This window comes from Miscanthus floridulus, chromosome 16, assembly GCF_019320115.1.
Source record: "Miscanthus floridulus cultivar M001 chromosome 16, ASM1932011v1, whole genome shotgun sequence".
In the NCBI taxonomy this organism is placed as follows: domain Eukaryota; kingdom Viridiplantae; phylum Streptophyta; class Magnoliopsida; order Poales; family Poaceae; genus Miscanthus; species Miscanthus floridulus.
In genome coordinates, this window is record NC_089595.1 from 109,211,475 (window position 1) to 109,354,835 (window position 143,361).

The 143,361-nt window shown below is 46.5% G+C and overlaps 6 protein-coding genes, 1 long non-coding RNA gene and 4 pseudogenes across 7 annotated transcripts; 9 read left to right on the forward strand and 2 right to left on the reverse strand.

Moving 5' to 3' along the window:
- Positions 1–20: 20 nt before the first annotated feature.
- On the reverse strand, positions 21–1,719 carry LOC136509859 (uncharacterized). Its single transcript, XR_010772562.1, has 3 exons — positions 1,476–1,719; positions 464–552; positions 21–381 (listed from the first exon to the last, which is right to left on the reverse strand). It is a non-coding gene; the product is annotated as an uncharacterized lncRNA (long non-coding RNA).
- A 255-nt stretch (positions 1,720–1,974) lies between these two features.
- On the forward strand, positions 1,975–3,820 carry LOC136512390 (uncharacterized). The gene has a single exon (XM_066506355.1). It carries the CDS (start codon positions 2,017–2,019, stop codon positions 3,286–3,288), a length of 1,272 nt encoding a protein of 423 aa, XP_066362452.1. The 5' UTR covers positions 1,975–2,016; the 3' UTR covers positions 3,289–3,820.
- A 2,074-nt stretch (positions 3,821–5,894) lies between these two features.
- On the forward strand, positions 5,895–22,706 carry LOC136512350 (uncharacterized). Its single transcript, XM_066506318.1, has 15 exons — positions 5,895–6,023; positions 7,047–7,173; positions 8,987–9,195; positions 9,290–9,408; positions 9,544–9,672; positions 9,901–9,950; positions 10,042–10,139; positions 10,284–10,568; positions 10,669–16,090; positions 16,176–16,251; positions 16,489–17,727; positions 17,851–17,897; positions 18,228–18,713; positions 19,693–19,928; positions 20,005–22,706. Exons 2-9 carry the CDS (start codon positions 7,104–7,106, stop codon positions 11,173–11,175), a joined length of 1,467 nt encoding a protein of 488 aa, XP_066362415.1. The 5' UTR covers positions 5,895–6,023; positions 7,047–7,103; the 3' UTR covers positions 11,176–16,090; positions 16,176–16,251; positions 16,489–17,727; positions 17,851–17,897; positions 18,228–18,713; positions 19,693–19,928; positions 20,005–22,706.
- Positions 22,707–29,311: 6,605 nt separating this feature from the next.
- On the forward strand, positions 29,312–33,768 carry LOC136513307 (large ribosomal subunit protein bL21m-like). The gene is made up of 5 exons (XM_066507292.1): positions 29,312–29,865; positions 29,954–30,034; positions 30,716–30,817; positions 33,126–33,200; positions 33,330–33,768. The coding sequence occupies exons 1-5, from the start codon at positions 29,443–29,445 to the stop codon at positions 33,399–33,401; spliced, it is 753 nt and encodes a 250-aa protein (XP_066363389.1). The 5' UTR covers positions 29,312–29,442; the 3' UTR covers positions 33,402–33,768.
- A 15,553-nt stretch (positions 33,769–49,321) lies between these two features.
- On the forward strand, positions 49,322–57,829 carry LOC136509891 (probable ubiquitin-conjugating enzyme E2 24; annotated as a pseudogene).
- A 2,269-nt stretch (positions 57,830–60,098) lies between these two features.
- On the forward strand, positions 60,099–70,676 carry LOC136509892 (putative ubiquitin-conjugating enzyme E2 38). The gene is made up of 8 exons (XM_066504481.1): positions 60,099–60,282; positions 60,399–60,510; positions 68,228–68,359; positions 68,449–68,889; positions 68,968–69,031; positions 69,275–69,414; positions 69,515–69,826; positions 70,047–70,676. Exons 1-8 carry the CDS (start codon positions 60,263–60,265, stop codon positions 70,338–70,340), a joined length of 1,515 nt encoding a protein of 504 aa, XP_066360578.1. The 5' UTR covers positions 60,099–60,262; the 3' UTR covers positions 70,341–70,676.
- A 3,256-nt stretch (positions 70,677–73,932) lies between these two features.
- LOC136509893 (probable ubiquitin-conjugating enzyme E2 24) lies at positions 73,933–76,845 on the forward strand. The gene is made up of 7 exons (XM_066504482.1): positions 73,933–73,977; positions 74,050–74,256; positions 74,357–74,420; positions 75,383–75,522; positions 75,615–75,711; positions 75,810–75,925; positions 76,262–76,845. The coding sequence occupies exons 2-7, from the start codon at positions 74,083–74,085 to the stop codon at positions 76,652–76,654; spliced, it is 984 nt and encodes a 327-aa protein (XP_066360579.1). The 5' UTR covers positions 73,933–73,977; positions 74,050–74,082; the 3' UTR covers positions 76,655–76,845.
- Positions 76,846–79,060: 2,215 nt separating this feature from the next.
- LOC136511245 (uncharacterized) lies at positions 79,061–96,519 on the forward strand (annotated as a pseudogene).
- Positions 96,386–98,690, forward strand: LOC136513257 (MACPF domain-containing protein NSL1-like; annotated as a pseudogene).
- Positions 98,691–98,747: 57 nt separating this feature from the next.
- Positions 98,748–105,409, reverse strand: LOC136513256 (uncharacterized; annotated as a pseudogene).
- A 4,872-nt stretch (positions 105,410–110,281) lies between these two features.
- LOC136513197 (aspartic proteinase NANA, chloroplast-like) lies at positions 110,282–114,572 on the forward strand. Its single transcript, XM_066507185.1, has 2 exons — positions 110,282–111,228; positions 113,584–114,572. The coding sequence occupies exons 1-2, from the start codon at positions 110,675–110,677 to the stop codon at positions 114,455–114,457; spliced, it is 1,428 nt and encodes a 475-aa protein (XP_066363282.1). The 5' UTR covers positions 110,282–110,674; the 3' UTR covers positions 114,458–114,572.
- The last annotated feature ends 28,789 nt before the right edge of the window (positions 114,573–143,361 follow it).

Genomic DNA, 143,361 nt, shown 5'->3' on the forward strand with positions numbered 1-143,361 from the left:
AACTATCCCTATTTTTTTAGTTCCAGGGACCCCTGTCTATTTTGCGTTTCGGCCAGGACAAATTCATGTTTACAGCACTTCATCATAGCCACCCGGGCTTGCCCAAGATATTGCTTAGCAAGATACAGAGACCCCACCAAATACCATCGATACATCACATAAACATAACAGCGAAGATCACAGAAATTACCCTTAGGTTTAGACAATGATGTACCTATATCATGATAGCTTTTACAGAGATCTAAAATTAGCATATAGACAATAAGAACTAAGTATACTAACCTCTCCATCCGACATTCCAGATACTTTTTTTGAGAACAGCCGACATTTTTCATACTGGAATCCTGTAGATTTCAGGCAAGAAAGATAGTCTTTCTTCTCCTGTTTGAACAGTTACTATCACTACTCATGTAACAAGTATACAATGACAGTGGTAACTGATGAAGAAGTTATGTAGCCTTACCAAGTCACACTCATGTAAGTGATCCAATGTGCATACACCTTTTTCAGGAGGTATATGCCTCGCCCCCCTATTTCCGCCAAAAGCAGCACCTGTTAAAATTCACAAAGTTATTATCGTCAAATAAATATATAATTAAAAAAAGTAAATATACATACGAAGCGATTTTAGGAGCTTAACACATAGATCAATACACCTCATTATCGGCACTCATTTGCTAAAAAAGTTCGGGTTTCGATCAGGATTAATCAAGAGTAAAGGCCTCCAGGAATAAAGTCTGATCTCTAGCAATTGTGTGGACAATGCTCAGCATTGCAACAAAAAAAAGGCACAGGTCAGCGATGTTAGTAGCACGTCTAGCATTAACACAGTTCATTTTGTAATAAGCGCATTATAATTGGTAAGTGCAGTGTACAAAATATATCAATTGAAAGTTTGGTTTGGCATCAGTAAATACCATGTCTGCCTATTTAAAACAATTTACGGGCTGATTAGACAACCTTTTAGTGCATTACTAGAATATCAACAAGTATCACAAAGCCAAACTTTAGAATAGCCAATGCAAGTATTTTTTTACTGTTGTAGTTTGCAAGTTGCAACAACAAACGACCATCGGATGCATGAAGCTCTGAAGATGCATTTGAACAAGAGTGGCCAATGAACTGACATGCCTAGGGCGAACTGGTGAAATTGCACGCCTAGGGCCAACATTTAATCGTTTAAATCACCCACAGGTTACATACATATATAGACATCAAAAGCACTAAAAATCAAGAGGTGGGCATTGTGCAATTGAAGTTTTTAAGTAAATACGAAATCAAGAACAGGGGATTGTGTGCCTTTGGGTGCACGAGTGCAGTGGCAGAGCTGGTGAATTTCCTAGGGTCACCATTAAAAATCGTCTAAATCACCCACAGGTATACCGATCGACAACAATTGTACTAGAAATCAAGAAACTGGGGATTGTGGCATTTGTGCAACTGAAGTTTAAAAGCAAATACGAATACTCAATTACCCAGATATCAAATACCGGCCTGTCCCGCGCGCAACTGGGCAACGCGTGTCCGCCTATCCACCCGGGCAACGCCGGCCGACAAGCGGCAGCCACACGACGGTACGACTGTACGAGAACAGCGCAAGGGTTTGCCCGCGCGGCCGAACCAATTTGCCCGCCTCCTGTGCCAATTCGCCACGCCGCCCGCCTCGATTTGCTAGCTCCGACAACCACCGACACACTGCCCAGGCGAGTCCGCAACAGGAGAGAGGCGAAGGGCACGCCAGGGCCTAGGGCCGGCGGCGCTACAGCGCCTCCCTTTGCTTTTTTTTTTAGCCTCTACTCTGGGTACAGCTGTAGAATCTGTTCATGTACGAACACAATTTTGGGTGTCCTGGACCCACTTGTCATAGCGAGACATCTCGGCAAATGCGGGAACCTGGACCCACTTGCCATAGGGAGACATCCTGGCAAATGCTGTGAAGTCGTATAAAAACGCAACCTTCCCACCGCACATCAATCAAACCCTAAACCCCTCTGCTCTTCCTCTCGCGCCGCCGCCATGTCGCCGCCGCCGCAGCCGACACACACGGTGCCCCGAGAGACGGTGGCCAGCGCCGTCGCCTCCCTCACCAAGTGGATGAAGAAACGCGCCACGGAGGCGCGCCCGAACCTCCTCGCCGACGAGCGCGACGACCTTGTCGTCCTCCAGCTCTCGCTCCGCCGCGTCCCCGCCTCGCGCAGCACCAGGCCACGCCTCCTCCCGCTGCCGCATCCCGTCGTCGGGCACGACGGCGCCTCCGTCTGCGTCATCTCGGACGACCGCCCCAAGTCGCGGTCCCCTCCCTCCTCCGACCTCCTCCACGAGTCCAAGTCGCTCCACCGTCTCCCCGTCTCCGAGGTCATCCCGCTCTCCACACTCCGCACGGACTACCGACCCTACGAGTCGCGGCGCCGCCTCGCGGCCTCCCACGACCTCTTCGTCGCCGACCGCGCCATCCTCCCGCTGCTGCCGCGCGTCCTCGGCAAGGCGTTCTACTCCACCAAGAAGGCTCCGATTGGAGTCGATTTCACCCGCGTCGGATGGCCGGAGCAGGTCCGCAAGGTTCTTGGCTCTGCTTTTCTGTACCTGCGGTCGGGGACCTGCTCGGGGATCAAGGTGGGTAGGCTGGACATGGAGGAAGAGGAGATCGTGGACAATGTGATGGCCGCGGTGGAGGCGGCTGTTGAGAAGGTGCCAAAGAAGTGGGCCAACGTTAGGGCGCTGCATCTGAAGGCTGTGGATTCAGTTGCCCTACCAATTTACCAGGTTGTGCCAGAGTTGGGTATGAAAATCGAGGTTCCTGAAATTGTTGGATCTGGGGAGGTCATTGATGCTGCAGAAGCGGAGACTCACGGGAAGAAGATTGACAAGAAGAAGGCAAATGCTGGTGCCAGTGGAAGAGTGGTATTTGCCAATATTAGTGCCAAGAGGAAGAGGAATAAGAATGATCAGATTGAGGAGGATGTTGTGATGCAGGAAGAAGTCCAGGTGGAGACAGAGAAAAAGAAGAAGAGGAAGAGCACTGCGGTTTCTGCTGATGACAGCCAGAAGGTTGGCAATAAGGGTAAAGAGAAGGACAAGCGTGGTTTGGAAAATGAAAATGAGGTGAAAGAAGCTAGTTTGGACAACAAGAAGATTAAAAAGGGGAAGACTGGGGAGGGGAAGAAAAAGAAGAAGAGCATGAAGCGTGATGGTGAAGTCGGTACTGATGAAATACAGGAAGATAAGAAGATCAAGGGGGAGAAATCGGATGGCAAGACCAAGAAGTTGAGGACCAGGGTAAGAGTATAATGTTACAGTTGATATTACTGTTGGAGGTGCCTGTTCAAATAGTCGATCGACAATGTTCTTCATATTGGCTGGCTGGTTATTCAAAGCATCAATGAATTGAGTTAGTTAATTGTTATCAGCTGGAAGCATTGTCAATGTTCCATGTTGTATCGGTAGGCTTCACTTGAGAAGGCCACCTATCACTTATACCGCACAACTTGGTCCCTCAGAGATTTCTTCTGAAGTTGTTTCTTCAGGTTTTGCTAGCTTAGTAGCTCAAGCCTTTGCGTTATAGAGGTATGGCAAAACTGTTTCTTGCTAGTACTATGTACTTCGCTCGACTCGCAACAATTTTGTGTTGATTTTCTTAGAATATGCTTATGTTGTCCTGCCCTCTCTGAAGCCATCTGTCTCCTCAATAACCATGGTTCTATCTGGGATTTTAGGCTGCATTATTTGCATTATCAGACTTGTACGCATTTTCTCTCACCATGTCACTGTTGTCCAGATTTAAGCCAGTTATGTTATCCTCTATACACGTACTATGAACTGTTATGGTCTGTCATCATGATGATTGATGGTATTCTCAGTTTCCCTGGGATCACGGCAATTGTGTTACATTATAGTTTGCAGGATCTTAGAGTGAGTTCATTCATGCTGTGCATCCTTTCAAGAAAAATCTTAACATCAGCTTTTTCGTATTACCAGTCATCTACTTTGTTCGCATACTGGATGGAAAAACAGCATCTGTGTTCTGCAACTCTATTCCCTCATCACGGCCCTGTGCTTTCCTCATGCTAAATCTGATGAACCTTTTTGGTTTGAGGCTTTGAGCGTCAGTGGCATAATTGATCATAAATTTGCCATTTCATTACTTGTATGTATCGGTGATTCTGAACATCTGAAGTGAGGTGAAGTTGACGCTCCGAGATGCCTCATTCCCTCTGAATTGATCATAAATTTGCCGTTTCATTCCTTGTACTGGTGCTTCTGAACATCCTCTGTTGAGACTTGAGATGGCAGTTGCTTTAGCTTTGGGTTCCCCCCGTACCTGAATAGTAATCGGATCCACTAATCTTGCACAATGATAAAAGAACACTGTTGTCATCGTAGACTGGCTATTATGATGAGTGGTGCTGTTATTCTTTTTAGGAGTACTTATTATGTAATTATGCCAAAGAAACATGATAGCCAATAAATGGGCTGGTTCGAAATTTTGTATACTAATACATACGTACTGTACTACTGTTTGACTAGATGGCGCTAGCTAGGTCTGCCCGAGATGCGTCAGTAGCTTCAAACGTCAAGCCAACGAGTCACGATCCGATCAAATTGTTCGGCTATCAACACACCGCCGCCGGCACTCGTGTCGACTGCACCTGCCTTGCCGACGCCAGTCGCCAGATGCCAAGCCGTGAGAGCGGAGTCAACACTCCCACGACGTGCTCGCGTCGCGCCATTTCTGCCAGCCACCCAACGCCGCAGCATGGATCTCTGCTGTGCGCGCCGCAGATGTTGTCGGAGTCGGACGCGTTGCATTGATCCTGGGGAGGCGACGGTGCGAGTCAAGAGGCCAACCTCCCAGACCCAGTCCCATACGCGATCGAGATTCGAGAAGAAGCCGCTGTTGGCGGTGACGATAAGCTCAGAGCAAGGACGACTGGCGCGCAGGCCCCGCGCGTCGGGCTTGGACGCCGCCCGCGGTTGGCGGGCCTCCCTCCCGTTCCAGAAATACTGGGGGGCAGCAGCACGCGCCCCCACGCATGGCGTGCCACGGCTCACGGCCGCGCCACCCACGCGGCGCCCATGCGCACGCCCTCCCGTGTGGTCGGCCTCGGGCGCCTCGCGCGCGTCACCGGTGAGTCGGTGACCGGATAAGCCCATTCGGCCGGGCTGCAGTTTCTGTGTCTTCTCCATGTGTCTCCACACTCCAGAAACCATATGCCTCCTTTTTCTTTCCAGATAATCTCACATGGTGACTAAAAATATGCGGGATAGCCGGACGGACGTAAACCAAACAGATACTCCCTCACTACTAAAAATAAAGTCGTTTCAGACAAAGCTTAGTCAAACATTAGGAATATAAATCAGGATAACTTTTAAGTTGCTGAGTTTAAAAATGTGAAAGTCATATAAATAGATTTATCTTGAAAAATACATTCATAAAAATATACATATATCACTTTTTAATAAATATTTTTATAAAAATAAGAAGTCAAAGTAATACTTTGAAGACCATGTCATTGTCTAAAACGATTTTATTTTTGAGTATGAAGAGAGTACAGTTGACGGATAGATGACTGTGGCCCCGTTCGCGTGCCCTTAAACCCAGCTTGATCCGCTTCTTTTTTCATCCGAAATAGTATTTTTCTGTCACAGATTCCTTCAGAATTCCTCAAAACCATTCGAATTCCTCCAGAACCATACCAGGCCCAACCAGGTCCTAGAGTGTGGAGACAGATGGAGACACGTGGAGGAGACACAAAAGCTGCAGCCATTCGGTCGTCCCATCCCTCTGCTCCCTCGCTCCCGGATCGTCGCGAGCTCCTTTTGATTCGGGTCGCGTCTCCTCTCGCTTACTTTGGATAAAGCCCATTTGGAACTTGGAAGGTTGAGCCTCTGGGGCGCTCGCTCTCCTGCTTTAATTTCGCCGACCCGGGCCGCCTGGCAGATACGAGGAAACGGCGCGACGGGTTTCCTAGCAGCGTTCAGGGAGCTCCTCCTGCTGCTCTGGCCTCTGGGGCTGGGACGGAGAGGTACGTCGGCCTTGTTTCTTGTACGTACGTGCGATGTGCACATGGGGCGCAGTCTACTTACCAAATGCATCTGGCCCAAGTGTTTGTGGAAATGCCTGGGTGTGTGATTGGCGGTTTTGCTTAGGACTTTGTTTGGCTACGACTCGTCTCTAACTCAATCCACGTGTGTTCAAGTGCATTAAGTTGAAAATTAATTAATTTTTCATTTCGATTCAACTCAATACACGTGGATCGAGGTGAATGCGGTATGAATTAAAATGGATTAGGTGCAACCAAACAAGGTCTTAAGAGTTGGCTGATGCACCTTGTTTTGATTGCCTCATCACGTCACCTTGATTCCTTAGTCTCATTTGATCCGGGGATTGAAGTTAGTTACTACTTATTTGTTGGGCCCTTGCCCGCAGTAATGTATGCCTCGCCTTCATCAACTTGTTGGCCCCGTTCGCGTGCCCTTAAACCCGACTTGATCCGCTTCTTTTTTTATCCGGAATAGTATTTTCCTCTCACAAATTCCTCCAGATTTCTCCAGAATTCCTCCAAACGAACGGGACCGTTATAGCTTTTCGGTGAAACCTCCACTGTTTTTTCCTTTTTGAGGGTGTTAGATCCTGGAAGGGGTAGCTATGATGCAATTGGGCAATGGCATTATGGCAATGCTTTTCCGCTTGCAATGGGCATAATTGTTGTTAGTTTAAACACCAATTGCACAATGTTAACTTGCCTCAAAGTTTATTACAAAAAACAAAAACAAAAATCATGTATGATCGGTCGGTGGTTAACAATTGGTTGCTTGTACTAGATTTTCGTGCACAGCCATGTTGACAGTGTGGATATTATCCCCTGTCCTACCGAGATGTTGATCTTCTCTTGCGTATTTGCGTTGTATACACATAAAAGAATAATAGCATGTGGTCTACTATGCAGGTAATTTATGGAGATAGCATCTCTTATGTATGCTGTGTCCATGAGTCCGGGTGTTGATACATGCTGAGCTCTTGATGTGATTTTTTTTTCTTTTGTTAGGCCAAAAATGTACCATCACTGGTGATGTTCTCCTGTATCATCTGCTCGGGGACATAGATGGATGAATATTTTTCACGCTTCCTAAACCCTGGTTGGCAGCTAAGAGAATACTTCACAGAATTAATAGGTACCAGTGCCAACAACTTGAGCTTGTACGTCTTAGTTCACAAAACTACATGGGATTTGAGCATACTGATATTTTAGAGCACCTAGCCATTTTGTTTCTTTTTCTGATTCTGAATTACAAGTTCCTTTATATTTATATGAACAACTAGTTTGATGCTTGACTACTTTCTGTTAGATAGGATATGGTTTTCATTGACTTGGAGAAGACTTATGACAAGATACCAAGAAATGTTATGTGATGGGCTTTGGACAAACATAAAGTCCCATCAAAGTACGTGACTCTCGTCAAGGACATGTACAACAATATTGTGACTAGTGTTCGAACAAACGATGGTAACACAGATTACTTCCCTATTAAAATTGGACTTCATCAAAGGTCAGCCTTAAGCCCGTATCTCTTTGCCTTAGTAATGGATGAAGTTACCAGGAACATACTAGGGGGTATCTCTTGGTGTATGTTGTTCGCTGATGATGTAGGGTTAGTGGACGAAAGCCATACAGGAGTAAATATAAAACTAGAGTTATGGTGGCAGACCCTTGAGTCTAAATATTTTAGATTGAGCAAAACTAAAACCAAATACATGAGATACGACTTTGGCGGAGCTGCACAGGAGGAGGGAGATGTGAGTTTGGAAGGTCAAGTAATCCTTTTGGTATCTGGGATCGATGCTACAGAGGGATGGAGATATTGATGCGGACGTTAGCCATAGAATCAAAGCAAGGTGGATCAAGTGGCGATAAGCTTCTAGCATTCTCTGTGACAAGAGGGTATCACAAAAGCTAAAAGACAAGTTCTATAGAACGGCGATTAGACCGGTTATGTTGTATGGAGCAGAATGTTGGCCTACAAAGATTAGACATGTGTAACAACTGAGTGTTGCAGAAATACATATGTTGCATTGGATTTGTGGTCACACAAGAATAGACCGAATTCGAAACGATGATATACGTGATCGCCTAGGGGTAGCACCAATTGAAGAAAAACTTGTCCAACATCGGTTGAGGTGGTTTGGCCATGTCTAAAGAAGACCTCCAGAGACATCAGTACATTGTGGAGTCCTAAACCAAGCTAATAATATGAGAAGAGGTAGAGGAAGACCGAAATTGACATGGGGAGACAATAAAAAGATATTTGAAAGATTGGAATATAGCTAGAGATCTATGTTTGAAGAGGAGTGCTTGAAAAGCAGCCACTGAAGTGCCTGAACCGTGACTTGGGGCTCTTAGTGGGTTTCAACTCTAGCCTACCCCAACTTGCTTGGGACTGAAAGGCTATGTTGTTGCTGCTGCTGCTGCTTACATGATGCAATATAGCATAGATACAATTTTACAAGGCTGTCATAATTGAGGTCTTCATTACTATAGGTTGTTGTACTTAAGGTTGTAGATCTTAAGTCTCATTATTATCCTTAAAAACAAGATATGCAGACCATGTTCAGTGTTTGCAGAGCCAATGTTCTAAAATAAATTATCTATTTTATTGTCATTGTGAAAAAAAAGAGTTGTTGACCTGTCTGAATATGCCTAGAGATCTTTGTTTGGATATGAGTGCTTGGAAAGAAGTTATTGACGTCTATGAACCGTGACTAGGGCCTCATGTTGGGTTTCAACTCTAGCGACCCCAACTTGCTTTGGATTAAAAGGCTCTGTTGTTGTTGCTGTTGCTGCAGCATTGTGGTTAGAATTTCCGAGGCTTTGACTGGATAAGACGTGTTGATGAGACAAATCCTTCTCGAAAGTAGAGAAGCCTGAAATTTGATGTTTTTGTTGTGTTTTTCTTTTATTTTTTTACGTGTTTGTCTTTATCCTAGCAGAAAATTGGCTTCGGTCCGCTGATTGGATTCCTCAATGTCTTGGAGTCCAATTCTCTGCTAGCCATGTAGGATCATTGACTGGCACCACAGGATATCTTCATGAAGGGGCATTTGCATTATCTGTTAGTAATACTACTACAAAAGAACAGACTACAAAAGGAACATCTGAAGGCACAATTTTCAGAAAAGGATTTTCCAGTATTATGAAAGGTTCAGTTTTCTTATAGCTTCATCAACTAGTAAGCCGATTACATCCATTGTTGTCTTGTGTCCCACATTTACTGTGCAACTGTTTGTGTTGTTAGATCATATGTCAGGTCTTCCTATCTTTTACATGGCTTCAGGCTGGTACGAAGATTGGCATTCAGTGTGCGAGATCAGTGGATTCTGTTTTCAAATGAAGTGCATGCCAAACTAACCAGGTTAGTTAATGTCTTCTCTGTTCAGACCTCTATATTTGCTTACATGTTGCATCTTGTGGTCTGAGGACTCCGTGTAGGTTGCAGCCCAGTTTTCTTTGTTCTAATTAGTTCTAAGATGTCATTTTTTTATCACAGGATCCTACATCGTTTCTGGACAACACTACAGGGATCTTGTGAAGATATAGGATGGTTGCAAAGAACTCGGGCATCACTTTGTTCGGTTGATGGGACAGGTCGATTCAAGGAGATTTTGCATGAGATCAGGTGAATTTTTTGTGCCCAGTTTTAGTGAACTCTGACACACACAAAAAAAAAAAGAAAAACATTGCACACTACCACTTTTTTTGCAGAAAGTATTTGTAGCATGCTTCCAAATACTTTAGTGTGAAAATTTGAGCATAAACTACCAATTAAGTTAGAAATGGCATGCACTGCCTTATGTTAATCAGTTCTGAGAAGGCCGACAATACTAAAAGCTGCCTTATGTTTCAGAAATGGCATGCACTGCCTGCCTGATACACTGGTTTACTTATTTATTCCTGGTGAGATATCTTTCTCAACGTAGCTAGTTTCTGGGGATGATCCTTAAATGCCATTGCTTACAAATTATCCCGTTTGTACTCCTTTATGCAGGCCTTTTTAGCAACCACAGTCCACTTTACTTCACCAATACGAAACGGTTCTTTTCAAAAATGGGATTGGCTTGCCATATTGCGAAAATTCATAGCGAGGTAATTGAGCTGAAGGGTGGCATGCAAGAGTTTTTTTCCTAGTGCTAGGTTTCATTCTTGCTTCATATTATGTCATGAAGCAGCTGCTGCTTGTACTAGTATTTCGTACTGTTATTCCTTTCACTTACCATTTGCTTTGTCTAGGCATCAGTGGAGAATAACGCGTGGGAACTGAAACAATACATTGAGGAGCTCTACTGGGGATCTGGTAATCAGGTTCTGCTCCTTGGCCATAGCAAAGGTGGAGTTGATGCAGCTGCAGCTCTTTCCTTGTACTGGTCTGAGCTCAAGGGTAAGGTTGCTGGCCTGGCGTTGGTTCAGAGCCCATATGGTGGCACTCCAGTCGCCTCCGATATCCTTCGAGAAGGCCAGATTGCTGATAAGGAGACAAGGAGGATCATGGAGCTCATCGTATGCAAACTAATCAAGGTCCCTATCATGAACTGTTTCTCGGTCAAAACTTTTGTTCACAAAATTGTTCATTCATATCTCATCCATTTCAGTCTTCAAAACAAATGAACAATTGCAGGGTGACATCAGGGCCTTGGAGGACCTCACATATGCTAAGAGAAAGGACTTCATCTCCAAGCACAAACTCCCCATCGATGAGCTGCCGATCATCTCCTTCCACACCGGAGCCAGCACCGCGCCCACAGTGCTCGCGTCACTGACCCGTGTCGCCCAAGCCGAGCTCCTCCCATGGCTTCACCTGCCACGGTTCTTCCTATCTACATCCGACTTTGTCGAGTCAATGCTCGCCTCTCTGAAGGTCCCCGTGGTCGCGCCTGTGTCGGCAGCCATGGCGGTCACAGCCCTCCACCTGCGTCTGCGCTATGGGGAGAGGAGTGACGGGCTGGTGACACGGCGCGACGCCGAGGTACCTGGGTCAGTGGTGGTGAGGCCCGAGAGAAGGCTGGACCATGCGTGGATGGTTTACTCCACGCTGAAGATGGGCAGCGCTGAGGCCGATGCAAGTGAGATGTGCGAGGCTCTGCTGGCCATGCTCGTTGAGATTGGCAAGAAGAAATTTCGCTGAAACACTGCCTTCTCGAGAGTTCCTAGTGAACAGTAGGGAGAGGCTACTTTTCTCCTTTTTGGAGTGATTTTCTCCTTTTTCGTGTAATCTCCGATCACAAAAGGTGTCGGATCTTGTGTTCTGCTCCAATCCCAAGCTACCTGTCCGCATCTCTTGTTGCTGCGGCTGGGATTTGGGAGCTTCCAGAGTGCTTTTGGGTTTTCTCAAGAAGCTAAGCTAAAGTTCATCAGATCCGGTTCCCTTCAGCTACTCAGGTTTGTCCATCCTCTCTTTATCGCGACTCGGGATGATGAAGGGGCGAGCCTAGCCTCGCTGCCCGTCCTTGGTTTGCGATACAGGAGAGGCCAGATTAACCTGAGTCATTCTTTGCTGTGGTGAAGTGGCAAGAAGATTGGGATTGGTGTGTATTTTATCTGGATTGTCTTTCAGCTTGCATGGAGCCTGGTAAAAACAGATTTCTTTGGAAGGCACGAATCAGGGTATAGGTGAAGGATTTGAGAACAAACAAACCTGTGGAGATGGTGTGCGCTTGAAGCTTACTCCTGAAGAAAGCAAAGTGTTGACAGTGGATGATGATGTGGAGGAAGGTCTCGCGACGTCAGATTGTGCCATTGTTGGTAAGGTCTTATCCTCTAGTGTTCTCCACTTACAGACTATCATGGGGGCGCTACGTCCTGCTTGGGGAAATCCAAAAGGCCTAGTTGCCAGATCAGTGGGAGAGAACTTATTCATTACGGAATTTGGGTCTAGACAGGATTTGGAACGTGTGCTTGATGGATGACCTTGGAATGTTAGTAAGCGAGCTGTGCTTATAAAAAGATATGATCCAAATCAGAGGCCCACAGATATTGTCTTTAATCTTTTGCCGATCTGGGTGAGAATTATGAATCTCCCTTTTGGTCTTATGAATGGTAAATGGGGAGGTCAGCTAGCAGGTATGATTGGAGAGGTTGAAAAATTAAAGTTAGATGACCAAGGAAGGGCGTGGGGACCTTACCTACGAGCAAAGGTCGCAATTGATGTTTCAAAACCTCTTCGACGTTGTGTCGGAATTTTCTCAGCACAACGACAAACTAACGAATGGTATGATGTGCAGTATGAAAAGCTACCTCACTTTTGCTTTTCTTGTGGAATTATAGGGCATTCGTCTATTGAATGTCCTAGCCCAGCAGCTCGTGATAACAAAGGCTTACTGCCATATGGAGAGAATCTTCGGGTCCCTGATGACAAGAAGAAAAAGCAAACTGACGATAAACAGGGTCATGCCTCACCATCAAGTGGCCGCAATGCCAATTCGAGAAGTCGATATGATGGTACTGAAACAAATTCAGCTCAACATATTTCTGTTAGTTTGGAGAATGAAAGGGATTTAAATAATAAATCTTTGAACAAACCAAGTGAAATTGCTGGAAGGGACAACTTAATTCTTGAGAATGATCAAATGGATATACAGGGCAGGAAACGCAAACAGAATGAGACTACAGAGTATGATATTGACTCTTCCCAATTAATGCATCAAATTTCGGTGAATGATCTGGCAATTGTACCTCTTGTCCCTGGATCACAGCCCACGTTTGAAGAACCTGACACGGGTTCTGATGATCTAGAACAGAAAAAGAAGATGAAGACAGAAGAAAATTTTCCCATGGAATTATCGGCGGTGGCTGGCTTCCAGCCCCGCCGACAGCAATGATTCTCTTATGTTGGAACTGTCGAGGATTAGGCCGGGACTCGGCAGTTGGAGAGCTTCGCTGGTTGGTGAAGCAATACCGTCCCTCCCTCCTATTTCTTTCGGAAACCAAAATGAGGGATGATAGTGTGCGAAAATTTATGTGGTCGCTGGGCTTCTCAGGTTGTTTGCAGTTAACAGCGAAGGAAGAAGTGGAGGTTTGGTTTTGTTTTGGACTGATTCCAGCAAGATATCACTGAAAGGTTACTGTAAAAATTTTATTGATGTGAGCATAACACAAGAAGATGGCCTTACGTGGAGAGCTACTTTTGTATATGGTGAACCAAAATTGGAACTGGGTCATGTGTTTTGGGATCGCATTAGATTTCTTCATGCTCAATGGGAGGGTCCTTGGATTTGTGCTGGAGATTTCAATGGAGTGCTAAATGATCATGAACACAAGGGAAGATGTGACAGAAGTAGTACTCAGATGAACTTATTCCGCGAATTCTTAGAAGATTGTGAACCGATTGATCTGGGATATATTGGGCCAAAGTTTACATGGAATAATAGATAGGCAGGGATTAATAATGTAAGGGTTCGTCTGGACAGAGCAGTAGCAAATAGTCACTTTATTCAACTGTTTGATGAATACCAGGTAGAAAATGTGGTAACATCTTCCTCAGATCATTATGCAATTAAAATAGTACTTGGGGAACATGGTCAGGGATCACGGAGTATACATGCTGTTGAACAATTCAGATATGAGGATGCTTGGTCTAGAGCCCCAGATTATAAGGATGCAGTGGAACAATTCTGGAAAGAAGGATATAATGGTCCTATAAATCTTCAATCCACATGGAACAACTTGCAAAGTCTGGCTAGTTCACTGAAACAATGGAGCAGAGATTCCTTTGGGTCTGTCCGTAAGGAGATCAAGAAGCTTCAAAGTCGTTTGTCGAGGCTGTCTCTATCAAGCACCACAACAGATGTTTCACAGGAAAGAAAAAAATATCGAACAAAGGCTCTGTGAGCTGTTCGAAAGGGAGGAAATCATGGCTCGACAGCGATCAAGAGCAGACTGGCTCCGAGCGGGGGATCGGAACACAAAAATTTTTCATGCAAGAGCATCTGCCCGCAGAAGAAATAACAAAATAAGATATTTAGTACAAGAAGATGGTGCAAAATGTGAAGATCAAGAAGCTATTAAACGTATGGCTACAGATTTCTACTCAAATTTGTTCTCTTCTGAACCAAATGCTAATATTGAAGCCATCCTTGATGCAATTCCTACCAAAGTGGATCAAAATATAAATGAAGAATTATGCAAACCATATACTGATGAGGAGATCAAAAAGGCATTGTTTCAAATGGGTCCAACAAAAGCTCCAGGCCCAGATGGATTTCCAGCTCTTTTTTATCAACGACATTGGGATTTATTGCACAAAGAAATATGTCAAGCAGTAAGAAGTTTTCTATCTGAAGATGAGATTCCAGAAGGTTTATGCGACACAACTATTGTGCTCATTCCCAAAATGCCTAGACCAGAACATCTAAACAATTTCAGACCAATCAGTCTATGTAGTGTTATTTATAAAATAGCCTCAAAAGTTCTATCTAATCGTTTGAATCTTTTCCTTCCGGATATAATTTCTCAAGAGCAAAGTGCTTTTGTGCCAGGAAGGTTAATCACAGATAATGTGTTGATCGCATATGAATGCCTACACACAGTAAGGAGACAGCGATCAAAGACACCCTTCTTTGCTTTGAAAATTGATATGATGAAAGCTTATGATAGGGTGGAATGGGCTTATTTACGTGGTGTATTACAGAAGCTCGGTTTTCATGATTCATGGATATCTACAGTTATGCGGTGTGTTTCTTCGGTGCGATATGCCATAAGGATTAATGGTGAATTAACTCAAACCTTTTATCCAACAAGAGGCATTCGGCAAGGAGATCCAATCAGTCCATATCTTTTCCTCTTGTGCGCTGAAGGGTTATCATGCTTATTAAAAAAGAAAGAACAAGAAGGCTCTTTGAAAGGATTAAGGAATGGAATTTTAGGGCCATCAATATCCCATCTTTTATTCGCAGATGACAGCATCTTCTTTACAAGGGGGGATAAACGGAGTGTCTCAACACTGAAATCAGTACTCCAGATTTATAGTGAAGGGTCTGGACAGCGAGTCAATTTACAGAAGTCATCCATCTTCTTTGGGAATCGATGTCTTGATGATTTAAAAGAAAGAGTAATGAATGAGCTGAACATCTACAATGCGGCACTGCAGTCTACTTATTTAGGTATGCCGACTTGTATTAAAAGATAAAAAATCAGCACCTTTATTTTCCTGCTAGAAAGAATGTGGAAAAGAGTTTATGGATGGAGCGATAAATCGTTATCTAGAGCTGGCAAAGAAATTTTGCTGAAATCAGTTGTCCAAGCTATCCCTATATATATCATGAGTTGCTTCCAAATACCAGTTGGCATTTGTGATAAAATGAGATCAATCATCTCTAATTATTGGTGGGGCATCGAGAATGGAAACAAGAAATTGCATTGGCACTCCTGGGAATGGCTGACTGCACCAAAAGCATTGGGAGGAATGGGCTTTAGAGATATGGAATTATTTAATCAAGCACTTCTAGCAAAGCAATGTTGGCGGCTACTTACTGTACCTGATTCTTTATGTGCTAGGGTGCTTAAAAACAGATACTTTCCTAATTCCTCTTTTTGGGAGGCAAGTTGCACTCGTAATGCCTCATACACCTGGAGAAGCTTGAATTTTGGGAAGAAACTTTTGATGAATGGAATTGTATGGAGAGTTGGTAATGGAAAAACAATACCTTTATCTGGTGTTCATTGGATACCAGGAGTTTTACAACAATTTGCCCAACCAATCATACCACTACCATAAGATCTGAAGGTGGATTTTCTAATTGATGAACGACAACGACAATGGAATGAGGAGTTAGTGCAGGCATGCTACTCGGAGGATACTGCTAATGCGATACTAAAAATTCCTTAGTCATAATATGTGCGAAGACTCTGTGGCTTGGGAAAACACCACAGAAGGTATTTTTACTGTTAAATCAGCATATATGTTGATAAAATCTAAAAAAAAATCATTTGTTTTCCATCACCAATGGCAAGGGAGGAACATCCAATATTCAACAAGTCACTAGTGACTAGAAACGCATTTGGAAGATACATGCTCCTGAGAAAATGAAAATAGTCTTGTGGAGGTAGGCTCATGATTGTTTACCTACAGGACAACAACTCTTAAGCAGGCATATTTGTACCACTGATGCTTGCTACTTTTGTGGACAGGTAGAAACGGTGGCTCATGCCTTCATCAAATGTCAATATATGGCAGAAATATGGCGTGAAATGAAGAAATGGTGTGGTATAAATTGTAAACTTATGCCGTTTATTTCCCCAAAGCAGTGGTTATGGGAGTTTTTGGCTAATGTATCTGACGAAGAGGCTACTATCTTGACTTTAATTATCTGGCATATTTGGGATAATAGGAATGGTGTTAGAAATGGGGAAAATATTGTTCATCCATTTCGGATAGTTGAAAAAATAAAAGCATATATTCAAGTGGTAATGCATTGCGATGATGTTCCTGATTTTCCAACAGGTGTGGGCCTAATGCATCTACCAAACGATGAGTTCCACCGCCGGAAGATTGGGTTAAGGCAAATGTTGATGCTGCTGTTTTCAGTGAATCAGAAAGAATGGGAGCTGGATGTGTGATACGGGACCACAATGGAAATTTCTTGGCTGCAACAAACCAAGTGATTTGCAGAGTCTCTGAACCAGAAATGGCTGAAGCTTTGGCTGTCCGATGGGCTTTAAAGTTCATCTGTGATCAACACTTCAAGAAAGTGGTAATTGCTTCGGACTGCTTAAACTTGGTACGAAAGCTCATGCAAAAAAGTCTGGATATGTCTCATATAGGAGCAATCGTCCAAGACATTAAAGATATATGGCGCGCCGAATCGGCGGCCTCCCAGGGTGTCCACGTACGTTCTATTTAGCTGGTGCGTTAGATAGAAATTACACGACTCAGATGAAGCGCGTCACACTCGGCCTTCCTCCATGCATCATCTCTATAGATAAAAACAAGTCGGATAGATGAACATATTTAATGTCTCCCCTCTTTACCCACCGACCATGCTTGTACGTTCGGCACGGCTCCCATCCCGTCTCCATCTCCAGTTCTCATCCCATCCCCATCTTCATTTCTCAGTCGCACAGGCACCCGACCCCGCCGCCACCAACCCTGGCCAGACGAGCTCCACCTCGCTGCCAGCACCGGCCCCTCCCCCGCCGGCCTCCCCCTCCTCTTCTCCTCCCTCCTTCCCCCTGCAACCCTAGCCCCGACGAGCTCCACGACCCTGTCACCGCAGCAGCCGCCGGTCGTCTCTCCGGCGTCGGCGGCCACCCCTCCCCCGCCCGCCTCCCCCTCCCCTACCCCTCCATCTCCCGACGGCGCGATCACTATACCCCGCGATGGCGCGACCGTGTCCGTCTCGCTGGACCGCGCCGCGTCTTCCGTTCCTAGCGAGGGGCTCGTGGCTGGCGTGGAGGCGCTCAAGGACTCCATCCGGGGCCTCGAGGTGGGCGTGGGTCGGCCGCCCGGAACATGGCCACCTCGCTGCGCGGACGGATCGCGTCGTGTCCTCTTCCTCCCCCACGACGGCTACGGGTCCAGATGCGGCAGCTGCGCGGACCGGTGGCCCTTGCCGGCGGCAACGGCGCTTGGGTCACGACCTGCCTCTGCTGCAAGCGCTTCCCTCATCTTCATCTCTGCCCAAGCTTGGTACTCCCAAAGGTCTACCTCGCCGCTGTCTTCGAGTAGATCGACGCCGTCTAGGTTCGTGTCCCCTTCTTCTCAGTCTAGATCTGGGGTTCAATATCGATGGGGTTGTTGCAGCCTTCTCGATTTGGTTAGGTTTTGACTGACATCTCTGTGTTTGCTTTTCCTGAGGCCCTGCAGCTTGCCAGGAACGCCGCCGAGGATCCACATGGTCGTCACTGATAAAGGTCAGCACAGGTCTACCACTAATGATCCTTTGTCCTCTCACCTATTTGTTCATATTTGCAGATATAGGTTGCTCAAACCGATTACAAAAACAATCTTAGTAACTAAGTGATCTGGGAACCCACTTTTAATTTCCACAAACTTTCCTGCAGGTTCTATTTGTTTTGTTTTTTAAGCAGTACATCTACTTTATCAATTTGTGAACAAATTGAGCTCTTACATGGTTGTGATAGTTAGCTCTGAAAAAGAAGAGATGGTTCATGGATTCATTGCTTTACTGTCATGATTGTGCAGTGCATACTTCAACTTTTAACTAATGCTTCGTGTATTAGGTTTCTCGCCGGGTCCTTCTACAATTTACAGCGGCATCAAGACTTCCTCTGGTAATATGCTTACTGTTATTCTACCGCCGTTTGTATGAATATGAGCCCTGTTTTTACTTAAGCATTCACAGCGGTCTCTACGCAATGGCCTGCACCCTGCCTCAGATCTCCATAAATTGTTTGCTTTGCTTTCTTATGTCAAACCATAAAATTAGTGTTCTTTCTTTAACTGAACTAATCTTTTTTGGTAGGCACCAACTCTACCTGGTATTGCCAGTTATTTCTGTGAATGTTCTCCTTCTATGCTGAATGGCGAGCCTCAGGCTGTGAACTTACCTATAGTCTCTTCCTCTATTGGTGAATGCGGGACTAAGCTTTGCATAAATAAGTTCATATACACATTGCTCAAAAATGTATAACACATGCTAATGTGCCGTGGATGATGAAAAATTGGGCGATGCTGATGAATTTGTCAAGCTCGTCCTCACCATGGAGGTGAGAGGACTGAATTCAACCTGTATGGTTCGGGTTATTTCCCTTTTGCACTTATCATTAAAATATATAATCCGATAACTTAAACAAACCATTTTAATGTTGTGAGCACTGGACATTTTATCGTTGGGTCGACGACTGGAGCCCTTCTACATGTTGAACTCTTCATCTGAGAAGGTGCTCTGAAGATATCTATTTGAAATGGAGTGAACAATTCTGAATTGCTTCTATGGCTGCCTTTGTTCTCATTTATTAATAGAGTCAAACCTGTCGTTGCTTATTTGCTTGGATCTAGACCCTGTCTCAAGGTTAGTCTGCTTGGACCAGTTTATATGGTATATCGGCACATGTCCTTTCTGCCTTGCAGCTTACAAGGTGTTTTTGTGAGAACCGTTAGAGTTGTATAATACACTTTGTTTGTTGATATTATCAGCTAAATCTGGGTTTTCATTTCTGGGAAAACACGTTTGGTGCACCCATTCCAGCCTGCAATGGAATGGTTGTATATGAAATTTGTCTGTTTTTTGTTACATTTGTTTTAATGCAGTGACCACAACAAGCTCTGCCATAAATATTTTATACGGGCACGTGTTGGTAGTTTCCCTACTATTTTATCATCCAACTTAAGCTTATAGTCTTTCCCAAAAATAAGTTCTAATTTACAGATTATTTACTCCAGTTTGTCTCTTATACCATAATGTCTGTTCTTGGCTCAAGTATGTACAACAGATACAGCCATGTACTTTCTTTTGCCATATTTAAAACATGGGTTCTCAGATTAGCTGAGGTCTTAGTTATGATTAATCATTCAATCTATCACGTGCTGCCTACCTGTTACTTCTTATTTATACAACCTAATTATGATATGATGCCCTTTGCTACACTCCTCTTGCTGCTTATTTATACTGCCTAATCATGATATGATGCTCGCTGCTACACTAAACTCCCTCTGTTGCTACACATGTTTGCAAACTGTTTACAGGTTTAGGTTGGCCTCTTCTGACCAATTATTTCTGCTCCAAAGATCATCCTAATTGCAAATTTTGCATTTTGGTATGTTCTGTTTCAATGTTTTCATCCCGCCTGAGTTCCAAGATTTTTCCTTCCATGTTTTTATGTAGCCTTTGTGCCAGTTCATTGCCCCACCACATTAGTACTTCTATTAACAGATTGATCTATTGGCATGGCCTGAACACTATGCTCCCCATTTGCTCATAGGTTCGTTCCAGCACCCTCATTTCTTGTTCATTTTCTTTATACTGTGTAACATACCATGTGTTTCTGATCTTGGCAGGTCAGGTGCCTCTCCATTTGTTTTAGTACCTCTCCTAGCTTCTGGTTTGATCCGGTTAGTCTCTTGTGCCACTTCTTTTACTACAGTTCATGACTGGGTTTTGCAGCAAAGTTGCGAAATATGCCTAAAAGTGCAAATTTACCAAACTGTGCAAATTATGATTTAGATAAAACATCATTTCTGGAAATTTATCAGAGCCCAGCAATCAGCCATAATGGTAATTCATTTACTATGAAATTTGACGGTTGCTGACAAGTCTATGTCAATACGGATTCTCCAATGCTTTGAAAATTTTAGGCTGAATATGTTTTATTTAAGTTTTAGTAAAGGTTAATGTACCAGAATTTAGCTTCTAACTGCTTGTGTCATAGGTCCTCTGCACTGTCGTACTCTAAAACATGAATACTAAGATATTATGTTAAGTTGCCTTCTTGACATCGAGACTGTGTCTTTCATGATCGTCTGTCAACCATGGCCTGACTAGAATATATTCGTTTTATTCTCAAACATAATCACGATGCTTGTATACCTGCTAAAACCTTCTTATTAACCAATTGTAGGCATTACAGTGGCCACAATGCCTGGATCTATGTAGATTGCATAGCACAGAAGAAATGGAGCCCATGAAGCTCCAAGCAATAGGCCAGCTTCTAAATACACAACTTTCGGTTTGTCACCAAGCCAAATTTGTCTGCCCATTTTGAAGCAAAGCTCACACATATTAGGATAATAATCTACGATGCTATTTAGCATGCATCCGGCATACTGAACCCAACTACAAATTCAAGATCCAAGTACCATGTCCTAGCTAAGTACCTCCGACATAGCCCTCTGTATGATGCATATAGTGCTGCTTCTGCCATAGCACCTTCAAAATATTAAAAGCATTTGGTCTATTTGTTTCCACTCTGATTTGCCACTTATAGGCCTATATAATTTGTCTTTAATTACCATGTATTACCTCATCGTGCTACTATGGTTCTTACAATGCAACACCAGAGTATGCCCTGTCCTTGCATCATTTTGTTGCTGCCCAACATTTATAGTACCTTACAATCTGGTTGCCGGTTGATTCCCATCCTACAAAACTTTGGACATGTAGTAATCGAATTGAGGTTACGCGCACAGGGAATTGATGGACTACATTTCCTTTGTTGCCTTGTACCTGGTGATGTTATTGCCTACTTTTTGCCTTTTTGGAAAGGATTGTTGGTTTGCTGCAATCATTAATTTTCCCTCCAGTGCCACAGAGCTTGTCGCCTTGCAGCCTCTTATGGAGTTTGGGTAGGCAGCAGTTCCATCATGTTGCTATTTAGAATCTAACTTATATACTTCCTCAGCTTACACGCTCAAGCAAGCCGCCCTGCAGCGATCCTAGCAACAGAGGTAGGTTGCAGGTGATTTTTATGCAGTTACATTCCTAGGTTAGAGCAGCTCTAATTTGTCTGCCATTGGGAATGAGGCAAAAGATGATCTACAATATTTTTCATGCTAACGCCCTTTCCTGTTATCCTCCAAGTTCAACAAACTCCAAGTTAACCAAGATTTTTACATGAGCTGCCTGTTGGCCAATCCATTTTCAGGCCCATTTGTGCATCTTATATAGCTATTGTCCTACTCTCTTGTCCAAACCATTTGTAGTTTGATTCAATAGAAGGCAATAAGATAGGAATTGTTCGTCAACAGAATTGTTCCATGACACTCATGTTGGCAAACTATTGCCTCTGCATATGTATGCATGTGAATGCAGATGTATGCTAGATTTCTGAAAATACCGCCTCCTTCATATGCTCTTACATACAAATGCAGATACACACTGCGCATGCTTATCTTCCTCAAAGCAACTTTTGGTTGCTGGGTTGAGAGGAGCTATTTGCGACATGGCATACACTTAACATATGGCATAAATTATTTTTTAGCATATTATTTAGTTTGCAAAACTTAAAATGTAGTGAATTTCTTCATAACCAGATATTGTCATATTATTATGCAAAGCAGCTGTTCCTATTTCCTAACAATGGAGTAGTTCTAACTTTTGCATTGCCGCCTCTTTGAGAACTTACTGTATGGGTTTTATCCTATCATAGTCAACTGGACTCCCATACCCAATGTGACTATGAAAGAAGTTGACTCCATAAAACATGAATGTAATCTACTGCTTTGTCTTAGATATAGTAGGTCATTCCCTATTTTGCTTCCATCAGAGCTGTGGAAGGAGATGCCTCCTCACAACATTTCCTAAACCATTCCTTGGTATGGACCTGTGCTATACTTTTCTTCTTTTTACAGGATGGATTTATCATCACATATTTTTTCCCTACCTACCTAGGCCAAGTAATAGACTGGAATTCTGATGAAGTTTGAATAGCTCTCTTCTTATTATATACTTACTTTAAAATAAAATTACAGGTAAAATAACCGCGATGTGATTAACATATAACACTATACAGACTTCATTTAGCCATTGAAATATATCTTGCATGACCTGATACTAACCTTTCTGCTCAGGGTTAGAAGTATATATATCGCTAAAGTATTGTACAAAAAGGATGACGAGCACAATCATTAGCACCAGGTCTCTTCGGCAACCAGCCTGGTGCACACCATCAAGCATACTTTTTCTTTACTGATTTTTTTGGTTGTATTTTTTTTTTTGATATAGCAGTTTTTGTATTCTATGTTGTACTGCTCTTCGTCTAAGAAAATTGCAGCAAAAGTGCATATAATATATAACAGCTCTTTATTTCCAATGTGTAATAACATATGTAACATATATATACCTATGTACATATTTGTGTACTGTTCTTAACCATTTTCAATTCATAAATTAAACATACGTTTTCTATATAATACAACACCTATGCAGTGCTAACCCACGCGCGCGAGGGAGCGCGCCATGTACTAATTAATTATATAACTAGCTACGAGGGGAAATCAACACCTGTATCGAGTACTTCGCCAATGGCTGCCCCATGGCCTTAGGCAAGGAGACCTGCTATCCCAAATGCTTTTTGTCCTGCCTATGAAGGTTTTGAATGGACTTATTTGTGATGGTCACTAAACCCCAAGTTTGACCAACAACATTCCCCTAATGTGAAGTTAAATCAACAACACACGTAGTAAATTTTATTTCTGATTGACCTAATTCCACTTGTATTGAAGAATTGTGAATTGTGCATGCAGGGGCAAAATAGTCAACATATAGTAAGAACAAAGCTTCTAAAAGGGTAGTTAGGAATTCTAATCCAAATAGACTCCTCTGATCTTGAACAATCAATCTGGATAGAAATCCCAATCCAAATAAAAACAAAGTAAAAAAACTACTCAACTAAGATTCGTGAGCCACGCACAGTTTAGTAATCAATCTGAATAGAAATCCTATTGGATCGATTCCTAGCACATACGAGTTATAACAACTCACATCAAGCGAATATATATCGAGTCCAATTCCTATATGTATCGGGTTCCGTCGCAAACGTACATAAACATATAGGAATTGGACTCGATATTGTGTAACTTATCATTAAAATGCTTATTATTAAAATGCTTAGTAACTTAAAATGTCTTCCAAACACTTATCATTAAAATGCTTAGTAACTTAAAATGTCTTCCAAGCAAGACTAAGTAAACAGTAGCCTGCTCACAGCATAAAAGCAGACAACCATGCGACATATATAATGTGTCTGTTGGTTGTGCCTCAATGGAACTTTGGCATGGTTAAGATGATCGAATTATAGACACATGAGCAAGAAATAAAACGGTTTTGATGACTTGGTCCTTTGTTGCCCGATGCCCGACAACGACTCATGCGCCGACCCCACCACCATCACCGCCGCAGCGCACCAGCGCCCAGACGCCCCTCGCTGACTGTGGCAGCTCGCACGCCGCCATGATAGCGGGTCCCACCTTCCCTCCCTCTCCCTTCTCCATGCATGGCAGCAGCACGAGCAGCACAACCGTATATGTGCAGCAAATAGAGCAAGGCAAGCACACACGCAGACAACCACCACATTTACCACGCACGCACCAGCAGCACCTTGTTACCTTTAACCATGTTAACTAGCCACCGTCCATTTGCATGCACCATGCAAAGTTAGCACGCAGGTACAAGCAAAGGTCTTAGCAGCATGCACGCGATTCGTACTCAAAGTAAACAAGAGGAGGTGGTTTCGGAGGAAGCATGTATGTCGCGATCTCACTTCATACAAAGGTTGACGCATATTGTGGACAAGGAAGAGAAGGAAAGAAGAACACCTAGAAAAAGTTAGCCTTGGGTAGTAGGGAGTGCTTAGAAAAGCCTGAGTGGATATCAAGTCCCAAGCACTGTGCCCAGCTTGACCACGCTACGCACGCCGGGTCACTGTCACCGCGTGCCCCGCGGACGCCGTTGGTGTTGGGCCCATTAGCACCCTGTCCTCACATGTCCGCGACATCGTGCCGCACTCACCGTCCTCGTGCACTGTGCGCTTCTCCTTTTGCCGGCCTCCGGTCCGCTCTTGATCCTCGCCCTCATCCCCGTACCCGACCCCCTCCCTTCTTTCTTCTTTTGGGGACACGGCTGCCCGCACGCCTCCCTCGTCGAGCGAACACTCTCTACTCTCCTTTATTCCCCCCCTCCGCTCGCTTGCGCGGGGAGCGCGCCATGGCCGACTTTATCCCCATAGCGTGAACCGGCAGTGTATCTCATCCATGTCGTCTCCACTTCCGGTGCGCTGCGCCCCATCTCCATTCGCCACTATAAGATGCCCTTGGTCCTTGGTCTTCTTCTTCATCCCCATCTCTCTCGAATCCAAAGCAGAGCTACGAGATCTATTCGTCATTGTGGAACTAGGTTCGTCTGACAGAGGCGATGGTGTAATCTGAGAAGAATGGATCTGGTTTTCGAAGAAGTTCAAGTCTACCGTTGGTTAGTTTGGTCTTAGGGTTCACAATGTTTTACTTCTCAGTCTTCTGTTTCTAGATCTGTTGGTCATACGCCATGTTTTGGATAATCATTATCTTATTGTTTCTCCATTGCCCTCGTCTATCCCGACTTCTGGAGTAAGCCTTGGTTGTACTAGGTTGCTCTTAACCATGTAACTTTAAATTCTGGTGTAATTTAGTGTTCGACGTCGTGTAATCTTTCGTATAATTGCAGATTTACGAAATGTGTTGTAGTTTCGCCTAAGGGGAGTGGATCCTAATTCACTCTTTTGTAAACCATCGCATTAGGAGACGTACTTGTGTTGTAGTTTTTGTTCTTTCCATCTATAATGTAATTCTAGCCAATGTTGTGCTTTGAATGTAAGTATGTTAGTTGCTTGAGCCCAACTCCATCAAATACTTCTTTCCACTAATATGTCATTGATTTGCTGGCCTAGAATATGCACCATGTAATGACAACCAACCTCTATGTTCGTTTACAACATTGTAATGAAAAAAGCCATGTTACCTTTTCTTCCCATATTTTCCCATTTAATGTACCAAATAGACCAACATTTCGTAGCAACGCGATGAGAAAACATATTAGACATATGGACCATATTTTCCAAGATTTTTCCTATATCAAACACATCACCCGCAGCGAAGCGCGGGCAGCAGTGGCTAGTCAAGATGATGAGAAACAACTTTGATGATATTTCTTTTGTCTTTGTTAGTCAAAATTGTAATGAGGTAGCTCATGTATTAGCTAAGTCGGCTAACCAGACGGCTGGTTTGATGTGTCTAAATGAAGCCCCAGAGTCCATTCGGGCTCTCCTTTGTAATGATCTTTTAAGGTAATGAAAGTGCCGTCTGTTTAAAAAAAAAAATCACTGACCATCTGGTCATCTGGAGTTCTCGATGGTTTTGGTTATATATGCACAAATGTGTCGAACTAGATGGAACTTACGAGTAGCATAGCACAGTAGCAGTGTAGCACTATCTGATGTCACACACACTAAAAATGATAGATATCATAGAATATTACAGGCTTTACTGGGAACAGTGGAAATTAGATTTATTTCCTTTGTTGAAAGCAATTATACTGTGGCAACTGGCAATATGCAATTTGTTTTTGACGAACCATTGCTGCTTTGGCTTGTAATGTTCTTCACACTTCACGTTTTAATTTACTTCTGTTTGGAATGGTTTTGGTCTTTACACACGTCTTTATTTTAGTAGGAGAGAGTCACTTTGCCATACCGATTGCCAAATAAAGCCTTAACCCTCCTTGGCAGGGTTTGGGTTTCTCAGAGAACGGAAAATGTAGAGAAAGTCACGTTTTGGTGTTGTCGGCTTCTGGCCAAAAATAGCTTTAGCTTCAACGATTTTCGTTTGGTTTTGACTTTAGAAGCTGTTCTCATGTGTTCACGCTTGGATAGTTTTTATTACTGAAAAAGAGGATTTCGGTAATTTCACACCAATATGTGATATATCTTTGTACCCTCAGGTTATTCAATTGCCTATTCTTTGAGTACTAAGTTGGTAAATAATTCACTTGTAATAAACACAAAATCTCAGGATACGCATTTTTGAGCCTTTACTTAGTCTATTCTCCCTTCATTCTTTACATCATGTAGATCAATAAGGGCTTGTCTATTTGGAGTCTTGTGTGACTTGTCTAGTAAAAAGTATTATTTGAGACTCGCAGATATTATTTGGGACTCATCTGGAAGGTTGATGAGTTTTGTCTGGTGAGGCAAAACCAATAGAAGTTTATTTGGTTACAAGTCCATGTCGAAAAATGCTTATACGAGAGGGAAACTCACTTTTGTATTGTCTATACATGATTAATGTACAAGTATTCTATTTTGTTGATATGTTCATGTAATTTTAGTTTCACATGAAAGTAGATAAGAATCGTCCACCTGATTGGCTAAAAACACAGTAATGAAAGAGTTAAAAGAGAAAACTATTGCTACGTGACTTTGCCTCATAGTCCATCAAACTAAGTTAACTAATCATGGTAATTAGGCTGGGCAATGGCCTTGCCAGAGCTAGGAGTTGGATTTCATCAGCCTGGATGAGTACGGACCTCTCTCTCTGGCTCTGGCTCTATGCTAGAAGTCTGAAAATGTGGCGTTTTCGGGCTTCTAGGTCATTTTGCGAGGAGAAAAAAAATGACTCTGGTGAACAGTGTTGCTACAGTAGCTAGTTCAGGACGAGCGGTAGCCACGACTTATACTTGAAATTTTTACTTGGATTAGGCATGGCTCATATTGCACGCTTGTGATTAGGATTGCTTTTCTAGTCAGGTAATGTATGGTAGGTTTCCATCGAAATAGGCCCTAAATATAGGACTACAGACAAATGTATCACAGGTAAAATCTTCTTCACCTATAATAAAGAGTAAAAAGTCAGAATTCTAATGCAAAATTGCTTCAAGGTTTGAACCAAACAAGATCTAAGTTTTGGGTCCAAAAACATCACTCCAGCAGGGCCCCTACTACAGACCTCACCCAAATCCTCTCAGACCCAATTCTTGTTGGCCCAACACCCCAGTCCCCATCCTGCGTTGCGGCCATTTCCTCCCCGCACTCGTACAGACGCGGCCTCGCCCGCCTTCCTCCGGTGCCAATATCCACCGCGCGTGCTCCCTCCCTCCACCAGCGGCCTCCCTCCATCGATGGGCCTCGCCCCCTCCCCTCCTGCGAGCACGACGGCTCCTCCCTCCGTTCTGGTAGGGCCCGCACGGTCGTGGCCACCTGGAGGTGCGGATCCGGCGACACCGAGGACAGTCTCTGGTCGCTCGCACGTTGAGGACAACTCCTCTATCGGGCGTGGTCCCTCCTCGACGCCGAGGACAGCTCCTCCATCAGACGCGGTCCCTCGACGTTGCGACACCCGCGAGCCGTGACTCTGTCTTTCCCGATCCGCGACTCCACTTCCCCGTGACTATAGCTCAGTTGACAGAGAGGATGACGAGCGGGTTCTTTTCGTCAATGTCTACCTAAAGGAATTTGAGGGCCTTCATTTGGGTGCTATTGCTGGAGTGGAAGCACAAATTTAGACCAACAAAAATAGGGGTGGACACCCAAATCAAAAATAGGAGCCTTGTTTTGGGGTCTACTGCTGGTGTTGCTCTAAGAGCATCTCTAGCAGTTCCCAATAACCTCTCCCCAGTATATATGTATTGGGGTAGCCCAATATCATCTTTTATCAATATTAGGGGAGTTGCTGCAATAGTACCCTAATATATCTCTCATAATAGGTGGGTCTCACAAGAATATAAGAGAAAATATGGCTGAAAAGTGATAGTTGGGATGGCCCCTATGGTATTGTGAGAGTTGTATCTTCCCTTTCTTTGAGGGGAGATGAGGGAAATATTGGTGGCCACAAAAAAGAAAAGGTATTGGGAAACTGTCGGAGCAAGAAAAAACATAGCTATCACCAATATGACAGTTTTATGGGGATAAGGGAAGATATTGGGGAACTGCGAGAGATGCTCTAAGACTGTCTCCAACAACCGTTACCCAAAATACAAAACACATTTCACATTTTGGTAGTGCTACAGGCAAAAAGTTCAATACCTATTTTTAGTCTTCTCAAAAAACAAGACCTAAAAGAAAACCATTTCTGCAAATGGGTCTCCTGGAGAGAGGATACTCAGATTTGGGTTATACCTCTCAGAACATCTAAAATAAGTCTTTCATATAGGTACTCTGTTGAAGGCTATATATATTCTGTTGAATACCTATTTTGAGTTTGGATCTCATTGGTCCTTTTGGTTGGGTGGCTAACCCTCCCAGGCTCTAGAAAACAAGATGGAGATCCGTTTTTCCTGGGGCTTGGCTGAGAGGGTGTTCGGTTGTTTTTTCTAAACTTTAGTCGCTGTCTCATCGTATGTGTTGGACATATGCATGGAGTATTAAATATAGACTAATTACGAAACTAATTGCATATTTTACTACTAATTTGCGAGACGAATCTTTTAAGCCTAATTAGCCCATAATTTGACAATGTAGTGCTACAGTACCATATGCTAATGACGGATTAATTAGACTTAATAAATTCTTCTCATGGAGTACCGACGAATTCTGTAATTTATTTTTTTATTAGTATCAAACACCCCCACCTCCTAAATTTTATAGTCACCGGATCCTAACACCCGTGAGCCCACGTCTGAAGTGTTGTCACCGCACACGGTCGCTCTGCTCCGCCGCTCGCGGTCGCGTGAGCTCCGCAGCTAGCGGCCGCGCTCTGCTCCGCCGCTCCGCCGCTCGCGGTGATCGGATCCCCAGCAGCTGCTGCACCGAAGATGCTGTCGGCGTGGACGGAGTCGAGGTTCGGAACCTGGCGGCGATCGGATCCCCAGCAGCTGCTGCACCGAAGATGCTGTCGGCGTGGACGAAAGTCTTATATTTTGGGTGTTCCCTCGAGATAGCCTTAAACCCTCGTCAAAACCGCTGCACACCGAATATTTCCATTTCTACCCTTTCCTCGCCTCCGCCCCCTGCCGCCGCCGCCGTCGCCGCAGCCATGGCGTCGCGGCGCTGCCTCCTGCGCCTCCTCTCGAGCCGCCTCGTTCCTCAGAGATCTCGGCCTCTTGCACCGGTCTCGATCGCGACCGGAACTCTGACCTCTTTGTCCGAGCCCCTCGGTCCCCCAGCTCCCCGGGCCCTCGCCTCCCCCCGGCTGTACTACCCCTCGCGCTGCCACTTCGCGACCCGCTCCTCCGGTGACGAGGACGACGACGAATACGAAGAAGAGCACTACGACGAGGAGGGGAGCGAGGGGGAATGGGGGGACGAGGAGGAGGCGGTGGCGGCGAAGAAACCGTGCGGGAAGACGGAAGAGGAGAAGGTAGCGGAGGCGGCGGAGATCGGGTACAAGGTGTTGGGACCGCTCGGGGCTGACGAGAAACCCTTCAAGCCCTACGAGCCCGTCTTCGTTGTCGTACAGGTCTGCTCCATTTGTCACCAGTCTTTCGATTTTTGAGGCTGGGGTTTGGATCTTGTGCGTGATTGCGTGTGATTATTTCTGGCTGCAGATCGGCTCGCATCAATTCAAGGTGAGCAATGGCGACTCCATCTTCACGGAGAGGTTGAAGTTCTGTGATGTGAATGACAAGGTAAGAACTGCGCTCATAGTGCGACCTGACTTTTGTGTGATTTGGGCATTTGACTGTAATTAGTTAATGAGGCTGTGACTTGTGTGATTAATAGTTGTGATGTTTGAGGTTGCGTAGTATGGAAGCTTTATGTTCTTTCCTGTTTCATGTATTATCTTCATATATAGTTAAATTGCAATAAGATAATGTTGCTATACTTGATCGTGTGATGGTATTTAGAATTTCCTGAACTTGTAATGGAACCCCAGTGGCCAGTGATATAACTCTTTTTATCTACTAGGGCTTGGACCAGTAATTCTGCTCAAATTTATGTTGAAACTGAGCCTTGGACCATAGGTTCTAGTTATTTAATCTAGGAGAATGTATTTTTAGTCTCATATTTTCTTCTGGATTCCTAGATCAAGATTGTAGCATCTTGAGTTGTGATTAGTGGATTGAGAAGGATTATTGTTCAGGCCTTGTTGTTTTAGTTGGATATATGTAGTATGTCAGTATGTGTTTTTCATGATATTTTCTTTAGTTTATTAAAAACTACAAGTTAAGAAGCGCAATGTACTATGTAGCTTCATGAATTCCTTTTATGATGCTACCAACTAGCATAGGTCTCTTTGTGGCATCCTGTGTATTTTATTATATTCATGATTTGCTGATGGTGCTGTTGTCTGATTGACTTTACTGCAGTTGGTCTTAAACCGAGTTCTCATGCTTGGTTCGCAAACTCAAACAGTTATTGGGAGGCCAATACTACCTGATGCTACTGTTCATGCTGTTGTAGAAGAACACGTAAGATGGACAGTTGAACCACTAATTTCTTGACCTCTGTTTTTTTGTTGCTAGAACATTTTTCACCATTGAAATTTATGAAATGATTACTAAACTCAGTTTTATCAAAACAAGTCAATAAGTGTATCCACTCGATTAGTGGAATTTTGGAATGCAAAATTTCAGGCACTTTCTGTGTATCTGTGTATCAAAACAATTCAGGCCCTTTCTGTGTATCTGTGCCAATTTCAGATTTATTTGAGTGTATTTATTTTAGTAATTTGGTTGGTATGCATGCCTATCTACTTACTTAGTAGTGACAATTTAAACCTACTGAGTACTGATTTTGATGCATTTGAAGTGGCCTAGCTGATAGGACTATAGGAGTAGTCACATTGACAGCGCTGGAGAAGCCTTATATCCTTATTTCAGTTGTGATAATCATCTGCATTTTGTACACATTTTCTAGTGTACTGTTATGTTTGTATTACTTGATGATTGTATTTTGTAACATGTAAATCGTGCATCTCATTCTTTATTTAATCAAGTCTTGTCCTGAAGGCATGTTCAAGTATACAACAACAACAACAACAACAAAGCCTTTAAGTCCCAAACAAGTTGGGGTAGGCTAGAGTTGAAACCCAGCAGAAGCAATCAAGGTTCAGGCACGTGAATAGCTGTTTTCCAAGCACTCCTATCTAAGGCTAAGTCTTTGGGTATATTCCATCCTTTCAAGTCTCCTTTTATTGTCTGTACCCAAGTCAACTTCGGTCTTCCTCTGCCTCTCTTCACGTTACTATCCTGGCTTAGGATTCCACTACGCACCAGTGCCTCTGGAGGTCTCCGTTGGACATGTCCAAACCATCTCAACCGGTGTTGAACAAGTTTTTCTTCAATTGGTGCTACCCCTAATCTATCACGTATATCATCGTTCCGAACTCGATCCCTTCTTGTATGATCGCAAATCCAACGCAACATATGCATTTCCGCGACACTTATCTGTTGAACATGTCTTTTCGTAGGCCAACATTCTGCACCATACAACAAAGCAGGTCTAATCGCCGTCCTATAAAACTTGCCTTTTAGCTTTTGTGGTACCCTTTTGTCACATAGGACACCAGATGCTTGGCGCCACTTCATCCACCCTGCTTTGATTCTATGGCTAACATCTTCATCAATATCCCCGTCTCTCTGTAGCATTGATCCTAAATATCGAAAGGTATTCTTCCTAGGCACTACTTGACCTTCCAAACTAATATCTTCCTCCTCCCGAGTAGTAGTGCCGAAGTCACATTTCATATACTCAGTTTTAGTTCTACTGAGTCTAAAACCTTTGGACTCCAAAGTCTCCTGCTATAACTCCAGATTCTGTTTCACTCCTGTCCGGCTTTCATCAACTAGCACTACATCGTCCGCGAAAAGCATACACCAAGGAATGTCCCCTTGTATGTCCCTTGTGACCCCATCCATCACCAAGGTAAACAGATAAGGGCTCAAAGCTGACCCTTGATGTAGTCCTATCCTAATCGGGAAGTCCTCCGTGTCTCCATCACTTGTTCGAACACTAGTCACAACATTGTTGTACATGTCCTTAATGAGCCCGACGTACTTCGTTGGGACTTTATGTTTGTCCAAAGCCCACCACATAACATTCCTTGGTATTTTATCATAAGGCATGTTCAAGTATAGAGTGGTAAAATGTTGTTGTGTATTTACTCAACAGAAATTTACAATTTACTAGATATTTGCTGAGGACTACCTATCTGATCGGTTGATGACCATGTTGGGTTGCATCATTCTTATGCTTATAAACATCTGATGAGCTTTTGTTATAGTAATCCCTCCGTCCCCAAATAAATCAATTCCTAGAATCCGTGCAAGTCAAATTATCTTAAGTTTGACTAACTTTATAGGAAAGAGTAACAACATATATGACATAAAATAAGGATATTATGAAAATATATTTTACGGTATATCTAATGATACTAATTGGATGTCATAAATCTTGACGGGTTTTTTCTAGAAATTCGGTCAAAGTTTTAAAAATTGACTTAAGACAACTCTAGGAATCTATTTATTGAGGGACAGAGGGAGTACTGGTTATAGATTTTGCTGACACCATATGCTTATGTAAATCTATAAACCATGGTTTTCTATTTTTTTAATAATTGCCAAAGATAGAAGTATGGAAAATATATCTTTCAATCTTTATGTCAACATGCACATATTGTCTTGGCATTACCTTGCCAGAGCTCATTTTGATTCAATTGTTTGTTGTGACATATTGATGTACTAATTTGAGTTCAATTTCTCATGATAATCTTGTCAGGCCTTAGATGCAAAAGTGATCATATTCAAGAAGAAACGGAGAAAAAATTACCGCCGAACAAAGGGCCATCGTCAGGTACATTTTATGCTGTGTTTAGTTTCACTAGTATACACTGTACCCCAAAGAAACCATGAATGTTTCCTCGGTACTTGCCTTGTCCATGTGGATCATGTAGTTCTTACTGTATGCTGTAACCTTTTACAGGAGTTGACAAAACTGAGAATAACCAACATTGAAGGAATAGATAAGCCAGAGACTGCTGCTGTTGCTGCCTAAATTCAGGGCAAAGAGATAGTAACAGCGCCTTTTGTTTATGGCAGCAAGGCCTGCCTAGGCAACCCTTTTGGCCGATCTTATAAGTTCAGTCAGATTTTGATAGTCAATACCAGTGAAATGTCGCTTCTTTTCTTGTTAATTCAAAGGTTAGAAGCTGTCAGCATTCGGACTCGGGTACAGTATCTGACATGATGCCAATGTACTGAGCAGTTTGGGTGGTGTGGATCGGCCGTTGTAGTTTACAGTGACACTTCATTTTTGGTTAGCTTTTCTGTGCACGTCCTTAATATATGTGTTCTGAAAGTTTGATACATCAGTTCAATGTTGACTGCTAGAGTGTAATAATGAAACAGCGGTGCTTCGTTTCTGCCTGGTCCGATGTCTGAAACTGTAAGCCCTGGCTTATGCAAATGTAGCTGCCAGCATTACGCTTGCTTGCACTCTTGGTATCGCCAGAATTTGCAGCTTGTAACATCCAGGGTGCACTTTTTGCTTGTGGTAAATTGCCCCAGCTTCCTAGTGCCGATGTACCAGAAGTTCAGAACTGAAAGTGTCCAGTTCCAATACTAATCTGAAACACTTTGTCATGCTCCGATACTAATCTGAAACACTAGTTGCTCTGTCGGAGTTATCTGTTCGCTCGCCGTTGATAATAAGTGGATGTCACCCAGTTCCGTGGCTTCCGTCAGTTGCGCTTCTGCAGTCGACTAGATCCGTTTTGATTGAAATTGCACTTTGTGTCGCCTCCAGTCACTTTCTGTATGGTAATTATTATTTACTCCTAAAGAAAAAAATACTAATCCTTGTTGACCTCTCACGTTCCGTCGAGTCAACGTAGCAGCTAGAGGCCGCGTGTTTAATTATTCATTGGGCTGATTGTTTTTTTTTCTTTTTTTTAAAAAAATTCTTCACCCTGGCATCCACTTTGCAAATCGCAAGGCATTATTTACGTGATGATGCAAGTGGCACTAGCAGCACCAAAGAATACCTTTTTATTTATTTATGCTTAGATTAATCGTTGTTGAGTGTGATAGTTTTACTAGTCTGCAGGTTAATGGATCCGATTTTTAATCGCTAGTGCTGCTGGTGTGCTTGGTGATCGCTGCGGCAGATTGGACCTGTGGATGTGGACTCCTTTTGGTGCCATTTCGTGTGGTCGAGGTTGCAAACTTGTGCTTAGCTTCACAACTTTACATAGGCCCTAGATAGCGTGTGTCTGCGTTGCTATGGGACAATTAAACTTTTATACTAAAAACAAGTTGATCGCACGATAAGATAACAATACTATAAAATTAAATACATACATTAAAGTTACATTTAATCAAAAAGCAAAGTTCATAAAATTAACACAGTCACAAAGAGTATGGCATCACAGACTCACCAACTTTACTATATAGACATTTCTATGCGTTGCAATGGGAACAAATAATACCCTAATAACTATGAAAGGAAAATATGTGAGATCAACTTTCACATATTCAAGTAGCACACATCTTTAAATACATGGATACAGCCAACGCTAAGAAATGTGCGATGTATATTAAAATTTTCACAGATAGTAGCCCACATCTTTAAATACATGAAAACAGCCAACGTTAAGAAATACGCAATATATATGGTTTAGCAACTCTTCCTGGAACCCCGTGCAGTTGCGTGGGCTAGTGAGTTATAATAACATATATGTGTGCTTCTTAAACAGTAGAATACAACAGATATATTAGAAACTATACTATGATGTGTTAGCGTGTTTAATCTTGTTGACACTTGAGGCTGTTGAAGGTCTCCATCTCATCCTGCCACATAGAAACAGGAAAAAAGATTTATTGAAGTTTAGTTCACATCAACCACTTGCAAGAAAAATGCACAGTGAGGGCTGAAAACCATATCCACTATTATGCACCTGACACTCCTATAGGAACCATAACAAAGCCATGCAAGCATACAGTCCAGATCATTCCAGCCGCGCGTAGGTCCAACGTCCTATAGGATAAGTTTAGTAGTATCTTCAGGCAGTAAAATAGATTCACTTAATTTCGGTCTTAGAAGAAGCATAAAATGAAATGTAATATTTTGATTGAATATGTTGCCATAAATCAAGTGTAATTTTCCAAGTACTAACATGCCACTAACTAAAAAAATACATTTGTCAACGGATCCCTTGTAGGACACATAATTAATAAGAAAGAGAAGTGCTTAGCTCAAGATACAATAAATATATATGTTTGGCAGCATTATGAATCAGGAGATAGGTTAGAATTGATTTACATATTCAGGAATGTACAAAAGAGTACAGAGAGTTTTTCACGGTTTAAGTGAATAAATTGTTCATGATTAAGCCAAATATAAATACTATGTAGTAAAGCTAAAACTTTAATTATATAAGATTATTTTCTGGTTCAAAGATTAAGGTACCCTAAATGTTCTTTGAAGTTTAATAGAAAATTAGATCTGCAAGTTTAGACAGACAACTTATACATTGCAAAAGTCCCAAACCTTAAATAGCCATGAGAGTGCATTATGTATTTATGAAAATCTTTAATGAATCTCAACAACCATGTACTTAATATTTCCTGTACGATACCCATTAAAGTCTTCTAAACTAAATGGCCTAAGACTAAAATGATGAGAAACACACCTAACAATGGAACTTAATCCTACAAATATAGATCTTGACAAATAAAAATTGCTTATGAGGAAGTGTCCGGGAAGAATGGTTTGCACACAACATACCCAAAAATAAGAAATGATATATCTAGACAACACCATGCATTTGTCACAATAAAATTGACAGCCATAGAAAGAAACCAAAAGCCACAAGCATGAGCATTGAACGGCCAATATCCTACCATGATGTTATGTAAAGTATTACTGGAATTAGGTGCATGAAGAAGAAATATAAACGTCTAACATGTGGGGGGCACCAGAGCTCACCTGGGCACTCAGCAATTTCTTTGTTGAAACCATACCTGGAAAAACATAACTGATAATCATTTATCTAGTATAGACTAATAAAGGGTTGCTTACCATTGTACAATTAGTTACCATCAATCCATCACAATATTTCATTTCCTAATTTTCACGTTGTCAGTGCAGTAGCTCATAGAATATAGAATAGGAGGGTGTATTAACTTGATTATTCTCATATGAGGGATTGCACGTAGGCCAGTCCTCAATCACGCAGGCCGCAGAGTGGGCAGGGAGGAGAGGAAGGAGTAACCTGAGGCCAAATTTGCAGAGAATGGAGAGAGATGAGCGCGGCAGTGGATCAGGACATATAGTATCAGTTAACCCAGGATGTTCAATATACTTGAAACTTACAGGCAGCATGTCAATGCAGCTAAAAACTGAAACAAGCAGTTTGTTGCCTAACATTTTGTACCATAATCAGAGTGCATATTTTCTTTACTACATTCTGTGTCACATGGCCTATTTCTAAAACACAAGCTTCCCATGTCTGAAATTCCTAGGTAATTTATATCATAAGATACCTCATGAGCACTTGGACCATTAAAGACAGGTATTCAACTAAATTACCATGGTGTCATGAACAAAAGAAAAGCAATAATATTTGTCATGAGCACTTAGACAAATATAGGAATGTTCCCTTTTTGTACATTTCTTTACAGAAAAAACAAATAATTAGGGGTCCACTAGAACACTTGGCATTTCAATTACTCAGTTATGCCCAAAAAGAAAAGTAGAAAACAAATGGTAGATAGAAGAAAGGATGGAAGTTGTAACGGCACGAAGATTTGGTCATACCAGAGCTAGAAGGGCCACATTGTCTGATTTTTCTTCTATCTGCTAAAGATTTCTCTTCAAACTGCACACGGCCTTCATGTAATATGTCAAGGTAGATGTATATGTTGATTTGTATGATAAGTTTCAGATCTTCACACTCATCCACAGAAAATGGCCTGCCGCTCTTATATAAGAACTTGGCCTGATATATTCAATATATTCAAAATCGAATGGCATATCAACGCTCCAAATTTGTAGGGGGTGCATGATATTCTATCACCATACATGTGCAAACTGCAAATTATATCTTGGGTGGTAATCTTACTACAGCTGATCGATTTTATTTATCTGTGAATATGCTAGATGTCCATGAGCATACGTACCTGCTTGAGTGTGGTGCTTGCCCCTGACACAACAAAAAAAGGTTATGGGTTGTTCTTTGTTCCAGGTAGTCAGGGATGGCTTGATTTACCATGTTAACAGCATCACCGCTAGATTGATGAGCTATTTTGGTTGGGTGTTGACAATGTCAGAACAGGACTAAGAAGCTTCACTATAGGCTGGTGAGACATGCAGACAAATTCAAAGCTGGTTAGTTACCATCCTAAAAATTACAACACCATCTACACAAGAAGAACACCAGGGTTATCTTATCCTAGATATTTCCTTTAACAGTTTTTTGGCCTTCCTCTTGGCCGGTAAGTCCCATCAGCGTTCACCCAAAAGTGAGGTTTCTTAGCACGTTGGACTCCTGCCAATTGAAACCAAACATTTATATTTAACTTTAAAAAAAAACAGAAAGCAACATATGTCAAGATCTAGTAGTACAGGGATGAAATCAGATAACTACATTTAATATTAGGTGAATGTTTAGTTTTGCCCTATCAGTGTAGTACCTGCTAGCATCTTCTATCATACGGTGAATAGTCAAGTGCAGAACTAATAAAAGAACTGAAATAAATCTATTAGTATATTTTTCTTTCAAGCAAATCAACCAAGATCCTCATGCCAAGTCGATCTGACGATATACTAACGTAGTGAAGAATCAAAGATAGCACACCCGTGCTAGTGAGCAGTGACTCACCTGCTCACAAACATTCTTTTTTGGACAGAGCACGAAGATTAGAGATTGTATCATGTCATGCGCTATCTCTTTTTTCCTCTAAAATACTCCGCGCAGAGCCGACACAACCAACACAGAAGACAGGCAGGGCAGCAGCGCCCACCTCATCTCCTACTCACCACCCAGGCCACTTCTCCAAATCTGAGCACAAACCTTTCAGGTAATTCTGCGAGCAACTCACGGGCATCAACTGGGTTGTGAGGGAGCTGCACAGCGCCGGCGGTACTGGTCACGTCCTCCCTCGTGGCTGGCACGAACGTCGCGATTCCTCCATGACTGGGCAGCAGCAGCGATGTCCCACCTCACGTCCATCACGAACGTTGTGGCTCCTCCGTGACCGGCCGGCGGCGGCGGCGGCCTACGACTCAGTGTGCGTGGCCTGGTCATCGGGCCGCTTGCCCACCCCCACCGCGCTTCCGGCGCGACTGCTCCCCTTCCGAAGCCGCCTTCTCGACCGGGGTCTCCTGAACCCACGCTTGAGCTTGGTCCACCTCCTGCCCGTCGCTATCCAAGGGAGGGAGCGCGGCAGCGGCGTGGCCGAGCGTGGCTACGCGATGGGGAAGAGCTTGATTGGAGGCGGGAAGCAGCGAACTGTCGTTGTCACTGATCTGATGAAACACTCGCGGATCAACATATCACAAGCCCGCGAGGACGAAGGCCTCGTGGATCAACGGCAGGTTCAAAAATGAGAAACCAAACTCGCTGAAACAATTCTGGACACGCTTCAGCCGAGGGGTCCCGGACTGGCCGGGCTTGGGGGCCGGACTGTCCGCAAGTACGGACACCGAGCAGTAGCAAACACAAAAAACGAACTCGACTCCCGGACTGTCCGAGGGTCACTAGCGGACTATCCGCGAATCGCGAATCAGCAAGAACAGAGCGCCCGAAAAATCGCCTCCAACAAAAAATCTCTCGATTTGCAGCCAAATCAAAACCAATTGCTACCAAATTTAAATCACATGGTCACAAGGCAGTAGGTGAGCTATCTCTAAGAGATCATCGTCCAATTTGAAGCCGATCAATGGAAAACAGGATGAACGCGAAAACATCGTTTTTTCTCCCCGAAAACTTGATTTGCCCCGATCTATGAACTCATGCGGAAGTAGATGAAAACCTTCGGTAGAAGAGATCAACTCACGTCCTAGTCCATCTCAGATAAAAAAGAACGAATCAAAACGCTTTCAAAATGACGAATTGAGCCAAGAAAGAAATGGGGAAAACAAGAACGCAAAGAACACGAACGCGAATCACAAAAGCATCTCACAAATCGAATCCTGGAGAACACGAGGAGGTTAGGGCCACCATTCTCAATCAAAATTACAAGTTCAATTATACCGGGACACTAGTTCATCGGTGGAGCTCTTAAGAAGAACCTGAATGGGGAGAAAAACCTAGAGAGAGAGGTGGAAGAATAAAATGGCAAGAGGTGAGGGAGATTGGGGCTCCCTCGTCCTTATTTAACAGGGCTATTACACAATTCCAAACATGCTCATAGATATTTTGAGTCAAACCACTTAACCCGAGGGCGTTATAGTCTAACCCGAGATAGTCTTCATCCGACGACCACCGCGCCTTTCATGAGATAGCTTCGCCTCGACGCGAACTCCTCGATGCCGCCACGTGTCGTCCGTTCCTCCTCGGAACCTCCGTTCGGGTTTTGAGGCCCAAACCCGAAAATTGTCCACCTAATGGTTTTGCGGCTCAACCCACCAAACCGTCCGCGAGTAGTGTACTCCATACGCGTCCCCCGCCACTCGACACGTGTCACTGCCGTCCTTGATCGCCCGGGCGCCAAGTCTTCAGAGCTTCTGCTCGACTCGCACGTCTGCCGTCTTGACTCGGTCAACACGGTCACTCCTCCATGTACACTTGCACTTGTCGATGTCCCTAGATGTCAGCCACCACAGTTGGTCACCTGGCCTCCTGGTCCCTCGGTCCAAGCCTCACGTTCGTCCTTCACCGCTCTCGGTCCATTGGCACGACACGTCCCTACTTGACCTTCACCTCGCCATCGATCACCTCCTCTGAGCTAAACACCTGCGCACTAAGCCAAGACACATGTTGCACAACCCAACTCACGCCATGGTTAGTTCACCGACTCAACCCAAGACACAAGTCATATTGACAATCATTCATCACAAATTCGAACCACAAGGGCACATATCAACTTTGTGTTCGCACCGTAATAAACCGCCACTAGAGACAGCTCACAGGCATGCATGACCTATCGCCGCCACGTGGGTCCACAAGGACAAACTCAGTTCTGCATGACAACGGCCACCACGTGAAGCCACCGCTTGCTCCTGCACCAAGCAAGTTCATCCTGCTGTTTTATTTACTGGACTGGAAGAAATCTTACCATACAATATTCATCCGCAGTATGATCAATCATTCTTTAACGGTCTATTTGGATTATATAAATCGAAACCAATATCCAGAAGTATTTCTCATTTTAGTATTATGAAGATTATTTCCCATTTTTTCTAACTCCTAGGAAACAAAAAAAGGCCTAAGTCTCTTTGGTCATTCACATTCACACACCTATATATGCTTCTAATAAATCCGGCTGGTGTTATATTTTTGCAACCGTAGAAATCAATTGCGCTCAATTGCTGTATCAACACAAGATAGCCCTTTCACGGATAGATGGATATGCATGCATGCATCCCATTCCGGAGATTCACTTTGTATGACTAACCTCTATATAAACGGATAAACAATTTGGCTAACAAACATTCACTAGAACGCACGGAAAGATCCAATCCAAACCAGCATGCAACTGTCGTGGATCATGATGATCTTTGCAGATAGATCTTGTCTTGTGTACTGAACTGAACTGAACTCTGCCTCTGAGCCTAGGCTTGTGGTAGCATCAGGCATCAGGACCCACCCAACCCAGGGCTAATTGGAAGCCGTGTTCATCTACATCGCCTCCACCAACGCAAAGTCGCCACGCCAAAAGTCAGAGTTGAACGCTGCATAATGCGCAAGGGCAAAGCCACTTTTGGCAAAGCAAAGCTAGGGCGCCAGCCACCATTGGTGGGTGTCATCGCAGGTTCCCATCCCGGGGCTGTAATGGAGGAAATGTGCTGAGCATTCAGATTGGAGACGGAGCATATCCTCTTCTCAAGCACCTGCGTTTGGCTTAAACAACTGACCTGGCGCCCTGCTTTGTATCTCCCTTTTTGGGTGCCTCCCCATCCCCCACCTCCTCCTGTCATGGTCAGTCTCACTCATGGAAGGAAGCAGATCGAGCTTATCCAATTCCATCCTTCTCCCTGCATGCTGGCTGCAAGCAACTTGGAAGCCTCTTTTTTCTTTTCTGTGACAAGAAAAAGGCCATTGTTTATCTCCCTGTTGATTGTTGATCCACCTTCTTTTGGCACTGAAATACAGATGCAACTGAACACAAATTAAGCACTCACTTTTGAGCTGTTTTTTTTTTTCTTCTCAGCTATGTATGTACTGTGGCAAATTTAGGCTGGGGGGTGAAAAGCATATCTGCATAATATGCTGGGAGAGTGGTCTGAGACCTTTGCCTGTAAGGTCACATTCAGAAAATCCCAACCTTCACCTTGGAATGTTAATTAGGAGCATAACAGAGAATATGCTGCAATAGTGGGCTGTGCTTTTTTCTTTGTAAAGTTGGTCTCAGGAAGATTCTGAGATTATTCTAATCTGATGAGTTTTCTACTAAGCTTCCATTCACCAGACTTAGTTGATCTGCTTATTGCTGAATTGTTTGGAAAGTTGATGGCACAAAGGATGGCATATGCTGCAAGAGTTACTTGTACTTTTGGTATAAAGCGTGTTTCTTAGGGCTATAAAGATTGTTTCTACAAAGACTTCATATGATTATTGTTTTAACTCCATGATCAGTTGTACTGTGACATGGACTGTACTACCTGAAAAAATTGTACTGCCTTCCTGAAACAAAGATCAACAAACACTTTCTAACATCATCTGTCGATGATGGTGTCCCGCAATTTTTAAGCTTTCACCAATCCATTGCTATTATTGTAATTTTGAAAAACATGGAAAATGCCACAATGAAACGAGTCAGAAAGAACAGGAGGATAGCAGGAATAGACACATTCGCTGACCTAAATGCTTTAGTAGGCCCATTAGGCTTAGTGGCTCCAAGATCTAGTGGGAACTGCACAGGTGCATCACTGATTGCAGAGTTGAACATGGCCCTCGTGCCACGACGAACTAATTTGGTGGGGACTAGTGACCCTACTGCTGAGCGAAAGGGAATTTGAAATGGAAACAGCAGAGCAGCTCTATGAACAGCAACACTGCATTATGCAAACAGTCCTCCCATTGCTATAACATTTTATGTTATCTTAACAAAAAATTTCTTTTTGTGCCTTTAATTAGCTATCAGGCATTGGGCCTGGATGATTTTCAGAAAAAGGACTTCGTTACACTTGTACATATGCATGTGCAAACTGTGCATGTACAGTACGTCAGAAAAAGGACTTCTGCGTGCTGTGCGCGATTAACAATGGTGACTTCTGACTTGGATTGGTTGCAGTTTTGTTATGGTGAAAATTGGACCTACACATTATGGCGCAACTGTTCGTGAAGGGACGGTATCCTGGAGGTGTCTTTCAAATCTTTGAACAAACTTTGAAAAGAAAATATATGCACAAGCATCTGATAACTGTCGATTCAATAATGATAATAGTAAAAATAGATGTTTTTATACAATTGACCCGTTAGACCGTTGATCCATTCTGATTTTTTCCCTGAAAAAGAAAAAATATTAATCTTAGAAAATTACATCAATGTGATACAATCATACTAAGGCCCCATTTAGATTAGCTAAAGTTTTTATGAGCTACAATGGCTAGAGGAGCCGGTTAATGGCTTTTTATAAGTTAGGTGATTGAATAGTTCAAAATGAGTTATAACCTGAACTATAAGTTGAGCTGTTTTGATCAATTAGAGCTTCTTTAGTAGCTAGCGACTTATTTTAGTGGAAACATGCATACTCGATGGAAACATGAAAACCCTTTTTTATTAAAAAAATTGTGTTTTGGTCGCTCAATTTTTTTAAACTTGGCATATCCATAGTGCATATAAATATGTAGTCATATGCAAAAGTTGGGATAGAAACTCTCTTTTGAAAACTCATACGGAAAAACAAATTTTAGGCGATAAAATCCCAGAAATTTCGTCTTCTAGTGCATATACAACTCAAATTTTTTATTTTCTTATGAGTTTTTCTAGTTTGAGTTTGCATCCCAACTTTTGCATGTGAGTACAAATTCTTATGTGTCAAGTTTCAAAATTGTGTGAATGACCCCATCAAAAAAATTGTGTGAACGACCAAAATACGTTTTTTGAATTGGTTTCCATAATTCAACTAGCATGTAGTTTTCACTACATATTTTGCCATCCAAACAGGGCCTAAGACAAGATGTACATGGCCTATAAAAAATAAATAAAAGAAGAAAGAGATGACAACATATATCATGTCATCACCGACTACAACATATATAATGCAATTTTAATGACATGGCAACACTTATTAAAGGATTTTCATCTTAAATGATTCCACATGGACATCGTCTCCAAGTCATAATGTATCTTAATATTATGATTAAATATAATGAGAACATATGGAATACTAAAAATTAAAATTAAATCATCCATTGCAGAAAGTTGTTTCAACTATATTAATTGTTAGTGTTTGGAAAATGGCACTCTGAAACAACAAAACCAAACGTTCCATTAGGATTGGCCTTGTGATCTAGATCCACGTTTCTATTTCTAGGTCGTGCTTTCTGTGTTGTGGGTTAATTCGGGCGGATAGCTAGGTCACGTCTTGGTCATGTAAACTCTATTTTCTTTAATGAAAAATGTGCGTTGAATGTTCTAGATTAGATAAAAAATAAACGCAGTGGCATTCCACCTGGATTGGTCATGTGACCAAAATGCTGTCACAAGGCTCGAGCCTGGTTGGCTAGCTCAGTGTTAGAGTTGAGCTAGCAACCTCGGTTCGAATCCCCGTGTGAACAGCATTAAGCCATCTCATATGGCCGGGTTTCGACCCTATTAGCTTTTTTTTATAAGGCCTCGTTCGGTCCCTGGAAATGATCTCAGCCGGGATGTTCCTTTGCTAATTTGTATAACGCCGGAATGGTTCTTAGCGCAAAACGGCCCGTTCCGGATTAACTGAACGAGGCCTAAATGGAATGACGTCTTGTTGAACAACCTGGCCAACACAACCCGTGCTGATGATGTGTCAATAGCTCAATGCCTCAATGCACCGTAATGTTTCATTTCTTGTGTCACGTAGCTAGTTGACATGCTCATGATGAAAGGCAATTATGCTTCGTCCTAGTGGAGTAGTGATGCAGGTGCACATCACTTCAGAAACAAACACTAAACATGCATGTCTGCTCTGAATAATTTTAGATACTCCCTTCCGTACTATAATATAATCCATTCCAACAATTTTAAGAAAATACTCAAATGGTACATGTACCAATAGATTAAACTTAACTGAGGTTTTTTTTCCTCAAATTATACTTTTCTTTTCAACAAACTTTGTCAAATATGAGCATAGACAACACCATATAGAATGTCTTTTTATTTCATTACAAACTTTAGAAGTCATAATGCACGTACTGCATTCCAAAAAGAAGGTAGTAGATATATGACATGTCAATAATGACGCTCTAGATAAAGATGAAATTGGGAAGGTTTCTTCGGCACATGGTTTTGCTCGGTCGAAGCATTTTAGGGCCCCTTTAAAATGCAAGAATTTCAATATAGAAATTTCATAAGATCAATTTATTTTGCAAGGAAAAACATAGAAAATGGGAGAAATTCCCACATTCTAAATGGGGCCTTATATATAGAGCCACTGAGGCCGTGATGTCAGATAATATAATGGCCTTGTTTTTCTTTCTTGGAGGCCAGTGTGGGCTAGGAAAACGTTGGCAAAAGCATAAGAAATTATGCGTTGAGAAGCGTATATATTAATACAATGACAAATATTTACAAAGAAACCAACTGATCAACCGTAACAAGCGTAGCACACATGAGAAGAGCACGACCTTGTTTGGTAGGTCTCCTCCTTTTTCCTTAAAAAAAATCCAAACAACTTCTACTAAACTGCCTAGTAGGATTTCTCCGTATAAGTCGGAGCTGGAGAGGAACCTGCCAAACAATGCCTACGTAAGAATACAAGATGTCAATGTGAGATACAAAGGAAAAGTGGAGACAGGCCAACTTTACGCTTGCCGTGAGATCTCACGCTCGGCGTGTCAACTCAAAGCAAACATGAAAAGTATGGTTGTTAAATTGGAATCTATATATCCACACCGATCTTTCGTAACAAACTGGATGAGATGGAAGCATATTCCACAGATCTTCCGAAACCCATTTCGTTTTCAGCATCACGTACACTTCCTTCCATGCATGTCCTCTAGAATATCCACTTGAGATACCTCAAAAAGTGTAGCCAGCACATGATCCCTTGAGCTGAGAACGCCACTTGCCGGTTGCCGCCCTCTCCCTCCTCAGTCCTCACTGCCGTCACCACCACTCTAGAAGCCACTTATTGCAATGCGAGAATTTCACAAAAATTATATAGAAATTTCACATGAATTGGTTTAGTTTTATAGAAAAAAAAAACGTAGGAATAGAAAGAAAGAAAAACTCATGTATTCTGAGCATTCAAACAAGAAGCAAGAAAGCCGGGCGATGCAATTTATGGCATACATTCCAATGACGCAATTTGCAGTTTTTCATGCGTTTCGTTTGGTGAGAGCTGGAAATCGGGCTAGTCCTTGACGTGTTTCTGGTGATCGAAAAGAAAGGCTGGAACTAAGCAAGCAAAAGGAGAGGCCAGCGTGTGTGTGTGGCAGTCTGTCCATTTGGCTCATAAACGATCGTAAATTTCCAGCCGAAACAGTATTTTTCTCTCACGCAAACCAGTCAGCAGTACTTTTTCACGAACCAGCCAACCGAACAGGGTGTCGTTGCGCCGCCTGCTGCCTGCACTTCCAGCGGTGTTGCAACGGCCATGTGGAAGGGATATTCTGCAGGCGATCCCAGGATCCTGTAAAGGATGGGTGCACTTCCAGGGGCAGGGAGTGCAGGATTATTGCTGGGAGCATTATATTATGGCCGCCAGGCCGGTTTGCTAACTAATAGTTTATATATAAGTTTTTTTTTCATTTTCTTTTACTTTCTGTTGTGAACAGCAACACAAAGCCTCATTTGAAGCTCAAGAATTATGGCCTCGGTGTAGCTCTATCTTCTGGTTGCACGGGTGTGTTTGATGAGAGAATCAGTTTAGTTCCATGTTAGAACCGGCGGAATCTATTCCGCACGTAGCGTATCTAGAAATGTTTCTACGTGAATGTGAATAGGAAGAAAACGTTCAACTTTCTTCTGAACTAACAAAAGAGAAATGACATTTTAGATGTTTTGCTTGATTCTAGTTGTCCTGATCTGAATTTAACCAAGTAGCCAAATTATTTGATAAAGCGATTCTGATCAGGAACATATTATGAAACAAAAAGTTTCTACGCCAATCTAGAATCCTACTAAACACGCCCTTATACGCTAGAATTGTGAATAAGAGAGACTATTTTTCTATGTTTGGCCCCTTTATCCAGGCTTAGGGGGTGTTTGGTTGCCCCTCCTAAATTTTAGTCGCTGTCTCATCGGATGTTTGGACACATGCATGGAGTATTAAATATAGACTAATTACGAAACTAATTACATAGTTTGCGACGAATTTACGAGACGAATCTTTTGAGTCTAATTAGTCCATGATTTGACAATGTTTGCTACAGTAAACATGTGCTAATGATAGATTAATTAGGCTTAAAAAATCATCTCGTGGAGTACCGACACATTATGTAATTTATTTTGTTTATTAGTATCCGAACATCCTATGCAATATCCTTTCGACACACCTCCTAAATTTTAGTAGCCACAAATACCCCTTAGCTAGTGCAGGGAGAGCCACCTAGCCAGGCTCAGCGGAAAGGAATCAGTCGTTCTCCGCAAGCCACGCTAGGCCAAGCAGCATCTGTGAATTGCGTCACCTCCCCTTAACCCACTCGCGTCGCTCCCAGTCGCCGCAGGTGCGCCCACGCGGGCTCGCGCCGCCCTCCGCTGTGCGATGCGATCGTGAGGAGCTCGATGTGGTGGTGGAGGAGGAGCTCGACGGCCGCGTGCGCCTCCGTGCTGTTCCTCTCTCCTCTTCCCCGATGAGGATCCGCGGCCGTAGCCTGTGGGCGAGGCGGGCGAGCTCGAGCAGGCCATGGAGCGGATCTCTCACTTCACCGGCGAGCATCCGAGGACGCAGTCTGTGGGCGATAGGGCGAGGCGAGCGAGCTTGAGCAGGCCATGGTGCGGCGACGGCGAACTCAACCCCAGAAGAGAGCATGACCTCGCCGACCAACTGTTCGACGTAATGCCTTCAAGAGGTAATGTTACCGGAACAAGGAGGAGGTGACTGTATTCGAGCTACTCAGGCAACCACATGATCCAGTCTGTCCAGGCTTAGCTAAAGATAAATAAACCAAACAACAGCCAGCCTGTTCGGGAGGCCGTATCGTATCGTGGATTATTTACTGCTGGTTGGTTTGGTGTGAGAGAAAAACACTATTCCCAATTGGAAATTTACGATCGTTTACGAGCAAACGAACAGGCTAAGCATCTTGTATTGGGGGAGCCAGGCTTGGGTTGCTCTGGCTTAGCTGGCTAGCCAGGCTGGGTATAAAACGTGAACCAAACACACCATGGTAACAATGGCTATGCCCGATAGTTAAATTTGCCGACATTTCCACAGTACTTTTGAGACGCGGAGCTGAGAACCACCAGCGAGAAGTCCGTGGGATCAAAGTGGCAAATTTCTACCGGCAACAAATATGAATTCCAGGGCAATCACGCTGACAAAAGTAGAAGCCGATTCGACGAGACACGGGGAAGAGGAGCCCAATCGGCAGTCGCTTCCGTTCAGCTCCATTAACGGGTCAATTCACTGGCCTGATTGTTTCACCTCCACCGCGTGTTACGTCCGCGTCATTTCACGCCAAGGAAATGAAAATTCGGAAGACCAGCCAAAGCTTTCTCCAGTTCCCGATGTACTTAGAGAGAGAAGAAGAAAAAGGAGAGTGGAGGAAGAAAAGGCGAGTTCGTAAGGGCAACTCCAACCCGCCTCCTATTTCAACTCCTATCTTATTTTTAAGGGTTCAAACACAAAATTTCGTCTCCAATCAATCCCTCATCTAAACCCCGATGGATGAGGGTCTCCTATTTCGCTTTCCTCATCTCCTAGATGTGGGGGACTCTTAACCGATCCCTTATCCGCCTGGGAGACTAACGGCCCGGTTCCCGTGTTGCCGCTGAGTTTTCCGTTTAGGTGCGCGCGACCGCTTCCTTCTTCTACCTGTGGCCTTCATCCCTGCCCGTGCTCGCTCAAGGGCAACGGGTGACCTGTATTCATTGCGAGAGTGAGGGAGAAGAACTTGTGCGTTGTGGATCTGGCCACGCTCCGATATCCTGCACGCGCGCTCGTTCCGCGGAGGCTAGCTCGTCGACGCGCCCGAGTGCAGCCCCATCTTGCCGTTGCCGCACCTGTACGCGCGGCCGCCGCTACTCCAAACCAGTCCTGCAAGCTTTGGAATTATTTAATCAAGCTTTGCCGCTGCTCCCAGCCGGCCCACGTTGCCCCACCCGTAGTAGCGTGGAGTGTTTGTGAGGGAGCTGTGAGAGTGGCGTGAGTAGAGAAAAAATAATAGTTGCTAATTATTTGAAAAAAAAACAATTCCTCCAATATTTAGCCATAAAAATGTTGTTAACAAGTATCCATTCCAATAATACTAACACGGTTTAGATATAAAATACTAGACTTGGTAGTTAGAAGTTATGTATAAAATATAGGTGAGAGAAATTAGGAAGGCTGAAATGAGAGTTCGGTTGGAGTGCAGAGAGAAATAAGAGCTGAAATCTAAATGAGGGATCCTCGTTTGTGAGAGTAGGGGGCCAAATTTAGAGGTATTGGCCGGAGTTGCCCTAAAGTGGCGGGATGGAATCCCATTAGCGCAGCGCAATTAGGCGCACCCTCGATTAAAGAAGCCAAAAGAATCGTGCGCGGCACCGGAAAGGCGAGGCCTTTGCGCTTGCGCACCGTAGAAATTGTTACCGGCACCGCCACCCTGACCACTCGAGCAGCCGCCGAGCACCCAGCGAGAACCTCCCACTCCCTCCCTCTCTCTCTCTAGGCTCCCTGTCCTCTCGCCCTCCTCGCGTCCTCACTGCCACTTGAAATATCGGTGGGCGCGACCACTCCAGTGTTCAACTGCTCCGGGCTGTGATTGGTGCGACTTGGTGGTGGTGGTGCTACACGTCTTGGCCTCTGCTTCCTTGGAGGAATTGGAGCCGTTGGAATTCAGGAGCTTGTTGGCCATGGTCGAAGGGTTCGGGGATGGATTGAGGCGTGGAGGAAGAGGAAGGGTAGTAGCTTCCTCTTCTTCGGTGCTCGGGTCTGGGCTCGCGGGACGGGGTCGTGGGAGCGAGCATGGCGGCGGGCTGGAACTGCGACAGGTATGGATGCCATTTTCGTCAGGCTTCAAATTTGGTTCCTGTTTTCAAGGTTCATTTCGCATGTCGTTAACGGGGGCGCCGGCGCCGGCGCCGGCGGTTCCCCTGGCTTCCCTGCCTGTTGTGCCGGCGCAACCGCTGCTACTCCCCGACTCCTGCCGCGGCGAACACCAGCCGCGTGATCGTTGTTAAGGAGCGCGAATTATTTATGCAATATGCCTATATTGTTCATTTTTGGTAGTTGTGTTTTTGCCAGGTTCCCAGTGAGAAATTCGGTTATCACGGGCCTTATGTCGTTACTTCTTTGTTGTTGATTGAAAGCGAAATATCTGACTCCTTTGTTGGATTTGGAGCTGTGGGACTAAGGAATTTTGTTTGTCTTATTTGATTGGTGTATAGGGTACTAAGTTTTAGTTTGACTCCATCTTTGTTTGCTTCTAGGAGGATGTAACTAGCATGGATAGATAATTGGTTGTGTTTGATTTATTCAGAAGATTTGTTCATTGGATGGGCTGTCATAGCTGCTTATGAATGATTATGATGTTGACGTGTGTGCGATTTCTTGTTATCTTCATGTTTACCAGGAAGAATCTCAATTTCCCAGGTCAAGTTTACAAAATGACATTTGTGTTAACTAAAAAAACTAGTTGTTTCCCCGATTCAAACTTATTTGTCTGATAGTTTCTTCAATTAAATAAAGTTGGAAGTACAGGTTATTTTGGGGTTTTCAATGTAAAGTTTGAAGTACAGGTTATTTTAGGGAATCATCCACTCTGCCTTCTTTGGTTGATTTGTTTTTTGCCTGCCCCATCTATTGGTGAATTAGTGCTTCAGCCTGAACTTTCAGATCTTTCATTATGCCTATTTTACCTTGCAGTTGGAAAAAAAGGACATACCGTTTGCTGTAGCTGTCATCGATCAGAGTGATAACTCTTACATGTTTGTATATGTGTATTCTAGCAAGCAAAACTCTATATCTACTGTTTGTGCTGTCATTCTGGATAATAATCTTAATATAGCGTTGCCTCAAAAAAAAATCTTAATATATCTAGGTTTTCTTGTTGTTGGAATAAAATATTTTTGTATTTATGTCAGTTTGAACTGACTTTTTTATTCTTTTGGTGTCTTGGGCTATATTATTATGGTGTTTCAGAAATAAAATGGTAATTCGAATGCAATGGCAAAAAAAATTTTGATATGTTTGAGCATTTTTTAATCAATAATTATTTGTTCTGAGAATCATATTTCTGATCTGCCCCATTCATTTTTACGCAATAACTTCTAATTTAGAAACAGTTTTAACTTTTCACTTTTCATATACCCAACAAACTTCATTCCTGGAAATAGCCTAGTATAGTGAGAAAATTAAGGGCATTTTCTACCGTATTCGTCCTTGAAAGTCTCAGTTTCCTTGATCACCATTTTCTCTGAAGCATGTAAATATTTTTTGTCTCTTTGTGGGCTTGCATGGTATTATTTTGTAGTAAGATGACCATTTGGACTAATCTTGTCTTGCTATGGTTACAGGGTCAACTGATCTTGGCAATTGAACCTGATAGACCACTCTATTATGTGATCTCATTATAAGTGAAGCCCCCACTGATGAAAAGCTGTTATCTTGGTTGCTTTCTTGAGGAGTACTGGTCACCAGATGGTAGCCTGTTCTCTTCTGTGTGATTGGGCTTGATTATGGACTGATGCTCCTGGTCACTTATGTTCTGTGATCATCCAGAGTATATCATCTGTCATCTGGTCTTTCCTCTATTGGAATCACCTCCCTTTATGAAAGAATCCTTGTTTTAGGGCAAATCTCCTTTGGCAAACATTGTTCAGGGTGCATCACTTTGTTGGTTATCCTGAGCCTATTCTCCTCGTCCAATGAACTATCAGCAGCAAAGAGACTTCCAAATGACATCCGTTATGAAATTCTCATTTAGTTTGATGGAAGTTTCATAAGGTTTCTTATCATCTGATTTGCTGGGCAAATCTCCTTTGGCAGTACTTATTAATAGTTCTTCTGGGCAAATCTCCTTTGGCATTAGCTGCTTCAGATATCTCTCTGGGCAAATCTCCTTTGGCACTAGTTCTAGCTTTTGTTTCATATTGCTCTTCGGGCAAATCTCCTTTGGCACTAAATACCATTTATATTTACTATTTTTGGTAAATCTCCTTCAGCTGTGTGTACTAGCATCTATATCTGGGTAATTCTCCTTTGGCATTAACAGTCAAGTGTGCTGCCTGCCTGCACATAAGTTGTACGAAAATATCAAGAAGTAATTCTGGAAGGTAATACACCGATTTCCTTCAATGTGACATTTGTGGTTCCTGTAAAGCTGTGATGGCCATTCATTACTTGTATGCCCTACTTGTATCCCAATGATCCATAACTAGATGCACTTAAATGTAGGACATGTAACTCAAAATTAGAACACAAGGTTAGAGAGAAATGCTTATGGCTTATCCAATCCTCACTCGGTTAATTTGATAATGGCTGTGAAGATGAAAACGAATTGTGACATCAACATCAGTAGAAGGCTATGGGGCCATACATATGTATTTCAGTGGATGGATAATAGATTAGTATATTACATAAGGTGATAATGGAAAAGTCTCCACAAGGTTTCTCTGCCACTCGATGTGGTTGCTATGGTCATGGCAGAATGGAAGGGAAAGAAAAAAGAAATAAGCATGTGGAGCAACACACAATCCAATGGCAAATGGCAGAACTAGATGGTAAACAGATAAATTTCGAGCATGCCAATTGTTTTAAGAATTTGAAAGTTTTTGTGACAAACCCCCCATAAATTATCCTTAAGTTATAAGGTTAGGATGTTTGGTATTGTTTAGGTGCTGGTACCTCCCAGTACATTGCAAACACTATAAAGAGATATGGTTCTTTTTTTCTCTCGTTACAATCTCTGATCCTCTTATGTTTCCATTATTTTCTGCAGCAATACTTGGCCAGCTGGTATATTGACATTCTGAACATCAATTTGCATATTGTTGTTTGTTCTTGAGATTACCACGTTACCCAAGCAGGCACACCTTACTAAGAAGGTAGGTAATTGTGGAGTAACATTTCTTAACAAGGTTGTCTTATACCGTATCAATAACCAAGTGTGACGTTGCAGGGCTTGAAATTATGGATTTGTTTGCAATTGACTCGGATAGTGAGTCATATACTGGGACCAGTGACAGTGAAGACCAAGAATGTGAATTTGCATATAGCGACCATGCCCAAAACATCTTGTCCAGCCTGGATGAGAGCATTGGCAAGATTGATAATTTTCTGACTTTTGAAAGGGGGTTTCTGCATGGGGATATAGTTTGCCCTGTTTCTGATCCCTCAGGTCAGCTGGGACGTGTTGTTGGTGTTTCAATGCTTGTTGATTTGGAGACAAGCTCAGGTGACATAATTAAAGATGTAAACAGCAAGAAGCTATCAAGAGTGAGATCTTTTGTTTCCGGTGACCGCGTTGTTATGGGGCCATGGATTGGACGAGTGATCAGAGCATTTGATCTTGTCACACTTTTGTTCAGTGATGGAGCGAAGTGTGAAATCCTGTTAAGGGATTCGGATGTACTGAAGCCCGTTCCTCCTATTCTTTTTGAAGATGCACCTTACTTTTATTATCCTGGCCAACGTGTGAGGATAGTCGATCCAGTCAGTTTCCAAGTCGGCAACATGGTTGTGTGGACCATGGAGGCCCAGTAGAGATGATTGTATTGTCTCTCATGTTGATGTAGGGCTGGTGCATGTGAACTGGATCACATCTGTGACCAATGTTTGGGGAGATAAATCATCAAGTCCTCCAAACATTCAGGACCCAAAGAAGCTCACATTGCTATCATGTTTCCCTTACGCTAATTGGCAACTAGGTGATTGGTGTGCTCTTATGGCCGACAACAATGGATGTCTCTGGATGGATTCTGGCAAGTCTTGCGTTCTTAGTGAAGACCATAAGTGTGACTCTCATGGGCACATGTATTTCGAAAGTTATGGTTCAGATTGTTCGCAAACATATGTTGTTGCCAAGACAAAGAGCACTGTTGATGTTCTGTGGCAGAATGGAACTGTATCTCTTGGTCTAGAACCCCAGGCATTAGTCCCTGTGAGTACCCTTGGTGACCATGATTTTTGGCCAGGTCAATATGTCCTAGAAAAACTGACTGTAGAGGACGCTGCAAGATGTCAGCGAATGGCAATAGTGAGAGATGTGGATGCACTGGAGCGGACAGTAAATGTAAAATGGATTGGTCCAGCACATAGTGACACTGTCAGCTATGGAAGTGACCCTGCAGTGGAGACTGTAAGTGTTTATGAGCTAGTAGAGCACCCAGATTTCTCCTTCTGCACTGGTGAGGTCGTTATCAGGTCAGCTGTGAACATAGACAAGTCTGAAGCAGATCTCACAAATGGGTCATTAGCAAGCAAAGAATCATTGATTACCTCCTCTGGCTTCTTATCATGCATCGGAAATGTACTTGGGTACAAGGACAATGGAATTGAAGTGCAATGGGCTAATGGTGTGATATCCAAGGTAACTTAGCTTTAACTCTGCCACTAACTTCGTCAGTCTGTCCTGGGTCCTGGTCATGTTTGGTTAGTTAGTTGTCTACTTTCTTAAGCTGCATTTATTTGCCATGTATTAGTTATATGTTCCAGTCTTTTTTTTTTGAGCATGAGATATGGGTCTGGACAAACTAGTGGTAACACATTTCTCTCTTGTCCAATGGCAGGTGCAACATTTTGAGATAATTGGATTGGACAAGCTTCTTGATAATAGTTCTCTAGAATCAATGAATGAGGAACATACAATTGGTGATTCGCTAGACGAGGCTGAGCAGCTGGAAATGCACCATGAGGTCTGTCTGTCTCTCTCTCTCTCTCTCTCTCTCTCTCTCTCTCTCCCACCCTCTCTCCCTCCCTCCCTCTCCCTCTCTTTCTCAACTTTTTAAACTGTATTAAGTGATGGCTGAACATTTTTTGTTTTTTGTTCAGATTGCTCTGGAGTCTACTGAAGGCTGCACTGTGTCCTTGTGCAAAGCCACTGCTTTTCTATTTCCCAAGACAGCTTTTGACTTCCTGACACATGTGGCTGCTAGTTTGTTTGGTACTCATGGTTCTTCATCTCCAAGCTCAGTAAGTTATTTGTCAAGCAAATTCAGCCAAATTCATTTTTTTTCAGAGTTCTAAAGTGAATTTGTTCTTCCAGGTTTTGGTAGATCCTCGATATGAAATTGTGAAGATGGCAGAAATGCAGCCATGTGCAGGAGAATTGCCAAAAGAAAAACAGATAGTGAAGTTTGTGGCGCAGATTGAGAAGCCAATTCTCTCTTCAGGAGATGCCATCTCAAAAAGATTTGATGTGGTCACTGACTGTTTGGATCATCATTTTGTGAAGGAAAATGGCCATGAAAGTGTAATGCAGCTTCTGAAGCTTTCACTGACATTTTTTTTTTCCGAACAATAGTCATTGGTGCGAATGGAGAATTATGTGTAATGATGGTTATTTTCTATTTTTAGGTTACAAGAGGTTGGCTGAAGAAGGTGCAACAGGAATGGAACATCCTGCAAAAGGATCTACCAGGTGTGCTTTTGAGCTTTTCTACCGTTTAATTCAGTAAATCTGAAACTTCATTAGCTGTTCTTTCTGTAACCGGTACCTGTTAGTAAATCTGAAACTTCAGTAGCTGTTTAATTCACTCATTATTTCTTAGAGATAGTCAATACTATCGTAGCAAATATGTACCATAACATTGAGTGCTGGCATACTTGCACTGGTGTTTAAGGCCAGTTGTAAGTCATAACACTCCACTGGCAAATATTCCATGTCATGGAAACCATATTACTGTTTCAAAAAAATACTAGTACATTCCTAGGTTCGTTGGATTGATTGTCTTGAGTCCTAGTCCATTTCTTAGTTTACTTCCTGTTTCCTACATTACTTAGATGGCTCCTAGTATATAAAGGTAGGTCATGTTTAGGAATCAATCTAGTAAAGAGCTTTGCACACCCAAGTCGACTGATCAGAGTTTCATGGTGTTTGGGAAAACCCCGGAGTTGATGAGAGCATTCTCGCCATTATCTCATGTTCTGGTCCACGATATTCCATCTCAAGCAGTTACACTTGTTCATAGGCATTACAGAGTACAGAAATCAACTAGGTGTAGCTTATTATGTGACCTTTTGTTGAAATATAAAGTGAATTGCCCACCCTTCACCGTAAGCTTAAGATTTTGAGTTGAACTGGTCGATGCATGCAACTCGATACCTTTGCATATTCAGTGTAAAACAAGCTATCGAAGTGCTACATGAATGAACAATTGAAAGCATAACGATGGCATTCTTTGTAGGGTTTCTTGTCCTTGGTGGCTGAAAAAGTATCACCTAATAGTCAAGTACTAAGCAATCATGGAATCTGATCATTAGATGTAGGTAAACAATTAGTTATACTGACTATTAGATGTTGTACCAAGTGCATGTTTCTTAAAAACTGATGGGTTATATTTTCTAGTATGATGTTTATATGTATGCTTTGTTTTAATTATGCAGATGGTATTCATGTGAGAGTTTATGAGGAAAGGATGGATCTTCTGAGGGCTTGCATTGTTGGGTCAGCTGGAACACCTTATCATGACAATCTTTTTTTCTTTGATATTTTCTTTCCTCCTGACTATCCCCATGAACCACCTGTAAGCTCTTCCATTCCAGTCTCTATTGTTCTTGTATAAATCTTATAGTTCTTTTTTTTTCAAATATCAAATAGTGTAAAATTTTCTTTCCAGTCTGTTCACTATCACTCTGGTGGTCTCCGTTTGAATCCAAATTTGTATGAATCGGGAAAAGTATGTCTCAGCCTCCTGAAGACATGGACAGGAACTGGTAATGAAGTGTGGAATGCTGAGAACTCAACTGTTCTTCAGCTGTTGTTATCGCTTCAGGCCCTTGTTCTCAATGAAAAACCTTATTTCAATGAGGCAGGATATGACAAATTTGTGGGTAAGGCTGATGGAGAGAAGAACTCCATCACGTACAATGAGAATGCTTTCCTGCTGTCATGCAAATCCATGATGTATGTTTTACACAAGCCACCAAAGGTATGTTGTCAGCTCTGAAGTTGTCATACTGACTAGTCTCTGAAAACATGTTAGTTCTTATGCATCTACCTTCAAACAATTAGTATGTTTCAATCAAACTTCAGAAGTAAAGAATGCTTCTGAATTCATAAATCATAATGCTATGAGTTCAACTAAACTTCAATCAAACAGCTCTGAATTAAAGAATGCTTCTGAATTTATAATGCTATGAGTTGAGTATAGTATGTACCGTGGGAATCTGTATTGATTTAGCTAAGTTCTGCTGCATCACTCACTGTTAATCACTTAATTGTTAACATATGTATTGATGGAGATGTCCCCTTGTCTGAATTCAGCATTTTGAGAAGTTGGTCAAGGAGCATTTCACTTGTCGTGCCCCACACATTCTGGATGCTTGTGAGGCTTATCTTGGGGGTGATCTCGTTGGACATGCGCACGACAAAGCATACATATCAGAGGACGGCAGCAAGAACTGTTCAACCGGTTTCAAGATAATGCTTGGTAAGCTTCTGCCGAAGCTTGTTACTGCCTTCTGTGAGGCTGGTATCACCAGTGACCTGTAAACCAGAGCAAGCCGCCTGCTCTCTACATCAATAATGAAATTGGGACCCTTTTATATTGTGCGTGTATGTCGATGCTTGTGTATTCCAAAATAAAATGCTGCCTGGTTTGTGTTACTTATGCCTGTCTTGTAAATGGGAACAGTATATTCAGATTGCTGAACTGATATGCTTGTCTTGTAAATGCGGAACAGTATATACGCATGATTGCTGAACTCATTTGTATATGTTGCTAAGCTAAATGCAGCTAGACACTGAAGTGTCTGGGTTTGGGCTGTTTTCTGCAGTCAGTGTGAAATAAAATGTAAATGTGTGTTCTTCAATAGTTTTTGGAATATTGACATAGCAGTTGTATGTATATGTTTGCTCATACTGCAATGTGAAATACGAAGGCAAGGCGATCCATTGTCGCCATGCTAATTGGTTATGGATGTGCTGAATTGAATTTTTTATTTTTAATACAATTTGTTGCGCAAATTACAGAAATATCTTGAAAATACACGGAATACAAAAAATCATAGGTTGTCATTCTATAATTTTGTTCTCCCATAAAATGAAATGTACCTATATTCCATTCTTCCTTTTGAAAGTTGTTCCTCGGTAGAACAATATCTATTTCATGAGAGTAATCAATTTTCCATGAGAATAATCGTTTTCCCATGGTACACACGTGGAACCATTTCTATTAGACATGCTGTTTAGTCTTTTTTTATCCTGAAAAGAAGAATCTAGAAGCCTAAAAAACCTTGTAATTTTGTGATATAAAACTCAAATATAACATTTTGGAATTTTAATTTTAAAACTATAAAAGTTATGATAACATATACAAGATAAAATGGGGCCATGTTTATTTTTTTATCATCTATTTAAAAAATTATAGTATTTTTGGAGGCCCTAGTTTCTTTGTTTAGTTCGACAAAAAGATGTAAATGTAAACAACATATACTAATAGAGAATAATAGTACATTTAAAAGTGAAATAGAAGTTTGAAAAGAAGGGGGAAAAGGCACGAAGTCAGAGAGATCAACTAGAGGACTACCTCTTGAAGGTACTCGCTTCCTCTTTGCTTTTTCGCAATTAGGCTTTCTATAGTGGGGAGTAGTGTCGTTGAAAGATTATAGCATATTGTGTTCCTTCCAGAGCTCCCAAGCCACCAAGATTGCCAACAAATGGATGGCTTTAACAGGTATGCCCTCGGCCTTTCCCCCAACCGCTTGTGACTTATCTCCCGCAAGATTGGACTGAGTCTCTGATTTTACATATCACGGCTCCTCGGCCGTGGTTCTCCTACCGCATCACGTGGTGGCGAGAAGCATATCCAAACAGGTCCGAATTAGAATGATACATCATATATGATATATAATTTGGTAAGATAAGGGGTTAGTGTTCGTCCCGAGGTGTTTCTTTAATTACAGATGCATCCATCCACATGTTGTAATGCTTATGGTCTTTTGTAATGTTGACTTGAGCCATGCCTTAAAAATCTAAAAAAAAAATCTCAAGCTTTTTTAGCTTTCTTTGTATCACAAATCAAGCGTTGATTTGATTGTTATGATCTTGCAACGGCAATTTAAGTATGCCTGTGTATTTCATTGTCGGAATGGCCCCCATGCCTAAATCCTGCCCTGGACGTAGCATTTGAGTTTTCCTTTACATATGTATTACCTTCGGTTAACGATATTTTTTTTGAACGAAGAACTCTCGACGTGTGTGCTTCTATTGATATTCTGAGGAGATAACTCTCGACGACGCGTCCCCATCTGAAACAAGGCGTCCAAGATTTTCTGAGGAGATAACTCCTCATTATCACATAGATATTCATTCATTTCCTCTGTAATTTTGCATCCACCAGTTGTGGCAGATCGGCTGGCATCACACCCGGACCATCTGTGTACAGGTTCATAAAGAAAGAAGTCGCCATCTCCTTTCTGATTAATAATAGTAACCGCAAGGATAATGACGGGGGAGGACATGGATTCTAATGTGGGCATTGGTGCATGTTAGCTGTGTGAGCAAAGTGCTTTTTATTGAACGTCGTCTTCTACTGCTAATCTGCTATTCTTATATCTTTCTGTGTTTACCTGTTGACAGATCGAGACTAGCAACAAAACTCTGTGTTTATACTATGCTCATTGTAAATTTTGTAAAAAAATGTGTGATAAAGAATTTGTTATTGGATTGTAGCCGTATGCATATGTTTCTGCTCTTCTGAATAATCCCCCACATTATTTACAAATCATTTACAGTATTATTTACTTTCATCGATGCATCTATAAAATAAAATAAAATAAAATTCTACGGCAGTTGTACTACTGCGGATAGATGCATCGATAATCGTCTTCTAATTCTCACACGATTAGCCTTAAAATATTAGAGAACACGTGGTTATGCTTAATTATTGACCCACCACACCACACCACACGTGAATAGCCCAGGGCCCACGATCCAGCCTCCCAAGGTCCAGGTGTCCTGTGTCCAGATACTGAAGCAGCGGCTGATTGCCTGGAACTGGAATGCAGAAAGGCGAGAGCCTAGGGCCCAACTGCGCACCGGGCCTTAAAATAAAGAGATCTCTAAAATAAATTCCAAAACTCCGAACTGCTTTTCTGGCGTTATCCTACAAAAATTCCCTTCTCTCCTCAGTCTCCGCCGCCGCACTCATCCACCCAGACCCTCCTCATCCCCCACCCACCTCGCCGGAACCCTGACGGCGACAGCCGGCGCTACCCATCGGCGGCGATCGCATTGCTGCGCCCCCGATGAAGACCCGCGCCTCCAAGTGAGTCACTCCCGTCGCCGATCTATCTGGCCCCTCACCTCGCCCCGTCCCGTCTCGTCCCCTTCCTCCAATTCTGATGCGGATTTGTTTGTCTGCCGTTCCGGTACCCGTCGCAGGAGTTACCTCTGCGCGGGCAGTTCGTCGTTCGATGACCCCGACGTGGTCGAGGTGTCTCCGGCCGCGGCTGCGGGGTGGGCCCCTAGCCACCACAAGAGGAAGCGGAGCCAGGTGATGTCTAAATCGTCTCCTCCTTTGTTCGCTGCGCCTAGTTTTGTTACCGTCGCTGTTTTGGAATCGGGAGTTGTGATTTGTGGTGCGTGTGGGATGGTTGACGCGGTCTGTTGATGCCCACTGGATTGTACTGGGAGAATGGTTAGGTTATGTGTTCCTCCTACGATGATTGAGTGCCAGGTGAAAATGAGGTTCTCAGGCTGTGCAGAATTCATATTGCTTGTCTATAAATCTGGATACCTTGAGATTGGTCTGGTTGATTTTCTTTATTGTGCTAAGGAAATAGTGAATTCTGATTAGGCCTGATGGTTGTACAATTGCAGTTGATAAGTTAATTCATTTGTCACATATTTGAATAAAGGTGTGATATGTTGTAAAGTGTTCATTTGGTAATCCATCTTATTGGTGTAGTAGTCAACCATGGAAGTATGGAACTAGTGTTGTTAAAAAAAAATTGCAGTATGTTCTCTAGCAAAAAGAAAAAAAAGAGAGCTTACCGACTCCCTGAACGAATTCATGGGAACAAGAACTCTTAGTTTCTTAGAGAACAATCAGCATGAGAAAGAAGAATTACATCATGACAATGCACACATAAGAATACTAAACTACCTCTAATAATATTAGTTCGGTTCCCCTTGCATCTTCATTTGATTCATCAGCTCCTTGATCCTTTTTGTGAACTTATGACAGTCTTCATCACCCAACAGATGTTAGATTTTTCCTTTCTTTGGTAATCACAGTAGCCATCTTATTTTCAATATGTTACACTGACAAACAAGTGGATTCTATTGTGGATGGCATATTCCTGGCCAGCCACCTGCCTGTACATCTACTCATATGCACCTTTATATATATATTGCTGCCAAAGATTTCATTTGGAGAAATGCTGGTCTGAAATAAGCTTTGAGATCTGTGACACCGAAAAATGCACCTCCTAAGTAAAAGTGCTGAGAACATTTCATAAATTTTAATGATGCCCTAGTAATCTTGTCATTCCTTGAATAATTTTTTTTATAAAGTTGTATGAAGAAACTATTTGGAACTGCCATTTATTTTCAAATAAAGACATATACCAGTATGCATTGTGCACACATGTCACAACTACATCTATGTCAGCACCCCCCCCCCCCTCTTTCCTGGTTTCTCTGCATTGTTTCTGTTCTAGAAGGATTGTCAGAAAAAGGAAATTATCTGCATTTTACTATTGAGTCCTTCAAAATCCAAGTGACCACATGGGGGGGGGGGGGGGGGGGGGGGGTGTTATGCAGAACTCTCCTTTGGGTTTCTTTCATTCTGTGCCTTTTCAGTTATATCTACCAAGTGCTGACTAATAGGCGCATTCTGCCAGAGTCTCATAGACATAGGCATGGTGCGGTTAATATACTAACGAATTGACAATGGCAGTGGCATTTGTCAAGTGCATATATGAGGGTAAAAGTGATGGGATAAGTCTCTGTGTTGACTGATCTTTGTGGGGCTGCAACATCCCTGTGGCTGCATGGTGGTCTTGCTGCTCAAGGACAGCATCAAGGACAACATCCTTGACTGGTAGCATCTAGGACAGCACCTTAGCATATAAGACAGCACCTTAGCATCTAGGACAACATCTGTTTTAGCATGTTGGCATATGTTTGGCTGACTAGCAGTCTATAAATATGTATCCCCAACCCCTCAGGTTGGCATGGTATTTGGAAATAAACCAGAAAATTGCCTCAACTCCTAGTGTCATCCTCTCTCGATGAGAGTAAGAATTCTGCTACTACCAAGAGTAAGAATTCAGCGACTAACAACTGGTATCAGAGCCGTACTATCCTGTAGCCTGAGCATCTCCTGCTCATCTCCTTTCCCAGCCGCGCAATAGCCCCAGCTGGGAGCAGCAGCAGCTCCGGCCGCTCCTGCTCACTCCTCTCCCTCTGCGCGTCTGAAGCAGCCCTCTCCCCACGCAGTAGCCCCCCGGTAGCGCGTCATGTCCGCAGGGCAGTCTCAGCGCTCGGTTGCCTCGAGCACGCGGCATCGGCAGGAGGTCGAACTTGCCGCGGCAGAGGAATGCGAGCGAGCGGCGGCAGAGACCGCTGCGGCGGCGGCAAGGGCGTCGAGGCTGGCAGCAGCCAGAGCGGAGGCGGAAGCATCGGTGGCGGCGGATGCAGCGCGTGTGGCGGCAGCAGAGGTCGAGGCTATGCGCGGTAGCATCAGCAGCTCCGTTTCTGCTGACGACAGCGCCGACGCGGATCTCGAGCTGCTGGGGAGGGAGGCAGCGCGAGCGCGGGCGGCGCAGTGGGCAGCCGTGCACGCCCACGAGTGCGGCGGCGCTCCTAGAGGGAGGCGCGCACGGCGGTGGCGCTCCAGGAGGAGGCGCGCACGGCAACAGTGGCGGACGGGTCAATGGAGAGCGCGGCCCTCACAGGCAGCGTGGCTCTCTCTCCCCGGATCGGTACCGTGGTTACCACGGGCTCCAGGCTGTTGTCAGGGATGTCGGCCCCGGCGGTGGGTGGCCTACCCTCACTAAGACCAACTACGTCGAGTGGGATGCGGTGATGAGGGTAAAGCTCCAGGTGTGGCACATGTGGGAGGCAGTCCGGTACGGCGACGTCGACTACGACCAGGATCGACGGGCGCTTGATGACCTCATCGCTGCAGTCCCGTCCGAGAAGCAGTTCTCGCTTACCAACAAGCGGACCGCCAAGGAGGCTTGGGACGCCATCGCTGCGGCACGTATCGGCAGCGACCGCCCTCGCAAGTCCACACTGCAGGCACTTCGCAAGGAGTGGGAGAACCTGGCCTTCAAACCAGGTGAGGACGTTGATGACTTTGCTCTCTGTCTCAACACTCTGTTGCAGAAGATGGTGCAGTTCGGCGATGACACCTACGGCGAGGAGAGAGCTGTCGAAAAGCTCTTCCGCTGCGTTCCCGAGAAGTACAAGTAGATGACTCGCTCGATCGAGTCCCTGCTGGATCTCTCCACGATGTCGATCGAGGAGGCGATAGGTCGCCTCAAGGTCATCGACAGCGACGAGCCACAGTCTCTCTCGGGGCCCATCACCACTGGCGGGAAGCTCCTTCTCACTCGGGAGCAGTGGGCTGCCTGCCAAAGTGAGCGGAAGGGGGAGCCTTCTTCCGCGACAGGCGACCGCAAGCGTGGAAGGCGCACAGAGACGCCCAGGACGGGGCGCGAGGACGTGCCGAGGGTGATGCCCGCGGAGGCGCCTACGGCGGCGCCGCCGGCAAGCACAAGCCGGCACGAGACGACACCTGCCGCAACTGCGGCCAGCTTGGCCATTGGGCCAAGGACTGTCGACAACCACGACGTGGCTAGGCCCACGTCGCACAGGCGGAGGAGGAGCCGGCTCTGTTCATGGCACATGCAAGCATCGAGCTACCTCTAGCGGCACCAGCCGCAGCGGCTCTCCTCCACCTTAACGAGCCAAAAGCACACGCCCTCCTCGGCGACGGCTCCGGCAACGACAAGACTGACGGGTGGTGCCTCGACATCGGCGTCACCGACACATGACCGGTCGACGGGAGTTCTTCATCGAGCTTGACTCTAGCGTCCGAGGCTCCATCAAGTTTGGGGATGCCTCCGGCGTGGAGATCAAGGGCGTCGGCTCCGTCATCTACACCGCCAGGTCTGGTGAGCACAGGCTGCTCATCGGAGTTTACTACATCCCCGCGTTGAGGAACTCCATCATCAGCTTGGGACAGCTGGATGAGAACGGTTCGCGCGTGGTGGTTGAGGATGGAGTCATGAGGATTTGGGATCGCCGTCGCCGCCTTCTTGTCAAGGTATCCAGAAGCGCAAATCGACTCTACGTCCTTAACGTGCAGGTGACACAACCCCTCTGTCTCGCTGCTCGTCGGGATGACGAGGCGTGGCAGTGGCACGAGCGCTTGGGACACCTTCACTTCGAGGCCCTAAAGCGGCTCAGTGCCACGGAGATGGTGCGAGGCCTGCCGTGCCTCGACCTTGTGGAGCAGCTCTGCGACGTCTGTGTGTTGACGAAGCAGAGGCGACTCCCCTTTCCCCAGCGGGCGAGCTTTCGAGCCAAGGAGAGGCTCGAGCTTGTGCACGAGGACTTGTGTGGCCCGGTGACACCGGCCACACCGGGAGGACGACGCTACTTCCTGCTGCTTGTCGACAACCTCTCCCGCTACATGTGGGTGATGGTCCTCGGCAGCAAGGGAGAAGTTGCGGACGCCATCAGGCGTTCGCAGGCTGTTGCGGAGGCGGATTGCGGCCGCAAGCTGCGCGCGAATTCACGGCGGCTGAATTCGCGTCGTACTGCGCTGATGAGGGCATTCAGCGCCACTACTCCGCGCCGTACAGCCCGCAGCAGACCGGCGTCGTCGAGCGACGCAACCAGACGGTTGTGGGGATGGCTCGGGCCCTTCTCAAGCAGAGGGGGATGCCAGCTGTCTTCTGGGGAGAGACGGTGGTGTCGGCCGTCTACATCCTCAACCGCTCGCCTACCAAGGCGCTCGACGGCAGGACGCCGTACGAGGCTTGGCATGTGCGCAAGCTGGCGGTCTCCCACTTGCGGGTCTTCGGTTGCCTCGCGTTCGTCAAGGAGCTTGGCCACATCAGCAAGCTCGACGACAGTAGCACTCCAGAAGTGTTCATCTGCTACGCGGAGGGCTCGAAGGCCTACTGCATCCTCGACCCGAAGACACAGGTTGTGCGCACGGCGCGCGACATTGTGTTCGACAAAGGGCGAGGATGGACGTGGGACAAGGCGGCGGACGACAGCTCGGCTCCGACGTACGACGACTTCACTGTCGAGTACGTCCACTTCGAGGGAGCTGGGGGAGTAGGTAGCTCTTCTTCGACGAGCGCGTCTACCCCAGTCCCCGAGCCTCCACCGACCCCGGCGACTGCTACTTCGACAGCACCACGCTCTCCAGCCAGGACCTCGGCTGTGATGAGTTCTTCACCGGCTCCACCACAGCCGGCACCGCCACGCACTCCAGCACCGACAGGCACCTCTCCGGGCACGTCTACTCCAACACCAGCTCATGTCGAGCACAGCCCGGTTGAGCTCGCTACTCCGCTCTCTCATGACGAGGAGCGCATCGACGCGTACCACGACGGCGAGCCGTTGCGGTACCGTACGATGGAGAACCTTCTCGGCGACCAGCCGGTGCCGGGACTGGTGCCTCACGACCTGGAGGCGCAGTTGCACCTTGCGTGTGACGACGGCGAGCCTCGGCTGTTTGCAGAGGCCGAGAGACACGCGGCATGGCGCGCCGTGATGCAATTGGAGATGGATGCGGTTGAGAAGAACCGCACCTGGGAGCTTGCTGACCTTCCTCGTGGTCACCGCGCGATCACCCTTAAGTGGGTGTACAAGCTGAAGAGGGATGAAGCCGGCGCCATCGTCAAGCACAAGGCTCGCTTGGTGGCACGAGGTTTCGTGCAGCAGGAGGGGTCGACTTCGACGACGCCTTTGCTCCCGTGGCACGGATGGAGTCCGTGCGACTCCTTGCGCTAGCTGCTCAGGAGGGCTGGCATGTTCATCACATGGACGTCAAGTCGGCGTTCCTTAACGGCGACTTGAAGGAGGAGGTCTACGTGCACCAGCCGCCGGGATTTGCGGTCCCCGGCAAGGAGGGCAAGGTGCTCTGCCTGCGCAAGGCCCTCTATGGCTTGCGGCAGGCACCGAGGGCGTGGAATGCCAAGTTGGATTCCACGCTAAAGGGGATGGGCTTCGAGCAAAGCCCGCACAAGGCGGCCATCTACCGACGGGGCAGTGGAGGAAATGCTTTGCTGGTGGGTGTCTACGTCGACGACTTGGTGATCACCGGCACCAAGGATGCGGAGGTGGCGGCATTCAAGGAAGAGATGAAGGCCACCTTCCAGATGAGTGACCTGGGGCCTCTCTCATTCTACCTGGGAATCGAGGTGCATCAGGATGACTCTGGGATCATGCTTCGACAGACCGCCTACGCCAAGCGCGTTGTTGAGCTAGCTGGGCTCACCGACTGCAACCCAGCTCTCACTCCGATGGAGGAGAGGCTGAAGCTGAGCTGCGACAGCATGACGGAGGTGGACGCTACGTAGTACCGGCGTCTTGTGGGGAGCCTTCGCTACCTCGCCCACACGCGGTCGGACTTGGCATTCTCCGTCGGCTACGTTAGTCGGTTCATGCAGCGACCGACGACGGAGCACCAACAGGCTGTGAAGAGGATCACCCGCTACGTTACGGGGACTCTCGACCACGGCCTCTACTACCCTAGGTGTCCTGGGGCGGCACACTTTGTCGGGTACAGCGACAGCGACCACGCCGGCGACATCGACACCAGCAAGAGCACGAGCGGGATCCTCTTCCTCCTCGGCAAGTGCCTCGTTAGCTGGCAGTCGGTCAAGCAGCAGGTGGTGGCCCTGTCCAGCTGCGAGGCCGAGTACATAGCGGCCTCCACCGCTTCGACTCAGGCGCTCTGGCTCGCTCGACTGCTTGGTGATCTCCTCGGCAGAGACACTAGAGCGGTGGAGCTTAGGATGGACAGCAAGTCCGCTTTGGCCCTGGCAAAGAACCCTGTTTTTCATGAACGGAGTAAGCACATCCGGGTGAGGTACCACTTCATCCAAGGCTGTTTGGAGGAAGGGAGCATCAAGGCAAGCTACATCAACACCAAGGACCAGTTTGCAGACCTGCTTACCAAGCCCCTTGGGAGGATCAAGTTCCTTGAGCTCTGCTCCAGGACCGGGATGGTTCAACTTTCCCATAAGACGACGCGCAAGACTTAGGGGGAGAATGATGGGATAAGTCTCTGTGTTGGCTGGTCTTTGTGGGGCTACAGCATCCCTGTGGCTGCATTGGCTGCATGGTGGTTTTGCTGCTCAAGGACAGCATCCTTGATTGGCTAGGATTGCATCTTAGCATCTAGGACAGCATCTTAGCATCGAGGACAGCACCTTAGCATCTAGGACAGCATCTTAGCATGTAGGACAACATCTGTTTTAGCATCTTGGCATATGCTTGGCTGACTAGCAGCCTATAAATATGTTGATACGGACCTGTACCTTTCCCTTGGTCGATCGGAGGTTGTACGTGTGCTGTGAGGCTGGACGCGCGGCACGGCGGCGGGGCGCCGTGATCGCGAGGGGAAGGAGAAGAACAGAGGCGGCGGCTAGGGCAACTCCCGGCTCCCAAAGGAAGCCGAGTAATTAGATTACTCTTCCTCCCTTCTGTCCACGGGAATTACAACTCCTATATATGGCTAATTGCTCTCTAATTATGGAAATAAACAATTAAAGATAAATATGGGTTTTTAGCCCCTAGCTCCTGCGCCTAATCCTCCTGGCCGATGGTGGCTTTAGCCACTAATGGGCTGGCGCCTTTGATACTGGACGCCGGTCATAACATATGTATCCCCAACCCCTCAGGTTGACATGGCAAGAATTCAGCGACTAACAAAAAGTTCATAGCTGCTGGATTGTTCCCCCTTTTACGCTGTCATTTCCTTTTTTTAAACTGTCTGAAATATCTTCATGAATCATTACATGTGGCATAATTTCTGTTCTTTAGGGACACAGGGTGAATGTTAAAATTATGACAAACAAATGCTCTTGTTTTATTATGGCAAATTAATAGCTTCTGAGCACATTTCATGTTACAATTATACTGTGTCAAAAGAGAGTTGCTTGCAGAACTGCATTGCAGTTCTAGAAACTACTAATTGATGCATTTTCTTCTGAAATTTGTGCTTGCTTGAACAATAGGTTGTACCTCAAGAAGTAATTGAAATTGATGATGATGATCCTGATGGAGTCATAATTATTGGTGATAAAGCACCAGTGGACAAGAATAAGCAAACTGTTGTATGCCCTATGAATTGGCCAAAGCATGGCAAGGTAAATTGCCTCGTATCTTTTTCTTTCTCATTATTTGCTTTTATACCATGCAAGCTCAGACAGATTCTTTTCTGTGTAAATAAATTCAGAGTGGTTGGATTCAGGACTGCCCTGGCCCAAGCACATATGTTTCAAAACATACCAATTCCTGGGCTGACCTAGTGTTTCAAGATGAGTCGGTTTACAACTATTCTGATGACTACCCTTATGAGGGATTTGAAGAAGACTATGCTTATGATGAAGATGAGTTTGAGGATGATGGTTATGATGCTCCACTTATTGAAAGTGAGTTTAAATTTGGTTTGTCTGCCAAGTTTGATAACCTTGATGTTCCACCTGGTTTGGAGGCTTCTTTACCGTGGATGCAGAATACTGCTATTGAGATTGCAAATAAGACCAAATCCACTAAGGCTGTAGATGATAAAATCGAAGAAAAATACAAGACCTTCAAAAGATTTGATACTGTTGATGATCATAGCGATCATTATTATTCAAAGCCAGAAAAGAGAAAGGTTCAGGTGGTAAAAAAGGTAACTTTCTTTTTGCCCTGCCCTTGCTATCATTTATTGTCTTAGTTCAGTTCAGTACTCAAAAAATTATTTTAACAGCCATCAAAAGACTGGGTGAAACGTATTCAGCATGAGTGGAAAGTCCTAGAGAAAGATTTGCCAGGTAGGTAGCTGTTGCTTACTATACCGTAATTTTATGAATTGGTCGCATTAATGTTTTTGAATAGTACCACACTTGGTGCAACCATTCCTTTGTTAGTTGAAATGCTTCTTTTGTCTTGAGAACATTTCCTTACTGTTTTTAGAACTTTGAAGGCTCTATTCATAAGGGCCAAGAATGTTTATAATCTCACTCGTCTGCTTTCAAGAAAATATTCTAATTTGTATTTTTCTCCATATTGAATAGATACTATATTTGTGAGGGCATATGAGGATAGAATGGACCTGCTTAGAGCTGTCATTATGGGACCAGCTGGTACTCCTTACCATGACGGTCTCTTCTTCTTTGACATTTACTTCCCTCCTCAGTATCCAAATGTACCACCGGTAATATTTTCTTGACTTGCACTTGTATATCAATTAATTATTTTCCTTGTTTCTTCAGTTTGCTTTATGGGTCATGGGATGATCAGTTGATTCTATACAGATGGTGAATTACCGTGCTGGTGGTTTGCGGCTTAATCCAAACTTGTATGCTTGTGGGAAGGTGTGCCTTAGCCTCCTAAACACCTGGACTGGCAGTGGATGTGAGAAGTGGAATCCAGCCAATTCAACTATGCTGCAGGTCCTGGTCTCTATTCAAGCTTTGGTTTTGAATGCAAAGCCTTATTTCAATGAGCCTGGCTATGCTATGCATGCTAACACAGCTCATGGGGAGAAGAAATCCCTGACATATAATGAAGATACGTTCCTGCTATCCTGCAGGACGATGTTGTACTCTCTTCGAAATCCACCAAAGGTATGCCTCTGTTATTGTTCTAATTATGGGAATACTACTTGTTTCGGTAGTATTACTGAGCTTTTTGAAACCAATATAACAATGGCAAGCTTGCTGAATATGGGACTTAACCGCTCGAACGTGGAGATTTGATTTGTAGTATAGTACCTGTTGTGATAGAACTATTGTATGTTTAGCCGTCTATGCTTTCATGTGCAAATCTAACATGGATTGCCTGCAGAATTTCGAGGATTTTGTTGCTGGCCATTTCCGCAAGTATGGGTGCAACATCCTTGTAGCTTGCAGAGCCTACCTGGATGGTGCCCAGGTTGGATGCCTTTCTGGTGATGGAGTGCAGGACGTCGATGAGGGTGATACGAGCTGCTCAGTGAGGTTCAAGCAGTCACTGAAGAGACTTGTTGAGGAACTTCTGATGGAGTTCACTGCGAAGGGCGCGGACTGTGGCAAGTTCCTCACCGAGAAGGCAAGATCTGGAGCTTCCACATCCGCAGCGGACACCACACTGAGGCTGTAAGGCAGAGTCGGCTTGCTCTATGAAATAAACTTAAGTATTCATGCTACGGCTCCTATCCCACACAAGTTAAAGTTAATTCCTGAGCTGCCGAGCATCTAACTTCTTTCTGTAGGTAGTCCATGTAAATATCCTGCCTAGCTCTTCTGGTAAAACATAATCGACTTATTTGGCGTTTAGGGACACCATTCTACCGTAGCTATATAGCCTGTAAGGGTATTTATATGGTGCTTTATATCTGCGGAGCCGTCGTCCGCAGCTCGGCAGCTTGTGTCGGGATATGATTGGGACCACCATTTTGGATATCAAAATGAGGTTCATCAGGCGATTCCTGCCTAATTCGTTCGTGTGATCTCGTTACCTCAGGCTGTCAGGCTCGGTGTGCCTGCCACTGTAACTGTTTATTGTATCGTATGTATATATAGTGTACTCAGTGGACGATGATGCTCCGGTTTCCTGTCCTGCGCTCGCGCTGCCGTCCACAGGGAGAGGTCCACTCGGACGAAGGACGAGCTTTTACCACCAGGATTTGCCGCCGTCGGCACCATCTGAACAAAAACGCCTTCCAAGTAATCTTTTACGAAACCTATTTCCTGGGTTCCTTTGGTTGCTCACACTATCGTGGTCTAGACAATGCACGCTTTGTTTCAGGCAGGTTATTTATTTTCTCCCTGATTTTTCTGCCCCCAGGCCCCAACTGGCCAACTGGGCACATGTTCCATAACGCCCACCCGCATGGGTGGATGCAAATTACTACCCCAACCAACTTTACAGGCGACAATAATATGATCAGATGAATAGTACATCATCACTGCCCCAATAGATCGTCACCCCAATGGATAAAAAAAAGCCTATCACTCTGATCAAAAAATTGGAAAAAAAAAAAGAAAAGAAATTTCCCCACCTAATCCATGAACAAAGAAAGGGAATTCCCATCTTCTCATTCACCAATTTCATCACTTCTATGGGCGGCATTCATTTTTTTTCAATAAAAAACAGGAGCTTCATACCTTGGAGAGCCGTCAGAAGGAGTGTTCTCAGTTAGACTTGATCAAATGCCAAATTGGGTCGGAGATGGCTATGCCGACCTGACGGACACATCGGGCCAAGTCTAGTTGGGCTATTTCTTGAGTTTTTGGGGGTTTCCTATGTTAGATTAGGTTATAGATAAACAACTAAGGCCACCCGATACACTTGCTATGTCAAGTAAGACCGTTTTTTTTTTTCGAGCGGGTTGGGTCGAGTGGCCATGATGAGGTTTACTCTTGCTAAGGAGCCAAGCTTGGTGAGAGTGTTGATTGGCAAGAGGTGCTGCTTGGGAGGGGCCGAGCTTAAGGAGGAGTTTAGTGCAGTTTGATGCACCATCAGAACCAAGGACCAAGTTCGGAACGGGGAAGAAGCTATCTGCGAGGTCGGCCTCGGGCCGCCAACTAAAGCTGGTGGGGCAGTGGCACGAACGACTACAAGAAAAGTAATCAACGTGAATGAAGCTAACACCAACGGGAAATAGAAGGTCTCTCTCTAGAGCCATTGGGAGTAAAGGCTTGGAGCCTTGGAGAAGAATTTGAGAGCCTCTTAAAAATAGTTGCCCTAGCAGGGTCTTTGCTAGAGTGCTTTTCTTTTACTTGAGATAGTAAAATAAGGTAAAATTACATCAACAACATGGGCGGATGTAAATTAATACCCAACAACTCCATATGATAAATAAATCTTGTATAGTACTCCATCCATTCGAAAAAGAATACAATTCTAGCACAATATCAAGTTAAAGTATCTAGAATTTGACTAACTATGAATAAAAAATTATCAATATTTATAATATCAAATAAGTATTCTAGATTTGGCATATAATATATTTTCATACTATATTTATTTGGTGTCATAAATATTAATTTTTACTTTATATTTGGTTAAATTTAAAACACGTTAACCAAGAATGCATCTGGACAGAAGCAGCAACAAAAATCAATCCTTCTGGTAAAGAAAGGGAAAGAACAAAAATTCCCACCGAAGCCATGAAAAAAAGGAGAGAAAAAGATTCTCATCTAACACATAGACAGCTTAAACCCGCGAACGCGAAGTCAAGCCTTCCGCCGCTCCTCTCCTCCCCCATCGTCCTCTCCTCCTTCCCCGAACAGAAATCTAGAAGAGGCTTTTACCTGTATGCCATTATAAAAGATTGCAATTGCCTATAAGCTACTAAAAAGTTCGAGTGGTCATAGGTGCCACTGCTCGAAACTTTTTTTGTCGTCCACACATTCCGTCGACATCTGCTACTAACGGTGTCAAATGGAGCTGTGAAAAGTCAAAACTGTCCTCTGGCTAGAGTACCTTGCTGAAAGTTGCGCTTTTCTCCCGTGCCACTCCCTAGTCATGTGGCTCTGTCATTCGTCCGACAGTGTGAACTTGGGGCTAATCTGAAGCGCAAATGACCCCTGACCCCTTAATAAAAGTCGTAGAGCTTAGGGGGAATGGCAACTTTGTTGCAGCGGCCTAGACCGAATCAAAGTAAAATATGTCGCAAATGAGATTCCAAGATGCCTACTCGGGCGTCTGACCCAAAGGATTATCCACATACAGTATAGAAGATCACCAAATAGCAGACGGATTTGATACCCCAGGCTCACTCGCAAGTACAGTAAAACCTACTATGCTTTTACAAACCAAGCAAGTTTTGCTTTATATTAGCAATTTTATAGCACCATAGGACCGATGCCCTCGGTACTGCTTTACGAATCAAAATCAATCCTTTTTTCTAAGGATCCTCTCACTGTAGATTAGCCTGCAGGAGGCCATCTCTTATCTATCCTGCTATATCCTTGACAGCTCCAGGACCATGGGGGATGAACACTGAAGAGGACTTGGAGGAGGGCCCAATCTCCTTCATGGTGTCGAAGTACTGGACTACCGGGTGACCAGGACCATGTCCATGATGTCCTTGGTTGTGGTGCCTGGAACCTTCTTTGAGAAGGCGAGCACACTGTCCCTCAGCCCGTCCACAATGGTCTAGCGCAGCCATGCAATACCCACACCAGCCAGGCAGGCACTTGGATTCCGCCTTTCCTTCGGCTTTCTTGATCTGGAGTATCTTCTCAGCCGCAGCGCCAAACCAGAACCGATGTCGCGTCCGCCGCGTCATCCTCCACGCACGGCGCAAGCTTGCCGAGCTAGGTGGTATCAGGGGCCAACTAACGCCGCTACCGCCCGCAGCCAGTGCACCACCGAGAGCTCGCTCCTCCATGCCTCCTCCACCCTAACTGCCTGCTCCCTTGCCTTCCCCATCTCCCCACGCGTGCGCTGCTCTCCGTTCTTGTTCGCCACCAACGCCGGAACACCCTGGGTCACCACGGGTCTGCTCTTCGCCATGCCACAGGCTCACGTGGCCAGGAGGCCACGGCCGTCGCAGCGCGAGCTGAGGCCCCTCGCGGGTGCGGCCTACTGCCGCGCCGCCACAATGGCCTATTGTCGTGCCGCCGCAGTGGCCTCGCCCCCGCCACCGCTGCCCGCCATCGGCCGGGATTTGGCAAGCCGAGCCCGATCCCCTGCCGCTGCGTCTGTTGAAGAAGAAGGATGCGCCCACAATAGAAACCATGTGGCTGCTAGTTTGTTTGGTACTCATGGTTCTTCATCTCCAAGCTCAGTAAGTTATTTGTCAAGCAAATTCAGCCAAATTCATTTTTTTCAGAGTTCTAAAGTGAATTTGTTCTTCCAGGTTTTGGTAGATCCTCGATATGAAATTGTGAAGATGGCAGAAATGCAGCCATGTGCAGAAGAATTGCCAAAAGAAAAACAGATAGTGAAGTTTGTGGCGCAGATTGAGAAGCCAATTCTCTCTTCAGGAGATGCCATCTCAAAAAGATTTGATGTGGTCACTGACTGTTTGGATCATCATTTTGTGAAGGAAAATGGCCATGAAAGTGTAATGCAAGCGTCTGAAGCTTTCCTGACTTTTTTTTTCCGAACAATAGTCATTGGTGCGAATGGAGAATTATGTGTAATGATGGTTATTTTCTATTTAGGTTACAAGAGGTTGGCTGAAGAAGGTGCAACAGGAATGGAACATCCTGCAAAAGGATCTACCAGGTGTGCTTTTGAGCTTTTCTACCGTTTAATTCATAAATCTGAAACTTCATTAGCTGTTCTTCTGTAACCGGTACCTGTTAGTAAATCTGAAACTTCAGTAGCTGTTTAATTCACTCATTATTTCTTAGAGATAGTCAATACTATCGTAGCAATATGTACCATAACATTGAGTGCTGGCATACTTGCACTGGTGTTTAAGGCCAGTTGTAAGTCATAACACTCCACTGGCAATATTCCATGTCATGGAAACCATATTACTGTTTCAAAAAAATACTAGTACATTCCTAGGTTCGTTGGATTGATTGTCTTGAGTCCTAGTCCATTTCTTAGTTTACTTCCTGTTTCCTACATTACTTAGATGGCTCCTAGTCTATAAAGGTAGGTCATGTTTAGAATCAATCTAGTAAAGAGCTTTGCACACCCAAGTCGACTGATCAGAGTTTCATGGTGTTTGGGAAAACCCCGGAGTTGATGAGAGCATTCTCGCCATTATCTCATGTTCTGGGTCCACGATATTCCATCTCAAGCAGTTACACTTGTTCATAGGCATTACAGAGTACAGAAATCAACTAGGTGTAGCTTATTATGTGAACCTTTTGTTGAAATATAAAGTGAATTGCCCACCCTTCACCGTAAGCTTAAGATTTTGAGTTGAACTGGTCGATGCATGCAACTCGATACCTTTGCATATTCAGTGTAAAACAAGCTATCGAAGTGCTACATGAATGAACAATTGAAAGCATAACGATGGGGCATTCTTTGTAGGGTTTCTTGTCCTTGGTGGCTGAAAAAGTATCACCTAATAGTCAAGTACTAAGGCATCATGGAATCTGATCATTAGATGTAGGTAAACAATTAGTTATACTGACTATTAGATGTTGTACCAAGTGCATGTTTCTTAAAAACTGATGGGTTATATTTCTAGTATGATGTTTATATGTATGCTTTGTTTAATTATGCAGATGGTATTCATGTGAGAGTTTATGAGGAAAGGATGGATCTTCTGAGGGCTTGCATTGTTGGGTCAGCTGGAACACCTTATCATGACAATCTTTTTTTCTTTGATATTTTCTTTCCTCCTGACTATCCCCATGAACCACCTGTAAGCTCTTCCATTCCAGTCTCTATTGTTCTTGTATAAATCTTATAGTTCTTTTTTTTCAAATATCAAATAGTGTAAAATTTTCTTTCCAGTCTGTTCACTATCACTCTGGTGGTCTCCGTTTGAATCCAAATTTGTATGAATCGGGAAAAGTATGTCTCAGCCTCCTGAAGACATGGACAGGAACTGGTAATGAAGTGTGGAATGCTGAGAACTCAACTGTTCTTCAGCTGTTGTTATCGCTTCAGGCCCTTGTTCTCAATGAAAAACCTATTTCAATGAGGCAGGATATGACAAATTTGTGGGTAAGGCTGATGGAGAGAAGAACTCCATCACGTACAATGAGAATGCTTTCCTGCTGTCATGCAAATCCATGATGTATGTTTTACACAAGCCACCAAAGGTATGTTGTCAGCTCTGAAGTTGTCATACTGACTAGTCTCTGAAAACATGTTAGTTCTTATGCATCTACCTTCAAACAATTAGTATGTTTCAATCAAACTTCAGAAGTAAAGAATGCTTCTGAATTCATAAATCATAATGCTATGAGTTCAACTAAACTTCAATCAAACAGCTCTGAATTAAAGAATGCTTCTGAATTTATAATGCTATGAGTTGAGTATAGTATGTACCGTGGGAATCTGTATTGATTTAGCTAAGTTCTGCTGCATCACTCACTGTTAATCACTTAATTGTTAACATATGTATTGATGGAGAATGTCCCCTTGTCTGAATTCAGCATTTTGAGAAGTTGGTCAAGGAGCATTTCACTTGTCGTGCCCCACACATTCTGGATGCTTGTGAGGCTTATCTTGGGGGTGATCTCGTTGGACATGCGCACGACAAAGCATACATATCAGAGGACGGCAGCAAGAACTGTTCAACCGGTTTCAAGATAATGCTTGGTAAGCTTCTGCCGAAGCTTGTTACTGCCTTCTGTGAGGCTGGTATCACCAGTGGACCTGTAAACCAGAGCAAGCCGCCTGCTCTCTACATCAATAATGAAATTGGGACCCTTTTATATTGTGCGTGTATGTCGATGCTTGTGTATTCCAAAATAAAATGCTGCCTGGTTTGTGTTACTTATGCCTGTCTTGTAAATGGGAACAGTATATTCAGATTGCTGAACTGATATGCTTGTCTTGTAAATGCGGAACAGTATATACGCATGATTGCTGAACTCATTTGTATATGTTGCTAAGCTAAATGCAGCTAGACACTGAAGTGTCTGGGTTTGGGCTGTTTTCTGCAGTCAGTGTGAAATAAAATGTAAATGTGTGTTCTTCAATAGTTTTTGGAATATTGACATAGCAGTTGTATGTATATGTTTGCTCATACTGCAATGTGAAATACGAAGGCAAGGCGATCCATTGTCGCCATGCTAATTGGTTATGGATGTGCTGAATTGAATTTTTTTATTTTTAATACAATTTGTTGCGCAAATTACAGAAATATCTTGAAAATACACGGAATACAAAAAATCATAGGTTGTCATTCTATAATTTTGTTCTCCCATAAAATGAAATGTACCTATATTCCATTCTTCCTTTGAAAGTTGTTCCTCGGTAGAACAATATCTATTTCATGAGAGTAATCAATTTTCCATGAGAATAATCGTTTTCCCATGGTACACACGTGGAACCATTTCTATTAGACATGCTGTTTAGTCTTTTTTTATCCGAAAAGAAGAATCTAGAAGCCTAAAAAACCTTGTAATTTTGTGATATAAAACTCAAATATAACATTTTGGAATTTTAATTTTAAAACTATAAAAGTTATGATAACATATACAAGAAAAATGGGGCCATGTTTATTTTTTATCATCTATTTAAAAAATTATAGTATTTTTGGAGGCCCTAGTTTCTTTGTTTAGTTCGACAAAAAGAAAATGTAAACAACATATACTAATAGAGAATAATAGTACATTTAAAAGTGAAATAGAAGTTTGAAAAGAAGGGGGAAAAGGCACGAAGTCAGAGAGATCAACTAGAGGACTACCTCTTGAAGGTACTCGCTTCCTCTTTGCTTTTTCGCAATTAGGCTTTCTATAGTGGGGAGTAGTGTCGTTGAAAGATTATAGCATATTGTGTTCCTTCCAGAGCTCCCAAGCCACCAAGATTGCCAACAAATGGATGGCTTTAACAGGTATGCCCTCGGCCTTTCCCCCAACCGCTTGTGACTTATCTCCCGCAAGATTGGACTGAGTCTCTGATTTTACATATCACGGCTCCTCGGCCGTGGTTCTCCTACCGCATCACGTGGTGGCGAGAAGCATATCCAAACAGGTCCGAATTAGAATGATACATCATATATGATATATAATTTGGTAAGATAAGGGGTTAGTGTTCGTCCCGAGGTGTTTCTTTAATTACAGATGCATCCATCCACATGTTGTAATGCTTATGGTCTTTTGTAATGTTGACTTGAGCCATGCCTTAAAAATCTAAAAAAAAAAATCTCAAGCTTTTTTAGCTTTCTTTGTATCACAAATCAAGCGTTGATTTGATTGTTATGATCTTGCAACGGCAATTTAAGTATGCCTGTGTATTTCATTGTCGGAATGGCCCCCATGCCTAAATCCTGCCCTGGACGTAGCATTTGAGTTTTCCTTTACATATGTATTACCTTCGGTTAACGATATTTTTTTGAACGAAGAACTCTCGACGTGTGTGCTTCTATTGATATTCTGAGGAGATAACTCTCGACGACGCGTCCCCATCTGAAACAAGGCGTCCAAGATTTTCTGAGGAGATAACTCCTCATTATCACATAGATATTCATTCATTTCCTCTGTAATTTTGCATCCACCAGTTGTGGCAGATCGGCTGGCATCACACCCGGACCATCTGTGTACAGGTTCATAAAGAAAGAAGTCGCCATCTCCTTTCTGATTAATAATAGTAACCGCAAGGATAATGACGGGGGAGGACATGGATTCTAATGTGGGCATTGGTGCATGTTAGCTGTGTGAGCAAAGTGCTTTTTATTGAACGTCGTCTTCTACTGCTAATCTGCTATTCTTATATCTTTCTGTGTTTACCTGTTGACAGATCGAGACTAGCAACAAAACTCTGTGTTTATACTATGCTCATTGTAAATTTTGTAAAAAAATGTGTGATAAAGAATTTGTTATTGGATTGTAGCCGTATGCATATGTTTCTGCTCTTCTGAATAATCCCCCCACATTATTTACAAATCATTTACAGTATTATTTACTTTCATCGATGCATCTATAAAATAAAATAAAATAAAATTCTACGGCAGTTGTACTACTGCGGATAGATGCATCGATAATCGTCTTCTAATTCTCACACGATTAGCCTTAAAATATTAGAGAACACGTGGTTATGCTTAATTATTGACCCACCACACCACACCACACGTGAATAGCCCAGTGCCCACGATCCAGCCTCCCAAGGTCCAGGTGTCCTGTGTCCAGATACTGAAGCAGCGGCTGATTGCCTGAACTGGAATGCAGAAAGGCGAGAGCCTAGGGCCCAACTGCGCACCGGGCCTTAAAATAAAGAGATCTCTAAAATAAATTCCAAAACTCCGAACTGCTTTTCTGGCGTTATCCTACAAAAATTCCCTTCTCTCCTCAGTCTCCGCCGCCGCACTCATCCACCCAGACCCTCCTCATCCCCCACCCACCTCGCCGGAACCCTAACGGCGACAGCCGGTGCTACCCATCGGCGGCGATCGCATTGCTGCGCCCCCGATGAAGACCCGCGCCTCCAAGTGAGTCACTCCCGTCGCCGATCTATCTGGCCCCTCACCTCGCCCCGTCCCGTCTCGTTCCCCTTCCTCCAATTCTGATGCGGATTTGTTTGTCTGCCGTTCCGGTACCCGTCGCAGGAGTTACCTCTGCGCGGGCAGTTCGTCGTTCGATGACCCCGACGTGGTCGAGGTGTCTCCGGCCGCGGCTGCGGGGTGGGCCCCTAGCCACCACAAGAGGAAGCGGAGCCAGGTGATGTCTAAATCGTTTCCTCCTTTGTTCGCTGCGCCTAGTTTTGTTACCGTCGCTGTTTTGGAATCGGGAGTTGTGATTTGTGGTGCGTGTGGGATGGTTGACGCGGTCTGTTGATGCCCACTGGATTGTACTGGGAGAATGGTTAGGTTATGTGTTCCTCCTACGATGATTGAGTGCCAGGTGAAAATGAGGTTCTCAGGCTGTGCAGAATTCATATTGCTTGTCTATAAATCTGGATACCTTGAGATTGGTCTGGTTGATTTTCTTTATTGTGCTAAGGAAATAGTGAATTCTGATTAGGCCTGATGGTTGTACAATTGCAGTTGATAAGTTAATTCATTTGTCACATATTTGAATAAAGGTGTGATATGTTGTAAAGTGTTCATTTGGTAATCCATCTTATTGGTGTAGTAGTCAACCATGGAAGTATGGAACTAGTGTCGTTAAAAAAAATTGCAGTATGTTCTCTAGCAAAAAGAAAAAAAGAGAGCTTACCGACTCCCTGAACGAATTCATGGGAACAAGAACTCTTAGTTTCTTAGAGAACAATCAGCATGAGAAAGAAGAATTACATCATGACAATGCACACATAAGAATACTAAACTACCTCTAATAATATTAGTTCGGTTCCCCTTGCATCTTCATTTGATTCATGAGCTCCTTGATCCTTTTTGTGAACTTATGACAGTCTTCATCACCCAACAGACGTTAGATTTTTCCTTTCTTTGGTAATCACAGTAGCCATCTTATTTTCAATATGTTACACTGACAAACAAGTGGATTCTATTGTGGATGGCATATTCCTGGCCAGCCACCTGCCTGTACATCTACTCATATGCACCTTTATATATATATTGCTGCCAAAGATTTCATTTGGAGAAATGCTGGTCTGAAATAAGCTTTGAGATCTGTGACACCGAAAAATGCACCTCCTAAGTAAAAGTGCTGAGAACATTTCATAAATTTTAATGATGCCCTAGTAATCTTGTCATTCCTTGAATAAATTTTTTTTTATAAAGTTGTATGAAGAAACTATTTGGAACTGCCATTTATTTTCAAATAAAGACATATACCATATGCATTGTGCACACATGTCACAACTACATCTATGTCAGCCCCCCCCCCCTCTTTCCTGGTTTCTCTGCATTGTTTCTGTTCTAGAAGGATTGTCAGAAAAAGGAAATTATCTGCATTTTACTATTGAGTCCTTCAAAATCCAAGTGACCACATGGGGGGGGGGGGGGGGGTGTTATGCAGAACTCTCCTTTGGGTTTCTTTCATTCTGTGCCTTTTCATTATATCTACCAAGTGCTGACTAATAGGCGCATTCTGCCAGAGTCTCATAGACATAGGCATGGTGCGGTTAATATACTAACGAATTGACAATGGCAGTGGCATTTGTCAAGTGCATATATGAGGGTAAAAGTGATGGGATAAGTCTCTGTGTTGACTGATCTTTGTGGGGCTGCAACATCCCTGTGGCTGCATGGTGGTCTTGCTGCTCAAGGACAGCATCCTTGACTGGCTAGGACAACATCTTAGCATCTAGGACAGCACCTTAGCATCTAGGACAGCACCTTAGCATCTAGGACAGCATCTTAGCATCTAGGACAACATCTGTTTTAGCATGTTGGCATATGCTTGGCTGACTAGCAGCCTATAAATATGTATCCCCAACCCCTCAGGTTGGCATGGTATTTGGAAATAAACCAGAAAATTGTCCCAACTCCTAGTGTCATCCTCTCTCGATGAGAGTAAGAATTCTGCTACTACCAAGAGTAAGAATTCAGCGACTAACAACTGGTATCAGAGCCGTACTATCCTGTAGCCTGAGCATCTCCTGCTCATCTCCTTTCCCAGCCGCGCAACAGCCCCAGCTGGGAGCAGTAGCAGCTCCGGCCGCTCCTGCTCACTCCTCTCCCTCTGCGCAGACGAGTAGCAGCTTGTCTGAAGCAGCTCTCTCCCCACGCAGCAGCCCCCCGGTAGCGCGTCATGTCCGCAGGGCAGTCTCAGCGCTCGGTTGCCTCGAGCACGCGGCGTCGGCAGGAGGCCGAACTTGCCGCGGCAGAGGAACGCGAGCGAGCGGCGGCAGAGACCGCTGCGGCGGCGGCAAGGGCGTCGAGGCTGGCAGCAGCCAGAGCGGAGGCGGAAGCATCGGTGGCGGCGGATGCAGCGCGTGTGGCGGCAGCAGAGGTCGAGGCTATGCGCGGTAGCATCAGCAGCTCCGTTTCTGCTGACGACAGCGCCGACGCGGACCTCGAGCTGCTGGGGAGGGAGGCAGCGCGAGCGCGGGCGGCCAGTGGGCAGCCGTGCACGCCCACGAGTGCGGCGGCGCTCCTGGAGGGAGGCGCGCACGGCGGTGGCGCTCCAGGAGGAGGCGCGCACGGCAACAGTGGCGGACGGGTCAATGGAGAGCGCGGCCCTCACAGGCAGCGTGGCTCTCTCTCCCCGGATCGGTACCGTGGTTACCACGGGCTCCAGGCTGTTGTCAGGGATGTCGGCCCCGGCGGTGGGTGGCCTACCCTCACTAAGACCAACTACGTCGAGTGGGATGCGGTGATGAGGGTAAAGCTCCAGGTGTGGCACATGTGGGAGGCAGTCCGGTACGGCGACGTCGACTACGACCAGGATCGACGGGCGCTTGATGACCTCATCGCTGCAGTCCCGTCCGAGAAGCAGTTCTCGCTTACCAACAAGCGGACCGCCAAGGAGGCTTGGGACGCCATCGCTGCGGCACGTATCGGCAGCGACCGCCCTCGCAAGTCCACACTGCAGGCACTTCGCAAGGAGTGGGAGAACCTGGCCTTCAAACCAGGTGAGGACGTTGATGACTTTGCTCTCTGTCTCAACACTCTGTTGCAGAAGATGGTGCAGTTCGGCGATGACACCTACGGCGAGGAGAGAGCTGTCGAAAAGCTCTTCCGCTGCGTTCCCGAGAAGTACAAGTAGATGACTCGCTCGATCGAGTCCCTGCTGGATCTCTCCACGATGTCGATCGAGGAGGCGATAGGTCGCCTCAAGGTCATCGACAGCGACGAGCCACAGTCTCTCTCGGGGCCCATCACCACTGGCGGGAAGCTCCTTCTCACTCGGGAGCAGTGGGCTGCCTGCCAAAGTGAGCGGAAGGGGGAGCCTTCTTCCGCGACAGGCGACCGCAAGCGTGGCAAGGCGCACAGAGACGCCCAGGACGGGGCGCGAGGACGTGCCGAGGGTGATGCCCGCGGAGGCGCCTACGGCGGCGCCGCCGGCAAGCACAAGCCGGCACGAGACGACACCTGCCGCAACTGCGGCCAGCTTGGCCATTGGGCCAAGGACTGTCGACAACCACGACGTGGCTAGGCCCACGTCGCACAGGCGGAGGAGGAGCCGGCTCTGTTCATGGCACATGCAAGCATCGAGCTACCTCTAGCGGCACCAGCCGCAGCGGCTCTCCTCCACCTTAACGAGCCAAAAGCACACGCCCTCCTCGGCGACGGCTCCGGCAACGACAAGACTGACGGGTGGTGCCTCGACATCGGCGTCACCGACACATGACCGGTCGACGGGAGTTCTTCATCGAGCTTGACTCTAGCGTCCGAGGCTCCATCAAGTTTGGGGATGCCTCCGGCGTGGAGATCAAGGGCGTCGGCTCCGTCATCTACACCGCCAGGTCTGGTGAGCACAGGCTGCTCATCGGAGTTTACTACATCCCCGCGTTGAGGAACTCCATCATCAGCTTGGGACAGCTGGATGAGAACGGTTCGCGCGTGGTGGTTGAGGATGGAGTCATGAGGATTTGGGATCGCCGTCGCCGCCTTCTTGTCAAGGTATCCAGAAGCGCAAATCGACTCTACGTCCTTAACGTGCAGGTGACACAACCCCTCTGTCTCGCTGCTCGTCGGGATGACGAGGCGTGGCAGTGGCACGAGCGCTTTGGACACCTTCACTTCGAGGCCCTAAAGCGGCTCAGTGCCACGGAGATGGTGCGAGGCCTGCCGTGCCTCGACCTTGTGGAGCAGCTCTGCGACGTCTGTGTGTTGACGAAGCAGAGGCGACTCCCCTTTCCCCAGCGGGCGAGCTTTCGAGCCAAGGAGAGGCTCGAGCTTGTGCACGAGGACTTGTGTGGCCCGGTGACACCGGCCACACCGGGAGGACGACGCTACTTCCTGCTGCTTGTCGACAACCTCTCCCGCTACATGTGGGTGATGGTCCTCGGCAGCAAGGGAGAAGTTGCGGACGCCATCAGGCGTTCGCAGGCTGTTGCGGAGGCGGATTGCGGCCGCAAGCTGCGCGCGAATTCACGGCGGCTGAATTCGCGTCGTACTGCGCTGATGAGGGCATTCAGCGCCACTACTCCGCGCCGTACAGCCCGCAGCAGACCGGCGTCGTCGAGCGACGCAACCAGACGGTTGTGGGGATGGCTCGGGCCCTTCTCAAGCAGAGGGGGATGCCAGCTGTCTTCTGGGGAGAGACGGTGGTGTCGGCCGTCTACATCCTCAACCGCTCGCCTACCAAGGCGCTCGACGGCAGGACGCCGTACGAGGCTTGGCATGTGCGCAAGCTGGCGGTCTCCCACTTGCGGGTCTTCGGTTGCCTCGCGTTCGTCAAGGAGCTTGGCCACATCAGCAAGCTCGACGACAGTAGCACTCCAGAAGTGTTCATCTGCTACGCGGAGGGCTCGAAGGCCTACTGCATCCTCGACCCGAAGACACAGGTTGTGCGCACGGCGCGCGACATTGTGTTCGACAAAGGGCGAGGATGGACGTGGGACAAGGCGGCGGACGACAGCTCGGCTCCGACGTACGACGACTTCACTGTCGAGTACGTCCACTTCGAGGGAGCTGGGGGAGTAGGTAGCTCTTCTTCGACGAGCGCGTCTACCCCAGTCCCCGAGCCTCCACCGACCCCGGCGACTGCTACTTCGACAGCACCACGCTCTCCAGCCAGGACCTCGGCTGTGATGAGTTCTTCACCGGCTCCACCACAGCCGGCACCGCCACGCACTCCAGCACCGACAGGCACCTCTCCGGGCACGTCTACTCCAACACCAGCTCATGTCGAGCACAGCCCGGTTGAGCTCGCTACTCCGCTCTCTCATGACGAGGAGCGCATCGACGCGTACCACGACGGCGAGCCGTTGCGGTACCGTACGATGGAGAACCTTCTCGGCGACCAGCCGGTGCCGGGACTGGTGCCTCACGACCTGGAGGCGCAGTTGCACCTTGCGTGTGACGACGGCGAGCCTCGGCTGTTTGCAGAGGCCGAGAGACACGCGGCATGGCGCGCCGTGATGCAATTGGAGATGGATGCGGTTGAGAAGAACCGCACCTGGGAGCTTGCTGACCTTCCTCGTGGTCACCGCGCGATCACCCTTAAGTGGGTGTACAAGCTGAAGAGGGATGAAGCCGGCGCCATCGTCAAGCACAAGGCTCGCTTGGTGGCACGAGGTTTCGTGCAGCAGGAGGGGTCGACTTCGACGACGCCTTTGCTCCCGTGGCACGGATGGAGTCCGTGCGACTCCTTGCGCTAGCTGCTCAGGAGGGCTGGCATGTTCATCACATGGACGTCAAGTCGGCGTTCCTTAACGGCGACTTGAAGGAGGAGGTCTACGTGCACCAGCCGCCGGGATTTGCGGTCCCCGGCAAGGAGGGCAAGGTGCTCTGCCTGCGCAAGGCCCTCTATGGCTTGCGGCAGGCACCGAGGGCGTGGAATGCCAAGTTGGATTCCACGCTAAAGGGGATGGGCTTCGAGCAAAGCCCGCACAAGGCGGCCATCTACCGACGGGGCAGTGGAGGAAATGCTTTGCTGGTGGGTGTCTACGTCGACGACTTGGTGATCACCGGCACCAAGGATGCGGAGGTGGCGGCATTCAAGGAAGAGATGAAGGCCACCTTCCAGATGAGTGACCTGGGGCCTCTCTCATTCTACCTGGGAATCGAGGTGCATCAGGATGACTCTGGGATCATGCTTCGACAGACCGCCTACGCCAAGCGCGTTGTTGAGCTAGCTGGGCTCACCGACTGCAACCCAGCTCTCACTCCGATGGAGGAGAGGCTGAAGCTGAGCTGCGACAGCATGACGGAGGTGGACGCTACGTAGTACCGGCGTCTTGTGGGGAGCCTTCGCTACCTCGCCCACACGCGGTCGGACTTGGCATTCTCCGTCGGCTACGTTAGTCGGTTCATGCAGCGACCGACGACGGAGCACCAACAGGCTGTGAAGAGGATCACCCGCTACGTTACGGGGACTCTCGACCACGGCCTCTACTACCCTAGGTGTCCTGGGGCGGCACACTTTGTCGGGTACAGCGACAGCGACCACGCCGGCGACATCGACACCAGCAAGAGCACGAGCGGGATCCTCTTCCTCCTCGGCAAGTGCCTCGTTAGCTGGCAGTCGGTCAAGCAGCAGGTGGTGGCCCTGTCCAGCTGCGAGGCCGAGTACATAGCGGCCTCCACCGCTTCGACTCAGGCGCTCTGGCTCGCTCGACTGCTTGGTGATCTCCTCGGCAGAGACACTAGAGCGGTGGAGCTTAGGATGGACAGCAAGTCCGCTTTGGCCCTGGCAAAGAACCCTGTTTTTCATGAACGGAGTAAGCACATCCGGGTGAGGTACCACTTCATCCAAGGCTGTTTGGAGGAAGGGAGCATCAAGGCAAGCTACATCAACACCAAGGACCAGTTTGCAGACCTGCTTACCAAGCCCCTTGGGAGGATCAAGTTCCTTGAGCTCTGCTCCAGGACCGGGATGGTTCAACTTTCCCATAAGACGACGCGCAAGACTTAGGGGGAGAATGATGGGATAAGTCTCTGTGTTGGCTGGTCTTTGTGGGGCTACAGCATCCCTGTGGCTGCATTGGCTGCATGGTGGTTTTGCTGCTCAAGGACAGCATCCTTGATTGGCTAGGATTGCATCTTAGCATCTAGGACAGCATCTTAGCATCGAGGACAGCACCTTAGCATCTAGGACAGCATCTTAGCATGTAGGACAACATCTGTTTTAGCATCTTGGCATATGCTTGGCTGACTAGCAGCCTATAAATATGTTGATACGGACCTGTACCTTTCCCTTGGTCGATCGGAGGTTGTACGTGTGCTGTGAGGCTGGACGCGCGGCACGGCGGCGGGGCGCCGTGATCGCGAGGGGAAGGAGAAGAACAGAGGCGGCGGCTAGGGCAACTCCCGGCTCCCAAAGGAAGCCGAGTAATTAGATTACTCTTCCTCCCTTCTGTCCACGGGAATTACAACTCCTATATATGGCTAATTGCTCTCTAATTATGGAAATAAACAATTAAAGATAAATATGGGTTTTTAGCCCCTAGCTCCTGCGCCTAATCCTCCTGGCCGATGGTGGCTTTAGCCACTAATGGGCTGGCGCCTTTGATACTGGACGCCGGTCATAACATATGTATCCCCAACCCCTCAGGTTGACATGGCAAGAATTCAGCGACTAACAAAAAGTTCATAGCTGCTGGATTGTTCCCCCTTTTACGCTGTCATTTCCTTTTTTTAAACTGTCTGAAATATCTTCATGAATCATTACATGTGGCATAATTTCTGTTCTTTAGGGACACAGGGTGAATGTTAAAATTATGACAAACAAATGCTCTTGTTTTATTATGGCAAATTAATAGCTTCTGAGCACATTTCATGTTACAATTATACTGTGTCAAAAGAGAGTTGCTTGCAGAACTGCATTGCAGTTCTAGAAACTACTAATTGATGCATTTTCTTCTGAAATTTGTGCTTGCTTGAACAATAGGTTGTACCTCAAGAAGTAATTGAAATTGATGATGATGATCCTGATGGAGTCATAATTATTGGTGATAAAGCACCAGTGGACAAGAATAAGCAAACTGTTGTATGCCCTATGAATTGGCCAAAGCATGGCAAGGTAAATTGCCTCGTATCTTTTTCTTTCTCATTATTTGCTTTTATACCATGCAAGCTCAGACAGATTCTTTTCTGTGTAAATAAATTCAGAGTGGTTGGATTCAGGACTGCCCTGGCCCAAGCACATATGTTTCAAAACATACCAATTCCTGGGCTGACCTAGTGTTTCAAGATGAGTCGGTTTACAACTATTCTGATGACTACCCTTATGAGGGATTTGAAGAAGACTATGCTTATGATGAAGATGAGTTTGAGGATGATGGTTATGATGCTCCACTTATTGAAAGTGAGTTTAAATTTGGTTTGTCTGCCAAGTTTGATAACCTTGATGTTCCACCTGGTTTGGAGGCTTCTTTACCGTGGATGCAGAATACTGCTATTGAGATTGCAAATAAGACCAAATCCACTAAGGCTGTAGATGATAAAATCGAAGAAAAATACAAGACCTTCAAAAGATTTGATACTGTTGATGATCATAGCGATCATTATTATTCAAAGCCAGAAAAGAGAAAGGTTCAGGTGGTAAAAAAGGTAACTTTCTTTTTGCCCTGCCCTTGCTATCATTTATTGTCTTAGTTCAGTTCAGTACTCAAAAAATTATTTTAACAGCCATCAAAAGACTGGGTGAAACGTATTCAGCATGAGTGGAAAGTCCTAGAGAAAGATTTGCCAGGTAGGTAGCTGTTGCTTACTATACCGTAATTTTATGAATTGGTCGCATTAATGTTTTTGAATAGTACCACACTTGGTGCAACCATTCCTTTGTTAGTTGAAATGCTTCTTTTGTCTTGAGAACATTTCCTTACTGTTTTTAGAACTTTGAAGGCTCTATTCATAAGGGCCAAGAATGTTTATAATCTCACTCGTCTGCTTTCAAGAAAATATTCTAATTTGTATTTTTCTCCATATTGAATAGATACTATATTTGTGAGGGCATATGAGGATAGAATGGACCTGCTTAGAGCTGTCATTATGGGACCAGCTGGTACTCCTTACCATGACGGTCTCTTCTTCTTTGACATTTACTTCCCTCCTCAGTATCCAAATGTACCACCGGTAATATTTTCTTGACTTGCACTTGTATATCAATTAATTATTTTCCTTGTTTCTTCAGTTTGCTTTATGGGTCATGGGATGATCAGTTGATTCTATACAGATGGTGAATTACCGTGCTGGTGGTTTGCGGCTTAATCCAAACTTGTATGCTTGTGGGAAGGTGTGCCTTAGCCTCCTAAACACCTGGACTGGCAGTGGATGTGAGAAGTGGAATCCAGCCAATTCAACTATGCTGCAGGTCCTGGTCTCTATTCAAGCTTTGGTTTTGAATGCAAAGCCTTATTTCAATGAGCCTGGCTATGCTATGCATGCTAACACAGCTCATGGGGAGAAGAAATCCCTGACATATAATGAAGATACGTTCCTGCTATCCTGCAGGACGATGTTGTACTCTCTTCGAAATCCACCAAAGGTATGCCTCTGTTATTGTTCTAATTATGGGAATACTACTTGTTTCGGTAGTATTACTGAGCTTTTTGAAACCAATATAACAATGGCAAGCTTGCTGAATATGGGACTTAACCGCTCGAACGTGGAGATTTGATTTGTAGTATAGTACCTGTTGTGATAGAACTATTGTATGTTTAGCCGTCTATGCTTTCATGTGCAAATCTAACATGGATTGCCTGCAGAATTTCGAGGATTTTGTTGCTGGCCATTTCCGCAAGTATGGGTGCAACATCCTTGTAGCTTGCAGAGCCTACCTGGATGGTGCCCAGGTTGGATGCCTTTCTGGTGATGGAGTGCAGGACGTCGATGAGGGTGATACGAGCTGCTCAGTGAGGTTCAAGCAGTCACTGAAGAGACTTGTTGAGGAACTTCTGATGGAGTTCACTGCGAAGGGCGCGGACTGTGGCAAGTTCCTCACCGAGAAGGCAAGATCTGGAGCTTCCACATCCGCAGCGGACACCACACTGAGGCTGTAAGGCAGAGTCGGCTTGCTCTATGAAATAAACTTAAGTATTCATGCTACGGCTCCTATCCCACACAAGTTAAAGTTAATTCCTGAGCTGCCGAGCATCTAACTTCTTTCTGTAGGTAGTCCATGTAAATATCCTGCCTAGCTCTTCTGGTAAAACATAATCGACTTATTTGGCGTTTAGGGACACCATTCTACCGTAGCTATATAGCCTGTAAGGGTATTTATATGGTGCTTTATATCTGCGGAGCCGTCGTCCGCAGCTCGGCAGCTTGTGTCGGGATATGATTGGGACCACCATTTTGGATATCAAAATGAGGTTCATCAGGCGATTCCTGCCTAATTCGTTCGTGTGATCTCGTTACCTCAGGCTGTCAGGCTCGGTGTGCCTGCCACTGTAACTGTTTATTGTATCGTATGTATATATAGTGTACTCAGTGGACGATGATGCTCCGGTTTCCTGTCCTGCGCTCGCGCTGCCGTCCACAGGGAGAGGTCCACTCGGACGAAGGACGAGCTTTTACCACCAGGATTTGCCGCCGTCGGCACCATCTGAACAAAAACGCCTTCCAAGTAATCTTTTACGAAACCTATTTCCTGGGTTCCTTTGGTTGCTCACACTATCGTGGTCTAGACAATGCACGCTTTGTTTCAGGCAGGTTATTTATTTTCTCCCTGATTTTTCTGCCCCCAGGCCCCAACTGGCCAACTGGGCACATGTTCCATAACGCCCACCCGCATGGGTGGATGCAAATTACTACCCCAACCAACTTTACAGGCGACAATAATATGATCAGATGAATAGTACATCATCACTGCCCCAATAGATCGTCACCCCAATGGATAAAAAAAAGCCTATCACTCTGATCAAAAAATTGGAAAAAAAAAAAGAAAAGAAATTTCCCCACCTAATCCATGAACAAAGAAAGGGAATTCCCATCTTCTCATTCACCAATTTCATCACTTCTATGGGCGGCATTCATTTTTTTTCAATAAAAAACAGGAGCTTCATACCTTGGAGAGCCGTCAGAAGGAGTGTTCTCAGTTAGACTTGATCAAATGCCAAATTGGGTCGGAGATGGCTATGCCGACCTGACGGACACATCGGGCCAAGTCTAGTTGGGCTATTTCTTGAGTTTTTGGGGGTTTCCTATGTTAGATTAGGTTATAGATAAACAACTAAGGCCACCCGATACACTTGCTATGTCAAGTAAGACCGTTTTTTTTTTTCGAGCGGGTTGGGTCGAGTGGCCATGATGAGGTTTACTCTTGCTAAGGAGCCAAGCTTGGTGAGAGTGTTGATTGGCAAGAGGTGCTGCTTGGGAGGGGCCGAGCTTAAGGAGGAGTTTAGTGCAGTTTGATGCACCATCAGAACCAAGGACCAAGTTCGGAACGGGGAAGAAGCTATCTGCGAGGTCGGCCTCGGGCCGCCAACTAAAGCTGGTGGGGCAGTGGCACGAACGACTACAAGAAAAGTAATCAACGTGAATGAAGCTAACACCAACGGGAAATAGAAGGTCTCTCTCTAGAGCCATTGGGAGTAAAGGCTTGGAGCCTTGGAGAAGAATTTGAGAGCCTCTTAAAAATAGTTGCCCTAGCAGGGTCTTTGCTAGAGTGCTTTTCTTTTACTTGAGATAGTAAAATAAGGTAAAATTACATCAACAACATGGGCGGATGTAAATTAATACCCAACAACTCCATATGATAAATAAATCTTGTATAGTACTCCATCCATTCGAAAAAGAATACAATTCTAGCACAATATCAAGTTAAAGTATCTAGAATTTGACTAACTATGAATAAAAAATTATCAATATTTATAATATCAAATAAGTATTCTAGATTTGGCATATAATATATTTTCATACTATATTTATTTGGTGTCATAAATATTAATTTTTACTTTATATTTGGTTAAATTTAAAACACGTTAACCAAGAATGCATCTGGACAGAAGCAGCAACAAAAATCAATCCTTCTGGTAAAGAAAGGGAAAGAACAAAAATTCCCACCGAAGCCATGAAAAAAAGGAGAGAAAAAGATTCTCATCTAACACATAGACAGCTTAAACCCGCGAACGCGAAGTCAAGCCTTCCGCCGCTCCTCTCCTCCCCCATCGTCCTCTCCTCCTTCCCCGAACAGAAATCTAGAAGAGGCTTTTACCTGTATGCCATTATAAAAGATTGCAATTGCCTATAAGCTACTAAAAAGTTCGAGTGGTCATAGGTGCCACTGCTCGAAACTTTTTTTGTCGTCCACACATTCCGTCGACATCTGCTACTAACGGTGTCAAATGGAGCTGTGAAAAGTCAAAACTGTCCTCTGGCTAGAGTACCTTGCTGAAAGTTGCGCTTTTCTCCCGTGCCACTCCCTAGTCATGTGGCTCTGTCATTCGTCCGACAGTGTGAACTTGGGGCTAATCTGAAGCGCAAATGACCCCTGACCCCTTAATAAAAGTCGTAGAGCTTAGGGGGAATGGCAACTTTGTTGCAGCGGCCTAGACCGAATCAAAGTAAAATATGTCGCAAATGAGATTCCAAGATGCCTACTCGGGCGTCTGACCCAAAGGATTATCCACATACAGTATAGAAGATCACCAAATAGCAGACGGATTTGATACCCCAGGCTCACTCGCAAGTACAGTAAAACCTACTATGCTTTTACAAACCAAGCAAGTTTTGCTTTATATTAGCAATTTTATAGCACCATAGGACCGATGCCCTCGGTACTGCTTTACGAATCAAAATCAATCCTTTTTTCTAAGGATCCTCTCACTGTAGATTAGCCTGCAGGAGGCCATCTCTTATCTATCCTGCTATATCCTTGACAGCTCCAGGACCATGGGGGATGAACACTGAAGAGGACTTGGAGGAGGGCCCAATCTCCTTCATGGTGTCGAAGTACTGGACTACCGGGTGACCAGGACCATGTCCATGATGTCCTTGGTTGTGGTGCCTGGAACCTTCTTTGAGAAGGCGAGCACACTGTCCCTCAGCCCGTCCACAATGGTCTAGCGCAGCCATGCAATACCCACACCAGCCAGGCAGGCACTTGGATTCCGCCTTTCCTTCGGCTTTCTTGATCTGGAGTATCTTCTCAGCCGCAGCGCCAAACCAGAACCGATGTCGCGTCCGCCGCGTCATCCTCCACGCACGGCGCAAGCTTGCCGAGCTAGGTGGTATCAGGGGCCAACTAACGCCGCTACCGCCCGCAGCCAGTGCACCACCGAGAGCTCGCTCCTCCATGCCTCCTCCACCCTAACTGCCTGCTCCCTTGCCTTCCCCATCTCCCCACGCGTGCGCTGCTCTCCGTTCTTGTTCGCCACCAACGCCGGAACACCCTGGGTCACCACGGGTCTGCTCTTCGCCATGCCACAGGCTCACGTGGCCAGGAGGCCACGGCCGTCGCAGCGCGAGCTGAGGCCCCTCGCGGGTGCGGCCTACTGCCGCGCCGCCACAATGGCCTATTGTCGTGCCGCCGCAGTGGCCTCGCCCCCGCCACCGCTGCCCGCCATCGGCCGGGATTTGGCAAGCCGAGCCCGATCCCCTGCCGCTGCGTCTGTTGAAGAAGAAGGATGCGCCCACAATAGAAACGATGGCATGAGCGAGCAAGGGCGCGGCTCTAGTAGGCGGCGGCGGCTCCAGTAGATGACGATCAAAGCGAGCAGGGCTGCGGCGTGAGCAAGTGACGACGGGGCAGCGGTGTGGCCTGACTATAAGCAGTCGGCAGAGGGCGGCGCGGGAGGAGGCGGTCGGGGTGGGCTAGCACGTGGTAGGGACGTGGCCCCTCGGGCGGAGGATGGCGCGAGAGGATGCTACGGGCGGCCAGTGGATCGGGTGAAGGAGAAGAGGAAGGAGAGGATAAGGTACGGAGGGAGAGGGGCATTTTAGACATCTTTACTAACTGGGCCCACATGTCAGGGTAGCTAAACGGTAAAAATTGGACAGAAGATGATGGAATGGCGTGGGCGACAAACAAAATTTCGGTCAGTGACATGTATGACCGCATAAACTTTTTAGTAGCTTACAGGTAATTACAATCTTTTATGTAAATACCTCAAACCAGAAGATGGGCAAGGGGAGGGGGAGATGAGATCTCACTCCCCGCTTCCTCTCCACCTCCCAAATGGCGCCACTGTGCGCAAACCCTAGCCACCACCCGCTCCTCGTTCGAGAAAATTGAATATTTGACACCCAATCTGGGTGCCTGTGAACATTTGACATCCAATTCGTGCATCGTTGAAAATTTGACACTCTGGCTGCGAATTCGTTGAAAACAGGTGTTTTCTCCTCCTTTTCTCCATTTAACATTTTTTTTCTTTTGCTTTCCAAGGCAAGGTTGAACTTCTGTAGTCGGGCTCCTCCTCACCGCCTGCTGTTGCTCGACCATTACGGCGCCTCTGGCCTGCGCCGACAGCCTCCATCAGCGGCGGAGCCGAAGACGGCGGGCTTTGGCTAGCATTGGCGCCCAGCACCGACGACCGTCCGCGCGCACGCATGGCTGGCTCGTCCAACACCGGCGACCGGCCCGCGCCCAGCCTGGTCCCGCGCGCGCCCAGCCAGCGGCAGTGCCTCTTCCGGCACCCAGCGGCGGCGGCGTGAAGAACAAAGAAGAGCGGCGGCGGCGTGACAAACAGAGCCGAAGAAAAATGAGTACGGGAGAGACAGATGCGTTCGTTTCTTAGAAGAAATGGATAGATAAGGCCAACGGTACTTTGGTCATTCAGCGTTGCCTTGGAAAGCAAAAGAAAAAAGAAAAAAATGTTAATTAAAAAAGAGAGAAGAAAACATCTATTTTCAACGATTTCACAGCTAGAGTGTTAAATTTTCAACGACGCGCGAATTGGACGTCAAATGTTCAAGCCAGATTGAGGGTCAAATATTCAATTTTCTCTCCTCGTCCTCCCCCTCCTGCTTCTACTCCCGATCCCCGCCGCGGCCGCCGCCGCGGCGGATGTCTCCCTGTCCGCCCTCTCCTACACCCACCACTGCCCCAACCTCCCGTCCGCGCTCGACCTGCACGGCCAAGTTTCGGCGCTCGGGCCCGACGCCCGGGTCTCCGTCCCCGAGGTCTCCACCGGGTACTTCGACGGCGGGGACCGCATCTTCGGCTCCGACACCTCCTCCCAGCCGCGCTCCTTGTCGTTGCTCCCCTCCTCCGTCGCCCGCACCACCAACGCCTCGCTCCTCCACGTCTCCGCCACTCTCACCATTTCCGGCGGGCGCCGCCTGTTCCGCGACCGCGGCTGCCTGAACCTCTTCGAGTACGACGTCCGCGGGCGCCACTTCCGCCCGCGCCTCCCACGCTTCACGGGGCGGCGAGGCTCCATCACCTTCGGCCTGGAGGGCTACTACTACACCGCGTCCGGGGACCTCTGCATGGTCGGTACCGGGTCCAGGCGCTCTGGCGACGGCACGCCCGTGCAATTCCTCCCCGTCGTGCTCCGTCTCGGTTTCCCCAGCCCCGCCAACGTGACGCGGCCCTTCGTCACCGGTCGCCTCGAGAACGTCAACACCATCAACCCATCGAGCCCATCTCACTCGTCGCCTACGCCCAGGAGGGCTACGCGTACGGCGAGAGCGCCTCCTGCCCTCCCCTGCCTGCAGGGAGGCTTGACGCGCTGCAGGTGTTCGAGAGTAGGAATTTCTCGTGCGCCCACCTCAGTTACATGATCAAATCGCCGTTCAGGTTGTACTACCTGAGTGTCCGCCACTCCGCCAGTCGACCACATCTTCACTGGGGATTCACCAAAGCTACATGTATGTCAACCGGATGCACTGCAACGATGATGGCGCTTTCCGTGCTTATGTGGCATTCACTAACCAGACAGCCGAGATGAAGCAAAGACTGCTTAATGTCAGCTATGATATCTACTATGTTGGGAATTGGTCTCTAGAATCATTCAATCGTCGACATCTCTCTGCTGAGGGTGTTTATGATACTAAGACAGGTTCCCTCTGCATGATCGCTTGTCGAGAGCTTAATGTCTCGTCAGATTGTGAAATTCGATGACTGCTCAGTTTTCTTCTTTGGATGCAAAAGTTGCACAGCATGTGAAGGGGACGACCAAAAGCTTGAGGAAGAAGACTGACCCTCTTTTCTTTGAAACACTGGACATTGCTTCATATGGGATGTATGTAGAGCAAGTGGATGAATCAATATGGAGAATGGACCTAGAGAGCACCATGGCCTTGATCTCTATGACACTAGCATGCATCTTCATTGCTGTGCAGCTATTCCATGTCAAAAAGGTCCCTGAAGTGCTTCCTGCCATGTCTATCACCATGCTTGTCGTTCTGGCTTTGGGCTACATGATCCCTCTTGTGCTGAACTTTGACGCTCTCTTCAAGACAGCAACAAACAGACTGTTCCACTTTCAGGTGGCGGATGGCTTGAAGTGAATGAAGTTATGGTGCGAATAATTACCATGATAACCTATCTGCTACAGTTGCGGCTTCTTCAGCTGGCTTGGTCTGCACGATCTGTGGATGTCAGCAAAGCTGAATCATGGGCCGCTGAGAAGAAAGTCCTCTGGATATGCTTGCCACTGTACATCATTGGGGGAGTTATTACTTGGGTTGTTCACATGAGATCGAACCACAGCCGAAGAATGCTAAGGCACGTTGTCCACTTGAAGCCAATTGAGCATGCATTCTGGGAGGACCTTGTGTCTTATTGTGGATTGATACTCGATGGGTTCTTGCTCCCTCAAGTGATCCTAAATGTGTTCTCAGATTCCAAAGTTAGAGCCCTTTTCCCAGGGTTCTATATTGGAAGCACCTTAATCCGTGCCCTGCCTCATGTGTATGATGTGTTCAGGAGACAGCATTTTGTGCCCAGTTTGAGACCATCTTACATGTATGCAAGCCCTCATGATGATCTCTTCAGCCTCGCTTGGGACATCGTCATACCTTGCGGAGCACTGCTACTGTCGGTGCTTCTCTTTCAGCAGTGGCGTGGAGGAGCTTTCTTCCTTTGTTCGAAGAACAGGAAGACAAGAGAGTATGAAATGGTTTCCACAGTCAGTTCCTAATAAAAGTCAAGTGGATATGAAATGTTTTTATAGTCGGTTCTTGACAAGCCTTATCATCATCGAGCTCTACAGCGTCGAGGCCGTGCGCGCGCACCTCGTCCTTCGGGAGGACGTCAAGCGGGACCTCCCGCCCATCTGGGATCCCGCCGCGCTCGCCGAGTACGTATTATCGATCGTCCCCAGCAGCGGTGACGGTGGCGCGCAACGAAGCTGAAACTGAAACTAATGCTGCTGCTGTGCTTCCTGCAGGTTCATGGACAAGTACGGGACCCACGTCATCGTTGGGGTGAAGATGGGAGGGAAGGACGTGGTGTGCGTGAAGCAGCTCAAGGGCTCCGACCTCACGCAGAAGGACGTGCAGGCCCGGCTGAAGAAGCTCGCCGACGACAGGCTCTCGTCCTCGTCACAGGAGGATTCCGTGGCAGGTTCCGGTTCCGCCGCGGGAGACGGCAGGCTGTCGCAGGGGCTAAACGTGAGCACTTCACTCTTCTTCTTCCTCTTCTTTGCCCACCACATACATGTACAGTACATATCGCCTCATCGCGTTTGAAAACTGAGACTTGGAGTCCATGGTTCCATGCAATTCAAATACTCCTACAACCGAGTGTGAAACGAATGAGCAAAGTCTTTGTTGTTTGTGTGTGCTACAGGGAAACTTTGGCCCCGGACAGCTGCCTGGCACTCCTTCAGATCACCCGTCGTGTCTCAGAAGGAAGCAAGCAAGCACCCACGCACTTTTGCCCGACGGATTTACTGCTCATCACAACACAAATGTGAATAACGCCCTGGAACTGAAATGTGGGACCTCGCAGGACATCGTGTGCATTCACATCAGGTGGGGCGGCGTCGACAGCGGGCAGTGCCACAGCAAGTGGCTCTCCACCATCACCGGCTTCCCGGACGTGATCCATAACGAGCCCGCTGACCGGCGTCCGGGGCAGCGGCTTCCTCAACCACGCGGTGAACCTCTACCTCAGATGTATGTATGTTGTAAAGCGTGTTGTAACTGTAGCAAACTGTCAGTCTAAATCTGAAAGTTCATCAGATGTGTGTTGTGTTGTGTTGGATGTCCTGTCTAATCGTCGGTCGCTCATTCATTTTTCCTGCTTGTGGAATGGAACCAGACAAACCGCACATAGAAGAGCTCCGGCAATTTCTCGAGTTCCAGGTGCCTCACCACTGGGCTCCAGAGTTCGGTGAGCTCCCGCTCTGCCTCCAGCGGAGGAAGAACGCCTGTCGTCTCTCCAGTTCACCCTCATGGGCCCTAAACTTCACGTCAACACTGCCAAGGTAGCCATCAATCACTGTTCTAGTGTTCTCCCGTACATACATGCACGGCTCAGCCAAACTCTGTCGCGTCCGCGTGCACGCGTGCAGGTCGATTCCAGCAACCGCCCGGTGACCGGCATCCGGCTGTTCCTGGAAGGCAAGAAGAACGACCGGCTGGGCGTCCACCTGCAGCACCTGTCGGCGACGCCCGGCGCGGTCACGGTGCCTCGGCGAGGCCGCGTCGGCGGAGGACGTGGCCGTGAACGAGCGCGACTACATCGAGCCCGTCCGGTCGCCGCTGCTCTCGCACATCTGCACGGCGCCCGTGCAGTACAACGGCGCGCGGATCGACGACTGCGCCGCCATCGTCACCAGCGCGTGGCTCGAGGTGCGCGACGCCTGCTGCCTCAAGAAGGTGCTCTTCCTACGCCTCGGCTTCTCCGGCGTCGTGGCCATGAAGATACGCCGCTCCGAGTGGGACGGGCCTTTCGTCGTGCCGCGAAAGTCCGGGTCGCTGTCGGCGCGGCTCCGCGCCGCGCTGTCCGGTGGCCTGGCGCCGGTGCCGGTGCCGCCAGCGGAGGAGAAGGTGGAGGTGAACTCCGCCATATTCCCCAAGGGCCCGCCGGTGCCTCTCCCGGTTCAGAAGATGGCCAGGCACATTGACACCACCGAGGTGAGCAGGGGCCCCGACGACCTGCCGGGCTACTGGGTGGTCACCGGCGCCAAGCTGTGCATGGAGGGCGGCAAGGTTGCGCTCAAGGTCAAGTACTCGTTGCTCATCGCAGTGCAAGAGGACACTGACGGACACTGATCACGTTTGAGGCATCCATTGCCGTCGACGCCTCAACGTCTTTGTGTGTCTTGTTTGCCGTGGTGTACAGTTCAGCTGTGCGCATGTGTAGATAATGCAGAGTGCGCATGCTGCATAGATAGAGGCAAGGCAACTATGTTGTACAGAATACAGTGTGCCCGGAGGCTGATATTTTGGTTTGTTGATTCAGTTCTTGCAAATCTAGGAACAGTTTAGGTTTAGATATATATGGAGAAATCACCCGATTTGATTGAGCAGTTCAATATATGAGAAAATAGTGCTGGTTGCATCTGCTATTTCCCCAAAATTAGGCATGGATCCTGCAACAGATGAGTTTGTTTTGCAGGTATGGGCTGCATCAAGCAAACCAGAAGAAACTGTATGTTTGTTTTGTTATCGCCAGCCAGTGTCGGTGTGAGCTCGAGTACACATTGTCCTCCCCATCATCCAAGTACACCAGATCTATGTCTGTTACTCATAAGCCAAGCGCATGAGACGCAGGGCACGCCCAGTTACCTCCTAACTACGCTGTGCGAGTCATCGTTTACTTTGGGTGAAGACTCAAGGCTAGCTTAAAACCTCTCTGCAGTATCAACCACCGGCCGTGCCTCAACACGCTTCCTATCAGAAAGGTAAGGGCCCCGTTTCACCGCATCATTCAACTGCACCAAAAACGTTTTGTATTGCTGGTTAACGTTTTAGACTCGAGCAACAAAAGTGACAGATAATGGCCCTGAGAGAGTGAGAGTCTACCTTCCCAATGAGTCCAGAAAGAGTTGCTTCATGCAGAAGATGGGATGATGATAGGGCCTTGTTGATTGCCACGCAGCAGTCATACCGGGCTTCCATGCCTACAACATACCATTACAATGACTGGCCCAATAAATAGAAACTAGCAGTGTATGGTAGGATTATTAGTAACTATGAATGACTTAATTATGGCAACGCATTCAATTACAACCAGTTTCATAAAAACAATTCCAAATGATCAAATAAATACCATAATGCAGCACTCCTGTTGAAACAAGTTCAGATGGTAATAATTACTTCATTAGGACCAAGTGTATTAATTACTTACCAAGTTTTGTTGTCTCCATTGTTGGATCTGTAACAAATCTGATTATCTCTGAATTTAAGCAAACCTCCCTTAAGCACCATTCCCGGATGACCAGTCCTGATATTACTCTGTAGCCCTGCAGATACCCAAGGTCATGCATTCCACATTCATCAGGTTGTGGCGTTGTGCACAATAACAATATTCAAGCTAACGAGTTAAGAAAATATTCATTCAAAATGCAAAAATATCTTTAACGAGCATAAGGTGCTTACAGCTATCCTAATGTCCGGGTCTTGTTGCAGAATTGATAGTAGAAGAGCCTAGCAAACAATCAAGAGAAAAAGGCTAATAAAAAAACACAACTAAGACGGCAGTTTCATAAGCAATTCAGATAAATGGACAAACTAGAAAAACTGTTGCTACTAACTGAAGGGGTTAATTTTGGACTGTTTGCTGCAGTCGTATAGACCAAGCGCTTCAAGTTTTCTTCGGCTTCGCCATGCAGTTTCATCTGGTCTTCTTGTCTATCCACACCACAGATGCTCCCAAAGGCATGTAAAGCAGCCTGCATATGTATCATAACGCATAAGAGGGATAGTTTCTAACAATATGACTCCTTTACCAGTAACAAGTGATGATTTCGATCAAAGCATGCAAATAAAAGTATACAAACTTACCAGCTGTCTACCTCTGCCTTGTCGGTCGAAGGATGACTCGACAACATGTCTGGCAACATTTGATGATGTCAGCAAGAAATGTGCTCCTTGACTTGCTATTGTACCATAAAATCAAGAACAGTAAGGATTTGTTCTGGCAGCGTGGTGAAAATTTCAATATTATTAAGCAGAAGCATGACTTACTTGTACCAATTAGACCCAAGGTCTCCAATGCACTCTCAATTTCATCAGTATTCTGGTTTTCTTCCATCTTCAAAATTTTGTCTATGGCTACAAGCAGATTCGTAACGCCTAACATGGGGAAATCTTGATTAACATGTCTGTCTATTTCCACATGTAAGAAAACCACAGAAGATGGTCGTCTGATAAAATTTAAAGCAGGGTGATGAAACATTTACAATAAAAAATCTTCAATGCTCAAAGTTGTGATACAATCGGTAACCGGAAGTTTGACGACTGAAATGGTGCATTGATGCTTACAGGATTTATCTATTGCTGTGAAAGCATCAGCTGAAGAAAGAAGCCTCCCACTAATTAATGCTGCCCTTGACCGTATAACAGAATCAGCTGAGGAATCACTGCACACGGACCAAAAGAAAAGACAACATATAATAGCTGAAAACATAACAAAAGGAAAAACAGAAGTATAAAGGCACAAGACAATTACTTGATGATATCAATTATGAGTTGAAGCAAGTTGGTCTTCAGCAGGAAAATGTTGCTGTGAGGGTGTTCAACAAGCTGCAGTGTCATAGAAGAGATGGTTAGCCAAAATATATAGCTTCTCCAAGAAACTCCAGGTTCTTGAAGCCATTGATCGTGATCATTCATTAGATAGCAGAATACCTATGACTGTCAGGATTATGTAACATGTTGACATGGTACAATAGACAAAGAAAGAAACTACAATTATAACAATGCGATAAACACTGGTTCACCAAGCATCTAATATGAAACTGATACTAATGCAAGTCTTTTGCAAATGAATCACGGCTTCATGAGCTTTTACACGACGGGCACCATAAAAAAACATTATTATCTTCAAACTTAAGGATATAGCCCTTCCTCCTTAAAAACAGTTTTCCAAATGTAAATCGTTTTTTTTTTAAAAGTAAATACATAAATCAAGTATTCACAATGAAACTCTTAGTGATAAAGCCAAATTTTAAGACATGCAAATGAACAAAAAAAAATCCTTTTACCTCATATAGGACCTCCAGCGCACTGAGGGTTTTAAGCATATCTCTTCTATCTTTTATTTCCTCTTCAAATATGCTCAGAAGGTTTGAATCACGGATGGCAGCAGCAGTATAACTTGAAACAGTGAAGAGCTTGGCTATCAAAGACAGAATACGAATCCGTGGCTACAATAGCGAGAAACATGAATAACAATTGGTCATGTTGTGGTCTACGGATCAACAGTAAGAGCATCCAGTACAACATAAACAAAAGTCACTCAATGGTAACTAATTTTATTGGCACCAGGTAAAAGGGAAATATACACAAAGATTTGATGACATCCTAGAATGCATGCAACTTTGGCCATTACTATATTACATGGTAAATACTCTGGAAGACACATGAAAATGATATTAATAGATTCATTATAAATAGTACTCCCTCCATTCCAAATTATAAGACGTTTTAGCTTTTATAGATACATAAGTTTTGCTATGAACTTAGATATACACTGTCTAGATACATAGTTAAATCAATGTATCTAGAAAAGCTAAGACGTCTTATAATTTAGAATGGAGGGAGTATTGATGTGCCATTCTCATTATGAAAAACACACAGTCTCTGTCCCAAGTAAGTTGGGGTAGACTAGAGATTAAACTCAACAAGAGCCACAAACAAAGATGATACAATAAAGTCGAAAGATACCAGTAACAGTAGCAATTGCATTAGGTTTTGGTGATATCACTTAATACTTTTGTACCATAGTAACTACATTTAAACTTGATGGCATATAGTTAATAAGGTCAAACACAAGTGGATCAGATCATATGCAGTATTGAATAACTGGTTTGTTTTAAAGCACGTGATTCTGGCTTTGTGCATGTAGACCGGCATTGGTCCACGAGGGCATGACTTGTTAATTTGTTATTTGCTTGTTCTGCAAAATATGTACCCCGTACCAATGAGGATGACTGAGCCGTCACTTTACCAAGTTGCACAGATCCTTGACCATCTGGTGGGAATATGACTTCCTACCAACAGGAAAGAAATAGACTAAATATCCATCGCACAGATTAGATGTTCAATACTAAGAAGAATTATTGGACTCACGGCTCCTTTAGGAATTTGTGCTAAACGCTTTATAGTGTCCAAAATGATTGCTGAAATCTCTTCATCTCTGCAGAAACCAAAGACAGCAAATAAAATTTTATGATCAAGTTACAATGCATATCATTCAACAGGATTGAATAAAGTGTGTGCGTATAAAAAATAATACCCCTCAATCAAACAATTGATCAGAAGGGGATACAGATTGTGTTGGACAACTGTTTCCACAGCAGCAGCACCATCTTCAGCCTTGTCAAGAAGATGGAGTACCTGATATGGTGATATAGTATTCATTCAGTGGCTAGAGACATTGTTCTGCCAAAAGTTTGTAGAACGTTTTCAAAACTGAAATGAAGAGCACCATACATGAAAGGGGATTAGCATGAGTTGGCAGAGCACACAAGTGCTCTGTCAGCACAGTGAGCACACAAAGTTCACTGTGACCGTTTACTCTAGAGAATATGAGCTATGTCCAGATTAAAGAAACCTTGAAGGTTACATGGACAACTTGTTTGGGACTTAAAGGCTTTGTTGTTGTTGTTGGTGTTGTTGTTGAAGGTTACATGGAGTAAATCTTTTTAAAAAAACTATGTAGTAGAAGGAAATTGTCTTTATCCATTTGCCATCTCAAAGAAGCAATCAGATGAAATTACAATAAAAATCTATAGTATGCATTGTGCTTAAATGTACCTGAGTGTGTACTTAGAAATGGATAAAAGAAATTAGAGTTAAATAAAGATAACAGATAAAACCAAGTTTTCTGAATGTCCAAAATGGATAACAAATAAAGAGCAACAATTGCGAGTAACATGCACTTAGAAACACGTTCAGGTACATACAGCTCTGCAGGCTAATTTTCTGATTTGCTTCGAGTCTGTGAGCAACCCAGCTTGAATAAATGCCTGGATATTAAAAATACAATGGAGACTTCAGATCATCAGTATGCATGAGAACTAAGCAAGGAGTTTTCACGAAGAATAAACATTGATCATTTTGTTAGATATCTTTAAATATGTTGAGCTAGGTAAGAGTAGGTGGACATGTCTAGAACTCTAGATAGCAAGTCAGAAGGAGATAGTCACACATACACCATAGCTTGGCAGAAGTGACGCTCCATATCTTGAGGAAAATACTTTTGTCTAAACATTCCATGACAGTTTCAACCATCCCAGGTACATCTGCTTCACTCTGCAATGCACTAAAGGACAAAGAAAAATAAACAGCATCACCGAAACTGGATAAAGCACATAAGGTGCCAGTAGACAGTATAAATAAGGCGCTAACTGTAAAAGTTGGCTTTGTCAGTGTAAGAGAATTTCACAAAAACATTAAAATTATTCTAATTCTATATCTATAAAAAATAGCATTCTATAAGAAAATATTTTGTAAACTAAAAAAAACAATAGTCAAGCTACTTTATATCAAATTGAGACACATATTCTGTAACGGATTTTAACTTACCCTCTATTTTCGTGCATTTAGTAGCCTTAGTATTTCCAGCCATTGCAATGGCTTCCTTATTTCTTTATGTGCAGAAAAATAAGGTTGTCTAGAAGTGACAGGTCAAATTTTCTCATTGTATTTCCAGGATCATAATACAGTTATATTTTTGTATAAATAATATAATATGATAGGGTATGTAGCCCTTTCTACACACTAATGAAAAGCGTCTATGGATGCTGATATAAGCTACGAGCATAAATGCATGCATATGCATAGCCTGAGTATAGCAAGTTTTTTTTTAAGCGGATCCACGATTTTTTTCATTAGAAAGTTAATGTATCTAACCAATTATTTCATAGTAGTACTAGCTACTGAAGGCTATTTCAGAATAAAAAAAATTAAAGTCAAAATCATTTAGCTTATTCTCTCAATTTCAATTGACCGCTACAGGATTTAGTATATCTAACATGAATTGGATCAGAACACATATGGATAAAACTTCTAAAAGGTTCTCGAAAAGAGGTAATTTTTTCTGGGCCTGTATTGTTATGAATTACATGGCACAGGAACATACAACAAGTCAACAATTTAAAAAATTGGAGGAAAGAAAAGAGGCATACCCTAAGAGCTTAGGCAGAGGACATCGTTCCAGGAACTGCCTCACAGTATCATCACTATGCAACCCTGCAACAAATCACAAATGACATGTAGATTCAGTCCTCTAGTCATCACATGAATAGTCTACCTATGCCCTTCAAAAAATTAACTAGCGTGCTTAAAATTTAAGTAAGACTTCGATGTGCACCACTTCAGCAGACATGTGTAACCATTATTATGTCATGAATCTGCCTAAACTACTTGTAATTCCCTTTCTAGTAGGGAAAATAGCCTTCCATCAAAACACACTCACGCACAAAGACACACATAGATGGATGGTGTAATACAAGCCGCTGGTATCTCCAGCTTGAAAAAAATCAAATTAGAACTAGTCGTGACTTAATTGATGAGACTGGAGATAATAACGCTACGGGAAATTTCCCCACTACAGCAGGGCATGCGAACATATCTTCCAACCAATAGAAGAATCCGCGCGAGAATCAACCGAATGCTGAAGTAAGACAGACCCAAACCAGATCCCCTACTAGGTTTCCAGCGCGGCGAGCTCCACACTAAAGTGATCCAACCCATTGTCACGATCAGAGTCAAGCATAACCCCGGCGCTGGCGGAGACAACCTTAGCAATTACTTCATCCGCCCAGATTCGAGGCGAGGAAGGGTAAGGGGCATTGCCTGGGTAGGACGCGAAGTCAGCGGCCGCCCGAAGCATCGCGCCCAGCTCTCCCGCCGCCGGTGAGGGCTCCATCTGGTGCTGTCCGCCGCGCCGCGCTGCGCTTCTTCTCGCCCTCTCTCTCGCCTCTGGGGTTTTGGCTTGGGGAAGGAGAAAGCCTGCCAAGCCGAGTGCGTGGCTGCGTGCCTAGCAACGAGACCAACAGACCACGCCGCTCTAGTCGATTCACTACTAGCTAGCGAGTAGCTTGTGCTGCTTGCCGCGTGGGCGGGGGCGCCCGGGCGGCGTGGCTCTCGCGGGCCGCGGCCGGAGGGACTGTGTGGGCCTGGCAGCGCGGCCTCATGTGGCGGCGAAGGCCGAAGCCCGAAGGGAAGGGGACAGGTTCTGATTGGGCTGTCTTCTTTTTTTGAGGGAATAGGGGCTGTCTTCAGTTTGGGCCAGATAGAAGAACCATCAGTTTTTTTTTTTTTTTTTTTTGAGGGGAAGAAGAACCATCAGTTGAAATGGCAACATCTAAATATTTTGGCGATTTTAAAAATTGTCCCATGAAATGGCAAAAACAGTCGGTCCCCCAATGACTTTTCGCTCCATCATGTGGGTTTTTTCTGGATTTCTCGCCATATGTACTGTGACAAGTTATCAAGTACATACACGCTAGGCCGCATACCTTCTAAATATGACGCTTTCATATGGAAATACATGAAGATAAAATTTACATAAGAATTACATCTCTTGATTACATATTTTGAGGTCATTTGGAGACTGAAATAATTGTTGTAATGTTCAGAGGTCATTTAGTAAAGGCTGTGTGAACACTCACAGGCTGTACCTGTACCTACTACCGAGTGATAATGTATCCTAATTTCTACCAGCTGATACTCTTGGTTCCATCCGGCATTTCAGATTTTTAGCATTTCTTCAGCAGCTCTGTATGCACATCTAATCATCATGACCTGATTACCTCCTTCCTCTCGCATCTTAGGTGACGATGTTCAACAAGATAAGCTTGCCTCTACTCTCCTATAGTCACCTAACAAGTCCAACCAAGATCCTGCAGGCTATACATGCATCTGCAATCTGCCAAGGAAATCAAATCATACTTGTGTAGCCGTGTATAGGTAGTTAGTTTGCTGCTCCAAGCACTGGCTTGGAAGCTTCATGTCACATAGAAATCTGTCTCCAAGCAGCTGTAATCTACTGTACAAACCTTCTTTCACTTCTGAAGAAAGACCTGTAACTCACCACCATCCATCCTTGTACAGCCTAGCAGCTAAACGTGTTTCCGTTTTGCAAAGAAAAATGCAGCCAGAACAGCAGTATTACCAACCACGTGGTGGTCAAATGGATCATCCGTGGGAACGCAAGAACGAATCATATCCCTGCCGCGCCGCGCCTCGCCGGCTCGCCGCTACCCGGTCTGGCCTTTTCTCTATGAGCTTGTCTATTTAACACCCGGGTGTTTTAGCACCCGGTAACACCTAATTTTTTCCTCATAGATACTGTTCATCTTCCTCCTCTCTTCTCTTCCTCCTTGGCACAAATTACAAATCACAATTAACAAATCACAAATCACAAGTAATAATTTTTTTTTATAAAAGGACAGAGACAAATTTGGTGACGGCGCCGGAGTTGGGGAAGAAGCTCACCGGACTTGAGGAAGATGCCGGGGGCGGCGGCGGAGCGGGGACTGGCGAGCACGACGGCGGCGGCGCAGGCGCGGCGGACGTGCGGTTGTCGTATAAAACACCCGGTTGTTGTATAGCATTTCCGTTTCTCTATTGCGATTCTACCATGTGGTTGGCAGAATACCCGCACGGCATGTGGGCAGACAGGTTAGTTTCAAGTTCGTTCCAGCAATTGTAATCGGCAGTTAGGGCCAGTATGTCCAAGTTGCCAGTTATTCTGAACATTCTATTTGGGAACTTGGATGCTTGCACGCAGCGAACAATACCTGGAGAACATGCAGGTAGCTGGCAATAGAACCCTGACCGGGTAGGTTTAGTAGAGCAAGCTAACCTAATAAGCAACTGCCAGTTGGTGATACTGGGTAAGTTTAGTAGAGCAAGCAAGCAAACCTAATAAGCAATTGCCAGTTTGTGACGATACAACAGTCGTTCGTCGGCCCGCCATACCCGGCCGGAAGGCTGGCCGGAAGCACAAGGAATTCAGTTCAGAGAATCAAGCTCAGATCAAGCCACATTGGATAAACAAAGTGTGCAGGGCCAGCAAATTTGGACGAGCGATGATGCCGCGAGGTAGCTAGAGGGCAGTGCAAGAGCAGTGATGAACAATGATCACCTGCTCGATTAACGCTAGCGGAACACCTAAGGCGGATCATGACGGCGCGTGCGTGGATCCAATGATGAGAGCTCTCAGAGCTGATCATAGTCCAGGTAGATAAAGGTCGAGGAGGCTCAAGTTAAGCGGGCAACCGATTCGTGAGCCATCAAATCCCAGGCAGGCAGTTGGGCAACAGACGCGAAAGGCGAAGCCAGTCTTCTTGGATTCGGAGGCCGAAAAGATGAGCTGAAACTGAAAGCCTGAACGTACTCCGAACGAATAAGTTGGCCCTGTTTAGTTCCAAAAAATTTTGCACAGTACCCGTCACATCGAATCTTGCGACATATGCATGGAATACTAAATGTAGACGGAAAAAAAACTAATTGCACGGTTGGGTAAGAAATCGCGAGACGAAACTTTCGAACCTAATTAGTCCATAATTAGACACTAATTGACAAATACAAACAAACGCTCTACAGTACCCAAAACCAAAAATTTTTGGCTTCTAAACGGGGCCTTAGTAACCACGATGGATGATGGAAACAAAAATTCCACCGGGTCACGAGGCGCGCCGATTCCACGCATGACGCATGCGCAGTGCCCGTTTAATTTGGACCGGCGCGCGGGCATGCAGCCGCCAACAGAGCGCCCGAGACATGCGCCACCGAAGTAACAGTCGTCGGACGGACACAACGGCTCCATTGATCGGACCCCACGGCAGAACATGATGAACAGCGAAGATGGGATCCACTGAAACTCCAAAGTGAGGCGCCGGGTGAGCGCACGTACGCGAGTACGTACGTGCAGGCTGCGGCGGCACAAGTCGAGCATGCATGATGCGGCCATGTGCCCAGGGCCGGCTTTTCGTTGCGCGCCATCATCGTGTCGACTCGCTGGTCGCTGCACCGGACCGATCGGACCCCATGCCAATTGCCAAGCCATGCATGTCTTTCTTCCTTCCTTTCCTGCTCGTGAGCTCGTCCATCCATCCACCCAATCCGGCCCTGCCCTGCCTGTTGTTGTTGCCCTCTAGCTGGCGGCCCTGGCCAGCACCAAGCAGCAGAGCAGCAGCGCCCACTCGCTCACTAGCTATTGCAATAGCATGGCGACTGGCCGAGCATCTCTCTCTGCCCGTCTCGGATCGTCTCATCGCGCGCTGCAGTGTCGTTCTGGGGTGCAGTTTCTCCTCGCCCTTTTCTTAGACGGATTCGGTGCGTGCTAGCTCAAGATCACTGCGCCTTTCGCCGTGCGTGAGCTGTCCAGACTGCAGGCTCCCCGGCCGCCTAACTGTCCTGTACTAGGTCTATTCTATCGATCGTCTCATCGTCGCTGTAAGAATCTCTACCCATCATTTGAGATTTTGAGTGAGCATGAATGTATACGTGCCTACGTACTGTACGTAACGTACTTGACAGGAAGGTGAGATGTCGAGGAGAATAGCAAGCTTGCCGACTGATCTCAACACCTGTAAGTTTTTATTTCGTCGTTGTGTGCGCCGTGCTAGTCATCCTGTGACCTGTGAGGTGCCAGCCGGCAAGCGCTACGGCGGCGGCCGCGTGGCGGCGTGCATGCGTCACCGCCCTTGACGACGCGCGGGGAACGCGACCGAACGAGCGAGGCGTAGGAGTATGCTACGCTACACTCGCAGCGCACAGCGGATGTACGTGCTGCCGTTTCATAGGTCCACGTGCCACTTGTCACCTTTACTTGAATGCGTCACGTCCTGACGCGTGGGCTCATGCGTCCGTCATCGGCGCTGACTCCTGGCTCCTGGGAGGCCAGAGGCCAGCATGCCTGTGCCAACGCTGCATGGGATCGGTCGATTACCGGAGCACAAACATGACAGGGGCTTGTCACCTGTGGACATGCCTGCACCTGGACGCACAGCATGGCACGGCAAGGGTGGCACAACGTGCGCGCGGAGTCCCGCCATGTAATCTACAGTAGCTGCTGATCCGGACGTTCCGGCCTCACTCAGCAGAGATTTGTCACGTATCACACCCCACGACGCAAGAGAACAAACGCCATGTAATCAGGGTACGAGCAGCTCTGCATCTGCGTGCATGTCCTGGTTCAGCGCATAGTTAGGAGGAGTACGTGTTGATTGGGAAACAGATTTGATTGGAATCGCCAATCAGGACGCCGAATCCGGCCTGCTGTTACAGTAGTAGAAAGAAACGCTGATCTCGCCGTCCTACCAACGGCGTACGGACGGGACGGCCTCCAAATCCGGCAGCAAGAATCTGCTGTGCACTGGCAAGGCCACCTTCTGCAAGATCGCTTTCCCTTTCAATTCCCCACCCTGAAATCAGCCAGCCGGCGATCTCGCAAAACTGGATTTCTGTCGCGATAACCGCTACTGCCGTAAGATTTCCGTTCCATTCCACGCAATTTGGCGACTCGGCGATTACGCCGTGATTTGGCAAAGGCTGCCTTCTCTGCTTGCTGGCTTTATCTTCCATACATAAGCATGCCTTTCCTCTTTATTTCGAAAATAAATACACGGACATGTCTCCTTTCCTTACTTAGAAATTAGAAAATTAAAACAAAATAGTTAATAAAATAAAATAACACATGTCTTTCTGATCCAGTTCGGCCGAAGCCACGGATGGATTAGAAGTGAGACCCACATGAACATGGCTGGGCAACTACAACGGCCGAGCCCATGGCCCACGGGGACAGCGAGCAAATCTCGTCCCAGAAACCCGATCGGACCGAACCCCGGCGTGCAGGGAAGGAGATCATCATCCTCGCTCGACCCGGCAATCAATCACGCTTGCCAAATGCCAACGAAGCGCGCACACCCGACCCAACCCAACCGCGTTTTATCCACGGGCAGCGTGCGCAGCGGCAGCGCCAGCCAGCGGCCTTTTGTTTTGTTTATAAAAGACGCCGCCTCCCTCGCCTCGCCGTCACGGACGCAGCCAAAAAGCTCTGCTCCGGCCACCTCTTCTTCAGCTTCGGGTTCGATCGGGGAGTAATACGAGCAGCCGAGCACGCGACGCGACAAAGCTCGTGGCGAGAGGTGGAGGCGAAATGGCCGCTGCTCCTCTTCCCAGTGCGTAGCAGAACACCGTGGGCCGTGCGTGCGTGTCATTGCTCGCCGCTGCTGCTGCCATCGTGTAACGGTGTGAGGGGGGCGGCGGGAAGGGATCGGAGCAAGGAAGGGGGGAGTCAAGCAAGGATCAAGAAATGGCGTCGCGCGGCCACCTGCTGCTAGCGCTGCTCGTGCTCGCCGCGACGGCGGCGGCAGCCAGCGGCGGGCGGCACCAGGCGCGCGTGAGCAAGCCCGCGCGGCCGCGGCTGGAGCTCGTCCCCGCGGCGCCGGACGCGTCCCTGGCCGACCGCGCGAGGGACGACGTGCACCGCCACGCGTACATCCGGTCGCAGCTGGCGTCCCGCCGCGGGCGCCGCGCCGCCGAGGTGGGCGCGTCCGCGTTCGCCATGCCGCTCTCGTCGGGGGCCTACACCGGCACGGGCCAGTACTTCGTGCGCTTCCGCGTGGGCACCCCCGCGCAGCCGTTCGTGCTGGTGGCGGACACCGGCAGCGACCTCACCTGGGTCAAGTGCCGCGGCGCCGGCGCCGCCGCCGGAACCGGCGCTGGATCGCCGGCGCGCGTGTTCCGCACCTCCGCGTCCAAGTCGTGGGCGCCCATCGCGTGCTCCTCCGACACGTGCACCTCCTACGTGCCCTTCTCCCTCGCCAACTGCTCGTCGCCGGCCAGCCCCTGCGCCTACGACTACCGGTCAGTACTCAGTACCTCCCCCGCCTCACTCCCGATGCCCTCCAGCCATTGCCCTGCTTCGCACTCACGCCGATCGATCGCCTCGTGCCGCTCGACCCACTGGCACGCACGCGTGCTCCGCACTCCACCGGATCTCGCCCTCGTCACGCTACGGCTTGCTTGGTGGCTGACTCCGGTTCCGGTGGCTTTGCCGCCCCAACTCCCCAAGCAGGCAGCGGCAGTAGTAAGTGTTGGTTGGTGGGCGGATGGGTCAGGATCTCGCGCGCGCCATTACTCGCGCAGCTTTTTTCACCGCGCTCCTGCTGCGGCCGGTCTCGCCGCGGCATGGCAGAGCGCGGCATTCAATTGCTTCGCTCGGCAGGCTTGCTGGGGTTGCTAGTGTGGACACGAGTTCGTGCTTGGTTTCGCTGACTGGGATCCATCTCCATGCGCCTTGTGCTTTACTCTACTTGCATTTCACTGCGTCTCCTGCAAATTTACCGCTGCTAGTAGGATAGTAACTTGTGAGCGTACGTGAGCCAGACATTCAGAAGAAACCCGGTTGCTACTGGCCTTGTTTAGATTGCAAATTTTTGCAATCTGGACACTGTAGCACGTTTCGTTTGTATTTGATAAACTTTGTCTGATCATGGATTAACTAGGTTTAAAAGATTCGTCTCGTGATTTACAACCAAATTATGTAATTAGTTATTTTTTTACCTACATTTAATGCTCCATGTATGCGTCCAAAAATTGATGTAATGGAAAGAGTGAAAAAACTTAGAATTTGGAGGTGATCTAAACCAGTCTTGCTAGAGTAGAGAACACGATTCACGGCGACATTAGAGTAAATTCTAGGGATTGACCAACCACAAGCAGCAGCAGCCAGCAGTACGTTGTACGAGTCGAGGTTGTCCAGGCTGCCAAATTGAGGTGGTCGTCTGGTTGCGGCCGGGACCGTAGAGCAAGAGGGGCGCGCACACATTTACCGGCCCCGGCCGCGTCCCCCTGTGTCGCGCGCGATCATTGGACGACGCGACGCGGAGGAGCTCGGCCCCGATCGTGGGTGGCGCGCACGTTGCCGTGGTAGGGCGGCGTTGCGGCCGCCGATGCGCTGTCGCCTGCCTCGGGGCTCCCGGTCTGTTTAAAAAAATGGTGCAACTTGTTCGGCCGCCGCCTCGCGTCGCCGAACCGCCCGCGACATGTGCTTGCTCCTCAGGCTGGCTCGGCGGACGCCGCCCCCGTGACCCTGCTTGTGGCAGGTTGGAAACGTCGAGTGTTGAGATACACGGACGTCTTTGGTGCTGCTCCGATCCAAGCAACGTGGCATCGGTGCTTGTCCAGTCCGGCGGTCTCTGGAACTTACCGTGACTGGTACTATGGGCTCCAGTACCGTACTGTTGCTGCAGTGTAGTATGGTCCGAGGTCGAGGACGTACAGCGAACGCGTTGGCTGATTCAGCGGCTCCGTCCGCGTGTCTTTAAATTCGGTTGGATCCGTTTTTTTTTATTTGGAATAATATTTTTCTCTTACAAATTTCTCCAGATTGCTCTAGATTTCTGCAGAATTTCTCCAAGCGAACGGGCCAGCGTCTCTCTAGATAGGCACTTTCTCTTACAAATTTCTCCAAATTGCTCTAGATTTCTGCAGAATTTCTCCAAGCGAACGGCCCAGCGTCTCTCTAGATAGGCACTGGCTACCTGCTCATAGACAGGCACCGTCTATCTTTGGACAATCTCCTTGTCCAGCTCGCCTTTTGACCGGTCGGGCTCCGGGCTCTACTGCACCGGTGGCATAGCGTGCTTTCCAGCTATCACTTTACAGTTAATTGGTCAACTGCACCGTACTCAGTAATATCCCAACTGAAAGATAGCTGAAATGGAAAAAAAAAAGTGCTAATCTTAGAGACTCGGAGGCTGTCCCGGACGTAACATGGTATGAGCTGGGATTACTCTTTTTCGGTCACTTTGCCGACTCATTGAGCTCAGCTTTACAGTTCATTACCAGACGTATCTTTCCATTTCCATTTCCCAAACGATTCCGATGCAGACCATATCGAAGACGAGTAGTGTAACTTACAAGCCGGTTCGTCGTGCCTCCTGTCGCCTCCCAAAAAAGCCAGGGTCCCCAATTCGAATCATGTTCACGTATACGAGTGTCGGCTTCACAGTTCCAGTTCAGCACTGTAGTTTAATTTTTTAAATCGGCAAATGCATTTTGATGAGGTAAATAAAAATGGTGTATACATTATTGTTTGCATACAGCACAGCGTGTTGCGGTCGAATCTTTGCATGTGGTGCCCGATCCTGTTGCTGACGTGGTGATGCGCGCGAACTAACGTTACCTGACCTAACCGTGGTGGCAATGGCTTGGCAGGTACAAGGACGGCTCGGCGGCGCGCGGCGTGGTGGGCACCGACTCGGCGACCATCGCGCTGTCCTCCGGCAGCGGCCGCGGCGGCGGGGACAGCAGCGGCAGGCGCGCGAAGCTGCAGGGCGTCGTGCTGGGCTGCACCGCCACGTACGACGGGCAGAGCTTCCAGTCCTCGGACGGCGTGCTGAGCCTTGGCTACAGCAACATCTCCTTCGCGTCCCGCGCCGCCGCGCGCTTCGGTGGCCGCTTCTCCTACTGCCTCGTGGACCACCTGGCGCCGCGCAACGCCACCAGCTACCTCACCTTCGGTCCCGGTCCCGAGGACCCCGCCGCCTCTTCCAGCTTCGCCCCGGCGCCCGCCGCGCAGACGCCGCTGCTGCTCGACCGCCGGATGAGCCCGTTCTACGCCGTGACGGTGGACGCCGTGTGCGTGGCCGGCGAGGCGCTCGACATCCCCGCGGACGTGTGGGACGTCGACCGGAACGGCGGCGCGATCCTCGACTCCGGGACCAGCCTCACCATCCTCGCCACCCCGGCGTACAGGGCCGTGGTCGCCGCGCTCAGCAAGCACCTCGCCGGGCTGCCCAGGGTCACCATGGACCCGTTCGAGTACTGCTACAACTGGACGACCGCCGATGACGCGAGCGCGCCGGAGATCCCCAAGCTGGAGGTGCGCTTCGCCGGGTCCGCGCGGCTGGAGCCGCCGGCCAAGAGCTACGTCATCGACGCGGCGCCCGGGGTGAAGTGCATCGGCGTGCAGGAGGGCTCGTGGCCCGGGGTGTCGGTCATCGGCAACATCCTGCAGCAGGAGCACCTCTGGGAGTTCGATCTCAGGGACCGGTGGCTCCGGTTCAAGCACACGCGCTGCGCCCTATGATGATTGATGACGGACGCCGCGCGGCATGATTTGTCTATCGTCTTGATAAAATTGTAACGACAATGGAGGGAGTGTTTTTTCTGAATGAAAAGATCATTTTTAGCGCAATGGCAAATCGTTCACCTGAAATTAAACGCGTTTCTGCTCGTGGTCACTGCAGAGATGAATCTTCGTTGAGACTTTCAGCCAACACGCATCTGTTCGGTTTTTTTTTTATTTTGGGCAAAGGCGATCACATGAACACAAGTTACGCAACGCACACAGATTCTGAAACAAGAAAGCACAGATCCTGAAACAAGAAAGAAGAAAACATGAACCATGTGAATGAACTCAACTATGCAAACCCTGCTCACACAACATGATACAGATACAGTGTGTATGTGTGTGTATGTGCACTCAAGAAAATTATAACATGTCAACGGGACGGTGCTCCACGACGCATATTTTCTGGAGTGCACATACACGCACATTATAGCCACCTTTGGTACGGCTCATCCAAAACGGCTTCACCGGTGAAGCCAAAGCCGGTAAAGCCAGAAAAACTGTCTTTTTTCGGTTTCTAATTCATTTTAACCTCGGCTTATAAAACGGCCTCAATTTACGCAAAATAGATGAAGCCGAAGCCGGCATAAGCCGTGCCAAAGAGACCCTATATTTGTGTTGTGTTGTACTGTTGCGGCTGCTGCTTAATCCTTTAGAGTTGTCAAACCATTGTACTGCCGGTTTGAATTCCTTATTCTTTTAAGATAAATCGGCAGCTCTCCTGCACGCTTTTGTTTCCAAAAAAAAAAAAGTGGAAGGCAACGTTGGTTTCAAGTTACATGCTACAAGGATTTTCAATGATCAGGCAAACAATAGGTTCGTGTGATGTACCGGGGCCTATTTAGCCTATCCAAACAGGTAGGAGCTAATAAAGAGCCTATCCGCGCATTAGTACATATACAAAAGGGTGCTAAGAGCATCTCGAGAAGTTTAGTACATTTTACTTACTAATAGATCTATACTAAGTTAACAAAAGAAATAACAACCTTAATTTTATTCTTGTCTAAAAGCATGCTAGAATAGTTTACTAAACGATTTTATATTGGAAACCTCAAACTATTTCTCACAAACAAATATTTTTTAATAGTTCTTTCTCTTATCGATTTCACATATGCAACCCTTTATTTTCTTAATTCACTCATGCTTTCAATTTACCCTGATCTCCCAACAAAAACGTCAGACGTGGAGTGGATACAAAGTTACTCTCGACTACAGAAACTTACGAGTTGAAGAGGATTTTTTATATTTTTTTATCTTTAAAGAGCTCTTTTTACCAAATTGTTGGCATATATTTTTTTTTTCCTTTTATGCTAAAAAATAAAAATAGAAAGTTGATTTACAAAACTCCTAAAGATGCTCTAATTCGGGCTAATTTTATCTAGCCATTAATTAGCCAATTTAAAGATGCACCTAGTATGTCCTATGTTGAAATTCTAATAAGCTTTATGTCGGGTTCATAAACCCGGGGTCCCCAATGGACCCACTTTCTTGCAAAAACTCGACCCAGACGACATAGCGACAACGCTCGCCTCCCAGGCCGGCCCAGATACATAATGACAGGCCAGGACAATGATCCGGTCCCCGACAGGAAGGCCTGTCCAAAATGGGACTACATAAAGATGGCAACGGACACAGAATGCCCGCATGCCCGCGGGCATGGAACCCGATGGACAAGGATACGGGCACCACTTCTTGCCCACGGGCACGGGCGCGGGCACCATCCTGAACCCAGAGGATAGTTCTTCGCGGGCAAAGAAATTTGCTATCCTCGCCCGCTTATCCGCCAGACCCGCTCCACAGGTCTGACATGTGGGACCTACAAGCAAATATATGTATATATACACGATTTGTTGTGAATATGTATCTTCGTATCTCTTGTAATGCACTATAATTTATATATATGCTCAACCTGGCGGGCACACGGGCATGCCCGCGGGCATTTCATGCCCGCGGATAGAGGGCGCGGGCGTGGTTTGTTGCTCGTGGCGGGTCGCGGGCGTGGGCGCGGGCGAGAGATTTAGCTGGCGGGCACGGGCGTAAGAAGGTAGTATTCGTGGGCACCATGCCCATTGCCATCTTTAGGACTATAGTCTGACTCCGAGCTCATTTTTTGACCGGGGATACGCCGGATCTCTGCTCGAGGTTCTTCCCCGACCGACACGGTCGGGGCCGACTGGGAACGACCGACTGGGGACGTTCGTTTGGTGTCACCCACGGATCAGGCGAAGTAGATAAGGTAAGACACTTAAGTCAACCGCAATACCGAGGATCGTACTCTGCCATGCCCTGCGCACCTGCAGGACGGTGCCACCAGGCCATGCCAGACGGCCACTATGCAACCTTCCAGACGTGCCAGAGCACAAACAATATTGTAGGCGCCGACATTTGCCATACCAGGCGAACACGGTAGAGCCTGCCACATACGTCTGGACATATATAGTATTATGGGCACCGACGACCGTCTCGTACCCGACAGCATGGGCAACAAGACTAGGTAGCACACGTATCTATTCTCTCTTTCTCTGACTTATAAAGGCCATCCCCTTCAACTATAAAAGGGGATGCGCTCTCTCCTCTTTGGGGGACGTTCTTTCTGGCTCTAGAGAACCTAAGCATTCGAACAGCTCAACGGTTCTATAACCCAACAGCTACACAGAGCATACACTCCAACACTTAGCGCACGTTAGAGCACCCGTCACTCTGGCCGCTTCGATTCAGAGTCTGACCAGGCCTTTAACACCCCCTCTTCTCACTCCTAATCGTTTGTAACCCCACAACAAACTTTGAGCATCTAGGCTCAGGAATAAAGTCACCAACTGACTAAAACTGGACGTAGGGCACGTTGCCCGAACCAGTATAAATCCTATGTCATTAAGTGCTAGGCCACATCCGATCACAACGCACGACAAAACTATAAATATTTACTTGTTGGTCACTTTTCGCACCGACAGTTGGCACCGTTTGTGAGGAGGACGCCATGTGTTCACGCTTTTGGTCATCGGATGACCCACCTTTTCACCATCTTTGTCATGGCGGGCTCGAGCGATATGATTCGCTTCGGCTCGCTGGAGTTTTCTGCGCTCCCACCTGTTGGGATGTGGGTTCCTCCCGTCTTCCAGCCACTTTAGACTTTCCTCTTTGGGAGTCTGGACTATGTCATCGACCGGCTCGACGCACTGCGCCTCCTCAAGGAGGCACTCGTCTCAGTGTCCACTAGAGGAGGAGCGCTCTCTGTCGGTGCGGGACCCATGGGATACCCCACAAGGAAGGGAGAAGATCTAGTCTAACTAGGATTCTTCCCATGTATTCTTAGTAGTAGTATTATTCTGTAATCCTACTAGGAACACTTATTGTAAACTGACTAGGATTCTGACCTCCTGACTATATAAAGGAGGGCAGGGTTCCTAGAGATGAGAGGAAGAGAACAATTGTATGACATGACACTTTACAATCAATCCAATGCAAAGGCTAACGTCAACTGGACGTAGGGCTATTACTCGATCAAAGATCGAGGGTCTGAACCAGGATAAATCGACTGTCTCTTGCATTTACCGTCGAGTTCTGCATACGCTGAAGCCCGAACATACTACCCTAGGTACCCCCATGGTAGGCTATCGGTGGTCAAACATCGACAGCTGGCGCGCCAGGTAGAGGCTTTCGGTGACTTTGCATCTGAGAGCTCGATGGACCTCGACAACATGATCTTCTCGACAGGATCAACCTTCATCTTTGGTTCATGGATCTGCAAGGCAGATGACGATGGCAAGCTCCAAAGCCGTCTCCTTGAAGATTCAGATCACCATAAAGACTTTTTTATTTTGGTGACTACGACGGATCAACTTGCTGGAAGATTCACGTAGCTCGTGATGTCCGATCCAACTCAGATTTCATGGCTTCACGCATCTGATTTAAACTCAGGCTTCGCTTCTGAGACGAAGTCTTATTCGAGTTCTTTCGGAAAACCGAGTTCTTTTTCAACAAGGCTCCGAAGCACGACATCAACCTATCAAGAATACAACTCGGAGTACACTCAGAGTACTTTAAAGAAGATGGGTCCTTTTCCGCTTGGTCTCGGCAACATGGCAACATCTTTTCGGGCATAGCTTGAAAGATCTCTTAATCCAGTGCTTGGAATACCACTAATAGGAGCTCAGAAAGGTCTCGTACTAACCGTAACATTTCAAGACTGCATCATCCACTGACTAGGTTCTGTTCCTGAGGATAGCAGTACCCGGCTAGTTGACACAACAACGACAACAACTCTACCCTACCAAGAAGGAGACTCGATCTACGACCTTGAAGCCTCTACTGAAGTTATCAACAACTCTGACAGTACAGAAACCAATGCCGATGACAGAACAACTCACGCATGAGAAGTATTTATGATTCATCATCCTCGATCACCATTGGTCCCCCTAGAAGCGCTCAATGTCAGGTCTTCAGATCAATCCGAATCCAACATATCACCATTTACCCAGGGGCATGATGGTGAGACCAAGAGTTAGAGGCAGGCCAGAGAGAGAAAGAACAAATTGAAACAAGGACGTCAACGCCGTGCTAAGCAGCGCAAGGAAGCTTGGATCAAATATGAGTCAAACCTAGCCGAGTACAATAGGAGAAAATCAGAGCAAGAGGTCAAAGAAGGACGAGCAGCGAATACACTCTACGATAAGATCCGAGAAGCACTAGAAGAACTCAGGGCGACTTCACATCCCAATAAAAAACAAGAACAACTCCGAGACTTCCTCCGATCAACAGTCCTAAGGACACACGATGAAAGGGCCCGCTCAAGACTACCTCATAGATCAACATCTCATGAGCAGGAAGATCATAATCAAAGGAAGTCTGCTTTCGAGAGACTTGGACCAAGTGGAAGTCACAACAGAGAAAGTAGAAGAAATCATAGTCAAAACGACCGAGTCGAACAACCAAGAAAGGCCAGAAGCAAAGCATCTACTCGGACAGCTACGCAAAACTACTCTCACCAAGACAACAGTTGGCAAGAAGGAGGCGCTAAATTAGAATACACAGAAGCCAGAACACATGATAGATTCTCCTATTTTGCAAACAGACTTGCTTCAATACGACTGCCTCACAAGTTCAAGCCGTCCAACCACTCTAAGTATGATGGCAAGACCGAACCAAGGCAGTGGCTCAGGATTTACTCGCAATCGATTGAATTGGCCGAAGGAGATGACGACATCAAAACCTTGTTCTTTCCCATGGCCCTAGAAACCATGTCCCTTCAATGGTTTGACAAATTGAATCTAGGATCAATCAGAAATTGGGAGGACTTGCAAAGAGCTTTCTATGAAAATTTCACGGGTATCATTACACACCTAATCACCCACGTAGAGTTAAAAGGACTCAAGTAGAAAGGAGGTGAAAGTCTCAGAAATTACTATCGACGATTTGGCGAACTACGAGCTCAAGTACATGACATCACACAACAAGAAGTGATCGAAGCTTTCTCTCACAGAATCATGGCTAGGTGGCAATTTCAAGACTTCTGCAAAGAAAACCCAAGAAACAATGAAGAATTCAGATGAACAGTGGAAAAGATGATTACCATAGAGGAAAAGACACGAGAAAGATTCCTGGATAGAAACAACCGAGACAACCCAGACAAGCAAAATCATCAAAACAACAGACATCAGGAAAGAAAACATGGACCAGACAACACTGTAGCAGTGACTGACAAATCAAGGAAGTTTTCCAAGCCCAAAAGGTATGACGACATTGAAAACATGCATTGCATCTTGCACCCCAAAGGAAATCACACCATCGGAGATTGCTACACCTTCAAAGATCGATACACAAGAAAAGATAGTAAGGAGAATACCAAAGAAGGCAATCAGAAAAAAGAAGAAGACAACCACAAAGACAAGGGATTCCAAAAATCTAGGGGGACAGTAGCAGTAATCTTTGATGGGGTTCCAGATTCCAGAAGCAAACATCAAGAAAAGCTAGCGTTACAAACCATCATGGCAGCAGAACCGGCTACACCAAGATATCTCAATTAGTCACAGTATCCAATCCAATTTTCAAGAGAAGACCAATGGACTAGCATGGGAAACACAGGCCATTACCCACTGGTTCTAGATCCAACTATTGCCGGTATGACTGTCACAAAAGTACTAATTGACGGGGGAGCTAGACTCAACATCATTTTTTTAGAAACTCTAAGGAAGATGGGACTACAACTCGCCGGGATGATTACACCAATGAGCACGCCCTTTTATGGCATAGTACCCGGCAAGGCGGCAATGCCACTTGGACAAATCACTCTATCGGTTACTTTTGGGACTCCCTTGAACTACCGTATAGAGTTCATCAAGTTTGAAGTTGTGGATTTTGATTCATCATATCACACAATCCTTGGGCGCCCAGCACTAGCAAAATTCATAGCAATACCGCATTATCCATACCTGTTGCTTAAGATGCCAGGGCCTAACAGTGTCCTTTCTCTTTGGAGTGATTTGAAGCGTGCTTTTGACTGCGATGTTCAGGCAATCTAAATTGTAGCAAAAGCATAGGCCGCCGTTGGAAGAAAAGAAATAGCCACTGTCGCAGCAGAAATAAGCCCAGAAGAGTTAGTAATACCGGCTAAAAAACCTAGCATCCTAGCACCACCAAAAGAAGCCAACGTCAAGCAAATCGACCTGGGCACCGGTGATCCCTCCAAAACGGTAACCATCAGCGCCCACCTCTCGGCAAAATAGGAACTCACGCTCACCAACTTTCTTCGGGACAACAAAGATATCTTCGCTTGGAAGCCGGCCGACATGCCAGGGGTCCCAAGAGAGTTGGCTGAGCACAGAATTGATATCAATGAAGGCTCTAAGCCTGTGAAGCAACGACTACGACGATTCTCACCCGACAAGAAGGCAACAATTAAAAAAGAAATCACAAAACTAATGGCAGCCGGATTCATCAGAGAAATCCTCCATCCAGATTGGCTAGCAAACCCAGTTCTAGCACAGAAAAAGAATACGGACGAGTGGCATATGTGTATCAACTACATAGATCTCAACAAACACTGCCCAAAAGATCCATTTGGGCTACCACACATTGATCAGATAGTTGATTCAACAGCAGGATCTGCCCTATTATCCTTCCTTGATTGCTATTCAAGATATCACTAGATCGCATTAAAGGAACAAGACCAGAGCAAGACATCTTTCATCACTCCATTCGGTGCCTACTGCTACAAAACTATGTCATTTAGACTCAAGAATGCTTGGGCCACTTACCAAATAGCTATCCAAATGTGCCTTGGTGATCAGATCGACAAAAACGTAGAGGCATACGTGGATGACGTAGTAGTAAAGACAAAGAACCCGGATACACTAATTGAAGACTTAAAGCAAACCTTCGAAAACCTAAAAAGATGGAGATGAAAATTGAACCCAAACAAGTGTGTATTTGAAGTTCCTTCAGGACAACTACTTGGATTCTTGGTCAGTCATCGCAGAATCGAAGCAAGCGCCAAACAAATTCGAGCCATAATAGAGATGGGCCCTCCTTGAAGTGTTAAAGATATGCAGAAACTAACAGGCTGCATGGTGGCCCTCAATTGTTTCATGTCAAGACTGGGCAAAAAAGGGTTACCTTTCTTTAAATTGCTAAAGAAGACAGACAAGTTTGAGTGGACAGAAGAAGCCAACAAAGCTTTCAAGAAGCTCAAGGCATACCTCACCTCCTCACCCATTCTCACACCTCCAAAGAAACATGAAGACATGATGCTGTACATTGCGGCAACTTCTACTGTGATCAGCATAGCGATTGTCATAGAAAGAGAAGAAGGGCATGTATATAAAGTACAACGCCCCATATACTACATCAGCGAAGTACTGTTAGAATAAAAAATCTGGTACCCACATGTGCAAAAATTACTCTACGCCCTCCTAATCACTTCACGCAAGCTTCACCACTATTTTGAAAGCCACAAGATTACCGTGGTGACAGATTTCCCACTCGGAGACATCCTGCACAACAGAGATGCAACAGGGCGTATATCTAAGTGGGCAATTGAACTTGGTGCTCTCAATATCAATTTCACCCCATGGAAGACAATTAAATCTCAAGCCCTGGCCGATTTTGTTGCCGAGTGGACAGAAATTCAACAACCTATGTCAAATACCATCCTTGATCATTGGAAGATGTACTTTGATGGATCACTCAAGCTAGGCGAAGCCAGTGCAGGCGTTCTCCTCATTTCTCCAGATGGAAAACAACTCAAGTATGTCCTTCAGATACTATGGCAAGCTACAAACAATGAAGCATAATACGAAGCCCTCATCCACGGGCTACGAATGGCAATTACCCTCGGAATCAAGCGTTTACTCGTATATGACGATTCAGCAGTAGTCATCAATCAAGTCAATAAAGATTGGGATTGCACCAAAGAAAACATGGGCGCCTACTGTGCTGAAATATGAAAGCTCGAAAAACATTTTCAAGGATTAGAAATTCTACACATCCTGCGTGATTCTAATATTGCGGCAGACGTCCTCGCCAAGCTTGGATTAGACAGGGTGAAGGTCCTACCTGGTGTTTTCAAGAGGAGTTATCAGCTCCCTCTATCAAACAACCCGGTGAGATAACCCCTGAAATCTTAGCTAAAGGCACCCAGATTTTAGTAATCACCACTTCATGGACTCAGGTTTTTATTGATTACATCAAAGAGAATAAGTTGCAGCGGAAAAAGAGGAAGCTACCCGAGTTGTTCGCAGAAGCAAGAACTATGTCCTAGTGGGAGACAAACTCTACAGAAGAGCCGCATCATCAGGAGTACTCCTAAAATATGTCTCATTTGAAGAGGGCAAAGAGATCCTAGACGAAATACACTCAGGTTGCTATGAAAATCATGCCGCTTCAAGAACACTAGTCGACAAAGCATTCCGCACCAGATTCTACTGGCCAACCGCTTTGAAAGACGTAGAAGAACTTGTTAGAAGATGCAAAGGCTATCAAATGTTTGCAAGACAAGCTCATGTGCCAGCTCACAATCTCATTTGCATCCCACCTGCTTAGCCTTTCTCCTACTGGGGGCTGGATCAAGTAGGACCTCTCAAGAAATTAAAAGGCGGTTTCGAGTACATCTTCGTAACAATTGACAAGTTCACCAAGTGGATTGAATATAAACCACTCGCAAAATACAGCGCAACCAAAGCAATCGAGTTCATCCAAGACATTATGCACCGTTTCGGCATGCCCAATCGAATCATCATAGATTTGGGTTCTCCCTTCACAGCCACAGAATTCCAAAGTTGGGCATAGGACTACGGCTTCAGAATAGATTAAGCATCAGTCGCACATCCAGAGGCCAACGGATAGGTAGAAAGGGCTAATGGACTCATACTAGCTAGATTAAAACCAAGATTGTATGAAGAACTAGTGGACTATGGATCAAAATAGATTGAAGAATTACCCAAGGTCATATGGGGGCTATGGACTCAAATAAGCAGAGCCACCGGATACTCACCTTTCTTCCTAGTTTACGGATCAGAAGCCGTACTACTTGCTGACTTGATCTGAACGTCACTAAGGATAGAACAATATGACGAAGGAGAAGCAGAACACACCCGAAGATTAGAGCTTGATTATATAGAAGAAGTTAGAGTAAACGCTACCCTTCAATCAGCAAGATACCTCCAAGGATTAAGGCGCCACTACAACAAGAATACCTAGTCTCGATCATTATAAGTCAGAGACCTAGTACTAAGAAGAATACAAAAAACTGACGGACGCCATAAACTACCTAGTCCATGGGAAAGTCCTTTTATCGTCAAAAAAGTCACCAGACCAGGCACATACAAGTTGGTAACTGAAGACGGAAAAGAAGTCAATAGTACATGGCACATTAGCCAGCTAAGAAGATTCTACGAATGAAAACAACTCAAGGGAAAATATATACACAAGCCATAAGAGATCAATGTTCATGATCAATAAAGATGGTGCTCATAAACAACATATGTACTATTATGACTTATCAATGTTCATGATCAATAAAGATGGTTCTTTGTCGACAACATATGTCTTATTATGGCTCTCCCCGAGTTGTTTCCAATGAGCATATCGGCCGAGAGCAAAAGAGCTAAAAAGATGCTTGAGCCCACTGATGAGGGTAGCTAATAAGCTAACACCCAAACAAAAAAGCAAAATGGCTAAAAACATGCCTAAGCATATTGACCGAGAGCAAAAAAGCTAAAAATATGCTTGAGCCTGCCGATGAGGGTAGCTAATAAGCTAACACCCAAACAAAAAAGCAAAATGGCTGAAAAGACGCCTGTGCATACCGGCTGAGAGCAAAAGAGCTAAAAAGATGCTTGAGCTCGCCGATGAGGGTAGCTAATAAGCTAACACCCAAACCAAAAAAGCAAAATGGCTAAAAAGACGCCTGAGCATACCGACTGAGAGCAAAAGAGCTGAAAAGATGCTTGAGCCCGCCGATGAGGGTAGCTAATAAGCTAACACTCAAACCAAAAAAGCAAAATGGCTGAAAAGACACCTAAGCATACCGGTCGAGAGCAAAAGAGCTAAAAAGATGCTTGAGCCCGCCGATGAGGGTAGCTAACAAGCTAACACTCGAACCAAAAAGCAAAATGGCTAAAAATACGGCTGAGCATACCGGCCGAGAGCAGAAAAGCTGAAAAGATGCTTGAGCCCGCTAATGAGGGTAGCTAACAAGCTAACACCCGAACCAAAAAGCAAAATGGCTAAAAATACGCCTGAGCATACCGACCGAGAGCAAAAGAGCTAAAAAGATGCTTGAGCCCGCCGATGAGGGTAGCTAATAAGCTAACACCCGAACCAAAAAGCAAAATGACTGAAACTAAGCCTGAACATAAATTAGAGCAATCTCAAGACAAGACCCTCCAGCTCCTTGTTCCAAATAGCAAGAGGTTCGGGGGCTACACTAAGAAGATCCCAAGAAACACTACATGGTTTCACTCAGGAAAGCACTCAGATGATGCTTGTACCTACTCAGTAGGACCTGAAGGAACAAGACGAGGCTTCCAGAGCTCTACCATGAAGTGCTCGGGGGCTTGATGATCCTAGGATGTTTTTGCAACCAAGGAAAGGACCAGACGCCGACCATATCTTGAGTTAAGCCAAAAAGAAGAAGCTGAAGATACTTGAGATCGCCAGTCCTAAGTCTTTTTAGTACTAACAAGAATACAAAGTTTGTCAAGACAACGATCTATATCGAGTTGTCACTCGATAAATCAAGGAAGTCTGTCAAGACATCAATCTACGTATACCGAGTTGTTTACAAGGCACAAACAAAAGCTAGAAAAGCACTCGATAGATCAAGGAAGTTTATCAAGACAATGATTTACCTAAACCAGGTTGTTTACAAGACAAAGAAATACAAACAAAGAAGACATCAACAAAAAATGAAAAATCTCCATTCAATCTTCGAGTATAGCGTTCTATTACAAAAGCTAGAATACAAAGGTCAATTATATCAAGCATTGTCATCAGGAGAAGAAATATCAATGTTAAGATTATCTACAATCTTCCTAGCTAAATCATCGACCTCAGGCTCCAACTTCTCAACAGCATCCAAATACTCTTGACTCATGGCTTCATCGGTAACCTTGGACAAAGGAAACTCCGAAGAAAGAACCCGGACCTAGGTAAGAACATTCCTGGTACACAGATGGGCACACCTCTTCATGAAATCCTGGAAACAGGTTGGCACTTGGGGAATAAACTGAGCCCAAGAATGACCATCATCTACTGGAGTCCGGAGAAGGTCGGCTATTGACCAAAAAGACTTCCACAAAGCATTCTAGTTCTCAGTAGCCGTTGCTAACTTGCCGGATAAGTCTTCAACGATTTTTAGGCCTGCACAAGATCCCTGTCAGCTCCACGCCTAATCAACTTAGCAAGCATGATTTCTTCTTTAGCTCGAGTAATTACCTCCTCAGCCTTATTGTGGTTAGTATGAACAAGTGTCTTCATCTCCTCGATACCCTCCGAGAGCTTCTGCTTTTCAACTCGGAGAGCTAGACCAGGCAACAAAACACAAGTCAGCAAAAAGGCAAATTTGAATACAAAAGGAAACAAAAAAGAACTCGCAATACCATGGCACTCTTTCTTCATGGCCTCCATGTTTTTCAAGGCCTCCTAAGAAGCTGCATGCCTCTGCTTTTCTACCTCAACTACCTAGGCACAGAGAGCCTTCTCCTCCATCTGATGCATCTGACGCTCGGTCTCCAACTCGGCCCAACAAAGGTTAAGCTCTGCCTTCAAGGTACTCACCTCAGAAGACAACTTTTTCTCATTTTTAGATGAGAAAAAAGAAGCCGGTATGATCATGAGAAAAAGACTAAGCAAAAAGAGAGAGAGAAACAAGACATAAGGACAGGAGAAAAACGAACATCCAAAGAAAGAACTTCAGAAAAACTTACTTGGAGCTTTTCCTTGAAAGAAGTCACGAAGGTCACCAAGTTTCCCCAGACAGCAGTCAGCTCCGACAATCGATGAGTGGCATCAAATTGATGCACCACGTCATTAGCTAAAGGCGGACCACCAGAAGCAAGAAGAGGAGAGGGAGAAGCCGGCCGAGGCAAAGAAGGCATGACCAGGGCAATCTCCTAGGAAGCCACGGCCAATCCCTTAGATGAACCCGCCGCCATGGCCACGGTCACCTCAGGAGTCAGCAAATCAGCAGCTGCGTGCTCTGTCCCCCTCACAGCCACCTCAACGACCATGCGTTCCATGTCCTGAGACTCAGTACACAAGGGCGTACTAGAGGTCTGACAAGAAGTCAACTAGAGTCTTAGGGAAGACGAAGGCCTAAAAGTTGACAAGAAAACTCACCAATAAGAATAAGAAAAAAGGAGAACAAAAGTAAAGAAATAAAACCAGAATTCACTCACTCAGCTATCTTCTTCTTCATAAAACCAAAAGAAGACCTCACAGGGGGAACCACAGCAGCAAAAACATCACCACCACCCTACGACAAGAGTAGCACGACCGGTATTGGAGCCCCAGAAGAACTCAAACCCGACAACCGCTTACTACAAGGGAACAAGACCAAAGTCAAAACAAAAAGAAGGGTTCACCAATAGGAAAACAAGAAAAGAACTCACCGATGAGTAACAAGGGCAGCATCATCATCCTCCTCTTCTTCACTCTCGACCAAGGCCACCATAGCACCAACTGAAAAAGGACAAAAGTACTCAGTCAAAGATAAAAACAAACAACAAAAGGGCAGAGCATATCAATATGCTCACCTAAGAGCATGCTAGCTACAACTGGAGTACCTGGATGAGTACTCGACTGGCGAGACTTCTTGGCAGCAGATGGAGCAGAAGAAGAACTATCTGCTCGCCCTCTTTCTAAAAGTACGAGGAGCTTGAGGAACTAAACAAGGAACATACTCTTCATATACATCAGAAAATGCGGAAGAAACACCAGGAAGCACCATGGTAGTTTGAAACTTACTGGTCAAGGATGCCCTAGCAAGACTACCCTCAGCCTCCATATTTGTAGGACAGTCATCAAGGGAAATTGGATCAGCGAAATGACGCCCCAATTCCTATAAAAGAGTAAAACAACAAGACAAGGAAGATTAAGCAAAAGTGGATACAACAAAAGAAAATCAAAAGTACCTGCATAAGGAAAGAACAACTCACAGCAGGGGCGGGTTGTTAGCACTGTACTCAAGGATAGCAAGTGGGACGACGCTTACTCCTTTCAGCATCTTCTGAAGATGCTCGAGCACCTCCTCATCAGTCAACTCAAGGGTAGGGACCATACAAGAAGGGTCCTCTACCCTAGAGTACTCGAAACCGTAATGTTCTTGCTCCTTCAAAGGTTGAACTCGGTGGCGAAGAAAACTAGAAATAATCCCAAAGCCGGTCAAGCCTTACTGTTTCAGAGTGCATATCCTCTCAAGAAATGGCTTGATCGTCTAGAGCTCAGCCGCCATCACAGGATTCTTTTCCCATTGGTCATTAACCAAGGGACCAGATCCAGAATGAATGGAAAGAGGAGGAATCAAGTTGGCAGCATAAAACTAGTCAGCTCGCTAATCCCTCATAGAATTAACTAGGTCATAGTCAAAGAATTTGCTCTTAAGACCCTGGCGAAACTAAATCCCGCAGCCACCAAGAACATTGGTGTCATCGCGGTGGGGTTGGGGCTTCAGGCGAAAGAAGTAACAAAAGAGAGAAAGAGAAGGAGGAATTCCTAGGAAAGTTTCACAAAGATGAACGAAAACAGAAAGATGAAGGACAACATTGGGAGCAAGATGGTTCAGGCTAATCCTAAAATAGTTGAGAAATCGGTGAAGAAAGGCAGAAGCAGGAAGGCAGAGACCGGCACGGATAAAGGAGACGAAAAGAATAATCTCACCAGGACTTGGAGCAAGGACCCAATGCTCGCCTAGAGCTCTCCAATCAGCAAATTTCTTGCTCTAGAGCAGACCATCACTCACAAGCTCATGCAACTGGTCCTCAGTCATAGTCGGAGCTGGCCAGACCTTCTAAGCAGCCCTCATGGCCATGAATTCTTGATTTTCAATGACGGAGAGCGATGCTTCCTCATCGACAAAGGTCGCCTGGGACTTACTCGCCGATTTCTTCCTACCCATATACTAGCAAAAGCAATGGGGCACTAAGAATCGAGAAGGCTCAGACGGTAGCACTCAGATGACGGCGACAATGGCGGCGGCAGAAGTTTGAAGACTAGGGTTTCAAAGGAAAATTAGGGCAGTAAGGAAGAAGAAGAGGAAAGGCCCTTAAATAGATTTTACACCAGTAAAAATGCGGCCCATCAGGCCCGCTTTTAACACGGCATGGAGATGCAATGGTCCATTTACTGACACAGCTAAAATAACGGACGGCACAAATCCACACAATAGTACAGTTCAACAGACAGATTTCAGACTTATCCATCCAGCACCACGGTAGAGTTATCACATTACTAGAAAAAAACTCATCAGCCATGAAGCAATGAAGGGTTAGCTCACAAGGGACGCAACAACCCAGTCCTTATAGAAAGAACTCAGGAATCTCATAAACAACTGGGACATCAGCAGAATAAAGAATGACAGCTCAGAAGACAAGATTTTTTCCATTATAAATGGTTTCAAAAAAATAGAAGATTACACATCTTACAAGACCCAACGAACTCGGTACTACGACAAGCAAAGTAGCAAAGAGGAACCCAGACATGGCTAGGCTCTGGAACAACTACGTGTTCTAAATTGCTACTCAGTAGGACAAACCGCCCTCTGCTACACTGTTTTCTTCAAAGGACGGACGCAGTGCATCTAAGGTGGAAATTAGCAGCACGGTGGGACAACATGGAATAGAGAAGGCCAGCAGGCATCTGTATACCCAAGTTCGATGTGATGCAAGATATGGTGTTGATCTACACTAGACAGTCTCAGGGCAGGCGACGAGGATCAACCCAGAACTACCAGATGAAGGATCGCATCCCATATCACAAGACTCCCTCCAACTACTGCCATGTACTTCCAAGTACAATGCTGCTGCAGGATTAGCCTACCTCTAATCCCTATCACAAGACTCCCTCCAGCTATGGCAAGATACACAAGAACTACAAAATATGCCCGGGGGCTGCTCTACTTCAGTAACTATCATATTCATGACTATGGAGATTTCTAACAATGCAACAAAGTGCTCGATGAATCAAAACAGCACACCAGAAAGGTATTTATAGACCAAAGAAGCAGCGCACATAGACCAGGAGCACCAATGGAACAAACCTAACAAAGGACACAGTGAAAAGATAGAATTCAATGTAAGAGGACTCAGGCGTGAAGGAACAATACTCAAGGACGAGGATATTCAAAAGGATATACCAACACTATACAACTCGTGAGCAAACAACATTTACACTCAACCACTACCATACAACCACATCTGACAACAACAGACTACCAGAAAATATGCCAAGACCCTGCACCTGAGTTCTTTTTGAATAAAAGAACCTGGATATACACTCAGGGGCTGCAACAGGAGAGGTTTTTCAGCTCTTTTGAACAACATAAGATTCAAGACCCTCCAACTTTTTGTTCCAAATAGCAAGAGGCTCGGGGGCTACACTCAGTGAGTGCACTTTTTCCTTCAAAAAAGCACACATCACTCAGAAGACTTCTTCAAAACAGACCACTTCAAGGCCACATGACAAAAAGAACTCAGACATAGCTATATTCGAGCTCTTTTTACAAAGAACCCGGGTATATGCTTAGGAGCCCTTCGACAAAGAATCAGAGCGATTTCAAGAGAAGTCCCTCTAGCTCCTTGTGCCAAACAGCAAGAAGCTCGGGGGCTACACCCAAATGGGAGTACTTTTTTCTTCAAAAAGGTACAGACCACGCGAAGATCTCACAAAGCGCTACACGTTTCGCTCAAGAAAGCACTCGGACAACGCTTGTTCCTACTCGATAAGACCTAAAGGAACATGACGAGGTTTCCAGGGCTCAACCATGAAGTACTCGGGGGCTTGTCGATGCGGAACCCCTGAGATACCCTGCAAGGAAGGGAGAAAATCTAGTCTAACTAGGATTCTTCCTATGTAATCTTAGTAGTAGTATTATTCTGTAATCCTACTAGGAACACTCATTATAAACTAACTAGGATTCTGACCTCCTGACTATATAAAGGAGGGCAGGGTTCCTAGAGATGAGAGGAAGAGAACAATTGTACGACACGACACTTTATAATCAATCCAATGCAAAGGCTAACACTGACTGGATGTAGGGCTATTACTCGATCAAAGATCAAGGGTCTGAACCAGGATAAATCTACTGTCTCTTGCATTTACCATCGAGTTCTGCATACGCTGAAGCCCAAACATACTGCCCCGGGTACCCCCGTGGTAGGCTATCGGTGGTCAAACATCGACACTCTCCACTGACCATGGGCCACTTGATGACCCCATCGAGACACTCATGCTTCACCTCAAGCCCATGCTAGGCTCAAACCCCACGGTGAGTGATGTACGTTTTGTTCTTTACTCACTATTTAATACCTTCCGTTGACTCTCCAGAGGGACCCTGTTGTCCCCACCGTGACTGCCGTGCGACTGGTTCCCCTATGGCTTCGTGTCCCCTAGGGACGCGTACACGCGGGGGATCCAAAGGATGCTGACGCCGCCCCCTCTTACATCTGAGTTCATGGGGATGGCGGGCTACGCTCCCGCCTCCTTTCATGACCTCATCGATGATGAGGTCAAAAGCGATGGCTCTAGCATCGACGATATCGTGGCACCTAGCCACCCTTTGTCCCGAGAGTATGCTATGGCGGACGCCCCGGGACAGCCACCGGTGTTAGCGGATTCTCTGAGACTCACACCCCTCTAGACCTTTATGTGAAGGCCCTCGCATGTGCATAGGAGCACGACGAGGAGTTACGACAAAGGCAACAGAGCCAACCACTGCCTACGCTGGCATGCTCGGCGCAGCACGCTGTGCCACGTACATGTAACCCGGCAAGCGGCGCTTGGGGTCATGCCCATCAGGTCCAGCGTAACATCCTAGACGGAGGGGTTGACCCCCCTCAGTTCGCTTGGGCGGGCCAGAACATCGCTGCTGTGACATTGCTTCTACGTGGCCTCCCCAAGTCTGTTGACCCTAAGGAACAGGCAATCCACTAGAACCTCCTGATGTTGGTGGAGACCGCCACCGTTTAGTAGGCGAAAAGCTCGATGTCATGACACTGACTCGGGCCTCTTACCCAACTGGAGGTCTGGAGCCGCACCAGTTGAATCGCTCTGTCCGCTCACCACTGTTGTTTCTAGGTGTGGGGCAGGAAGCCACGGCTACACCGTAGCCCGACCCAAAGCCCACTCCTCACCAACCACCTATGCGCGAATGCCTTGAGCCAAACCATGACGCTCATAGTGTCATCAACAATCGATGCCATGCCCAGTATGATGATGACATCCATCGAGTGGCGGCGAGAGCAGGCGCCATGGGCCCTGGCCTAACCATCGAGGGATGTGGGGACACGCACCCCAAGCATGGCGACCGATTGAACGACCATAGCCCTAGCCCAGATGGCTTGGGGCCATGGGCCTTCGATTGCCGCATCTAGAGGGCACCGTTCCCACAGCGCTTCTGACCACCCACCAACATTGCTAGATACGCCGGGGAGACCAACCCTAGTATATGGATCAAAGACTTTCGGCTCGCCTGCCAAGCCGGAGCAGTGGATGATGACCACTTCATCATCTAGTACCCCCCCATCTACATGAGGGAGCATGTTCGAGCATGGTTTGAATTCCTTTCGCCCGACAGCATCTTCGACTGGACGGATCTCAAGAGGGTCTTCGTCAGCAATTTCCAGGGGACATATGTCTATCCTAGGAATTCCTAGGACCTCAAGAATTGCCAGTAGGAGCCCAATGAGTCCCTACGAGATTACATCCGTAGGTTCTCAAAGCAGTACAACTCCCTTCTTGATGTTGTCGATGCGGACATCATCAGCACGTTCCTCTCTGGGACAACCTACAAGTCCTTAATCCACAAGCTCGGCTATGTGAAGCCCCATACCACCCATGACCTACTCAACATCGCCATAAACCATGCCTCTGGCAAGGAGGCGGTCGGGGCGGTCTTCAGTGGCTGTTGGGACAGGGGCAAGGCCAAGCGTGAGGGCCCCTCTACACAAAAGGGGAAGAAAGAGCAAGAAGGATTGGCGCCGATCGACCAACCCAACCTTGGTCGTCGTAGCCAATCATGTGGGCAAGCAGCCCTAGTAGGGCTAGGTCGACCACTTCGATAAGGTCATGGAGAGTCCATGCATAAACCACGTCTACCCTATCAAGCACCTCTATAAGGACTACGAGCTCCTCAAGCGCTTTCTATGGTGGGCCGGTAGGCCAAAGGAAGGAAAAGGCAAGGAGGAGGCGACCAAGAAAGGAGGCATGGCGGGCAAGGATAACGATAGCTTCCCTGACCCCGAGGAATGTCTCATGATCTTTGGGGGATTCAACGCCATCCACTCCAAGCACCAACACAAGGTATGCTATAGAGAGGCATGCACCACTAGATTGGCCGTCCCCTCTTTCCTGAGCTAGTTGGACTCCCTGATCACTTTTGATAAGAGAGACCATCTTTCCCACGTTGCTCGACTAGGTCGCTACCTGCTCATCGTCAACCCCATCGTCCGCAAGAAGCGCCTCACCAAGGTGCTGATGGATAGAGGCAATGTCCACAACATTCTCTATGTCGACACCCTCGATGCCATGCTCATCCCTAGTCGAAGCTCTGCCTAGTGAGCTCTCCCTTCCATGGTGTGATCTCGAGGACACAAGCGTACCCTCTCAGACAGATCGACCTATCTGTCACGTTTGGTGACCGACCCATCTTCCGCTCAGAGGTCCTAACCTTTGAGGTGATGGACTTTCTAGGGTGCTACCATGCCATCTTAGGGTGGCCATGCTATGCTAAGTTCATGGTGATCCCCAAATACACCTACCTCAAGTTGAAGATGCCAGGACCAAACGACGTCATCACCGTGGGTAGCACCTTTTTGCACGCCTACACGTGCGACCGCGAGCATTATGAGCTCGCCATTGCCGTCATCAACTCCACTGAGCTCTCGAAGCTTAGGAATTCATTGACTCTAGTAGTCCTAGACTGCAATGAGCTGACCTCCTCGATTGCCTTCCACCTGATTGAGGAAACTAAGGTGGTGGGGATCGACCCCACCGACTCGACCAAGATGGTGTGGATCGGGACCAAGCTCCTGGCCAAATAGGAGAGCGAGCTCGCCGACTTCCTATGCGCTAATCACGATGTCTTCGCGTGAAAACCTTCTGACATGCCGGGCATACCAAGGGAGGTCGCCGAGCACACACTACGCCTTGTCCTAGGCTCAAAGCCCACCAAGCAGCGCCTATGTCGCTTTGATGATGAGAGGCGTAGGGCTATATGCGAGGAGATCACCAAACTCCTAGCAGCCAGATTCATCAAAGAGGTATATCACTCCGACTGGTAAGCCAATCCTATTATTGTTAAAAAGAAGACTAGAAATGGAGAATGTGTGTTGATTATACTGGCCTCAACAAAGCGTGTCCAAAGGACCATTTTTCTTTACCACGCATAGACCAGATAATCGACTCTACTTCAGGATATGAAATCCTCCCCTTTCTAGATGCCTACTCTGGCTACCACCAGATCATGATGAAAGAGTCCAACCAGGTTGTGACTTCATTCATCATCTCGTATGGTTCATACTATTATGTAACCATGACTTTAGGTCTAAAGAACGTTGGCGCCACCTATCAACGGTGCATGCAGCGGTGCTTTGCAGACCAAATTGACCTACCCGACCAGCCTGACCAAGTCAAGTGGCCAAAACCAACAATCGCTGTCTATGTAGATGACATAGTGGTGAAAACGGCCCAAAATAGCGACCTGATCGCAAACTTGGCCGCAACATTCGTGAACCTCTAAAGGTTCAGCATCAAATTGAATCCTGAAAAATGTGTTTTCGGGGTTCCGAAGGGAAAGCTGCTCGGATACATCATGTCCAAGCACGGCATCGAAGCCAACCCCAAAAAGATCATGGCCATCTCCAACATGGGCCCTATATGCAATGTCAAAGGCGTATAGAGGCTCACCGGCTGTTTGGCCACCCTAAGCCGGTTCATCTCCCGACTAGGCGAATGGGGATGCCTCTCTATAAACTTCTCAAGAAGACAGACACATTTGTCTAGATAGAGGAGGCATAGTAGGCTCTAGAAAGCCTCAAAGCATCACTGACATCGGCCCCAATCCTCGTCGCTCCCGAATGGGGAGAATCCCTCCTCCTCTACATCGCGGCAAGCAACTATGTTGTAAGCGCCACCCTCATTGTCGAGAGGGAGGAGCCGAGACACCCTGTGAAGGTCCAACGACCGGTATACTTTGTCGGTGAGGTACTCTCCGACGCCAAGGTTTGATACCCCTAGGTGCATAAGCTTCTATATGCCGTGCTGATGGTGACCCGAAAGCTCCTGCATTACTTCACCGCTCACAAAGTCATGGTCGTCACTTCATACCCACTAGGAGACATCGTCTGCAACCGCGATGCCGTAGGATGGATCTCCAAGTGGGCTCTCGAGCTCATGGGCCATGACATTAGGTATATCTCTCGCACTACTATTAAGTCTTAGGTTCTCACTGACTTAATCGCCGAATGGACAGAAGTCTACCTCCCGACCGTAGATGTCACCCACGAGTACTGGATGATGTACTTCGATGGGTCAGTCATGGTGCCTGGCTTGGGGGCTAGAGTGGTTCTGATCTCCTCAGATGGGAGCAGGCTCTGCTACATGATCCATCTCAATTTCTGAGCCTCAAACAACACCATGGAGTACGAGGCCCTCATCAACGGACTATGCATCGCCGTCGAGCTCGGCGCCATGTGGTTGTATGTCCACAGCGACTCGGAGTTGATCGTCGACCAAGTCATGAAAGAGTCCTCCTACAAAAGCCCTCTCATGGCAGCATACTACCAGGAGGTGCGCAAGCTTGAGGACAAGTTCTGAGGGATCGAATTGCATCATGTCCCCCGAAAGAACGATGCCGCCGATTTCCTCGCAAAATTGGCTGCCAGGCGGGTTCTGTCTCCAGATGGGATCTTCATCAATGATCTCCATGAGCCATCTACTCGTGTTCTAGAGGATCTGATCTAGATGCGCTCCAACACCAAACTAGCACTCGGGGGCTTTGACCTCCTGATGTGCCCCGACCCCGACCAAGTGCTCGGGGGCTCCGACCCGGGCACCTTCGTGGCAACATCGCCTGTCGACATCACCATGATGACACTCGATCTGGCTGACTAGAGAGCACCACTACTCACCTACCTCTTTGAGGAGGTTCTCCCACCGGAAAGGCCTGAAGCACGATGAATTGCTCGACATGCCAAGATGTTCATCGCCATCGGTGACAAACTTTACAAACGAAGTCTGTTGGGAGTACTCATCAAGTGCATCCTGACCGACCAAGGGAAACAACTCCTCCTCAAGTTCCATGCCAGAATTTGTGAACATCACGTAGCCTTGAGGTCGCTGGTCGGCAAAGCCTTTGACCAAGTTTTATACTGGCCCACTATGCTACGAGATGTAGAGGAGGTCGTCCACAGGTGTGAGGGATGCCAGTTGTATGCTCGACAAACTCATTTACTGGCGCATGAGCTTCAAACCATCCCCATCACCTAGCCATTCATGGTCTAGGGCCTTGACATGGTCGGACCCCTCAAAAAGGCCCTAGGCGGCTTCACTCACCTACTCGTAGCGGTGGACAAATTCACCAAGTGGATAGAGGCAAAGCCCATCACCAATATCCGCTCAGAAGAGGCGATCAAGTTCTTCCTCGACATCATCTATTGGTTTGGTGTTCCAAACTGTATCATCATCGACCATGGAACAAACTTCACTAGAAAGAAGTTCTTGGACTTCTATGATAAATATGGCATCAGGATCGATTAGGCCTCGGTCGGACACCCATGTACCAATGGTCAGGTTGAGCAGGCCAATGGCATGGTCCTCCAAGGACTCAAGCCCCGCATCTTCGACCGACTCAAAAAATATGTCGGGCAAGGAGTTGTAGAGGTCCCAGCGATCCTCTAGAGCCTAAGAACAACCCCAAACCGGTCCATAGGGTTTAGCCCTTTCTTCCTCGCATATGGAGTTGAAGCGGTGCTACCCTCTAACCTTGATCAAGGCGACCCGAGAGTAAAGGCCTTCGACCAATACTAAGCCACGGAGGCTTAGTAGGATGCAGTCGACCTACTCGAGGAGGCTCATGAGACGACCATCATCTGCTCCGCTCGTTACTAGCAAACTCTCCGCAGGTACCATGAAAGAAAAATTAGGGGGAGGATCCTCGAGGTTGGTGATCTTGTACTCCGAAGGACCCAGTCGACCAAAGAGAAACATAAACTCTCTCTCCACCATGGGAAGGACCCTACATGGTGACCAAGGTGATCCGACCGGGTGCCTACCGGCTGAAGGATGACAACAGCAATATTCTCACCAACACATGGAACATCGAATAGTTACGTCATTTCTTTCCCTAAAACTCAGTTTTACCTGTTCTTTCCATTCAACGTTTGCGCCTACAGCACCCTAGCCCAAGCACTCTTGGCCTGGGTCACTCGGGGGCTCCAAGGGGGTGCGATACCACACTCCCTTTTTACTATCATATAGTAATACTTTTCGCCCAAACAAAAGGGCGTCGCCCAAACGAAAGGGCATTCCATTCCTTTGATTACCCTATGTAACTTGCATTTTGACCTCCCGACCGATCACACCCCGCCATGACCTACGATTATGAGCAGCTGAGCCTTGCAAGCCATGTCTGGGTTCTTCGAGTTGCAGCCTACAGGTTAGCGGGCAGGTGCAAAAAAGAAAGGATAAGAAAATAAGCTACGCAGGGGTAAAAATAAGGGCAGATGGGACAAGCTTCCCCTCACGAGTGATTTCATCACAAAACAAACTCAAAATATTCACAAATGTAAAACTGTTCACACGGGAGCTCCCCCATGAACTCATCTTTTACATGAACTGACTATTTCCACTTTAAACTCTATTATGGCTGCTCGGCGGCATCGGCTGACAGTACAGTCGACAAGGATGAAGGCAGCTCGCTTCCGGTTGGGATGACGTTCGACTCTGTTGGGGGCAGAACGACGCTCGCCTCTGACCCGGTCTCCACTCCCTCCATAGGTTGGACGATATCTTCCCAGCGCATGTCTTTAGCCACACTCAAATGGCGAGCCTCCATCACCCACTGCACGATGACCTACTCAGCGACCATCTATGCATATAGCACCAAACTCTCCCTCGGCGCATGGATTTCGTCTACGCTCTAGCCATCGGCGTATCCTCTACAGATGGCTGTGAAGTCCAGATCAGGATGATGGGTTGCCACCGAGGTAAACACCCCTGACATCCCATAGAACATGCCATCGAAGATGAGCGCTCGAACTTCGTTCGGGACCTCCACCAACTGGATGGTAGGCATACTAGCACTTGGTCCTGACCCGAACACCTTGGAGACAACCACTTGTGTGATGTTACGAATCTAGTTGAGCTCTTCCTCAAGAGCGCATCGCTCCTCAAGGGACTGGGCTAGCACCTCCATACCCTGACTGATTGCCGCTTTAGCTGTCTCCAGCTCTTGCTCTAGAGAGCTAATCTTTCCACCCAGTTCTAGAAAAAGACAACAAATTCAGAAGCAAAGGATAGGAAAAATCAAGGCATCAACTGAGGGAGGAACATATACATACCAAGGCGGGTGCTTTCAAGAATGGAGAGCCCTTCCTCTTGCTGGGTCACCCTCGCGAGCAGTCGAACGTTCGACTCCTCCGCCCCGAGCATCTATCCCCGGAGCGCAACCCCTTCTTGTTCGGCATCCATCTGGGCTTTCCGCTCCGCCTCTAGAGCCTCTAGGGACTTTTGAAGTGCCGGCTCGATCTCCGCCAAGTGGACCTTTGCCATGTTGAGTTCCCGCTCGGCAGTAGTCGCTCGCTCGACCGCACGCAGTTCCGCTGCCCGTGCTCCTGTCGCCTCGACCGCCTGGTCTTAGGACTCACGGTGGGTGAACTCAAGCTAGTGCTTGAGCTCGTTGACCTACCATGATGTCGTTGCTTCCTGCTCCATCCGACCATGCTCTTCTCAAAGAAATTGAGACTTACGGATCGACATCATCTCCAAATCCTATGAGACAAGAAGGAGGCATGCTAAGACAACCATTGAAAGGCCAAGGAGTCAAGGACAACACCAAAAACATAGAGAACTTACCTTTGCAATGTGTGGTAGGTCGACTATCATGGTGTATGGATGAGCTCAACCCTCTCCAATGCCTCCTTGAGCCTCGCCTTGGTAAGGGCGAGATCGGACTACATCAATAGTCCTCTCTCCCCAAGTAGGTGCCAAAGCTTCACCTCCTCCTCATCACGAAGGACGAATCAGGCCTTTTGTGGCTTGCTGGGGCAAGGCCACACCAGCTCATGAGTCACCCCTGACCCATTGGAAGATCCAGCCATTGCAATATCATGCGATGACCGGATCATCACCAACTCCCGCGATGGCGGGATGGCTGGCGGCTCCACCCCAGTGTCTTGCTCATCAAAGAAGGGGATGCCCACCACCAGGACTCCATGGCTTGCCGTCGGCTGCTCTACCTCTGGCCTGGCCATGGTTCCTCTGGACCCCTCTAGCTCTGACTAGGCAGGCGAACCGTGTGCTCCTCCACCGGGTGAGGCTAGGAGCCTGGTTTCCCTCCTTTCCCTCTCTGCAGCCACTGGGGGAGGGACCACAAGAGTCACCTCTGAACCAACCTTTGCCATAACCATGGGGATCATCGCCATCACCGCCGCCGCCACTGCCACCATGCTCACGACCGATCGAGAAGACGCAACCCCTAGTAAGGAAGGTCGCACCACCACCAGCCTACTTCCTCCACCGCTCGTTGCGACCCACTGTAGGCTAGGTCTCTACTCTTCTCACATGGGAGGTGGGGAGATTCCTAGTCTCGCTAGCCCCTGGCTACTTTCAAAAAAGCGCAGGTTAGTCACACTTAAAAACTTAGCTATGAGAATAGGAGGGAGTATGAATGCATACCTAGATGACAGCGGCAGAGCCCAGAAGCCCTGACCGGCTGACGACGAGCCGACCGGATGAGGACCGCTCATGGGTCATGACCTGTGCCCCCTCGTATCGGCTGAGGAATGAGCCGACCTGACCAATCCCCGATCAGCCCTCGAATGGCCGCAACAGCTAGTTTGTGGCGAAACCACCAGAGCAACTGGCGGGGCATCTCCCCGTTGGGGGTCGTGCACATGCGCCGACCACGATGATGTAGGGGAACGATCATGTCCCCCCGACCGACCAGCGTGGTCCACCACACTTGGAGCAGGGGGCGCGAAGCAGATGACGCCTCTGAGGGCACGGTGATTGCGCCCGCTTTGCCTCTCATTTGAGGGTGGGGTCTTCACTCACGGCGCGCTTCCTTGACTCAGGAATGTCGCCACGGGTCTCTATCACGCCCGCCACCGATGGATGCAGCCATGGGCTCATGGTGCTCCACTGAGGTCACAACAGCGCCCCTGTCTCCTTCGTCCTCGGAGGCACTCACATCGCCACCCATTTCCGTGGCTCTGACTAGAGCTCTACCTCCATGTCGCTCTGGCTCTCACCCCCCTGGACCCACCGACTGATCTCCTTCTCCTTTTTGAACCTCCTCCGAGCCTTCTCAGCTTTCTTTTTCTTCTTAGCAAGTGCCGCCTCCCTCTGGGTAGCTTGTCGAGCTGTGCCCTCTGGTCCCCTCAGAAGATGTTGTTGGGATTTATAGCCCACGAGTCCCTTTGAAACAAGCAACTCGAAATCAATCAAAACATAAAAAATAAGAAGGATAAGGTCATGGGAAAAAACATACCAAATTGCACAACTTCGCGCGCGTGCAGAGGCCCAGGCATCCCTTTGAGGGAGTCTTTATGCCTCAACTACAGCATCCAATCAAGTCGACTCTAGACTTCATCCTTTGATAACTCCTTCGGCGATGCGCGGTCAGGATCCATCGGGCCAGAGTACTCCCACATCGGCCGCATTCTCTCCACCAATGGGGTGACCCGACGGTGGAAGAAGGTATGGAAGACCCATAACCCATTGAGGTCATGCTGCACAAGCTTCTGAAGCTCCGTCTCGATAACCTCCAACTTATTCTGTTGACCAGCGGGACTCCATGACCAGCTCTCCCTCTTCTTCGGCCTTTTTCCGGTGAACTTCGGGAATGGCGCCTCCGTTGGGTTCCTAATGTAGAACCACTCGCCGTGCCACCCCCAGTTGGAGTCATAGGGGGAGTACGTAGGGTAGGGGGCCGATGGCTTCACCTTCTTCTACAAGGTGAATCCCCCAACCGACATGATTCTGGGCGGCTTCCCCTCGGACAGGGCTCGCCCACTGAAGACCCACCGAAAGAAGTCTGCGTGCAGCTCCATCCCGAGGAAGGCCTCGTAAACGGTGATGAAGCCGGTGATGTGCAGCACCCCAGTCAGGTTGAGGTGCTGTAACTTCAGACCCCACTTGTTGAGGAGCACGCGTAGGAACTAGTGCATGGGATACTCGAGCCTGTGCTCATGGAAGACGAGGAAGGATACAACCTCATCGGCTCAGGGTTGTGGAACAACCTCCCCTGGCGCAGGAGCCCTCCAATGCTCCACCTCCTTCGATGGGAGCAGCCCCTTCTCGGCAAAGGTGGTCAATACCTCCTCATCCGCATTGGAAGGCCTCCAGTTTGACATCATGCCTCAGATTTGCGAATGAATCTATGAGTTCTCCTCTCCCTCGTTTACCCTCCTCTCTCCTAGAAATCGCCATGGCACATGAATGAACTTGGCGAAAGGGAGGAGAAGGAACGACAACGGTTGAAGGAAGGCAAAAGAACGGAAGGAAAATCCTCCCCCTTCCCCCTATTTAATGCGGGAAGGCATACGGCAGGACGTGGCCCCTGGCTGATGGGACGCACCCTGCCTGGTGAAACATCGCCTAGTTAATGGGATGTGGCCTAGGTAGGGCCCACCACTACCACAACCCGAGCGCATGAAACAAGGCGCAACCACATGCAAACGACCCTCCACCTTCCTAGGCGGAGTTTGGAAGGGCCTACCAATGGAATCTCCATCGAGGAGAGGCCAACGGGTCACCCAAGTCAATCAGACGGCTCGGGCGACTACCGAGAGACGGGTAGGGAGCAGTGGGATGCCCCATGTGGGTTATGCCAACTCCATCATGAACGACGGGCCCAGATTCCATTCGAACATATCCGATAAGAGCTCCCCGAACCCGTCACTCAAGCCATCGAGGTAACTTTACCAAAACCCCTTTTTGTTTTCTAGTGCATGATCATTCATTCATCAATTCTCATGCATGCATTCATACATTCATCTCATACATCTAAGCATTGCATATGCAATTGTTGCATCACAATGCTTCGCGTTGCGTCATGAAGTGGTAGTCGCCCCATTCGATATGAGCAACGACCGACCGGTGTTCAAAGGCTGGCCCATGAAGGGCTCAAGGCCACCTCGCGTCAAACAGAGACATGAGAGAAAAACGTAGATGAGCCCTAGCGGCCCTCGCTCGATCCGCTCAGAAGCGAACAGGGTCATCTCGACCTTCTTGTTCTATCCTGACCTCGAGCCATGCCCACAGAATCTCCATCAAGGGGAGGCCAGCGGGCCTCCTGAGTCAGTCTCCAGTACAGCTTGGGCATCTGTCGGAAGGTGGGTTAAGGAGCAGTGGAATGCCACATGAGGGCTATGCCGACCCCGTTACGAACGACGGACCCAGATTCCACTCGGATGTACCTATTATTAAGCTCACTAAGCATGTCACTCGAGCCATCGAGGCAAGAGATGTTAGCTCAACCCCTCTGGTTGCGGAAACCACGGACGGGGTAACGCACGAAACTAGACCGACCCCTTGGCCGCGCCTGACACTTGGGTTGGCGCCCGACCCATGGGGTGGCGTTCCGTCTCGCCCGACCCCTCGGCCACACCTGACACTTGGGTTCATGCTATGTCTCGACCGACCCCTCAACCACGCCCGACACTTGGGTTGGCGCTCCGTCTCGCCCGACCCCTCGGCCACACCTGACACTTGGGTTGGCGCTCCGTATCGCCCGACCCCTCGGCCGTGCCCGATACTTGGGTTGGCGCTATGTCTCACCCGACCCCTCGGCCGCAGGCTCTGCCTCACCTGACACTTGGGTTCACGCTCCATCTCGTCCGGCGGTGACCCATAATCTTACACCCACCGGGTGTGCTCGCAAAACGAGTATCAACAACCCCTTCATGACTTCACAGAAGTCCCAAAAGGGC

What these genes read in the sequence shown, in the direction of transcription:
- LOC136512390 (XM_066506355.1), top strand. Translation starts at nt 2,017, where the DNA reads ATGTCGCCGCCGCCGCAGCCGACACACACGGTGCCCCGAGAGACGGTG.
- LOC136512350 (XM_066506318.1), top strand. Translation starts at nt 7,104, where the DNA reads ATGGATGAATATTTTTCACGCTTCCTAAACCCTGGTTGGCAGCTAAGA. An exon ending in TTGCGAAAATTCATAGCGAG is followed by an intron (nt 10,140 to 10,283) that starts GTAATTGAGCTG and finishes TGCTTTGTCTAG; the next exon opens with GCATCAGTGGAGAATAACGC. An exon ending in TCGTATGCAAACTAATCAAG is followed by an intron (nt 10,569 to 10,668) that starts GTCCCTATCATG and finishes GAACAATTGCAG; the next exon opens with GGTGACATCAGGGCCTTGGA.
- LOC136513307 (XM_066507292.1), top strand. Translation starts at nt 29,443, where the DNA reads ATGGCGTCGCGGCGCTGCCTCCTGCGCCTCCTCTCGAGCCGCCTCGTT. An exon ending in CCGTCTTCGTTGTCGTACAG is followed by an intron (nt 29,866 to 29,953) that starts GTCTGCTCCATT and finishes TTCTGGCTGCAG; the next exon opens with ATCGGCTCGCATCAATTCAA. An exon ending in GAACAAAGGGCCATCGTCAG is followed by an intron (nt 33,201 to 33,329) that starts GTACATTTTATG and finishes AACCTTTTACAG; the next exon opens with GAGTTGACAAAACTGAGAAT.
- LOC136509892 (XM_066504481.1), top strand. Translation starts at nt 60,263, where the DNA reads ATGAAGACCCGCGCCTCCAA. An exon ending in ATTGGCCAAAGCATGGCAAG is followed by an intron (nt 68,360 to 68,448) that starts GTAAATTGCCTC and finishes AAATAAATTCAG; the next exon opens with AGTGGTTGGATTCAGGACTG. An exon ending in AGGTTCAGGTGGTAAAAAAG is followed by an intron (nt 68,890 to 68,967) that starts GTAACTTTCTTT and finishes TTATTTTAACAG; the next exon opens with CCATCAAAAGACTGGGTGAA.
- LOC136509893 (XM_066504482.1), top strand. Translation starts at nt 74,083, where the DNA reads ATGGCAGAAATGCAGCCATGTGCAGAAGAATTGCCAAAAGAAAAACAG. An exon ending in AGGAAAATGGCCATGAAAGT is followed by an intron (nt 74,257 to 74,356) that starts GTAATGCAAGCG and finishes TTTTCTATTTAG; the next exon opens with GTTACAAGAGGTTGGCTGAA. An exon ending in CCTGCAAAAGGATCTACCAG is followed by an intron (nt 74,421 to 75,382) that starts GTGTGCTTTTGA and finishes TTAATTATGCAG; the next exon opens with ATGGTATTCATGTGAGAGTT.
- LOC136513197 (XM_066507185.1), top strand. Translation starts at nt 110,675, where the DNA reads ATGGCGTCGCGCGGCCACCTGCTGCTAGCGCTGCTCGTGCTCGCCGCG. An exon ending in CCCTGCGCCTACGACTACCG is followed by an intron (nt 111,229 to 113,583) that starts GTCAGTACTCAG and finishes ATGGCTTGGCAG; the next exon opens with GTACAAGGACGGCTCGGCGG.